The sequence below is a fragment of the Tachysurus vachellii genome, chromosome 3 (genome assembly GCF_030014155.1).
Source record: "Tachysurus vachellii isolate PV-2020 chromosome 3, HZAU_Pvac_v1, whole genome shotgun sequence".
In the NCBI taxonomy this organism is placed as follows: domain Eukaryota; kingdom Metazoa; phylum Chordata; class Actinopteri; order Siluriformes; family Bagridae; genus Tachysurus; species Tachysurus vachellii.
This window is the reverse complement of record NC_083462.1, coordinates 9,483,703-9,617,604: the sequence shown is the minus strand read 5'-3', so window position 1 is coordinate 9,617,604 and position 133,902 is coordinate 9,483,703. Positions and strand designations below refer to the sequence as shown.

Genomic DNA, 133,902 nt, shown 5'->3' with positions numbered 1-133,902 from the left:
AAAAGTATTAAAAATTCTATTAATTTAGTGATGAGTTACTTTTACCTTGTGAAGTCCAGTATGAGTATAAAGAGCTATGCTGAGTGAAATTCCTGCATTATCTTACAGATAAATCACTTTAAAGCTGTTCACCTCCACAGAATATTTAATCATTAATTTAACCTGGTTGTAGACAAAAAATGTTAATTGTTATGAAAAAGTCATTAACATTTAGTCAGTGATGTAATATTTGATATAATAAGTTGTCTTAATGATGATTTCATATAAGCTATTTAGTTATATGACAATCCATGTGCTCATTTTGTGCTTCACAATGAAGGTGAAAAACCCTTAATGTAAAAATAAAGCCCTAGACAAGGATAAAACTGCTCTATGAAATGATATATTCACTATTTAAAGCATAGGAAAGTCAAAACAAATGTGTTTAGTTTTGTGAGGATTTTTTTATTATTATTTTCTTGTTTTGTTTTATTTTATTTTCAAAAAAAAAAAAGATTGTTTTCATACAAAACAATTGAATTATCACTGAACAACAAACAAACAAAAAAATTGTCACCTCTTCCTGGCGTCCACCAGATGGCAGTCTAGATCCATAAGCAAATCATACCTCTATAACAAACAATCTTAAATAATACATTTCACCAGAATATTGGTATTCTCTCTCTCTCTCTCTCTTTATCTCTCTTTTAAATGTATTGTCTTAATATGGTAGTATCCAGACACTTCCTTTCATTGCTTTGAATGTTCTAAATATAAAAATCCAATCTTAGCATTTCATTACAGATTGTTGATTTAATGAATCGTGCACAGAGCTTAGGCGTGTAATTATTTGTTCACTCTGTTAGACAGGATTCCCCCCTAATGTGACAATATATGAAAGCTGGAATGATCGTTTATGGAAATTCAGGCTTAAACAGTGAGATATCTTAATGACTTTACTCCCATTTTGGTTTTTTATTCATCGACAGCAGAATATTTGGCAGAATATGTTTCAATTTCCACTAATCGGCTTTGGGTAAAAAACACATTGGTGTAATCTCAACTTCGCTGCTAATTCTTACTGACTGATTGAACAAACACACACACTGGACTGAGTAGAAAAAAGGTAAAACTGTTTTTTAATATATGTCATGTTGGGAAGCTGAAAGCTGTGTGTAATCCTGCACGCTGTGTCCCTCGCACCAGGGGCCTATTCAAGACTAATTAATCCTCTTAAGAAAACAAGTTACTAGCTAGACCTTATCAACACTGGCTTTGTTCATCTTTAAGTTATACGTTAGATTTATATTCATTTGTTGAACATTTGCAGTATCAGAATACCATTTTTTGATATCACATTAGACCATTTTTTTTCTGTCCATTTTTAAAGAGTTTCTTGCATTTGATAAACCACATTATGTGTAAAATGTGTAAAAAAAAAAACAATCAAACATGATTTGCTTCTCTGGTATGTACAGTATGTATGTCTCTGGAATTCTATCCCTGTGTTTTTTTTCCAGGTGGAAAGACTAGTCCGTTGTAGTAAAGACAACCGGAAATAACACCTTGAAAGCTTCTTTTCTACAAAAAACAAACAAACAAACAACAAAAAGAAAACAGGTAATTTACATAATCTGAAAAAAAAGGTTATGTAGAATTAGATTTTTTTTCAAATATAATAATTTTATATCTCACAAGACACATAAATATGCTGTAAGTCTCTGTATAAGCCCCAAGTTTCTCATCCTTTATTCAGAAGTATAAAAAATTCTGAAAAATCTCAGAATCTACACTGAAAAAAAACAAAAAAAAAAACAAAAAAAAAAAAACAACAATATCTTTGCAAGTGAATAAATGTCTTGAATAAAGAAATTTACTGAATATGTATTATTTATTTAAATTCATGTACTACTTATTTAATTAATATTTCTCAATATAGGATTGTCATATAACAAAAACAAGACCGCTGCATATTATAAGATAACTTTCAGCATTAAAATTGTTGTATACTTTTGGGAGAAAAGTTCACTACTCTAATAACTGATGATTAAAATAAGTAAAAAAAAAAATATATCTAAAGATTTAGCAATATTACATATTTGGTTTATTGTAATACCAGATGAAGTCAACCATATTCAAGCTATTTTCACTTAAACCATAATAAAGTAGTAACATTATTATCCCATTCTGCCTTCATAAGATATAAAACAATAATTATTATTCCATATACTAGAACAATCTCTAAGTCCTCTTTAGCTCCAAGAATCTCCACCAGTATCAAGAATATTAGACTAGAAACTATTTCAGTTTATCAATATTTCTGGGATTTCTTATGCAAGCAGTTGGAGGCCACGTCACATCACGTCACGTCACGTCACAATCCCCTGATATACTGCACCAGTTCCTGTACTGAGACGTAGAATCTAGGCCAAGGTGAATAACTAAAATGTTTTACTGTTTATTTATCACTCTATATAATTTATCTGAAAATATGTTATATTAAGCATTAAAGGATGCTCCTATCATTTCTGATGGGAGGAAATAAAAGCATTTCAGTGCATGATATTAGCAGATCTTTTCCTTTCTAGCATATTCCAATTGTATAGCAAGTGATAAAATCAATAATGTTTAATAATGAGGAAGCTGCACAGTAGACGGCAAACGTTTAAGCAGGCAGTCTCGATATGTTCAGACATCCCATGAGCCTGCGCGCCTGGCATCTCGGCCTTGGCACGTCGACGGGACTCTCTATTGTTTCCGGCCTCTTTTCAAGGCAGGCTGTGACAATCAAGCAGAAAATCATCACACGCCCTTTGTTTCAATCAGCCTCTTCAATGTGAGTAAATAAATGCATGGTAATGAAGCGTTATCATGGACAGTGCAGATGCGAGCGTGATGCCAGTCGGCCTCAGTCAGCTTTGCCCTTATGGTCAGGTGCCAGTTTGACTGTGTTCCAGCAGATCCTAATGCACGGCTTCACTCCTCCCTTTCATCCCTCCTTCTCTCCTGGTACATACTTCACAGCCTGGGGATGGAAAGAGATCAGCAGAGCTCATTTTACATTAGACATGAACAGGTAGGGAGACGTTGCCACCGTTTCTCTCTTTTTTTGTGACACACTGTTTTTTTTTGCGCACTGAATGCCTGAGATACGGCTTTCAAGTCACTGCCTTTAACAGCGTGCCAAGCAGTCAAGCCATTAGCTGCTTTCAGATCCATGATGAAGTGGTGAGACTTCAGACAGTCTGACTTCCAAGCCAGACAAGTGTTATGTAAAAAGTACTAATAATTTAATTCATTTAACTCAAAGTGTAAAAAAAAAAACTTAATCAGGTCTCTCTGACTTTCAAATTTCAACTTCCAGATACTCAAGAATGGGCATGCATGTGTTCCCCGTGTCCCCTGTATTCCTCTCAACCCCCAGAAACATGACAGCAGGACTAACTTTAGGAGTTTGTGAATGTGTGTACTTGGTCATTGCATTCGGGATGCACTACTATTCCTGTCTCATGCACAGTGTTGATTCAACAGCCAGTAAACACCCTGAGCAGGAGAAAGTTGTAACTGCAGATCAATGAATAAAGGAAAGAATGAGAGGTTTTGGCAATACATCCGCTGCAACCTGTAGTTTTGGATTTTTCTGATTTAAAGTTGAGGATCTTTCTGATTTAACCAGCAACATGATATGAACTCCCTGATTGTCAGGGAGTCTCCTCCTTGTCCTGATTAGTTAAATGTAGGTGCTCTGCATCAAATACTTTTTTCTCTTGTTTACAAGACAATGTTTGTTTACAATTTATTGACGGATGACTTTACCAAACTGACCTTTGTGAACGATTTGATTTTAGGGGTGTGTTATTTCAGACATACATGCATTTAATCTGTTGTCTTTTGTTCCTTGTGGTTAAACCTGTAGGGTCCTAATGCAGCTCACACACTTACACTATTGTCAAGGAAAACATATGACATAATTATTATTAGTAAAAACTAACAGGTTGCTTTAGCCTAGCCATAAAATCACCACAGAAACATATCATAATTACTAATAGTAAATATGTTTATTAAAAACAAGAAGAAAATTTGAACAAAAAAAAATGTACACAATATTTTTCTTACGCTTCTTCTGAGGACTTTACATTGACATACAGTATTTCTGAAGTAACACTATGCAACACACGGACAGAGACCTAACCATAAATTCAGTAACTGAAAAGAAATTTGGTTATTTCTTTGTCCTTGTGGGAACCAAACAAACCACCAAAATGTCACCAAAAGTGCAAAATCACCAAAAGTGCCATATTCCTATCCTTGTAGAGACATTTGTTTCATGCTGAGGTATAAAAATGCACACTCACTCTCACACACACACCTTCTGCTCATTTGAATATCTTTTTTGCATCTGCTTCTGTCTGGCTCTCATATGCTGCACCTGCAGCAGCACAGAGTCACTATGTGCCCGCTGTCACATCGCTGCTAATTCCGTGATGAATCGGAGCAATTGTGGATTTTACGGCCATTGGAATGAGCTCTGTGCACGGGTTGGACGAGAGGGAGCCGGCGTACTCTCATAAACAACACTTGCCGTGACAGATCAGCCAATTCGCCGAAACGCAGCCGCACCATTACCGGCTCTTGTAAAACCACAGATGACCTTTAAATATGTGGCCTGCTGGAGATACGGCTGCAATCCGGGGGAAACGATTACAAATTCAGCAGCCCTTCTTTGTCGTGTGGCCTGCTGTCCACTTACTACAAAGTTGTGTTGTTTGGAAGACAGACAATGCGCTTGACGATATAAGAATCATATGCTGTATATATGACCAAGCTGTGAAGCCAGCTGTGCTCAGATCTCTGTCCTCATGTTCACTACTATAATGTGCATCATTAAACAAGGGTCTATTCACATGCACACTTCGTTCGCTTTACAGCCGACCTTCTCGCATCTTTATGGTCTGCAATTTAAAAATGTGGGAATTACATTTTAACGGTTGATGCGCAGGATAGCAAATACGACTTGGAATCCTGAATATGAACAACAAAAAAAAAATTGTGAAAGCTACGGCTACATGGCTCGCAATCCTCCTTTCGCGCCACACCTCTGTCCTCATACACTGTAGCGTTTTAGTCGATCCCATAAAGTCAAACCCGAAGAGACACAGAAGCAGCACCTCTGTCTCTCCACATCAGCAAACTGGCAAATCACGCTGACAGAGCTGTGAATGAGCACAGCGAGCCAATTACGCACAGCTGGCCTGCATAACCGCCGGAGACAGTAGAAAGCAGAGAAAGACTTGGGTAGGCATCCCTCAGAAGTCTCCCGTTTTCTCTTTGGCTCTGGTTTAGTCGCAATGCACACACCCGCTTTGTTTAAGATAACATTAGTCCTGTGGGTTGTGTTTTCTAAAGAATGGGTACAGTTATAGCTGAATCTATTTCTAGGTAACTGTCTCATCTGGACAAATAGTGGACACTTCAGTGGAACATGGGGATCTACTACATCACAAGAAGAGTAATGCGGTGGTATCAATAACCTTCTTTTTAGATTAGAATGCCATTTTTTTTTTACAGTAAATCCAGATAATAATTGTGAACCAATGACACTCCAGTGTAGCTATAAACAAAGAAATATGTCCAGGTGAACTGTAATTGTGTATTTGTTATTCACCTCTAGCCTGTGATGCCTTAGGTTGTATCCCATAATCATTACAATAGAGCAGGGGAAGGAATTGACTTATTTTCCCGCTAGTTTCCACCCCTGCTAATTCCCACAAACCTACTGTCCCCTCCACTAGCATACGTCAGATAAACTGTTGAGGGTGATGGTGTTCTCTAAGACCAACTGCTGCATCACAGGGCAGCATAACACACTTAGCGGAAAACACTTTGTGCCCTCTAAACTAAATCCAAAATCTCACAGACTGAGATGATTGGATAGTGTCGCTCTGATTGACAACCAGACCCTAAACACAGAACATGGCCCAGTAAACTCATCTGGAATAAGTCGTATTCAAACTCCCAATTTTTCTGCTAATAGGACAAGACCACCTTCTACCCAGGAGTATCACTTCAACAACATGATATAATTTTGATGTGACTTTTGTTTGTGGTTACTTTTAGTGGGTCACCATATACAGTTATAAGAAATGGGGCAAAATCCCTAGCCTTCCCATAAACCTTACCACTTTTGATTCATAGATGTTACATACAAATCTGATATTCAATTAAATTCTATTGAAATGATTTGAACAAAACACACGGCTACACATTTGCCTTCATAAAAATGTCACAATTTATGAATTCGAAACTACTAACACACCGCATAGCTTCTTAGCATTAGCGTGTATCCTGCTATTTTCTTGCTTCATTGTTAGCATTTCCTTTTTTCCTTTGTGACCTTGTGCCTTGATGATATCTTCTGGATGCTTGTTTGCATATTGATCTTATGGTAATCCACTTATCTTGTTCCTCGATAATATGTATAACTAGTTGTTTCTGGATTAGTCTAACATAATCAAACAGACATTTTTCTACATCCTATCTTGCTAATCTATGCTAATCATTAATGCCTTGCCTTGCATCATTTGTGTTACAGGATGTACAGCTTGCTGTTTGTAGTTACTGTCTTTCGCTTCTGACATTCTTCGCTGTTGTTTAGCTGCTTCTTTCTTTGACATCTTGTCATGTTCATGTTTGTTAAATAAACCTCTGACATCAGTTTAACACTACTGTCTATCAGAAACACACCTATTTTAAGCACATCCATCTATCCAATAGGAGTTAGTCTTTCTATTCTTTTCAACTTAATAAAGCAAGTATGAGAACTTGAAGACAAATATACCTGATCAATCTATCAATCCAGAATCCTGGAACCATTTCTTTGTTGCGGTGTCTGTAAAGGTGCTGACAGAAAGGGAGCTAATTCTGACTGGCAGCGTCGGATATCACGAGCATGTGTGAAAGCTGTAAAAACAATTCACGGGTATTTGATTGGCAACAAATTCATGTGTTAAATAATGGAGTTCGTTCACAGTGCTTTTAGGAAATGACAAGAATGCTTAATATACATCAATCTCAAGTGCTCATGTGATGCAGTGTAATTGACTGAGGGAAAATGTTTTCCCATAATGCACTGACAGGAAACATTTTATACTGAGAAATCTCTGTTGGGATCAGTTAGCCAAATTGTACTAATTACTAGCATGATACCCCTTCACTTACACTCTAGCAATAATAACTGAAAATGAACCTCACTGTATTAAATGTGTTCAGTCAACAGTATAGCAATTTTACACCCAATAAGAATTAGGAAATTTTATCCATGCTAACTGCATGATGACATTAAAAGGGATTCGAACTATTTACTTGTTATACTATTGGATTAAAATAATTTACTTCCAGCCTATAATTTGGAATATTCATGATTACTATCGTTACAAATCAAGAAAAATGAATGAGAAATGTCATTTTCTTCTCATGATCATCAAAAAATGAAATGATCCTCACCTGACTATTGAATATAGGCTTATAATATATAAGCAAGAATATAAGCAAGACAAATAAAATGTCTGTAATGTAGGACTCGTGGAAAGAAATGTTTCAAGTTTGAGATGTGACATGGATTCCTAGACTAAAACAATTCTCTTTTTTTTTTTTTTTTTTTACAGCATCATATCCTCAGTTAAGGTAATTTCACAAATGTTTGGGAACATGGGTCCTGCTCTCCTCAGGAGTCAATCCGAGTCTCTATTTTTAGTGGAGCTACACAGCAGCCCAGTACACAGCAGATGGTAGTTAGAGGGGAACAAGGTGCAGTTTACAGTAAACAGATTTTTTACCCGTGGCAGGTCATGGGGAGCACTCGAACACAGCAGCCATTTAATAACAGAATATTCCAGCAAACATTACTTTCAATACTCTTAGGAGATGTACAGATTTTCCTGATTCAGATAAACATTACGTACAATGTCAGCTTGAGATAATAAAGTAGGCAAAAAATGTCTTTGCATTTTTGTTATTGCATATTTTGTCATAAATTAGGGCGTGTCATAGCCTTGTGGTTAAGATGTTGGGCTACCATTCGGAAGGTTGAGTTCGATCCCAGGTCCACCAAGCTGGGGGCCCCTGAGCAAGGCCCTTAACCGTCAATTGCTCAGATGTATTAAAAATAATTCACCCTGATTAGAGGCAAATGCTGTAAATGTAAATAAAGGATAGTTATGAGAATAATGAAGTAAACATTATAATAAACTGTAAAACACGAAAGCATCATTAAGTGCCATAATGTGAAGCTTTGTGAATGAGTTTTTAATAATGAAATTTAAAATAATCCTCAAATTGTTTTTTTATTATTTGTGAACTGAAACAAAGATTATCTTCAAGTTGAGTTTATTCAAGTCAAGAAGCTTTTATTGTCATTTCAACCATACGTAGCTGTTGCAGTACACAGTGAAATAAGACAACGTTTCTCCAGGATCATGGTGCTACATAGAACAAAAACAGACCTATAAGGGCTTAGTAAGTTAGTCCTAGATACATAAAGTGCATCTGTGTGACCTGGTGCAAACAGTGCAGGACAAGACAAACAAGACAGTGCAGGACAAAAGACAGTGCAAACAAACAATACAAGACATTACACAAAAGACAATACACAAAAACAGCGCTGACTAGTGTAAATACTGTATGTCTAAACAATCTTACGTGTGCAAATATACTGGAATGAACACATTAATATTATAGCAGCAATTACATGAGATATATATATATATATTTATTCACATTCAAAACATCTTGAACCATCTATAATTTTAATAATATTCACTAAGAAGACATAAAAACTCATGTATGAGAGGGAACCTTCTCACATAATCACGAGTGTGTGTTTTATAGTGTACATAACCTACTTAATGTATCTCACAGCCCACACAGCACTAGCAGCACAGCTAGTGACCCAAGGTATGGGAAACTTTAATCTAAATATATACATTATGTATACATATAAACATATTTGCATGTTTATTTTATATTAGTGCAGCTGGTTTTATTGCATATTAACTATTATTGTTTTATTACATGTTAACTATTTCTTTTTTAAATAATTCCCTTTAATAATTCCCATTCTGTTGTTTTGTTTTTGACCCACGAGCCAACACTGCTATAGCTTTGAAAATCCTTTACTAATTTATAGCCAAATGTAATGAAAAAAAGGAAGAATTTCCATTATATACACTGCAAAACATCTGACATATGTATTCATATTTTTCGTATAAGAATCAGAACTGATTTCTTACAGTGAAATTGTGCATTTATTGCGTGTACTTCTACAAATTTACTGTACATTAGTTAAAAGAAATGAAAGAGAGAGAGAGAAAGAGAGAGAGAGAGAGAGAGAGAGAGAGAGAGAGAGAGAGAGAGAGAGAGAAGGAGAGAGAGAGAGAAAGAGAGAGAGAGAGAGAGAGAAGGAGGGAGAGAGAGAGAGAGAAAGAAAGAGGAGAGAGAGAGAGAGCGAGAGAGAGAGAGAGAGAGATGACGGGATGTTGCACAGATATTGAATGCATTAAACTCTGGCATTTACAACATATTGTGAGCACAGCATGATAGCATCTTAGCACAACGTTAACTGGCTCTTAGCTTTAATGTAAGCTTACAAAAGGGCGTCTAAATGAACCCTGATGATCGCTGTATCACTGCTGAAATGGTATTTTTGAACCGTTGGCATTTGGAGTTCAAACAGACATTAGACTAAAGTGCAGCAAACATTATAACAACCCTAGTTATTTGCCATTTTAAATGTGCTAAGACTGCTCAGAAATATATTCAGCTTCACAGGATGTACAAACGTGACAGAAAAACTTGTTCAAGTACGTGACAGGAAATCAACACCATATTTAGTAGTCTGTCAAATGTACTTGTCTGTGGATGTTTTATTAAATCTTTTAAGGTGTTCCTAATAAACTGGACATTAAGCGTACATGCATTCCAAATAGAAAGGAAAATATAAATCTAGCAGCCCAAAATGACTTGGTGCTGTTAGAAATGTAAATAATGAGCTGGATTTTATTTGATTTCATATTTATAAAGTTCATTACTAACCCCAGGCAAGAGCATGCTTTAACGTTCTGTTAAATATTTTTATTCGAAGCTGTATAATGTCTATTCTACTTCATGTTATGTCATTTGTTTCATAAATTGCTAAATATGACATTACTAATGCATTAGAAATCAGTAGAAATGTCCAAAGCCAGACCAAGTCGCAACAAGGCTGTGTGGCATCCATCTGAATTACAACATCAATAAAAATGTAATAGGAAGACAATCAGTAGCTCATATCTGTAAAGTCTTGCAGCGTATTTACCTTTTTATGGCGCTGTAAATTTTACAGGTACTGAAGACAATGAAAAGCAAAACAATGTTTTATAGTAAAGCCTGTGCAGGAAAAAAGTTCTTCAGGGTCACACACAAACACACACACACAAACCCAGACACACACATGCAAATCCACACATACACACACAACCTTACAAAATACATTTATTAATAACATGAAGCAAATTGGAACCAAGGGTGCACGGTGGCTTGGTGGATTGCCTTAAACCCCATGGTTGGTAGTTTAATACACACCTCCGCTATATACGTGTGTGGAGTTTCCATGTTCTCTGAGTACTCAGTCTCCTCCCCCAGTTTAAAGACAGGTGTTGAAGGCTGATTGGCATCCCTAAATTGTCTGTAGTGTGTGAATGGGTGTGTAGGTGCCCTGCATATATGGCCATCCTGTCCAGGATGTACCCAGCCTTGTGCCCAGTGTCTTCCGGGATAGACTCCAGGTTCCCTGCAACCCAGTAGCAGTGATAAGCAGTGTAGAGAATGGATGAATGAAAGCTGGAATCAGATATAAATTAATAATAATAATAATAATAATAATAATAATAATAATAATAATAATAATAATAATAATAATAATAATAATAATAGAAACACAAAAGAAGAACATTTAATGTAACTATTAAACACACACACACACACATATATATATATATACTTTTCAAGTCTTGAAACTAACATGACGAGCAGCAATTTTTCTCCACGGATGAAGCTCCATGGACGATGCCATTGCCATGGCCCTTCATGTAGCCCTCACCCACCTGGACAATGAAGACACTTACATACGAATGCTGTTCATAGACTTTAGTTCAGCATTCAACACAGTCATCCTTCAGCACCTGATTGGGAAGCATCAGTGAGTCGGGATCAGGAACAGCATCTCCTGCACCACCATACTGAGTACTGGAGCTCCTCAGGGCTGCATGTTCAGTCCACTGCTGTTCGCCTTGCTGACTCATGACTGTGCAGCAACGCACAGATCAAACCATTTCATCAAGTTTGCCAATGACATGACTGTGGTGGGTCTCATCAGCAAGAACATGGAGTCAACATACAGAGAGGAGGTGCAACAGCTAACTGCCTGGTGTAGAGCCAACAAACTCTGAATTCTGATAATACTAAAGAGATGGTTGAGGTCAGAGTGACCACTCTCTTGAAACTAAAATGACGAACAGCATTTTTTCCATTTATTAAGCTTCAAAAGAGAGGGAAAAATTGATGTTAATGACACAATAACTGTTGTAACAACCTTATAGTTGTAATAAATATAAATGGATTTAAAAGCATGATGTGTTCCATAAAATATACAGCTTTAGAGGAAGAATATGCGAAGCTAAGAATCTGTTTTAGAAATGATTAACTCTAGTTCTGGTGAAGTAAATGTAAAGTGTTGATTCCTTTCAGCTGTGAGCAACTTTAGAATTCTGTGGAGAAAAATAAAATAAATAAATAAATAAATAAACATAGCCAGAGTTTTTAATTTTACTAATCATAAACTGGTTATAAACTGTTAGAGAACTACTCTCTCACATGTTAAAGTAAAACATTACAATCTCACACTATCAGCTTTAGCACCTATGTTATAAAACATCCTTATCTATTATATTCAGAGACTCAAATCGTTAACACGTCTAACTCAAGGATGTCAGCAACCCTTTTAGAGCCTCTATTCTTAATGAGTGTGTATTCGTGCGCTGAGGTGTTGAGAGACAGAGATTAGCACCCTGAGAACACCGAACACACTCTGAGTGCATTAAAGAAGCCGCAAACTGGTTCTGTCAGAACAGGGCAGAGTCTGGAAAAGGTCATTTGAACAGCTCATATATGCTGAAGAGATGTTATTTTAAACATTATTCACAGCAATTAAAAAAAAAGTCAGAGAGACAAGGAAAAAAATGAAAGACAAATGAGAAAGGGAGAGGGAGAAAAAAAAGAGACTAGGGACAGTATTCAAAGCTCTAATCAAAATGTCACTTCTGTCTACTGAATCCTCGCTGTATAAGTGTGTGGGAACATGAATCACTGACGCCTCAGGCAGACAGGAGCTCGAACAAAAAAAGATCAATCTGTTTCTATATACCTTCTAAAAGAGGTCACTGTGCTGATATATGAACTGTGTGAATAAATAAAGTTTGTTGAAAGTATTGAAATGCATCTAGTGACACTCGATTATCATCTTAATTCGGAAGAATGTTTTCAAAACCTGGGTTTACGCTTCACAATTTTTGCCAAATTTTGTGCAAAAAATTCTTAGGTCATAAGTCGCAAATGGTGCCTTTATGATAAGTGTATACTGTACATGCAGTGATTTTATTGCAGTAAGTCACCAGGACGCATTCCTACTACTAGTTGCCATCATTCTGATTCTGATTCTTATTCCTGTTCTTATTCTGATTTAGAGTTACAACATTCATCAGTGGGCGGTGCCCATAGCATTCCATTCAACAGGTCAATTTTTTTGCCTCTAAAATGAAACATTCTGGACGGGAGTTTTGGTGTTTGTGTATAAAATCCAGCAGTGTAGATCTGCATCATATCATATGATGATACAATATGCAGTGTGTACTCGTTGTAGTGTTAGTGTACTCTAGGTTTTACTCCTGATGGCCATTGCTGCACTAAGTCCCTCCATATTTTGCATAAACTTTTCTTAACTTTGTAACACATGCCCAGAAAATCCACAGCCACTTCCAGGACAGCGGAGACACACGGGACATGTGGCAGGGCATACAGGCGGTCACGAACTACAAGACAGCTTCACCTGCCTGTGATATTGATGCCTCCCTCCCAGATGCGCTGAATGACTTCTATGCACGGTTTGAGGTGCAGAACAATGTAGCGGCAAGGAAGACCATCCCTCCCCCAACGATCAGGTACTCTGTCTTTCCACGGTCGACATGAGGAGAACACTACGCAGAGTTAACTCACGGAAGGCTGCTGGACCAGACAACATTCCTTGCAGGGAATGTGTAGAACAGCTAGCAGATGTCTTCACTGACATATTCAACATTTCCCCGAGCAGCGCTGTTGGCCTATGTGCCTCAAGACAACCACCATCGTCCCCGTCCCACAGAAATCTACAGTGTCCTGCCTCAATGACTATTGTCCCATCACACTCACACCAATTGTAATGAAATGCTTCGAGAGGCTCGTCATGAAGCACATCAAGACCCAGTTACAACCCTCACTGAAACCCCTACGGTTTGCAAATCATTTAAACTGCTCCATGGACGATGCCATTGCCATGGCCCTTCATTTAGCCCTCACCCACCTGGATAATAAATACACTTACGTACAAATGCTGTTCATAGACTTTAGTTCAGCATTCAACACAATCATCCTTCAGCACCTGATTGGGAAGCTGAGCCTGCTGGGACTGAACACCTCCCTCTGCAACTGGATCCTGGACGTCCTGACTGGGAGACATCAGTGAGTCCGGATCAGGAACAGCATCTCCTGCACCACCACACTGAGTACTGGAGCTCCTCAGGGCTGCATGCTCAGTCCACTGCTGTTCACCTTGCTGACTCACGACTGTGCAGCAACGCACAGATCAAACCATTTCATCAAGTTTGCCGATGACACGACTGTGGTGGGTCTCATCAGCAAGAATGTGGAGTCAGCATACAGAGAGGAGGTGCAGCAGCTAACTACCTGGTGTAGAGCCAACAACCTCTGAACCTTAAACTCTGAATGCTGATAATACTAAAGAGATGGTTGAGGTCAGAGTGACCACTCTCCGCTGAACATTGATGGATTACCTGTAGAGACCGTCAAGAGCACCAAATTTCTTGGTGTTCATCTAAAGTAGAACTTCACCATGTCACTCAACACCAGCTTCATCCCCAAAAAAACTAAGCATCATTTCTACTTCTTAGGAAGTCTGAGAAAGGCACATCTCCCTCCCCCCATCCTGACTACATTCTACAGAGGGACTATTGAGAACATCCTGAGTAGCTGCATCACTGTCTGGTTTGGGAACTGCACCATGTCAGATCACAAGACCCTGCAGCAGATAGTGAGGACACCTGAGAAGATCATTGGAGTCTCTCTTCCTCTATCATGAACATTTACACCACACACTGCATCCGCAAGGCCAACAGCATTGTGGATGACCCCACACACCCCTCACACACACTCTTCACTCTCCTGCCGTCTGGAAAAAGGTACTGAAGCATCTGGGCCATCATTTCCAGACTGTGTAACAATTTCTTTCCACATGCCATCAGACTTCTCAATAACTAAACTGAACTGTACCAACTGTACACACACACACACACACACACACATACACACACACATGCACAATCAACTGTATGGACTGCAAATGACCTACACCAAATACACACTCTTCCAATTTACATCCATGTCTACAGCACCATCATTTCAAACTGTTTACATGCTATTTTGCACATTTTTTTCTCTTTGCACATGCTGTCTCACATTTTAGTTGGTTACTGTTTTGCACTCATTACAATACCTCATGTAACTGCTGCTATAATAGTAATGTGTTCATTCATGTATTTCTACACACAAAAGATTGTTTGAACATACAGTATTTACACTGGTCTGTGCTGTTTTTGTTTATTGTCTGTTGTGTATTGTCTTGTAATTTTTTTGTCTGCACTGTCTTTTGTTTGCACTGTCTTTCTGTCTTTTTGTCTTTAGTCCTGCATTGTTTGCACCAGGTCACAGAGATGCACTTTATGTATCTAGGACTAACCTACTAAGTCCTTATAGCTCTGTCATTGTTCTATGTAGCACCATGATCCTGGAGAAACGTTGTCTCATTTCACTGTGTACTGCAACAGCTACATATGGTTGAAATGACAATAAAAGCTTCTTGACTTGACTTGACTTGACTAACGTTACTCCACACAGCCACATCTAATCGTGTCACGAGAGGTTGCTGGTTCTCAATGAAAATTACCTCGGGTCTGGTGACCATAACTGTTTTACCAGTGATACCATTGTCAAATCTTTCTGCTCATCTAAAAATAGACCAATAGGGCAAATGGACCATATACAGTTTGTTCTTTTTGCTTTTTTAATTCCTTTGGGTCGCCACAGCGGATCACATGGTCTGCATATTAGATTTGGCACAGGTTTTGTGTCAGATGCCCAAATACATTGTGATTCTCACAAGACTTGTGATAAATGTCAATGTCGAAATGTAAATGCAACATGCTGTAATGCACAAAAAATTACCTCAGGCTAACATTTTCTACATTACTATGCAAACAAAACATAGTATTTTTAAAGGCACAGTAAGCAATATTTATGAATCTCTGACAAGATTAGCTCTATAATGGTTAAGCTAAATAGGATTTTAATGACTGAACATTGATGTTCTTCGTGTGTCTTTGTGCTTTTCCTTTGGGTAGTCTGGTTTCCTTCCAGCTGCCAAAATCATGCCAGTAGATGGATTGGCTGTACTAAATTGCCCATAATTGTGACCAGGTGAATGCAATGAATATGAGTGTATGTGTGTTTGGTATCACATTTAGTTTGTATTGAGGGCTCATCTAGCAAGTTCCAGAGACAGTAAAGTAGCTACTAAAAAATTTTAACTAAACTTTACAGCTACTGTGATGAAATTTGATATAAATCTTCATTTGTTGATGTAAAACTACTATCCGTTCCACTATCCGTATTAGAATTTTTTTCCTTTCACCATCCCAAAGATTCAATTTTATCCATGATTTTTTCTCTACTTATATCCATCACACTTTGTAGACGAGATTCAACTGTTGACCCAAAGCTCTTAACTGCATTTCTGACATAGCAGTCATCCATCTAATCCTGCTGTTTTTTCTTCCATCATTTCACCTTCCCATAAGTCATTGTGTGGGAATTTTTCATTACTAAATCCATCAAACTTGGTAGAAAGATTCAACTACTGATCCAAAAGTGCATCTTTCTTGTGAAAGTATTGTGTATCAAACTGCTCGTCCAATCCAACTTTGTTTCATCGATTTTGACACCATGATCCTTGAACCTTTAAGATAAAGGCAGGAAAAACTGCACCTGACTAAATTTCAATGACAGGACTCATTTATCCACCTATACCATTATTCATCCCTGCATCATCTTATAAGAACCCATCTCTTTTTATCTTCCTTGAAATGTCTGAATCCAGTAGTCTCAGCATTTCATTCTGATAGCATTCATCCATCTATACCTGTAATTCATTCTGTCATATCTCTGTCCCTCAAAAAAAAAAAAACGGTGATAATCCATTACCAATTTGAAGTGATTATTTTTTTTACAACAGCTCATCCTGTTTTATTACCTTTATTCTTACACTTACTGTTACAAAACTTTGAAATGGAGACTCCTAAAAATGTTAAGCAAACATCTCAAGGTTTAAACCTATTTATGTGGACCATATAATGTGTAATGTGTACTACAAAAGTGATCATGCATTAGAATAAGCACGTTAATATTAACCAGGCATTTTATCAGAGCTGTTATAAAAAAAATCAATCACCACCAATTGACTGATATGAATCTTGCATTTCTAGCAAATTAAAAAAATAAAGCTTTCATTTCATTATTTCTATCTCATTTAATTTTTATAAGCGCATGTTTGGACGTAGTATACTGATGTTGAGAAAGTTCCAAAAACAAGAAGCCTAGACAATTTTCCTAACTAATTTTCCTGATCATTTCCATGCAAATAGAAATTTTCTTGCATAAAAATACCATATAGAACATCAGCACATCATTGCTATCTTACTTTGTTAAATAATAGCATATTTATTTTTATTTTTATAATATGTAATAACTTTTGTTCTCTGTAACATGGATCCCTCAAGAAGTTGAAAACATTCCTTTGGGATCCTGGTCCCCAGTTGCAGCCTCAGCTTTAAGTTTTGCCAGTCAACCTGAAATTTTACTGTATTGTACATTCTGAGTAGCTTTTTTGTTCACCAGAATCAACCTCTCTAATCAACAAAGTGTTTCTGGACAGCTGTTTTTGACACGTTACTTAATTTATCAGAATGAAGTTCCTATAGTTTTAACATGGACAGCTGTTTTTGACATGTTCAGAATCAGGTTTATTAGAATCAGGTTTATTGGCCAAGTATGTTGACACACAACGAATTTGGTTCCAGCTGTTTATGATTCTCAAAAGTACAAACTATACTATACTATACTATACTATACTATACTATACTATACTATACTATACTATACTGTACTATACTATACACTATACTATACAAGATAATACAGAGTATACAAGAAAATGCAGATGTGATACAATAGACATTATGACTATTAAATATGAATACAGAATACAGTATATGACTGATCAGTTATGTACATAAAGTGTGTGAAGTTCAAATAACAATATTGTACAATATTACTTTATTTATATTTTGTACAATATAATTCATTCATTCATTCATTCATTCATATTCTACCGCTTATCCGAACTACCTCGGGTCACGGGGAGCCTGTGCCTATCTCAGGCGTCATCGGGCATCAAGGCAGGATACACCCTGGACGGAGTGCCAACCCATCACAGGGCACACACACACACTCATTCACTCACGCAATCACACACTACGGACAATTTTCCAGAGATGCCAATCAACCTACCATGCATGTCTTTGGACCGGGGGAGGAAACCGGAGTACCCAGAGGAAACCCCCGAGGCACGGGGAGAACATGCAAACTGCACACACACAAGGTGGGAATCAAACCCCCAACCCTGGAGGTGTGAGGCGAATGTGCTAACCACTAAGCCACCGTGCCCCCCTTACAATATAATATTTTTGTATAATATTATGTTACTTAATTTATCAGAATGAAGTTCCTATAGTTTTAACATGGACAGCTGTTTCTGGCACAGTTGATGCTATTCTGTTTTCGATCAGTGCAAAGAAAAATGGCAAATAAAATAAGGCCTTGTTTATAGGAATAACAGTAATAATAGGAACAAAAGGAATAATTAATAGATATATTGTACTGCAAATTTACAAAAATACATAAAGTGACAATTAAGAACGGTTTCCCCCAATTGTTACTTTATGTATTTTTGTAAATTTGCAGTACAATATTCCGACTTGTACTTGGGGCTAATAGCCGATATCCAGTCATTGCTCAGGCTGAGAGAATGTCATCAGTGTTGGTGTTTGTGTGCGCGCCTGTTTGGGAAGGTGACAGAAACCATGACATTCCAGCTAAAGTCTGAAAGGGAGTAAAGCCTGTGTTTATGCTATTAATAAAATGTAGCCTAATCTGGCAAAAGAAGAACCTTTTGTTTCATTAATATATAAATAAATAAATAAATGTTCATTTAAAGCAACATCTTTGCAGCGTATTTATTTTACGCACAGGTCGCTGTAATTGCACCGAATGCACATTAACCACATCATCATGCAGAAAACTAAGATTTATTATCATTGTAATGTGCGGAAATCTCAATCAGAGGAAATCTTAATGGTAACTAGTAACTGGCTGTAGTGGTTTATAAAATAAAAAGGAAATTACTGAAAGGCAGAGACAGAAGCGTAAACTCAAAGGATGGAGATGTTTAACAATAGAGTGAGTGGTAAATGCTGTAAATGCTGTACATGTAGAGAGAAAAAGCTGGCAGCAGTTGCTATGAGACATCTTAACGTTCATATTATTAGTTCAGTGTTGTTGAAAGTGGTCTAATAAAGATGGGCAATGCGTGATTCTGTCCCACAACATGAGGACCATGCCAGAGAAACCTTAATAACTAAAGCTGTGAGGACGTGATGGTCCAGCGGTTAAGGCCCTGGGATCTTGATCAGAAGGTGGTTCGAGTCCACATGCTGCTGAGGCATCAACGTTGGGTCCTTGAGCAAGGTCCTTAACCTCCATCCTATGGCTTGACCCTGCGCTCTGACCTGGGATATATACGGAAAAAAAAAAGAAAAAAAAAAATGGGGGAAGTTGTGGCCTAATGGTTAGAGAGTCTGATTCCTAACCCTAAGGTTGTGTGTTCGAGTCTCGGGCCCTTGAGCAAGGCACCGAACCCCCACAACTGCTCCCCGGGCACCGCAGCATAAATGGCTGCCCACTGCTCTGGGTGTGTGTTCACGGTGTGTGTGTGTTCACTGCTGTGTGTGTGTGCACTTTGTATGGGTCACCGTACTTAGCCGTATGTCACGTCACTTTCACTTTCACTTTCAAGCTGTGTAAACTGTTTACTACAGAGAAGTTTGTTCTCATCGGTAAAAAAATGAAAAATAAATAAATAAATGAAATTACACAGGCATGGTCCTCGTAATAATCATTTAATCATAATAATAATGTTTTAGTGTTATTATCATTTTTATTATCATTTATAAAAATGATAAATGATGATGATGGTTATTATTGTTATTATTATTATTATTATTATTGTTATTATTATTATTATTATTATTATTATTATTATTATTATTAGTAGTAGTAGTAGTAGTAGTAGTAGTATTAGTATAACATGGTGATTATGTGTAACTGATGTTAGAGACCAGCAGCAGACTGACGCAGGAGGTGTCACACGTGAATCAGGTAAAATATACGGACAACAAAACCGAGTTAAAATTCGAACACAGAAACGGGTGGAAAAATGGCAGCTGAGCGTCCGTTGATGACGTCAGTGAGTGACGTCAGTAATAATAAATTGATTATTCCACTTCTAATTCCAATTTTGAGCAGATTTGACTTGAGACTTACTGATTAAATTACTGACTAAATTACTGACTAAATTACTGACGATTAAAGATTGCAATAAACAAGACATCCAGCCGAGGTATGTTTGTTATTTATTTTTTTATTAGTTTTTGTTATGCACCGAATTATTGTTTATAAGTGCAGAAAATATAGGAGCAAAGATCCGAAAATAAAAATCAGTGAAAAACTAGTACCACACACACACACACACACACACACACACAAACGTCACACTTTTTTTTGTGCAAGCTAAACGCCCATTGATGACGTCAGGCCCATAGTGACAGTGATGTCAGTATTAATTAATTAATGAATGAATTAATTAAGATTAATATTATTAATCCTAATACTACTACTACTACTTTTACTACTACTACTACTACTACTACTACTACTACTACTACTAATAATAATAATAATAATAATAATAATAATAATAATAATAATAATAATGAATCCTTACTCTAATTTCAATTTTATTTCCAATTTTGAGCAGAACTCACTTGAGACTTTTTGACTGAAATACTGACTGATGATTAAAGAATAAAATAATTGTATGATTACCAAAGACAAGACGCTCAGACAAGGTATGTTGGTTATTTATTTATTTATTTGTTTGTTTGTTTGTTTGTTTGTTTGTTATTCTCCAAATTTTTGCTTATAAATATAGAAAATGTATAAGACAAAAAGCTCACATAAACAAATCTCAGTTATTCTCAATTACATGTTTAAAACATTTTTATGCTGACTGTAATCACGAGTTCATGTTATTTCTCTCTAGCAGTTCAGCATAAGGATGAGGAAGAAGAGATGGAGACAGTTGGATACTGGCATTGTTCAGGTGTGATGTCGTATTGTATCCTCAAACTAACTATTAAATGTATGAAATAATTGTGTCAGATACATTTGAGTTACTCTTACTAATATGTTGTGGTTAATGCCTTCCTGTAGATTGCCTCAGGTGCAACACTGTGGTCGATAGGAAGTCTCCATTTTCATGTGTTTTTTGTGGCCGTTCTATTTGTTCGGTGAAGGATAACCCAAAATACACAACCCTTTCAGCTCCCTCGCCTTCGTCTGACATGATAATAGGTAACAGCTGATGAATTTCTAACCTTTTCTAACTCTATACTATGCTTTAATAAGCTAAATTATATTCCATGTTTAAAATGTTATTTATTTATTTATTTTTGTCACTTTGATTTTACAGAGACAACCAACCCTGATCCAGTGACCAACTCTTTATACAGTGATAGCAATACTCACTGGAGTTCCAAATCTTTGGATGAGGACAGAAGCGCTCTAAACAACGGGGAAACAAATTGTAGGGCATGTACGCCTGTGACTACCAGCAAACAACAACAAAACAGTGGTCATGGGGATGATGGAAATGCCACCAGCAGCAGAATGTCTGAACAAACCAAAAAGGCTCATCCTTCAGTTTTGTCCTCTTCCCCACATCAGCAAACTAACCGCAGATATGTGAAGCCATATCAGAAAGACAAAATGTCACACAGGTCTAAGGCTGTGCAAAAAAGCCAAAAACAACCACAGGAGATTGCCACAGGCTCAACTGCTGCATGTTCGTCTTTTGAGAGCTCATCATCTTCAGGTATTGAAAAGGAGTTGTCTTGTGGACATGTTGTTAGTATTTGACAACGTCCTGTGTTATCAGGAACTAGTAGTAGTGACAAGAACATCTGTCTTCATTAGAGCAGGCTGACTTGCCAAAACTCAGTCAAATCCTCAATTAGATGTTTAAAACATTTTTATGTATGACACGAGCGTAATCACGAGTTCATGTTATTTCTACCTAGCAGTTCTGCATGAGGATGAAGACGAAGAGATGGAGACAATTGGATACTGGCATTGTCCAGGTTGGTTGTAATGTTGTATTCAAACTAAATCCTTAATGTATGAATTAATTGCTTCAGATAAATTCTACGTAAACTTACTAATTTGTTGTGGTTAATGCCTTCCTGTAGATTGCCTCAGGTGCAACACTGTGGGCGATAGGAAGTCTCCATATTCATGTGTTTTTTGTGGCCATTCTATTTGTTCGGTGACGGATATCCAGTGATAGCAATACTGAGCTGTGTTCTTGTATCACATATTCGGAAAAGGACAGGAACGCTGTGACTACCAGCAAACAACAGCAGTCATGAGGATGATGGGAATGCCACCAACAGCAAAAAGTCTGCACAAACCAAAAAGGCTCACCCGTCAGTTTTGTCCTCTTCCTCCCATCAGCGAACTAACCGAAGCTGGAACAGATATGTGAAGCCAAATCGGAAAGACAAAATGCCACACAGGTCTAAGGCTGTGCGCAAAAAAAAAAAACGAAAACGGAAGAAAGATCATAAGGACAATGAAAACGCATGGTGTCAGCAAACCAGAGCTAAAGAAAACAGATTTGAAATGAGGTACCACTTTGCTAATAAGCGCAACTGACCCCAGAACATCAACCATGGGGAAGAAGACACCAGCAACAGAAGGCCTGCAAAAACAAAAAGATTTACCGTGGAAAGATGAAAGATAAAGGTTAAAAAGCCACTGGTAAGTATACTCAGCTAGTACTAATGTGCAGATAGTGTCACAGGTTCAATACTGTAGACTGTATTTATATAGCTATAAATGCTAATCTATATAGCTTGCTTTGCTAATGTGTTAAATCCCTTGATATTGTACAGGCACAATCAACAGTAGTCGTGAGCTAGCCACAGGCAACACTGGGACAGCAACCATGAGGATGAGGAAGAAGCCAGTGTTAGCAGTGAAAGCACTTTGCTTTTGTCCCCTTTTGGAAATGCTGGACAGACAACTGAGCAGGAGATTCACCATCACAATTACAGAAATTGATGCGCATGTTGTCCATGAGCAGATGAATGTAATCAGTTGTAGTCTCATGTCTCATTGAGCATCTGAGTACTACAGCTGATTTTGGACACAGTGCTCCATTGCATTTTAATTTGGTGTAGATTTGGGCTGATATTTTTCAGCCTGTACTGCTGACATATTGGGAGATCATTGCAAATATGATGCAGCTGCTTTACTGAAATACTGTTGTTATTGTCGTTGTTGTTGTTGTCTTACAGCTGCTCTCCGATCAGGGTTGCCACAGCGAGATAACAGGTCCTGTTACTTGACCACTAGAGAATCAGGTTGAGAAGTTCCATCATGTTGTAATTTCATGATTTTCTGCCACTTGCCAACCGTTGCCTTCGGCTTGCTTTTTAGAGATGGAAATCTATGTGGGATTTTCTTCAGGATCCAGACAGCGTTTATCGCATACGTGCGTAAATTCTGTGAAATTGCACAAGCTGCATTCTGGATCATTTGTAAAGGTTGAATGGCGCTCAGAGGGAGACCTGGCAGGAGTGAGTTGCTGTAGTCCAGTCTTTAAATGACAATAAACTGAACAGACTCACTTGACAAAACTCAGTCAAATACACAATTAGATGTTTTAAACATTTTTATGTATGACACGAGTGTAATCACGAGTTCATGTTATTTCTATCTAGCAGTTCTGCATGAGGAGGAAGACGAAGATAAATTCTATGTAAACTTACTAATATGTTGTGGTTAATGCCTTCCTGTAGATTGCCTCAGGTGCAACACTGTGGGCGATAGGAAGTCTCCATTTTCATGTACTTTTTGTGGCCGTTCTATTTGTTCGGAGACGGATAACCTAAAAGACACAACCCTATCAGCTCTCCTGCCTTCGTCTGTCCAGATAACAGGATCTACTGGTAATCGCTGATGAATTTCTAACTTTTTAAATTCTATACCATGCTCAACTACACTAATTTATATACCATGTTTAAACTGCTGTGTATTTTTTCTCACTTTGATTCTACAGAGGCAAGCAACTCCATGTGGTCTTTAAGGACAACAACCTCCTCATCAATACAACATTTGTTGGACTGTATATTTATAATCACACCCTCCAGTGTTGCCCAGACGAGGATGAGTTTCCTCTTTGAGTCTGGTTTCTCTCAAGGTTTCTTCCTTTACCATCTAAGGGAGTTTTTTATCTTGCCACAGTCGCCTCAGTCACCTCAGGCTTGCATATTGGTGATAAATATAAACACATTTACACAGTGTAATATAAATATAAATATTCATTTTTTTTGTATTATGTTAATATTTATATTAACTTTTTTGTTTTATGTTCATGTTCTGTAAAGCTGTATATTTTGCACTATGATACTTTGGCTGCTCTACATTTTTCACCATGTTACTTTTGGCTGCTTTTAGTTAGAAATTCATAGCTATTACCAGATTTTTCTCATCTATCTTTTGGCTTCTCTATATTTTGCACCATGTCACTTTGGCTGCTCTATATTTTGCACCATGTTACTTTTGGATGCTCTATATTTTGCACCATGTTACTTTGGCTGCTCTATATTTTGCACCATGTTACTTTTGGCTGCTCTATATTTTGCACAATGTTACTTTTGGATGCTCTATATTTTGCACCATGTTACTTTTGGCTGCTCTATATTTTGCACCATGTTACTTTTGGATGCTCTATATTTTGCACCATGTTACTTTGGCTGCTCTACATTTTGCACAATGTTACTTTTGGATGCTATGTATTTTGCACCATGTTACTTTTGGTTTACCTCTTTTCTTTCATTCATAAATAATGCTGACACTTAAATTGTTTTGCAAACTTGCACTTATTTATGTATTTTTATATTTATGTGTTGATTTGTTATGCATGTTAAACATGTTCATTAAAAAACAAGTTTTGTAATAAACAATTGTTCCAGACCTTTGACATTCATTACAATTCAGCTTTTGACCTTTGAATATAGACTTTGAGAACCCCTGCCTTATAGAAAAGACTTTAGTTTCGATATATTTATTGATTAATAAGAAAATCCAGCCATTTCAAGAAAATACATTGGTATGTACGTCATCTTCATCTTCATCAAGCAATCCATAGATGTTTTCTTTAACTTTTTTACAGGCATCTTATTATATAACATCCTATTTGATATTCAGAAGCTGGATGCATTCAAGGATATACGGTACCAATCCTACATTAGCGTGCCCTTAGCTGTTATCACAGCCCTAATGGCATCTTTCTTGAATGGCATGCTGGGAAGTGGGCTGCAGGGGGCCTCAGGAACCGATGAAACCTCATCCAAGCACATCAATCGCCGGAATCCTTCCTGCTCTGGAATGGGGTAAAAAAAATAAAAAGACAGAACCCTCCAGATAATGTCTTTCATGGTTCAGTGGCCTTACAGGGGTCCCCTCCTGCATGGCCTGGAAAAAATGGGCAAATTAATAGTTGCATTGAAACAAATCAGTATTACACCCCTCGATGCATTAACGTCAGTTGCTCGGCTCAGGCACCTAGAGAGATGAGACGAGAACTGGAAAAAACATGGAGATAATTCTGAGACAGAAAAACAGCAAAGCTGGATGAAGATAACATTACTGACAAATGCTGGTAAGAAGGAATCACGACATAGAGTCATATGTTCATATTGCCTCATAATTCAGCCATAATGTTGGACTTATGCTTGTCATAATATGTCATATGGAGTCAGGTCTTTGTACAATGGTACTGATTTGTACAATGGTATTTGTACAATGGTACTGATATAAATATTTGTACAATGGTACTGATATAAATACTGTCTAAAGGTCTATATTTGTAGCAATTGTATTTGATATGATTTATTTCGAGTTCTTCTTTTTACCATCAGAATATCTTAAATATTTCCCTTTACTACAACCTGCCACAATCATTCATAAAACCAAATAATAATAATAATAATAATAATAATAATAACAACAATAATAATAATCATCATCAGCATAGTAAATGCTTGTAAATGTAATATCACTGTGACAAAAACATCAGTCTTCATTTACATCCCCATGCATTTTAAATTATGTTAATTACCTCTTTTGAGTGACCACCGATTTGATAAAATTCAAAGATTTGAATAAATATTTGATAAAACTCATGTTCCATTGATTTGTCTGGAGTTCTAGATGATGCACTTGGGCAGTGACAAAATGTTGAATAATCATTTAACTGGTCAAATATTGGACCTGCAACAAATGCTAATAGAGGCCCATTGGGGCAGGAATCATACTGTGCCATGCAGAAGTAGCAGACAGGACAGATAACTGTAGGGTTATTAGAAAAATCTGGTCTGGTCACCAAGAACTTGTTTTATAGCAAATCAACTGTACATTATCTGTACATGTACGACCTTATTTCCCATGCAAAGACAAAATCTTGCGATCTAATAATCATATTTTCCAGGTCTTGAATGTTTTGGGTTATCAACTTTTTGAGGTTAGTATCAAGTGTGAGTGTTTTAAGGTAGTTATTATTAAGGTAGATATACGATAAGGTTTTAAAAGGTTATGAGAGAGTCAGCTATCTTGTAAATGAGCCATCCGTATATAAACAACAACAGATACAATTCTTTAATTTCCCTTAACCGCGAGGTCTCGGAAAGTCCTGTAGAAGAAGGAAGGTGGGTTTAGCCATAAGGTTGAAAAACATTATTGTTGTTTATTACTGTTTATTAAGAATTACACATTTACAAAGTACCTAAATACAGACTCTTGTGTAAACTCTCGTGGCAAGCCAAGTGTTCTGTAAATCTGCAGCGCAGTCAGATGAATGCAAGAATTTATAAATATATATGTACTGTAACTACCTGCAAAATATGAGGCCATGTGTGTATTACAGCCAGTGTTTCTTATAGAGTACTGTACAAATGTAAAAATAGTGTTTGCTCTGATATCTGAGTGTTATTAATCACTCTTAATCACAGGTGCTCACTCTTGATGGATAAAAAAAAAAAACGAATAAACTAATAAAAACAAAAACGCAACCATGAAACTTGAGAATATATTTAACATAAGTTAACATAACTTTCTCTCTGTACAAACAGAAAAGTTAACATATCGTCAGTATAGTATGATAATATATCACACAGGATGTTCACATTCAGCTCGGGCCATGGCTGTTTATTGTATGAAAATAATTTCCTTGCTCTATCCCTGCTCAATACTTATGTAAGTTCACAGATTCTAACTAGTAAATGACACTGCAAAAAAAAAGTGCACATACCTGCAATTTCTCACTTAAAGCATATAAAAACAGCTAGAGCAACATGGATGTGTGCCTGTGCTACTCTGCACGACAGAATGACTTAATGTATTTTAGAACACAGTATAAAATCTAAACATAGAACAAAAAAAAAAAGTCAAACTATAATAAAAAAAAAAAAAACAACAAAAAAAAAGCACGGACAGAGCGACAGTGAGGTAATTCAGTTTGGGATCTCTTCCTGTTCAGGCGTTTCCTCTTTCACACCATCCTCTTCAGCTTCACGGGCTTCCTCTTCCTCCTGAACAGAACAAGGAAGAGTCATGTTTACATCATGTGCCCAAAGAGCAGGCTTCTTTCTGCTTCCAGTAAAAAAAAAAAAAAAAAAAACAGCGATGAACTAATCGATATCTGTGCAATACTAACTGAAACATCATGGAAGCCCCGTCCCCTTCCCCACATCAGAGTGCACTAAATTGGTCTCATCTTCGTCCGATATTCTTGCTAGATTCTCACTTTATCACTAGCAGGGAAGTCATGGCCTAATGGTTAGAGAGTCTGACTCCTAACCCTAAGGTTGTGGGTTCGAGTCTCGGGCCAGGAATACCACGACTGAGGTGCCCTTGAGCAAGGCACCAAATCCCCCAACTGCTCCCCGGCCACCGCAGCATAAATGGCTGCCCACTGCTCCAGGGGTGTGTTCACGGTGTGTGTGTGCGTTCACTGCTGTGTGTGTGCACTTTGGATGGGACTTAGCCGTATTTCACGTCACACTTCACTTCACTATAATTTATTACAATTTTTTAAAAATTGTAAAAATTTTTACAGATCGATTGTTATATTTAAAAGGGATGAAGTCTGTAACCCTCAAGATGCATAAAATGGGGTAACGTGCTTTTATTCAAAGCGATCAGAGCATGATGCTACAAACTGTTATGCTATTAAAATCACAATAGAACCTTGTACACGTTGCAGTATAAAGAATGAAGACGACAGCCTTCAGGGGAAAAAGGAAATCCTTTTCTTTTCTTCACACATCCCTGACTGTTAGAAAGCTCAAGTCAGAAGGCAGCCATGACAGGATGTAAATGGAAGGCCGTATGTTTTTTTTATGTTTTATATTTCTGAATTCTATAAGTGAAAATCTTATGAATTATTTCACTTCATGAAAAAAAACACATGCAAGTTGTAAACACATGCAATGGCACACATTTCACTCCGACTTTATTATTGTTTTTTACCGATATGCTATGTTTTTAACCTCAGACAAGCAACAAATACTCACAAGATACAACAGCGTGTGCTCATCATGCCGGAGTAGCTTAAAGCTTGGCGAGATTTAGAGGACACAAATAGAAAACGACGGGCATCTCGACAGTTAAATGAGTCTGACAGAAGCAATTATCCCCTTTTCCTGAGGTTAATACACACATCTACAGCCAGCCATGTGTGATTACCTATTCCCAACCACACACTGCCCTCATCCCACCGTGGAAGGGCAGCTGTATGACAATACACACACACATACACATACACACACATGCACACACCTCAAATGACACCACCTTTTAGAAAACTTTGTACTTTCTTATCTTCGATGGACCATCTCATTGATTATTTTGTTGATTTTTAGCCCGATGCTGTCCGCACATCTTATAAAGAGCCGCTCAAGCATGACAGGAAATGTCCAACAACCCTCTCAACAACACTTACGATTCAATTAAATTTTATTCGTATTATTAACATTGTCGCAAAGCAGCTTTAGAATAGAAAAATTCAGTAAATAATTTAAATTTATAATTATCCATAATGAGCAAGCCAGAGTCGACTGTGGTGAGGAAAAACCCCCTGAGAGGATATGAGGACGAAACCTCGAGAGGAACCAGACTCAGAAGCAACCAGCCTCATACCCATCCTCATCTGGTTGACACCGGAGAGTGCAATTCTAAATCATTTCCCTTCTATATCTGTGTACTAAATAGTTAACTGCAATTTTGCTTATTTTGCAATTTTTCATCTCATCCAGTATCAGTGTCTTGTAGCTCCACCCATCTGAAGTGTTCATAAGCTGTCCAACATTTTTTCCACTTAAATAAGTGCATCATCCTGGTACTTGATGTGCACTTCTTCTTGCTGAAATTTTCTATATGAACACACAACTCTGCTATATTTGCTACACAACAACATAGAATAGTGTGACTCGGGATTTGAACACACGACTGTCCAGTAGAGAACTCAGCCATATACATGCTAAGCCTAGCGATCGAGTGCTCACACACACACACACACACACACACACACACACACACACACACACAAATCAGTCAGTGTACTTTAGTGGAGTTTTAAGTGGCATTACTTGAGGTTTTTAAAACACTCTTACTAAATAACCAGGAATTACAAGCACATTTCTAATGATTTATGAATCCATGGCTTTCTATAAAGAGTTAGCAGATGTTGTAGAGCCTTGATGGAGGACAATCAAACTCTGCATGACAACATAATTCAAATCATAGACTTGCAGAAGAGAGAAATTCATTTAAGAGTGCGCAGGCTTTTTATTTTGCTCCATCCGGCTGTGTCACATTCCCAGAGTCACTCTGTCTGGAGGGAACTTTTGATATACAGCGGGGCCTTTTATGAAAAATGTGCCTCTTTTTTCCCGATCTCTGGACACTTTGTCGCTGCTGGCTCTCGGGCAGATATAAATTTGGACCTTGTGAGCGTGCAAGTGCCCGATGTGCCTGTGCCATCCACCAAATCTCCCTGACAAGCCTGCCAATTTTCCAATTACCTGCGGCGCCGTACGTTATCGCCATGGCCGCTTGGTGCTTAAATGAGAAACCCCCTCATGCTAAATGTCTTAGTTAGGCTAAAGCACCCCCCCATTTTCTAAATCCAATACTCCCCTATGCTTTTTTTTTTTTTTTTGGCTGATTTAGAGCGTGTCCCTGAGGAAGTGCCTCTGGACACTTGAGGGACTGATTTGCGGGTCCTGCCGAGCGTCCCTCCTCCCATCTTTCTCCTCCAGGGGACAGAAGATGACTCGTTTCACTTTGTGAGTTACAGCTGAGACACGGCTGACGCTGGCAGGACCTCATATAATGTGGCAAAGCTGCTCAGAAGAAGTGAGAGATTGTTGAGAGGAAAAAGACGACAGGAAAGAAAACAGTGTTTAATCTTTGCTTGTTTCTGGCTTCCGAACACTTTGACTATGAGGCGAGGCACAACAATAAACAGACGTGTAAAATGCAAGTATATAAAGTGAAATTTAAGTGTGTGAGAGAGAGAGAGAGAGAGAGAGAGAGAGAGAGATCGGCTGAGGAGGGAATGACTGTTTATAGCCATTATAATGTAAGTAATAACATTACCTTGTCTCTCGGATGTTCCACAACATTAACTGAGACTATAAATGTTCAAAACATGCGACGCATCATTCGTTAATAAATTAACAATATGAATCATTGACTTAGTTGCTGTAGTTTAAGGAGAATAAAACACCTTCTCGACTTTTATTAGAAAATTAACACCATTTGATGCATCACACCATCCTGTCATTGATTCTTTTACTATTTATCTCTTACTGTGGACATACGGACATATGACAATGACAGAGCTTGCTTTAGTGGATTTGCTCTAAACACAGCAAAGTACCAGCTTCAAGAAAAGCAAGAAAGCAAAGCAAGCAAAGAAAAGAAAGAAAGAAAGAAAGAAAGAAAGAAAGAAAGAAAGAAAAGGAAAAGAAAGAAGAGCAAAGAAAGAAAGAAAGAAAGAAAGAAAGAAAGACAGAAAGAAAGAAAGAAAGAAAGAAAGAAAGAAAGAAAGAAAGAAAGATAGAAAGAAAGAAAGAAAAGAAAGAAAAGCAAAAAAGAAAGAAAGAAAAAAGAAAGCAAGGAAGAAAGAAAAGCAAAGAAAAGAAAGAAAAAGAAAGACAGAAAGAAAGAAAGAAAGAAAGAAAGAAAGAAAGAAAGAAAGAAAGAAAGAAAAGCAAAAAAAGAAAGAAAGAAAAAAGAAAGCAAGCAAGAAATAAAGGCAAAGAAAAGAAAGAAAGAAAGAAAGAAAGAAAGAAAGAAAGAAAGAAAGAAAGAAAGAAAGAAAGAAAAGCAAAGAAAGAAAGAAAGAGAGAAAGAAAGAAAGAAAGAAAGAAAGAAAGAAAGAAAGAAAGAAAGAAAGAAAGAAAGAAAGAAAGAAAGAAAAAGAAAGAAAAGCAAAAAAGAAAGAAAGAAAAAAGAAAGCAAGGAAGAAAGAAAAGCAAAGAAAAGAAAGAAAGAAAGAAAGAAAGAAAGAAAGAGAAAGAAAGAAAAGCAAAGAAAGAAAGAAAGAAAGAAAGAAAGAAAGAAAAGCAAAAAAGAAAGAAAGAAAAAAGAAAGCAAGCAAGAAAGAAAGAAAGAAAGAAAGAAAGAAAGAAAGAAAGAAAGAAAGAAAGAAAGAAAGAAAGAAAGAAAGAAAGAAAGAAAGAAAGAAAGAAAGAAAGAAAGAAAGAAAGAAAAGAAAGAAAGAAAGAAAGAAAGAAAGAAAGAAAGAAAGAAAGAAAGAAAGAAAGAAAGAAAGAAAGAAAGAAAGAAAGAAAGAAAGAAAGAAAGAAAGAAAGAAAAGAAAGAGAGAAAGAAAGAAAGAAAGAAAGAAAGAAAGAAAGAAAGAAAAGAAAGAAAGAAAGAAAGAAAGAAAGAAAGAAAGAAAGAAAGAAAGAAAGAAAGAAAGAAAGAAAGAAAGAAAGAAAGAAAGAAAGAAAGAAAGAAAGAAAGAAAGAAAGAAAGAAAGAAAGAAAGAAAGAAAGAAAGAAAGAAAGAAAGAAAGAAAGAAAGAAAGAAAGAAAGAAAGAAAGAAAGAAAGAAAGAAAGAAAGAAAGAAAGAAAGAAAGAAAGAAAAGAAAGAAAGAAAGAAAGAAAAGAAAGAAAGAAAGAAAGAAAGAAAGAAAGAAAGAAAGAAAGAAAGAAAGAAAGAAAGAAAGAAAAGCAAAAAAAGAAAGAAAGAAAAAAGAAAGCAAGCAAGAAATAAAGGCAAAGAAAAGAAAGAAAGAAAGAAAGAAAGAAAGAAAGAAAGAAAGAAAGAAAGAAAGAAAGAAAGAAAGAAAGAAAAAGAAAAGAAAGAAAAGCAAAAAAAGAAAGAAAGAAAAAAGAAAGCAGGCAAGAAATAAAAGCAAAGGAAAGAAAGAAAGAAAGAAAGAATCAGGAATTTAAACAAACTGTACATCATTTACATTCCTTTAAAAGCACTGATGTAAATTTGACCTGCGTTCACTACAGAATTGTTTCTGACATCAAATGATGGTGTGATTTGCTTTGACTTCATGTCATTTTATTTGTCAGTTGTTAACAGGTCAGTTGTTAACAGGTCAGTTGTTAACAGGTCAGTTGTTAACAGGTCAGTTGTTAACAGGCCAGTTGTTAACAGGTCAGTTGTTAACAGGTCAGTTGTTAACAGATGACAGTTTGATTATTGCCGTTTGTTTTGGGCCGAGGAGCACAAGTTCTCCTGGAAAGCCTGGAAAGTCGGCCTTGTGCGGAAAAGGTGTCAATATTTTTGTTACAAACAAACGAGTGAGTAAAAAGACGCCTAATGCATCATTTGTTTGCATAATTGTTCAATTCTCTGTTTTCTTCCTCACACTGTGTTAATGTTCTCACCACTCCTTCACTCCATCACAATGCTTCTGAAAGCTCTTTCTACCAAATAGAGATTGAATTGTTCTTGTCAGACTGGAAGCGCACTGTTCTACTCCACACTTGGGATGTTAAGTGATTTTTATGCTAAACAGTTGTTTGTGTCTGAAAGCTGGGGATATTTTGTCAAAAATGCAGGTGTCATTCGATACGCCTTCTGTTTCAAATCTCTTTTCATATATACTGAGAATGTCTCTCTCTCTTTTTTTTTGCAGACAGGATGACATTTCCTCCGTGAGGCAGAGTCATCTCGAGCACCCTGACAGGCAGCGGCATTGTGGGAAATCTCTGTCGCTCTCCTTGGGGAAAAGTGGAAGAAAGTGCGTCCTGCCACTCACACTCCTGCCCTCTGGCAAGCGCTTACACGCGTACCGTAATGAAATGCCACATGCTTTATTCTAATCGCATATTCTAACAGATGCATGCCACATAAAGCCTTCCTAAAAATCATTGTTGCTATTTATACGAAGGTGTTGTTATACACGCTTTATTACTACTGATGGTGGAATGTGTAATCGAGTGAAATAAAACAGGCATGCAATTAAAATAAAAACCATTAAACTGAAACAGAGAGAGAGAGAGAGAGAGAGAGAGAGAGAGAGAGAGAGAGAGAGAGAGAGAGATTAGACTCAACACAGCACAACACACAGAGACCACAAAAAATATTGCAGCCATTTACCTTATAGATATAGTTTTAGGATTACTGCTAGTACCAGTATACATGCTACACATTAAACTGGGAAGAGAGAAGAAGAAGAGAGTGTATGTGTGTGAGATAGGGAGGGTGTGTGTGTGTGTGTGTGTTTATGTGTGTGCGTGTGTGAAAAGGAGAAAGTGTATGTGTTTGTGTGAGAGTGTGTGTGTGTGTGTGTGTGTGAAAGAGAAAAAGAGATAGGGAGAGAGAAAGAAAAAGGGAGAAAATGTGTGTGTTTGTGTGTCTGTGTGTGAGTAAGAAAGAGAGAGAGAGAGAGAAAGAGAGAGGGAGAGAGGGAGTGTGTGTGTGAGAAAGAGGGAGAGTGTGTGAGTGTGTGTGTGTGTGTGAGTGTGAGTGTGTGTGTGTGTGTGTGTGTGTGTGTGTATGTGTGTGTGTGAGTGTGAGAGAGAGAGAGATAAACACAGCAGGTTGCTAGAGAAGTGAAGGATAAAGGACATGAAGGTGTTGCTACATGTTTTATTAATAAAATTTGCCATTAAAGTGATGGTTTTGTAGCAATAATGCACTTAAAGTAGCCATTAATAAAGAGCATTAACTTGAAGGGAGAGAGAGAGAGAGAGAGAGAGAGAGAAGGGATAGAAAGAGAAACACCCACATGAAGAGGCAGAAAGGTAGTTAAAGATGGACGGACAGACAGACTGGGTGTGTGTGTGTGGGGAGTGTGTGTGTGTGTGTTGGGGGGGTTAAGAGACAAAAGCACTGAGGATGAAACAGGGAGAAAGAGAGAGAGACAGGAAGAGTCAGATATAGAAAGAACATGAGACAGCATGAGTGTGTGTGTGTGTGTGTGTGTGTGTGTGTGTGTGTGTGTGTGTGTGTGTGTGTGAGAGAGAGAGAGAGAGAGAGAGAGAGAGAGAGAGAGAGAGAGAGAGAGAGAGAGATGTGTGTAAGAATAAGGGATGACGGTTAAAAAGAACAGCATACAGACTGACCCCTAGGTGGCATCAAAGCCTTGTGCAGTGTGTAAATGTGCTGGAGACAGAGACCCCTGCAATCTCACCATGCTGCGCTCCCCTCCATCCTCCCACACACACACACACACACACACACACACACACAGTCAACTTCATAAAGTGGGATTAAACTAAAGCCGAGTGAAAAAGAATTCACATTTACGACGCTGCTTTGCTTTTAATGAGCTTTGGCATCCTTTATCAAGCTGGTGCAGTCCTCAAAGAATTCAGCTGGCTAATTAGTATGACGTATTTCCTTATCGTGTTTTCTGCTTTTATTGTCTTCCCTTGTGTGTGTGTGTGTGTGTGTGTGTGTGTGTGTGTGTGTGTGCGCGTGTGTGGGGGGGACGTGGCTTTTATGTTGCATGCTGAAAAAGCGGCTTTACGGCCTCCTCCGGTCTGATAGGTGCCACAGTGCATTTGCAGAAAACAGATTGATGTCCTGCAACGATGACGAAAAAAAAGGTGGAATAACATCACTACCAACAGAAATGTCTGGTTTTCAAGATTAGAGATTAGACTTTAAGGTCAGAGTTTGCCATTTGACACACAGCTCATGACAACAGTCACGACGACGGTGGAAAGTTTTAAGAGAAACAGCAAAAGGTGGTCAGGAAATAGCATGAGGCTGGTGATTCTATACAGAATGCTGCAATCTTTCTTTACTAAGATCTTAAACAATAACCAGCAGAATTTACTAGCTTTTAATTATATGCAGATTTAATACCTGCCCTCAAGAATAGTTTTTTCCTTCTCTCTCTCTCTCTCTCTCTCTCTTTTTTTTTTTAAATTATACAGAAGGTAAATCTACTACACATGATCTTTTGGTCTTCTTTTTTAAAATACATTGATATACTTAATAATAAATACATCATTAATAAAATAAATAAAATAAAAGAGATTTTAATTATGAATGAGTGGGCACTTTGAATTAGGTTTGTTAAAAATTTCAAACAAAAAGAAAATAAAAACCTCTGATGTCTTCAAACCTACAGAAAGTTCTGTTTTTGTGCTCCAGTGTTCTGGAGTTTCTAGATTAGTAAATACTTTAGAGCGAAAGGTCAGAGTTTGCCATTTGAGACGCGGCTCGTGACGACAATAAGGACAACAGAGGACACTTTTAAAAAAGAAGCCGAGCGAGAGTGTGTAGAACGTCGTGTATTAAATAGCTAAACGCTTTACAGTTCGACACGGAAACCTGAGGTTCTCAGAGTCTGAGAACCTCAGGTTTCCGTGTCGAACTTTAACTCAGACGCCTCTTCTTCAACACCGGGGTTTTTAAAAACACCACCAAGTTGATTATTTTCCTACAACAACACAATTTCAACCAGACTACAGAGTCAGTGCAGGATATATTTGTTTGCTTTTTAGTCACTTATGTTAGACATCTCTATCTCTCTCTTTCTAGCTCTGTGTAGAGCCAAACATGCTACTCATGAGCTCCCAGTGATCCTGACCGCTTCTGCTCTCCAGACCTCCCTGATCCAGTTTGATGCCCTATTTCTGGTTGGAATCTCATCACTTGGAGGCTGTTGCTGAAAATGACACCGAAGTGGACAACCGGAGATATATGGGACTGCTGTGGCTAATAATTTGGAGACCATGTTGGTGGCTTGGGACTGCTGTTGCTGCGGTCCGTTCAGGGTCAAATCTCCATACATTGATGGTTTTGGCAGAAATGAATTTATGCTAAAACAAAGTTTGACGAAGCTGCTGAAAAGCTCCTGGCTACACAATTACACTTGACTATATAGTGTATAGATGTAGAATGAATTGATTATGATGACAGTAAACAGATAATATTTTCACAACATGGCGCTATTGACATTTGCTTTCTGTAGCCTAGCTTCTGTTTTATCCAATAGACTAATCCAAGTGATTAAATGATTTCTATAATGGAAATATTTGGATCTGTAAATAAGATGTATTTGTTATTATATTATTAGATGTGGAATAACTACTGGGAGTTGGACTGCTGAAAAGTCTGTCAATCATACAAGGACAGATTGTTTCCCTGGATGGATTTCTAATTTAAACAAAATGATTTAATAGAAGGTGTTTTCAGGCAATCAGTGTGTTGGTGTGACAATTTTTCAGGATTTAGGATTTTAAAATAGATGAGAGAAATATGTATATTTCATTTCAGGAAAATGTAGCATTAAAAACTATATATATATTAATGGAAACTACAAAGAAAGTGTGTGTGCGCGAGAGAGAGAGATAGAGATAGAGATAGAGAGAGAGAGAGAGAGAGAGAGAGAGAGAGAGAGTGTGTTTGGTGTTTGTGTGGTAGAGTGCTAGTTTGTGTCAAGAGAGAGAGTGAGAGAGAGTGTGTGTGTGTGTTTGGTGTTTGTGTGCTAGAGTGATAGTTTGTGTCAAGACAGAGAGAGAGAGAGAGTGTTTGGTGTTTGTGTGCTAGAGTGTTAGTTTGTGTGTCGAGAGAGAGAGAGAGAGAGAGAGAGAGAGAGAGAGAGAGTGTATGTGTGTGTTTGGTGTTTGTGTGCTAGAGTGTTAGTTTGTGTGTCAAGGGAGAGAGAGTGAGAGAGAGAGAGAGAGAGAGAGAGAGAGAGTGTGTGTGTGTTTGGTGTTTGTGTGCTAGAGTGTTAGTTTGTGTGTCAAGGGAGAGAGAGTGAGAGAGAGTGAGAGAGAGAGAGAGAGAGTGTGTGTGTGTTTGGTGTTTGTGTGCTAGAGTGTTAGTTTGTGTGTCAAGGGAGAGAGAGTGAGAGAGAGTGAGAGAGAGAGAGAGAGAGAGTGTGTGTGTGTGTGTGTTTGGTGTTTGTGTGCTAGAGTGTTAGTTTGTGTGTCAAGGGAGAGAGAGTGAGAGAGAGTGAGAGAGAGAGAGAGAGAGAGTGTGTGTGTGTTTGGTGTTTGTGTGCTAGAGTGTTAGTTTGTGTGTCAAGGGAGAGAGAGTGAGAGAGAGTGAGAGAGAGAGAGAGAGAGAGAGAGAGTGTGTGTGTTTGGTGTTTGTGTGCTAGAGTGTGTGTGAGTGATTTAAAGCTCCTGTCGGAGTGGTGGATATGACACAAGTGCGTTTAGTCATATACACTCGGTTCATTAGGCGGCTGAGGCTGTGTGTTACACGCTACATTGAACCACCTCTGGCCCTGTCCTCCCTTTCTCTCTCTCTCTCTTTCTCTCTCTCTCTCTCTCTCTCTCTCTCTCTCTCTCTCTCTCTCTCTCTCTCTCTTGTTCTCGCAGGCCCAGTCAAAGCTAGTCTCCAGAAAGCACAATTAAACTTCATGACTGTGCATATTTGCGCTCCCCATTTCCGTTTATTACAAAGGGCGTTCATTAATCTGCCTTTTTTCCCCTCTCTCCCCCCCTCTAAGAATGCGTTTTCTGTTTTAGTGAGGCGTGACGGATACCGAGGTGAATTTAAGCGAAGACGGCTAATTAAATCAGCGGTAAAATGCACAAGCCTACATCTGATAAGCCCTGATGCTTGGGGGGAAATATAACGGTGAGCGAAAGTACTTTCACTCCGTTTCCAATTTAGAGCATAATATTAAATCACAAATTAACACAAAAGCTTAGCCTCTGCAGGTAAATTGGCTGCCTTGTTCAGTGCAGGCATGGTTTTAGGGGGTGGTGTGGTGTGTCTATGTGCTGCTTTGGGAGCTCGAACACCTTAAAAAAAAAACACTTTAAAAAAATATATAAATAATCAACCAAACATATTTGTTTTATTTCATTTAAGAAACGTAAACTGAAACATTGAAATATTGATCTTCATAGCATCTTAGATTACGGTTTCCTATCAAATATTTATATAAGAAAATGAGTAACATTGATGACTGACGAAGAGGAGGAGGAAGTTTGTGAAGAAACTATGCAAGGTTTCGGAAGAACCCAAAAGAAAAGCACGTTTCATCCGTGACGAGCAGACAGCGGCCCCCCCGACCCTCATTAACAAGATTTATAGCAGCTGAGAGATAGCCTCCAGTGCAGATGCATTTGTAACTCTGTGTCCCTATTTGAAGGAAAAAAAAAAAATGTCTATTAAAATATAAACAGATGCACAGGTAAAGAGTGGTAACTTTATTTAACATACTAAAACAGCTTTATTTTGGGGAAAATACCAATATGATGTATGCTAACTAGAAAATACTAGCAGGCAGAGAAGAGAGAGGGAAAAAAAAACATCTAGCGTATGTTGCTGGACTGCAGGATCTCCACGTGCATTAATATACTGAAAGACATTTAATGTTCATTAACTGATAAATGTATAGATATTTGTAGATCTGAGCATTTGTGCAGTATAAAAACTTGTCTTTAAATTTATTTGTTCTGACATAAAAGTAAAACTGGTCACTTGCCATAACTGGAGCACAGTATACGAAATATATAGAAACGCTTCTCCCCAAGGAAACACTGATATATATATATATATATATATATATATATATATACATACACACACACTCACCGGCCACTTTTTTAGGTACACCTGTCCAACTGCTCGTTAACGCAAATTTCTAATCAGCCAATCACATGGCAGCAACTCAATGCATTTAGGCATGTAGACATGGTCAAGACGATCTGCTGCAGTTCAAACCGAGCGTCAGAATGGGGAAGAAAGGTGATTTAAGTGACTTTGAACATGGCATAGTTGTTGGTGTTGGTGCCAGACGGGCTGGTCTGAGTATTTCAGAAACTGCTGATCTACTGGGATTTTCACGCACAACCATCTCTAGGGTTTACAGAGAATGGTCCGAAAAAGAGAAAATATCCGGTGAGCGGCAGTTCTGTGGGCGCAAATGCCTTGTTGATGCCAGAGGTCAGAGGAGAATGGTCAGACTGGTTCGAGCTGATAGAAAGGCAACATTAACTCAAATAACCACTCGTTACAACGGAGGTATGCAGAAGAGCATCTCTGAACGCACAACACGTCAAACCTTGAGGCGGATGGGCTACAGCAGCAGAAGACCACACCGGTACTAGTAAGGTGTACCTAATAAAGTGGCCGGTGAGTATATATATATATAAAAAATAATCAGCTCCTCCAACAACCAAAGACACCAGAGTGTCACCTTCTAGTTTAGGCTCAATTTTATTTTTATAATTTCTCATAATTTCACAGGTCTAAGTTCAGCTAGATGAAGTCAGAATGAACGCAAATGAAAGTAAACACTTCTTTTTACATTTGGCTTGCTTTTTACATTTGGTCTTTCTGCTGCTTCCTGTCATTTGCCCTTACCTGTGATAAAATCATCATAACCTACGGTAAGGTTTAACACAGCTCATTGTTTATTGCTTTAATTGGCAAGCTTGAATGTAAGCCAGCTGACTTACAATAATCTAAGACCGTTATTGTGTCCTTAAGTTCCTATTCCAGGTCCGAGTGTGCTCAATGTTCTGTGTTTTTTCTCCCAACACATCGTCCCAGAACTGTGAAGCCAACTGTGTCACAGACTATATAAAGAGGACCTGAGAAGTCCCTAACAAAACATGACCTGTTCATACACAAGACTGCGCTTTCATCTGCTGTAGGTTTCAGCCTGTGTATGACTGATCTATTTCTCAATGCAGCCGCGTATAAGAGACCACCAGTGCAGGCTTATTAAAATCTATTCAGGGCTGAGTAATGGGGCAGGACCATCACCTTCACTCTTGTTTACTCCACAAATTGGCCCCAGAGAGAGGAGGAAGGCGTATGGCTCGCCTAGTTAAAGTGATAGAGGTGACGCGTCTGCATTGATTTTCTCTCCATCTTCATAAACTCCTAGTGCCTAATAGAACAGCGAGGGCCGCTGTGTGAACCCAGGGCTAACACCCTATGGACAGGTCCCCAAAGGTCCCTTACAACCTCTCTAAATCACGCTAACCTTTAGTCAACATTGTGGTCATGAGTGTAACAAGCAAAAGACGTCCACCTACACTATGGGACTCTAGAGTCCTATTGCCCTTGTCTTCAAGTGCTTTTAGAGCAAACTTTATTCATTTCACCTTCTGGATGGAGACGGAGTGTACAGGTTCAGAGCAAAGAAAGTCGACTAAGGACATAAAAGCTTTGTAGATGTTAGATGTATTTTTTGCTCTCTTTGCGTGTCAGTCTATTACACATTTAGGATATCCCAGAAGAGAACCAGATTGATGTAGGGATTAGCAGATCAGAGATGACATCATCACGTGGAGCAATATAAAAGAGAAAACGAGCCTTCCCAGAAGAGTGGAGTTTATACCAACAGTAAAGGGGTAATTAATCTGGAATGGAATGTTCTACAAGCACATATAGGTGCAATGTTTAGGTGTCCACAAACGTTTGGACATATAGAGGGTATATGTACTCTTATAAATAATGAATAATCTTTCTAGCAGTCTGGACACTTTGTTTTGGGAACGTTTCTTTTTCTCTAGAAAACATTTGAAAAATCTATCCTAATGCTAAATCTTCTCTTTCTAGATTTTGCAATACATTTAAATATGCAGATCAATTTGCAAATCTCAAATTCTTGATTTATGTTATTAGCCTTGCTTCCCACTGGCGCTACAAATCTGATGTTAACTTGTTTTTAGTGGTATAAACAAAGGATATATTTATATATAATATAAGTAATAAGATCTTGTGAGAAAAGTGACAGTACTTCAGCACAGAGCTTCTCTCAAATGTGAATTTATGGCATATCTGTTTCACTGATCGGATCGACTGCAGCCGAGGGCTTCCAGTGCTTAAATACGAGATGAAAAAAATGTAATTAAATATTTCAGTATAAATGGCTTAGTATTCATTTGCTACTGACATTTACCACTGAAAATTCTAGAATAGTTAACACAGAGAAATGCATTATGGCAGTAATGATGATACCACTTACATTTTTTAAAACTCTGATCGTTCTTTTTCGTCCACATCAAGATGCTGAGCGAACGGCCCAAACCGATGAGTAATGATCTTCATTTTCTCTTTCAATTTCCCATCCACAGTAAAGCAGCCAGACTGAGGCACTTAATTAAGTTAATTAGGCTAACTTAATTAGGCCGTTTTGCAGGTCACTGTGCGAGTGATCTGATTGATGACTGCGCTTGTAAAGGTAATCGCCTTTAGAACTGGGTTTAACAAACAGCATGTTAACTGCGGGATCATAAATAACGCTGAAGTGCTCAACACAGGGCTGTCTGACGTGTAAAATCCTGAGCTTTTAACAACCGAGTTAATAAATTTGACATGTTAAAAAAACCCGGAAAACTCAAGGTCAAAAAATGGATTCAAAGAAATTCAGTTTGTTCAAAAACAGCCACTTGATTGTGATTGAGCTGAATCGACTGGCCATGAATTACAAATGTTTAAGTCTTCTGGGCAGCTAAACTTTTCTCACTGTTCTCTTCCATTCCTTTGGGTTCTTTATTCACTTTTGAGCCTTCAAAAGCACTGTAGTTCACTGGGACTCTTCATTTGCCATGGGCATTCATGTTTATCGAGTTTTTTGACTCAAGTGTGTGAGGTTGCTGAACTCTCCCCATGCTTTCAGAGTCCTCTGGGTATTACTGAGCCTTGTGGTGCTGTAAAAACAGAGCCGATATGCCCAAACCCTTCATCATGGGAGTGTAAATAAGGCTCAAACAAGCCCTGCTCTGGGTTCTGACAGGCTCTCAAATTAAAGGCCATCCATATATTACAGCAGAACTGTCGTTTTATAGCCCGAATCAATTCTTCGAGGCTCTGGAGGTGACGGCACAGGAGTGCGGCCCACGATGGCTGGAGGTTTATCTAACATGTGCAGGCAGGGGACTACGCAGCCGGTGTAATGAACTCAACTCTACCTAATAAAGGCTTTACTGCAGCGTACTGACCCCATCACACCCTGCATATGCCGCTACACCCATAAACCAAACATGATGTATCTTTTTTTTTTCTTAAGACTTCCTCTTCTTCCTTTAAAACAGGCGGACGTAATTAAGGGATTTTATGATACAGTGGGTACGCACTGACAAGTTGTCCATGGAGAAACTGATTTAGCAATTCTTTCTTTTTTAATATTATTATTAATCAAGACCTGAGAGGCAGAAACCCATCTGTGGTGACCTTTAAAATGCGTTAAAAGAGAAAGTTAGAGAGGGACAACCTAGCGAGACGGATCAAATCACGCCGTGCATCACGAGTATCTTGTCTCAAGCCTGCGTAGAACAGAGCACGAGCCGTGATGCATGTGCGGTGTTTTGCCCCGTGCTTTGATCGAGCTGTAGTGTATGAGAAGATGGCGGTGCAGAGCGTAAGCCTCTCTCATTTCTCTAAATGCTTCTCTGCTCTCATCTAAAAGTCAAGGCTGGAAGGGATAACAAATCACCTCTCCGGTTCCACTTTTCACTACTGCTGCTTCTTCATTTGCCAGCTGCCAGTGAGACAGAGTGACGTACATCTTTAATGTCGACCCTCCCTCTACCTCAGACGGAAGGTGAATCACAGATGCGTTTTAAAATAGTTAGAAAATAAAAAATGCATGTGGACCAATTGCACGTATGGCGATATATTACAGATCTTAAAGCATCACATTGGCACCAAGCATAATCAATGAGATAATACATTTGAAGGAATGCAACTGCTCAAGATAAGATAAGAAAACGTACAATTGTACATTGTGTACAGTTAACTGTTATTTATAAACATTTAGTCATTACATCAAAATCAAGTCATTCTGCTCAATCATAGCCTTTCCAGTGTCCTGTAACGTTCCTAGAAAGATAAAATAAGTTATTTTAATATTATTTTGCTGCCAAACTAAATAATGAAAACATAACATCTGTCCATCCAATTAGACTTAGTCAAATTAAGCCCTTAGGACATGAACAGATTTACATGATATGAATGTTATGAACTCGTATTCCAGCTTGATCAATGATCAAACCACAATCACATCAACCCACGACTCTAAAATTTTAATTTAATGTGGATCATCTGATACTCCAGAGATTTACTGTCCAAATGTTCGGGGACTTTCTTAGTTGTCTTACTATTTAAGGATGAATAAGACTTGTAGGTCCTAATTAACATGGAAGTAAAATCCATTATAAACTGCATAGTATCAAGATTTAGGATGCAAACATACTACTCATTTCTGTAAAATCAACAAACAATGGGTGTCTGATATCAGCTAAAAAAATAAAAATATCTGCATCAAATTACATACAGTTCTTTAATAGCTCTTTTTCACACTTATTTAATAAACAGTTCTAGTTTTAAACAGTAGTTTTGTGACACCTCTTCCAAAAAGAAAGTGATGCAGTGAACCTTTGAGATCTGCTGAAGAACCAAATGTCCAGGGAGTTGAGCTGGACCTGATCCAATCACTAACCCTAACCCTTGACCCATTAGAGACTTTGCTACATATCAATCAAGAACACTTATCCACTTGAAACATGCTTTTTTCATGTTTTCTCCACCACACGGTCGACTCTGCCAAACGTAGGAGGAGCTTGAACGTGGCCGACTCCCCCCCCTTGAGAGACAAATAAACCTAAAAAACCTATCACGTGTGTATAAAGTTATCGCCGTTGATATTAAGGCACGGTTACTTGCAATAGTTATTTTCGGCAGGCAGTTAAAAGGAAACAGCAGGGGAAGAAAACAATGGTAGTGAAACCATCTCTAAATTCATACTAGACAAAGATACCAGGTCGCAGAGGCTGCTACAAGAGAAAATCTGCTAGAACCGAAAAATGTGCATGCCAGAGCGAGAGCGAAAAGTGTGTAGCCCAATTTTTGCAGGCTGTGTGTAAGCGTGTGATTAAACGGGATTGCGTCTGGGCTTTCAGGCTCTCTGGGGATTGGAGCGGTTCCCCCTGCAGGCTGCCAGCGAACTCGCTTAAAAAGTGAAGGCTTGCTTAATCCGCCGTATGCCTCCCACTGTCTAAATCTCCTTTCTCTACCTCTGCTCAGCGCTTTTGTTCACAGCCGCTTAGCCCTTGTGTCGTAGCAGCAGGTCATCATTCTTATGCTTTCTTCTGCGCTTTTGACTTACAACACCCAACACGGCGCGCGACGGGGGTCACCTTTTCATTCAATTCTTAGGACTCCATGTTATAAAAGCCAGGATTTGAGAGAAATGTATTTCCTTTACAGAAGCATTTCACATGTTTAGCTCTATAACTTGAGAAATGAAACATAATGTATAAGAACAATATTAGACAAGCAAATCCATACAATAATTAGCAGGACTTGTCATACTGCTTTATTAAATGTGGAAGAAATCTAAAAAAGAAAAGAAAAGAAGTTTCTTGTTTTCCCATTCTCATATCAAAAGGAAAAATGAACGCAACATACATGGACCATCATGGCCGACCCTTTTAGTCAAACCACAAAACAAATGTCTCTCTATTGTCTTTAACCTTTTGATGTTACTGTTGAACGGTAATCCTGCGTTGCTGTTCCTGCCATGCAGACATCCCACTATGCCTTTTACATTCCACTTTCTCTTTGGCAACATCAATTAACCTCCATTTTGCATGCAGATAGAGCCTGGCAGGCCCGGGCTGGCCTTTTAAAGTTAAATTGAAAAGAGGGTACATTTATTAACTTAATTAGGTTTGGAAGTTGAAACACATTGCCTTTGATTCAATGAGGGAAGGGGGGGTGACTGGGGAAAAATCACTAGCGGTTGGATGTACAATTCTGAAGGAAAGACATTAAAATTAATATGGAAGCAAGGTTTGAGTCAACAGCATGCTTTGTCTTGAGAAATGAGGTAAGAGCTTTGGCCAGACAAGCAGACTAAGTCACTGTCACACAGCTAAAACATATATCGGAAAATTAAAGTGGTAGATGATTTCCCCCCGCCCTGACCGCACCACCATTAGTGTCCTTAAAATTTCAAACAAAAGCCACTTTGCTTTGATCATAGACAAAAAGAGCCAAACACACGTGTATGCTGTGTGTGTGAGGGCCACATCGCGGGCAGTATTCTTTCACTGCATGTGAACAGCAACAGAGGTTTCGAACAAAATATATTAAATCTTCTTATGATGAAAATATAATTGTATTTCTAAGTAAACTCCTAAGCAGTGGTGTTTGATATTAGTTATACTGTTTACCTGTGAGTCTATGTGCGAGGTGTGTGACAGCTACAGTATATTACGCAACTGTAACCAAATTCATAAAATAGAATTCAATGAATTAAATAATTTATTTAATCTATTTTTTTATTACAATATTGCATTAGTTTTACATTAGAAAAAAAAAAGATGTAGTTTGAGGATTTTGAATGTGACCCCAACTGCTCCACCACACCATAACTGCCCCCCCCCAAACACCACCAAAACTGGAGGATATTTTAATTTGCCCCAAACCCAACACTTTTATAACAATTTATGTTGTGATACTTTGCTTTTTATGATAAAAATGATAAACCTTGCATCAAATAACATAAGGGTACTTTTTTTAAGTCCTTAATGAGACTCTCTCTATCTCTCTCTCTCTATCGCTCTCTCTCTCTCTCTCTCTCTCTCTCTCTCTCTCTCTCTCTCTCTCTCTCTCTCAACAACTGAAAACCTATAAATTATAATTGAGCTCACCACCACAACCTCTATTTGACCCACTAGTGTAATTTTTGTCAATTTTCTTGATCTGCATCTTGTGGCGTAATGGAATGCGATCAGCTGAAGCCACTACAGCCAACGCGACTCTCACCTTTGACGATGAGGTGTCACATTCCTCACAGATCCAGCCATAGCCTGTCTGCTTAGGTGACTTCTTCAAGGGAGGGTCCAGGCAGCCAAAGTGGTAACACAGCTGACACTCATCACACCTACGATGAGAGGGAGAATGATATTACCAGAGGGAATACAGCTCAAGGCAGGGAGTATCGCCTACACTGACACGTACACACACGCGCTCTACAAGTATCCCTGCCAAGAAAACGGCATGGCCCTCATCAGGCAGATTTGATCGATGGTGACAGAGCAGATTCCTGTCAGGTAACAGATGCTTAATAGATTCAAAACACATTGGCACAGCACCTCTCACATGGCCTTGTACAGCCATCATAAAACACGCCAGCTTGATTGGCTCGGCTGAAATGGGATTCAGTGCATCTAGCCAATAAATCTTTAGGATTTTTTTTTTTTTAAACTTATTTCTAAGCCCTTATTTTAAAGGGAGAATTGGTCTTATGGGCATCCACCATTCCTATACACCAACCTCATCCATAAACAAACATTTTCTGAACTGTGTTTTTTTTTTGAGCTGTAAAAAAAAAAAAAAATAACAAAAAAACAAACAAATGAAAAACATGAAAAAAGCTGTCCAATGTGGAGCATAAGGAATCTGAACCAAGCACTACCTTCATTTATCATGCATGGGCTATTATTGGTGAATGCCCGGATGCCCTTCAGGCTGGCTTCCATGCCCTATCCCTCTCCTTCCTGTCCGTAATTAACTAATTATGAAGTAATCAATAGTGAAGATTCAGATTTGGCAATGTAAATCAGATAAAGCAGATAAGGGCCAAGGAGGTCAATAGGCACCCTCCCTATTTGTCTACATTATGTGGATGAGAGGTACTAGGCTTTTGTCAACGAGTAAGTTAAGAGGAGAAGAAAAAAAAAAAAAAGCACTTTATCAGTTTATTGGTCTTACATCAGACCTCTCCTTCCATCAGAACTCAATGTTCTAAAGTTATTTTCCTCCATATTTTAATTATAATATATTCAAAGGTGCTTGGTGAGGAAGAAAATAGTGTTAAATGACGCAGAAGCCCTTTTCGTAATTTAGCCGACCAGTGACACCAAACGCTAATTAAAGGAAAGTGGTGGATACAACACGGCACTAATGAGGAAACCGAGTGGGATATACACACCTCTAGCCAATCCTGTTTGGAAATTATTTACATCATTACATTACATTTGTTAGAGGTTGAACTCTCCACCAAAATAGTTCACAACAGCTAGATAAGAATCTGGTTAGATTTCTGGATCAGACTCTGCTACAGAATAAAATTATCACATAGATTTCGACCACGCAACCAAATAAAGTAAATGGAAAAAAGTTTGTGGACACCTGACCATAAGTGCTTGTTGAGCGTCCATTCCAGATGTAGTCCTCTTTTGCTGTTATAATAATAACTCTATTCTTATTTTTGATCATGCCTGTGGGGATATATGATCATTCAGCTATTAGAGTATAGCTTTATATACACATGGGGGATGTCATGCTAAAACAAATTTGCACCAACGGTTTGGTGAAGAAACACATTTCAGTTGTCAGGTGCTCACAAACCTTTGGCAGTTATTTTTGCAAACTAATATTTAATTGGGTTTCCAACTGTGCAACCTGATGAGTAACGATATAGACTTCCTGATCAAAGAGTCAGCTCAGGTGTCTCAAACCTACTGGCAAAAATGGCTTGAAATAAAACAACAGTAAAGACTCAACAAACCAATGATAACCAAACAGAGATTCCAAACAGATTCAGCAGTTTTTTGCAGGTTATAGAGTTTCCAAACAAGAGTCAAATTAGACTCTACAAACTAATAAACAGGTCATGGTGTTTCAAACAGCTTATTCAGCAAGACAGTAACATGATCATTGGGTTTCCAATCAAGCAACCAAACAAGTCTCAGGGTTTCCAGACAAACAACAACAACAAAAAAAAAATCAGAAAAACAGCTTGAAAGCAATAAGATGAGTACAATATAATCTTCATGATTACAGCAGCAAGTTTTAAACAGTACAAATCAACAGTATCCACAGGAAAAGTGGGTTAAGGTGAATATAGTTTATCGTCGCTGTCGGGTGGAAACCTCGTATGTCCAAATTCGGTCAATTTCATATTTTTCACATATCGATGCTATTGGTCAGTCCCCACGTGGGTCTGTAATTTTTACAAGTTATTAACCAATCTAAAGTCTTGAAAATAGCTTGAGCGCAAATCTCATAACTCCATTGGACACTTCAACTGTCCACCTCTTCCTCACTCCGCGGGAGAGCTTCACGGCATACTTCTCCTCAAGAGAGTCGCAACGAATCAACACGTCTTCTGAGGTAAATGTCTTCAAAACACTGGGCTCAAAGAAAAAAAAATCTTGACCCCCGCTAGTTCTGGTGCTCGTCTGAGGACAGGAATTTAGCGCAAGACAATCCACTGCAACGCAGACTAAAAACTAGTTTTTTTAATTTCCTCAAAAATAATGATTTTGAAGATACGAGGATTCCGCCTGACAGCAACGCTATGCTAAACTAAACTATTAGCACTTAAAATAAATAGTATTTATTGTACAGTGAATGGGGGAAGAAGAAGAAGAAGAAGAAGAAGAAGAAGAAGAAGAAGAAGAAGAAGAAGAAGAAGAAGAAGAAGAAGAAGAAGAAGAAGAAGAAGAAAGGAAGGGAGGAAGGAAGGAAGGAAAGGAGGAAGGAAAGAGAAGGAGAAGAAGAAAAAGAAGAAGAAGAAAGAAAAAGAAGGAAGAAGAGGAGGAGGAGGAAGGAAGAAGAAGATGAAGAAGATGATGAAGATGAAGAAGAAGGAAGGAAGGAAGGAAGGAAGGAAGGAAGGGAGGGAGGGAGGGAGGGAGGGAGGGAGGAAGGAAGGGAAGAAGAAGAAGAAGAAGAAGAAGAAGAAGAAGAAGAAGAAGAAGAAGAAGAAGGGAGGGAGGAGGGAGGGAGGGATGAGAAGAAGAAGAAGAAGAAGAAGGAAGAAAAAAAGAAGGGGAGGAGGAGGAGGAAGGAAGGAAGAAAAAAGAAAGAAGAAGAGGAGGAGGAAGGCAGGAAGGAAGGAAGAAGAAGAAGGAAGAAGGAGAAATTCTTCTTGTGTGATACTGATCAGTGCGTCGTTTGTACTTCACTTGAAGCTGCACTTTAGGATTGACATGAGACCTACATTTGACTAGCCAAATGCCAAACCAGAGATCTTAATATCATTCTTAATAACCTTTAACATTCAGAGAAGGAATGGAAGAAAATCAGACTCATTCAATCCTAACAAACCTGACATAATATCCTTATTATGTGAGTCATCGTTTTTTGTGAAATAGCAAGTGTTACAATTTTCCATTCAAAACGATGGCAGGATTTTTTATTCCTAAACTCGTCTTAATGGCGTACATTGCTCATGTCCTGATATGCCAAGCTCATATCACTATCTAATCCACATATTTATTGTGACAGAGCGATGAGGAAACAGGGTGCCCCCGGGGACAGACTGTCAGCTCCAAACTGCCTCCATTACATGATATCTCTCTGAAGAAAAGAAGCCGAGCGAGAAATATTGCATTCTACTCATATCCTATCGTCCTGTCTGAGAAAACCTTTGATTTTAGATACGGAAATTGATGGTGACTAAATAATATTTTCAGTTAATTTAATATAGAATTACTAGTTTTCACAGCAGGTCATGTAAATTTGTACAGTTCTACAAATCCAAACAAACCATGCTTTTTGGCTTAATTTTGAGTTGTGCTAATATGCTAACAAGTTTCTGATCTTTCGGCTGCTCCTTGTTTGGAGTCGCCACAGAGGATTATCTGGTCCACATATTTGATTTTTGGCATGGGTTTGACGCCGGGTGCCCTTCCTGCCCTTCCTAGCTACCTTCCTGACACACCCCTCCTATTTTATCCAGGCTTGGGACCTAGGAGTTAGCTCTTCAGTGGTTGGGCTAGCACTGAACTGGATCTTAAGTGGCTGGGCTAGCATTGAACTGGCTCTTCAGTGGCTGGGCTTGAACTGAACTGGCTCTTCAGTGGCTGGGCTAGAACTGAACTGGCTCTTCATGGCTGGGCTAGAACTGAACTGGCTCTTCAGTGGCTGGGCTAGAACTGAACTGGCTCTTCAGTGGCTGGGCTAGAACTGAACTGGCTCGGCTAGCATTGAACTGGCTCTTCAGTGGCTGGGCTAGCATTGAATTGGCTCTTCAGTGGCTGGGCTAGAACTGAACTGGCTCTTCAGTGGCTGGGCTAGAACTGAACTGGCTCTTCAGTGGCTGGGCTAGAACTGAACTGGCTCTTCAGTGGCTGGGCTAGAACTGAACTGGCTCTTTAGTGGCTGGGCTAGAACTGAACTGGCTCTTCAGTGGCTGGGCTAGAACTGAACTGGCTCTTCATGGCTGGGCTAGAACTGAACTGGCTCTTCAGTGGCTGGGCTAGAACTGAACTGGCTCTTCATGGCTGGGCTAGAACTGAACTGGCTCTTCAGTGGCTGGGCTAGAACTGAACTGGCTCTTCAGTGGCTGGGCTAGCATTAAACTGGCTCTTCAGTGGCTAGGCTAGAACTGAACTGGCTCTTCAGTGGCTGGGCTAGAACTGAACTGGCTCTTCATGGCTGGGCTAGAACTGAACTGGCTCTTCATGGCTGGGCTAGAACTGAACTGGCTCTTCAGTGGCTGGGCTAGAACTGAACTGGCTCTTCAGTGGCTGGGCTAGCATTAAACTGGCTCTTCAGTGGCTGGGCTAGAACTGAACTGGCTCTTCATGGCTGGGCTAGAACTGAACTGGCTCTTCAGTGGCTGGGCTAGCACTGAACTGGATCTTAAGTGGCTGGGCTAGCATTGAACTGGCTCTTCAGTGGCTGGGCTAGAACTGAACTGGCTCTTCAGTGGCTGGGCTAGAACTGAACTGGCTCTTCATGGCTGGGCTAGAACTGAACTGGCTCTTCAGTGGCTGGGCTAGAACTGAACTGGCTCTTCAGTGGCTGGGCTAGAACTGAACTGGCTCTTCATGGCTGGGCTAGAACTGAACTGGCTCTTCAGTGGTTGGGCTAGAACTGAACTGGCTCTTCATGGCTTGGCTAACACTGAACTAGCTCTTCAGTGGCTGGGCTAGAACTGAACTGGCTCTTCAGTGGCTGGGCTAGAACTGAACTGGCTCGGCTAGCATTGAACTGGCTCTTCAGTGGCTGGGCTAGCATTGAATTGGCTCTTCAGTGGCTGGGCTAGAACTGAACTGGCTCTTCAGTGGCTGGGCTAGAACTGAACTGGCTCTTCAGTGGCTGGGCTAGAACTGAACTGGCTCTTTAGTGGCTGGGATAGAACTGAACTGGCTCTTCAGTGGCTGGGCTAGAACTGAACTGGCTCTTCATGGCTGGGCTAGAACTGAACTGGCTCTTCAGTGGCTGGGCTAGAACTGAACTGGCTCTTCATGGCTGGGCTAGAACTGAACTGGCTCTTCAGTGGCTGGGCTAGAACTGAACTGGCTCTTCAGTGGCTGGGCTAGCATTAAACTGGCTCTTCAGTGGCTAGGCTAGAACTGAACTGGCTCTTCAGTGGCTGGGCTAGAACTGAACTGGCTCTTCATGGCTGGGCTAGAACTGAACTGGCTCTTCATGGCTGGGCTAGAACTGAACTGGCTCTTCAGTGGCTGGGCTAGAACTGAACTGGCTCTTCAGTGGCTGGGCTAGCATTAAACTGGCTCTTCAGTGGCTGGGCTAGAACTGAACTGGCTCTTCATGGCTGGGCTAGAACTGAACTGGCTCTTCAGTGGCTGGGCTAGCACTGAACTGGATCTTAAGTGGCTGGGCTAGCATTGAACTGGCTCTTCAGTGGCTGGGCTAGAACTGAACTGGCTCTTCAGTGGCTGGGCTAGAACTGAACTGGCTCTTCATGGCTGGGCTAGAACTGAACTGGCTCTTCAGTGGCTGGGCTAGAACTGAACTGGCTCTTCAGTGGCTGGGCTAGAACTGAACTGGCTCTTCATGGCTGGGCTAGAACTGAACTGGCTCTTCAGTGGTTGGGCTAGAACTGAACTGGCTCTTCATGGCTTGGCTAACACTGAACTAGCTCTTCAGTGGCTGGGCTAGAACTGAACTGGCTCTTCAGTGGCTGGGCTAGAACTGAACTGGCTCGGCTAGCATTGAACTGGCTCTTCAGTGGCTGGGCTAGCATTGAATTGGCTCTTCAGTGGCTGGGCTAGAACTGAACTGGCTCTTCAGTGGCTGGGCTAGAACTGAACTGGCTCTTCAGTGGCTGGGCTAGAACTGAACTGGCTCTTCAGTGGCTGGGCTAGAACTGAACTGGCTCTTTAGTGGCTGGGATAGAACTGAACTGGCTCTTCAGTGGCTGGGCTAGAACTGAACTGGCTCTTCATGGCTGGGCTAGAACTGAACTGGCTCTTCAGTGGCTGGGCTAGAACTGAACTGGCTCTTCAGTGGCTGGGCTAGCATTAAACTGGCTCTTCAGTGGCTAGGCTAGAACTGAACTGGCTCTTCAGTGGCTGGGCTAGAACTGAACTGGCTCTTCATGGCTGGGCTAGAACTGAACTGGCTCTTCATGGCTGGGCTAGAACTGAACTGGCTCTTCAGTGGCTGGGCTAGAACTGAACTGGCTCTTCAGTGGCTGGGCTAGCATTAAACTGGCTCTTCAGTGGCTGGGCTAGAACTGAACTGGCTCTTCATGGCTGGGCTAGAACTGAACTGGCTCTTCAGTGGCTGGGCTAGCACTGAACTGGATCTTAAGTGGCTGGGCTAGCATTGAACTGGCTCTTCAGTGGCTGGGCTAGAACTGAACTGGCTCTTCAGTGGCTGGGCTAGAACTGAACTGGCTCTTCATGGCTGGGCTAGAACTGAACTGGCTCTTCAGTGGCTGGGCTAGAACTGAACTGGCTCTTCAGTGGCTGGGCTAGAACTGAACTGGCTCTTCATGGCTGGGCTAGAACTGAACTGGCTCTTCAGTGGCTGGGCTAGAACTGAACTGGCTCTTCATGGCTGGGCTAGAACTGAACTGGCTCTTCAGTGGTTGGGCTAGAACTGAACTGGCTCTTCATGGCTTGGCTAACACTGAACTAGCTCTTCAGTGGCTGGGCTAGAACTGAACTGGCTCTTCAGTGGCTTCAGTGCAACAAGAGCGCAGGGTCCTGTTGCAGGACCACCAAGAGGCTACTAATAATGCTAAGTATTAGAAGCATATGATAACCAGTTAACCAGGAAGACAATAACCTGATCATTGAGTTTCCATCCTTACAGACTAATAATACAACATGCTAGGGTTACATCATGCATCTAAACTACTTAACATTAAAAAAAATCATCATTCAATCACTAAACACCAAAATCATGGATTTCCAAAGGGTTATTATTTTATCTATATCGTTTTAATTCATGAGAAACGATAGAAGCGCAATAATAAGACAACACGATTGTACTAATTACAGTACAATACCAATTAAAGGCTTATAGTAGGAACTGAAGCCAATAAGCAGCAACATCAGCGACATCATGAGCATGCATATCTGAAGGAAAAGGGAATTCAAATCACCCAAGAGGCCTCGCTGTGAAAAGAAGACAAATGATCAGGAATGTGTGTGTGTGTCGTGCTAATGAGCGCACACTTATTGTAGCATACAGTGAACGATTGATTTCGCATGAACCTTCCACTCTGGTGAATAAAGAAGGAGCAAGAGGCAGGAGACTCCTCTTCACTCCGCAGGAGAGTTTAAGACCCGTAGCAGCCGCAGGAGGCCTGCGTTTTATTAGTGCCGGCCATGACGCTTTGCCATTTCACATCTTTAATTACTTTGCCTTAATGAACCTTTTGTTGTGTATCATGGTTTACCATCTTTGAATTAAAACACTGCTCAGCCATGCAAGCCCGAGCAGGAGCGAGGCAGGTGATTATGGGTAATTGGAATTCAAAATGACGAGACCTGAGCACTGAAATGGCTTAACCTTTTCAGTTTCCTAAACCTTTACATGCACATGCAAAGAAACTGCATCCTAATTATTTATAATAGAATACAACAATTTCATCCTCATGGTAAATATTGCTGAAGGGTTTCCCTGAGCAGAAGAGGACATTTCAGTAATCAAAAAAAAAAACTTACATTTCAATTGTAAAAACCTGCATTTGAAAGGTGATTGTAAAAGTCAGAACATGACCATTCAGGTCAAAAGGGACCAGTTTAAAAGTGTAAATGAAAAAAATTAGAGAGTTTGTGCTTACTTGATTTTTCAATAAATAAAAATGATTTTTTTTATAGCCCACATATTACATTAAGGTCACTTTCACCTGTGAGTAATCAATGTCTTATTTACTCTCAAAGCCACACAGAGATCGAAACACACACATATACAGAGAGACAATCAGATAGACAGACACACACATACACAGAGAGACAAACAGATAGACAGACACAAACATACACAGAGAGACAAACAGATAGACAGACACACACATACACAGAGAGACAAACAGATAGACAGACACATACACACAGCGCAGAGACAGACAGACACACATACACAGAGACACACACAACCATACACAGAGAGAGACAGATACACACACACAAAGACAGACAGACACACACAGACAAACACAAATAAAAGAGACACCCACAAACATACACAGACAGAGACAGTCACACACACAAAGACAGACACTCACACACAAACATACACAGAGACAGACACACACACAGACCAGACACACATACACAAACAGAGACAGACACACACACAAATACAAACACACAGACAGAAACAGACACACACAAAGACAGACACGCATACACAAGCATACACAGACAGACAGACAGACACACACACAAAGACACACTCACACACAAACATACACAGGCAGAGACAGACACACACAAACACAGACACAAACACACAAACATACACAGACAGACAGAAGGACAGACAGACACACACACAGACCAGACACACATACACAAACATACATAAAAAGAGATAGACAGACAGACATACACACACACACAAACATACACAGACAGAGATAGACAGACACACAGGCAGTCGCAGACACCAACACACAGAAAAGAAATACAGAGCAACCCAAATAAGTGAAGTGGTTTTGTGAAAATATTGTTTAGATGAATAAGCAGTTGGACAAATCCATATTCGGCACACCTGGTTCAAGCAGAGATTGTACCGATAAGAAATCAAAAACACTTGGGCTTTCCCACAAACCAAGTTTTCATTTGATATGTAGCTATTTTTTATGTGCATAATATATTCACAGCTGAGTGACAAATCCGGATTAAGCTACACAGTCCCCTCCGGCAAGATCAATTTATTCATAATAATATTATTTACTGTAAACAAAATGTAGTGGCCTTGCTGTTCCAATACTTTCGGAGGGCACATGCATACAACATGCTATTCAACATTTTGATAATGAATCTATCCGGCTAAGAAGCTAGCCAGGGTCAAGTCTTGCAGGTGTGATGCAAGAAAGGACTTCATCTCTTAGCTTAAATGTTAAAAGAAAATAATCATCATGAACTAAAACTGATGCATTTATCTAGCTAGCTATTTTACAGTATGTTATTATAGCATGTTAGCTATTCACCACCATTTAGATGAATCAATTTTCAGTGAATCAGAGCACAGGACTGGGCAGCACATTAGAGCTTTTATTGTAAGTGCTTGGACTAAAAGAACTTGTCCAAACATACTAACTTGTATTAAATTTATTAGTCATCTTATTAGACCCTTTAAAATAGACTATCCCACATTTAGGGTTATTGGGGCATGCAAAGACTCCTGAAAACTCCTGTTTTGAGCTCTCATTACTAACCAGGTGGAACAATTCTACCTCTTGCACTGAAGTATCAGTCGAATCCCTTCCTAGTATCTGTAATAAGCAGGCACCAGCCTCTATCTGCTCTGAACATTGCTCTCTACAACCAAGGTCCTCGATGCTATCAAAGCAATTCGGGTGCGTTTTAATCATTGGGAAAATCGAGCTGCTTTCCTCTCTCCTTCTTCCCTCTCGAGGCCCAGACACAATCCAATCACTCATAAGAGGCTCTATTGATTGAGCTAATCTTATTGGGATGCGGACTAAAGGAAGGGGAGAAAACACGATTGATCGCTTTTGTCCACGACACGTGTTGCTCTTGCACGGCAAAGGTGTTATCCCCTTTCATCTGCTGTTTAATCTCAGGGAAAGTTCTTGGAGACCCCCTGCTGCATTCCCTGGGCACTGGATTTTCAAAGTTTTGCACCGCTGGTCCTTACAGAGGCGAGCTGTGACGGCTTAATTCAATCAAAGGACGTTTCAGAGAGATAGCATACAGTTTTGGATAAAAGTGCACAAGAAGCGAGTAGGCATTTACGTTATTGGATCGTTGCTAATGCGGTCATGTCTGGCATTTTGTTTTAAAGGAAACGGCAATTTGGGACATCAGAGAGATTCATGCTGTACTTAAATGTAGACAGAAAAAAACAAGGAAAACTTTAGTCTCGGTTTAGAATAAATAAATAAATAAACTGGAAAAACAAGGAAACAAATAGTATTAGTAACTAACTAAATAAATAAATGGCTTATAAATAAATATTAAAAAATATATTTCTTGTTTTTACCCATACAAATAAATATGTTTTAAAACAGAAAAGTTGTATTTTATTAAAAATATTTATTACAAAATTAAAATAAAATCATGTCATGAATTTTAATGCAAGCAAATATTCAGCTCAGGCAAAACAAATGTAAAAAATGATGCAGAGATACAGCTTCATTTATAAACATCATTTTATCAATTTAGACTGATGTGCAATTTAAAACTTCACATTCATTCATTAATAAAAGTGATGAATTACAGAGCAAAACTGACAGATAGCCCGCCCAAACAGAAACCTGGCCAGGGTATTAAAAGAGAAACCTTCTTTTTAATATATGCTGTACAAATAGCCTGGAAAGTACTGTATGTAGAACATGTTAAAAAACAGTCACTGAGTAAACCTGTGTGGAAACTGACTTGGTCCTGAATGCTTGTTTGTGTTAGGATATGCCACCTGTCAATCATTTTATAGCCTCTCTACAGGCCACTGCAGATCTTGGGAGATCTTTGTGAACATGAACAAGAATCATTCAAATGTCAAACTCAACTAACCTTTAGAGACCTAATATAAAAAATACTAATCTTACCTAAGTCACCTTTAAGGAAGCCAACAGCTGTTTAGGGCTAAGCCTATATTCCAAGCATACGAGTCAGTGTTAGGGAATTATATTTCAGATAAAACTAAACCGAAAACAGCATTATAACACCTAAATTAAGGCGGGATTATACCGAGAATGTTTGAACATGTTAATTAAATAGACCTTGTTTGGGGATTAATCTGCACGCCAATTCCCTTTGTGGATTAAATTAAAGTGAGCAAAAGCAAATTTCCCAGACTGACCTTAAATAATGTTTACACGAAGGTTGGAAATCCGTCACTGGTGATTTAAACAACAGCTTACTTCAGAGCAACAGCACAGCCTTAAATTTCCCTTAAAGAAGCTTGCTTGAGTTTCTTCTTGCTTGAAAGTATGAAATTCTTGACACTGAACGTGATCGCAAAGAGATTGTTTGTCCTTTGTAAGGTGCCACCGACTGGTGATTGCGGGTCTCGCTCTCTATAGACCTGCTTTTTCTAAAAACGGTTGAAGAAATGCTGCAAATTTATCACCCAGCTCGGCCGCAATTACCTGAGGAGAGGCCACGTGAGCCGGATCGATAGAGCACAAAGCGCTCGGCCATTGACCGGCGGCCATGACAAAGTGCCCCAACGGCTTTTTGTGAATCCCTTCAATAAGAGAAGCAGATTATTGGCCTTCCTGCACTTTTTGATTAACGTTGAGATGGGAACAGTATTATTACAAAGCTATTGTTTGACAAGAAGGTGTTGCTAAGACTGGGAGAGTAAGTGAGGAAAAAAGGCACACTAACTCGTTTTTATTAACTCATTACCTAACAGCTCACTCAAACAGATGCTAAAAGGTTGCACAGGGAGATGGAATATGGCACAAGAAACTTTCAGAAGTAAGAGCTGTGTCTAAGTTGTGTTTTTCCTCCTTGTCTTCAGCAGGGGGCTGAAGCGAGTCGAGCTGACTCACCGCATTCGCCCATCGTGCTAGCGGAACAACTATTTCAGACACTTCTTTTTTTCTAAGGGAGAAAATCTTTAGGAAAATAGGTAGGAGAAGAAAAAATGGCTCTGATTTTTGCTTTTCCGAGGAAATCCAGGACCTCAGAGCAGCAATTTGTGCCCACGTACAGAGGAGTTTGTGGGCTGAGGAGAGGTGAAGAAGGGAGGATCAGCAAAGAAGAGCAGATCCAGACACACACTGCAGTCAGCTCAATGCGATAAAACACGTTAGGAAGTTGCGGCGTAATAGATTTTAGCTGCTTGGCCACCCTTCCCACATGGTTTCCCCATTTAATAGTTGGTAGGGTACGAGGGGTGGGGGCAGGAAAGGAAGAAAAAAAGGAGTGAAGTCAGCAAAACAAAATGCCGCCGTTAAATCATCTCTGCAGATCCTGTGTCAGGGCTGTAATAGGAAAAGAGGCCATCGTCGGAAAGGTTACTGCTTGTCCAGATTCTCTCTCACACACACACACACACACACACACACACACACACACACACACAGTCTTCAAGCAGCATACAATCTGACTCATTGAGCTATTATCAATTCGAAGTAGTTTTAGTTCCCATAACGAGTAACATTATAATCATTGGCTCATTTGTAATCATTCACACGGCTGTTAACTTCTCAACTCTGATTGATCAGAAGGCAGTGATTCATTTGCTGTAAAAACACGCCTTAGACTGTAGACTGTAGTCCAGGCTACAAGGTAAAGCACAAATTTATATTCACTCTCAGTAATGTTGTTTCTGATCAAACAACTTGCACAGAGTTTTCTGTAACGGGACGCTCATTCCGCATTTAGGGAAAAAAGCCATATAGGGAGACTCGCTTTTCAAATGAGGGATTTGTCGACCTCGTCATCTTATAGAGTCCGAGGAAAATGACAGAGGGGCTGATGAGCGAACAAGTGTTTAAAGCTGTTATATATACTGTTACAGAGAAAATCTATGACGTGTCATTCTTTTAATTATTCGAATGTTGTTAGTGTTGGAAAATTGCAGTGGTACAAGGGGGAAATTCTGTTGGACCTTTGGGTTGGAATAACGAACTAAAACACCCTGATGTTGATTATATTTATATAACAGCACCTCATGTTGTGTTTCATTTACTCCTCAGTGAAATCCTACATATATTGTTACTAAGTAATTGAAAGTAAGTTTAACACTGATGGCACAAACAAACTCTAAAAGAACTTGAAAAGAAACTCTAAGAAAAGCCTAGCATTATGCTATCAATGGAGGTTTTCTTTTTTAGCTCCCAAACTTTGGAATAGTCTTCCTGATAGTGTTCGGGGCTTAGACACACTTTCCCAGTTTAAATGTAGATTAAAAACTCATCTCTTTAGTCAGGCGTACACATAATACATCCCATTATATTGTGCACTATTACACTAGACGCACATTTTTATGAACAGCAGATATGTTAATCCCTCTGCACTGCTCTTCTCTTTTTCTACCCATGCCGAGACACCCAGACGAGATGAGGCCGACTCTGTGAGAATCCTGAGACATCTACAGATCTACCAGCTCCAGTTGGACTCTGTGATACTAAGAGGAGATCTGAACTCCATGTGATCCTTACACCAATACAACACTTGCCTGACTGTATATTTGTAATCACACCATCTAGTGTCACCCATATGAGGATGAGGTTCCCCTTTGAGTCTGGTTCCTCTCAAGGTTTCTTCCTTTACCGTCTAAGGGAGTTTTTCCTTGCCACTGCTGCCTGAGTCACCTCAGACTTGCTCATTGGAGATAAATACTTATACATACATACACACTGTGAACTATATATATTTTGAATTTTTATTATATTAATTCTTTATATTACTCCTTATGTTAAAGCTGTCTGTAAAGCTGCTTTGAGACAATGTCCATTATAAAAAGCGCTATACAAATAAACTTGAATTGAATTGTGAATTGTGAGGTTGATAGAAAATAATGCCTTCATGACTGAGGTTCACAAGTTTAGCTACCAAAAGTTGGAGTGATATGAAAGTCAGAGATAGAAACAAACACTACTTTCACAATATCTGCTTCCTTTAACCTCCAGTGAATGTTTTGTTTGATGGTGTGTTTGGCTTGACTATGATTTTGCCGAAGGAAAGCCGTGTTCAGGTGACCCCTGTATCATATGACTGTAAATAAGTAAATTAATAAAGTGACATAAAACCGTATGGCACAGTACACAGAGTGAAGTCTGCTCCGACAATCCTAGCACACAATGTCTCGGCTCAGAGTTCTGGTGGGCTTTTGTGTGCTGCTCATTGCTGCCACTGTTGTTGTATAAGCACAAATGGTGCTTGTCTGCTGCCAGGCACACTGAGCTTTTTGTTATGCCGTTAACCAGATTTCCCCATGAAAGCTCTCTCCGCTCTCTTGCTCTCAGAGCTGTGAGCTTGGCACAGGGAAGCAGAGAAGGATGAAGTGAGAGGAAGGATCATGGAGGAACAGGGAGCCATATGATTCTGTGTGCTTGGTTTGGTGAATGAGAGAGAGATGAAGCGGGGAAAAACAGCGCGCTGAGACATGCTGGAGCCCATCCCAGCTAAAGTAAATAGATCGTAATAAACACTGTGTATGAATCCACCTCTCTCATTTACTGTGCTTCACTTGTTCGCTTTTTTTTTTTGTCCTGTCCCGAGTATGTCTAGCAGAGCGGATCCTGTTGGACACGCATGCCGTCCCTGAAAATAAATCAGCTAGGACAGGAGGGGACACGCGCACACACACAGTGCACTACAAGCCAACGCTCGGCGCTATTAATTAGCCCGACCGAGAGTCATTCATCACAGCGGCAATAAGGTGAAAAAGTCAAGAGTTTATTACAGCTCGCACAATGCCGAGGCCACAGCTCGGGGACCCCACACACACACACACACACACACACACACACACACACACACACACACACACACTTTAAGATTTAAAATGGTTAGGAGAATAATAAAAACTGACATAAATACATAAATAATTTAAAGATTCCATTTTAAAATGAGTGCAAAAAGGTTTTTGTTTTGTTTTGTTTTCAAAATCAATCACAGATGATAATGATGGCATGATAGGCACATGAAAAATACACAACTGCTCAACTGGTGCAACATCCATTACAAAATGGGTCACAATGTCACACCATATAATATCCTACAGTATGCAATTTACATACAGCTATCTTGGATGTGAACATAAAATGCAAGTCAGAGCTTCTAAACACCTTCATCGTAGTGGAAAGAAAATCAGCAATCGTTCTTCAATAGGATGTAAACAAATAGTATGATATAAACCATGCAAGTCTACTGAAAATGGAGAGCTAGCTAGATAGATAGATTCAGTCTAAGCTGACAACGTTTGCTGGAAAAGTTTCAAGTATGGTGGCCGGAAAGTACACAACACATTAACAAACCAAAAGTGAAAATCAGAAAACACACTATAACTAAGAACATTTGGGAAACTGCAGCAAAACTACAGCAAATCTACAGACACTACAGAAATACTAAAATCACTACAGCAAAACAAAAAAGTACAGACAATCTACAATCTACAGACTACAGCAAAACTAGAAAAAAATTACAGCAAAACTACAGGCTCTACAGCAAAGCTATAAACATTGCAGCAAAACTACAGACTCTACAGCAAAGCTATAAACATTGCAGCAAAACTACAGACTCTACAGCAAAGCTACAAGCACTAAAGAAAAACTACAGACTCTACGGCAAAACTATAAACATTACAGCAAAACTACAGGCTCTACAGCAAAACTATAAACATAAACTATAAGCAAACTATAAGCAAAACTATAAACATTACAGCAAAACTACAGGTAATAAAGAAAAACTACAGGCTCTACAGCAAAACTATAAACATTACAGCTAAACTACAGACTATACACCAAAAACTACAGCCTCTACAGCAAAGCTAAAGACTTTACAGCAAAACTACAGCCTCTACAGCAAAGCTAAAGACTTTACAGCAAAACTACAGCCTCTACAGCAAAGCTAAAGACTTTACAGCAAAACTACAGCCTCTACAGCAAAGCTAAAGACTTTACAGAAAAACTACTGACACAAAACTAACACTACTGCAAACCTATAGACTACAGCAAAACTAATCCTACAGCAAACCTATATATACCACAGGAAAGCTGTTTGCTGTTGCAATTTTTGCTAGATTAAACTACTAGATTTTTTTTCTTGTAAAGTTTAAGTTTTATCATAGCATTCTCTGATTTGCAGTTTCGGTTTGTTACCATGTCTTGCACTTAATGGCGACCATATTAAAGGGCATGAAGACGTAAGAATCCCACATGGGGACAATTCCTAGCTATCGCGACAGAATATAAGGCAGCAGAGCTGTCAAAAAGCACTGTGTGAGCCATCGTAAGGGCACATCACAATTCTGCCTACACATGGCAAAAATAAAGAAGTAAGCAATACCAGAAACACACATACACACGCACATAGAGCTTGCTAAACCGTCTAATTATTTTCTCGACTGATCATTATGAACTACATTGTAAATATCACTTGTCATATTGATATAGAGTAAGTAAATATATAATCTACAAGAAAGAAATACTGTTGTTTTTTTTTCGATTTCTCTACTCACTACATTCTATTTCACATAGCATAGGCAATAAGAAATGAGAGCAGCACAGGGTTCAGTTCTAAAGCAATCAACATGTGTTAACAGAGAGAATAGACAACATTCAGGTTAAAAACAAGGGATTGCAGAAAGATGGCAGGCAAAGAAGAAAAAGAGAGGGCTGCACGGAATTGTCCAGAATTGGCCAGGATTGCACAAAGGCCACTTGAAGCACTGCTTGATAACAGCTGGAAAGTTTCCCCATTACATGAATCCAAAGCACAAGCAGCAACACCTCCAGCGTCAGAGATACTGTCCAGTACACGTTCGTAAACTTTAACATCTCCATCCAAAATGCCTACCTAAAAGTCCACAAGATCCTCTTAGTCCTCTTATAGAATCCACTGCGGCACCCTTTAAAATCCCTTTAATTCCCAAGTTTTCAATTCCATGTGTAATATGAAATTTGAAAAAAGAAAGAAAGAAAGAAAAAAAGTGCTTTAGCTCCTGAAAGTTTCTCTGTGGCCCAAAAGAGTCAACGTGTTAAATTCCATGGTTCTGAGCAGGAAGTGATGTCAAAGGAGACGGTCAGAGGAGGCCGTCGTCTGCGAACTTCCTGCCCCGACCTGGATGCCGCTTTTCGTAACGACTTAATCTGCCTCTCTCTCTTTTCTCTTTCTCCCTCTCTCTGTCCCTCTCTCATCTGTCCCCAGATTTTTTAGGGAGGAGCGTAGGTGAGGTGGGAGAGGTGGCGCCCGGCTCTCACGACCTGTTCAACGCAAAGATAGAGCAGTCAGTCAGGGCAGCACACCTTCACGCCACAGCTAAGGCCTACACAAATCAGATCATCAAGAGTACTTCATGCCGCAAGACAATTTACAGTTCACTGCCGCTGTTGTTCTAGTTTTTAAAATCTCACTGTGAATCAAAGAAGAAAAGATCTCACGCCAATCAGTTGATCTCATGCCAAGCAGTTCCAACCTGTAAAATGCCATGACTGCAGGTACAACAAATCACACCATGACTCGTGTTCCCATCCCTTTCGTTATGTATCATAATTAAAGCAGAAATCCTTCTGGTATTATTCACTAACTACAATGAAGCTAAAGAGAAACGTATATAGTGTTTAGTATAGATAATGACTTACATTCTGATATACTGAACTTAAGAATTCGGTACATTCATTGCAACATATACATACATAACTGGTTCAGGACACTAGTCTGTTTACAGAAAAGCATGTGCTTTGTTTACTTACAGAAATACATTTGAAAAATATTTGGTTCACTTCCTGCAGTCAGGTTGATTCAGGATCGAATCATTCTCACTGCAATCAAACTAGTCTAGAACATGCTTCCAATCTGGACTGAATCCGTCTCACTCGAGGTGCTGTCATGGTTTTGTGTTTGAGCCGAACATTTATAATGCTCGCTCTAAGGTGTGGTTCGATTCCAATAAGAAAGAGGACTGATTCGGAATCAACTCACGACGTTAATCAAATATTTGAGTATCAGGTCAACGTATTTTGTGTAGACGTCAGCTGCCAAAATGAGCTGCGGGGTGCAAGCTGAGCCAAAGCACAGAGCTGTAGTGCTGCAGAAACACAATGTGTTCTGGATATTAGAAAGAAAGAGAATAACGATTCACTGAATCTAGATATCGCACTGAATCGGTCACGCCGTAGCAATAAAGCACGGAAAGATAAAAGGAGTTCATTAAAATGAGTGAATGTGACAGTGATGTTAAAAGAAGTTAAAAGAAGTCTGTTGTGGTTATATTAGTGAAAAGGAAATTTGTTTAATCATGAGCAAAATTGTGTCTCTATACACACACACACAAACATGTGCGACACACTCTCACCCACCGAACGAGGTTCTCGTTGTCGCCAGGCCCTTTGCAGGTTGTACACTCCGTCCTAGTGTCGTCAGCTTTAGGTTTTTTTTGCAGCACCGATTGCCGCTGCCTTCGTTCCCGCGGTGCCGGTTCCTATGGAAACGCAAGCTATTAGAGCAGTGTGTGTGTGTGTATCTGAGGCTATGAGTGTAGAAGAGCTGAGGGTGCTGTGCAAACATTCCCTTGTCCTTCTCTTTGCAATATTAGAGACAGATGAGAAAGAAAGATAGCATTACTAGAAGAATGGAGAAGTGAAAGTTCACCTCTATCTTTTCTTCTTCGCAGATAGACACCCTTTTCCTCTTCTGGCCCCGGGTTCTCTGTTTAAGACAAAATAAAATCCTTAAATAGACTCAGAACACTAATGAGTTCAAAACAATAGCACAAGTCTTTTTCATCACATCTGAGAGTTAATTTGCCTGTAACAGGCTGTATTGTAGCTGGCTATTGTAGTGAGACACAATGCTCCTCAGTTCAACTCCATCACTACTTCACACTGTTGGTTCATTTCACAGGGATTTCAGAATGACTCACTAGATTTCACTGTAAAATAAAAAAAAGAAAAAATAAAGAATGTGTCTGGATGTCTCTTTCTAAAATGCAGACAATTCAGTATATGATTCAATAGAGTTGTTTTATTATTGATTCCGTATTGCATGGAGGAATTGTTTTTATGATGAAGTGTTTTCAAGCGGATGGATGGATAAATGGATGGATGGATGGTTGGATGGATGTTTTAGTCTACAGATGGAGTGGTTGGGTGGGTGAATGGATGGATTTGTGGGTTGATTGGTGGATGGATGGATTGTTGTTTCGTTAGTTTTAGTTGCAACCATATTCTAATAAAACACAGTGATTTGAATTTTTACGGTCAGTATTAGATATTTATACCAGGAAGTAGTAGCGTCTGGTAGACGATGAATTCTGGTAGCTCAGTGTATTCTCCTCATCTACATAACAGCTAATAAAAAACATCAGTGCAACGCAAATCAAATCAAACACTGGCATCTTAACAGGACGCTGCGTGCGCCTTTTTTTAAAAAGGGGAAGAAAAATCGACAACATATTTAAACAGATTGGGAAAACAATTCCATCTGTCGCCTTTGGCTTGCCATCACACGGCAGATGGAACGCTTATCATTATAAATGCTAACTGCCTCCGCACTGCCAGTTGGCTCTTGAAGCCTTCACCGAACAAAGCTGCTCATTTATTTCGTTTATTCCGTACCGGCAGTCTCGATTAAGGGAACCTATTAAAGGCAGAGCTTCTGATGGAGGAGATGCGAGCAGGTAGAGGGCTGACGTGAGCAAAATCTCGGTTTCGTTCCGCTCACAGAATTAAGATGATTTGGCTAAAATCGATCTGTTAATTAAATCCATCACTGCGCTTTTAACGAGGCTCGAGTCGATTCTCGAAGGAGTAGAAAAATTATCCAAGCGCACGGAAGAACAGGAACACTGCAGTGGCACTGAGAAGTGATCACATACTGTTTACTGAAAAAGTTAGCATTCCCATCCAACCTACCTCCGCAGTTCCTAGGTGGAGAAAAATGTACCTATATTTAACAATCAATTAAAATAAAATGGCAGAAATTAAACATTCGATGTGTCCGGCAACGAGACTGCGATCTAAAACATACGGCAAACACAAACAAACATGTACGGCATTTTTGCAGCTGCTTTTATCCAGAGCGACTTGCATTTGTTTCATTTATACAACTGAGTATTTTAGGGTTAAGAACCTTATTCAAAGGGCCCAGTGGTGTTAGATTAGTGGTCCTGGGATTTGAACTCACAACCTTCAAATTAGTAGTCCAATGTCTTAAACACTGAGCTACAACTTTCTTCGAGATGCATATACAAAGTTATAAAAATGAAAATTAGTCAGTTTTGTCATAATTCTCTCAGCTTCCAGATCTGATTTGAGAACAGCAGGATTTTAGCATTTTTATCAGCTAGAACAGACAAAAGAGTAGAAGAGATAAAGAATGTGAAGAAGAAAATAAAAAATCACTGGTAATATCCTTACATACACTGGCAATTTCTTTTGCTTTACTTGCAAATATCTCCTATATTTGTCTATAGGGTACTGTATTTTACCCATGCTTTATTAACCTGACTGCATGAACAGCTGGATGAAACATTTCCACCCATCAGAGATGCCCTTGGTTTCTAAATTAACATTTCGGGAGAAGGACCCAGAAATGATAGCTCTGATTCCAAACCAGACAAAAAGGTGTAATAAAATATCACCGTGACATTTATGAATTCGCTCGGTCAGGCCCTTTAAAGAAGGCAGGTTCTGAGTGACTGGGACACACAGGGGCAGAACATCAGTGTAAAATTTCTCTACCTAGTCTAAAGTGGAGGTTCGGCAGGAGGTCGATTAGCTGCTTCTGATAAATAGGGAAGTGGCTTTACGAGGGCTTTGCGCTGCTGCTGTGGTGCCGTGTTAAAAGGTATTAAGAATGCAAACGTGGGGCTCCTTTTAGCGGCTGCTGCACCGCGGTGTGTGTCTGAAGATAAATGCTGCATTGAAGTGCCTAATTCCAGCAGAGAGAGAGAGAGAGAGAGAGAGAAAGAGAGAGAGACAGAGAGAGAGCAAGAGAGAGAGAAAGAAAGTGTGTGTATGAGTGAGTGAGTGAGTGAGTGAGAGCAAGCAGGGGGTGAGGGCTTTAATCCAGCTGTTTTCTGTTCTCACAGAAAAACTCACAGAAAAATACATTAACTGTACACCAGGGGTGTGACAATATATCAGTATGATGCCATGCACCATAACACCAAAATTTAAAATACTTCAATTTATGCTTGTAATGTTAGAGATGCACATAAAATGATAAGATGAATGATAAACAATCACCCTGGCCACCACGCAGCACCTTGTGCTCTATGAAGTAAAACCAATGGGAGTCTATGGACCCATAATTGAAAGAAAACACACACTTAATAGCAATATTGTGGTATCGTCTAAAAAATTTCATCCCTAACACATCTATCTGACGTCCCAACTTTTTAACTGTTGCTTAACCCAAGCTCAAGTCTCATATCTCAGGTACCTCAAACTCGCCAAAATTCTCTCCCAGCCCAGTTAAGACTTACACACTCCTGATAACCTCCAGTTATGGTAGTAGGACTCAGATCCCAAACTGTTGAGTTGATCTATCTAGGACGTCATCTCTGGCTTCGCATACACTTAACGTTCACGGTATTTATGAGATCATTTAGGAAACGACAAAAAAATCTTCTTCTGAATGTCATTCTCTTTTCACTAAATGTGCAGATATCAGTGAGGGCAAAGAGCCAAACTCTCTCTACAGCCTGAGAAATGAGACGATACATTAAATTCCAAGAAACATGATCCAGAAATAAAACGCATGTATAAGGCTAACGGAGTGATTTTGACAGCTTGTTTTTTTTTTTAAATTTGTAATTATCTAACAGAACGCAGACATAGATCATGATATCAAACTTTTTGCTTCTGCAGCTAAAGCTAACACACACAAGCCTGATCAGTCAAGAGGAGATTAAACAGCAGGCTTAAAGCGCAAGGCAAACACTGGAAGATTTTCGAATTGTGCGGCTTTTCCTGTAAAATTCATTATCGCTCAATAGGCGCCACACTTTCAGCGTGCCTTCAATCAATCCTTCTAAACAATAAAAGGCTTAGTATTTTATCTCCGGAGATATGCGATGTAAAAGGTTTTGAGGTGCAATTCACCAAAATGAGCTCTCAAAAAGAAAGCAGTCGCGACCTTGAGAAGTCTGAGAGAACGGACCGTGGAGCGCGTCAATTATCTCTCATTAGCGAGGGCCGAGCGATCAATTAGAAATCAATTAACAAGGCCGCTTTGCCTGAAGAGATGCAAAGATTAAGACTAGAAAGAGTGAATAGATCAAGACTAGAGTAAGTGAATTAACAGAAGCTCAGATGCTTGCAAGTTGCAATATTTTGTGAACCATATCCCATTTCTTTCAAAGTTTGTTTCAAAACCTAGGATCCGAGCCATGAAAGCAGAGCAGCAGAGTGATTTTTATTTAAAATAAATAGATAGATAGATAGATAGATAGATAGATAGATAGATAGATAGATAGATAGATAGATAGATAGATAGATAAACAAACAAACAAACAAACAAATAAATAAATAAAAGTGTTACAGATTACACTGTACATCAAATTGTTTCTCTAAATAGGTGCCTGGGAAGCAGCCAGTACTTTATGTAATCAAAGCTATTTGTTTCTTAGTGTACAAAATAAAAAGTGGTAGTCGTGTATCTGCAAGGCTCGGTGCAAATCAGGTTATTCGTATCAGCTGCGTCTTATGATGAATCGTTGCTATCCTGATGTTAGTGGACTTCTCTTGAATCATGACCAAGGGGAAAAAGGTTTTTTAAAAGAAGACTTCATCCCTTCAGGACACTTCCACAGACTTGTTAAATTGCTGAGTCTTAAAGCTAGAGCTGGATGACATTACTGTCTTGAATCTCATCCTTGTCTACAATGTTTAGGAGTAGAGCATATATAACGTTTATATTTAATATAATAGCGATGTGTTTAACTTCGAAACCGTTCCATAATAAAAAATGGGAAATTGTTTAATGGACATACATTTAACTATAAAAATGATCAGCTTTGTGAATTAACACACCACCAGGCTGCTGCTTATTATTTTTCTACTGTGGCATGTTTTTATGGCTTACTTTATGCTATAAAAAAAACTCCAAAAGATAAGCAGAGTACCTGGGAAAAGCAACATTTAAAACACACCCACAAGTGCCGATCATGGGATACCATCTGTATCAGTTTTTTACCTTTACTAACACATATCGTCGCTGTCAGGCGGAATCCTCGTATCTCCAAAACCGTTATTTTTCAGGAAATGAAAAAAACGCCGTACCTTATCTGCAGTGCACAGGGTTTAGTCTGCGTTGCAGTGGATTGTCTTGCGCTAAATTCCTGTCCTCAGACGAGCACCAGAACTAGCAGGGGTCAAGATTTTTTTCTTTTTTTTTGTGTTTTGAATACATTTACCTCAGAAGACGTGTTGATTCGTTGCGACTCTTCTTGAGGAGAAATATGCCGCGAAGCTCTTCCGCGGAGTGAGGAAGAGCTGGACAGTTGAAGTGTCCAATGGAGTTATGAGATTTGCGCTCAAGCTATTTTCAAGACTTTAGATTGGTTAATAACTTGTAAAAATAACAGACCCACGTGGGGACTGACCAATAGCATCGATATGTGAAAAAATATGAAATTGACCAAATTTGGACATACGAGGTTTCTGCCCGACAGCGACGATATATAACATGTCAGTTATGTGTATAAGGTGTGTGTGTATAAGGGGTGTGTGTGCGCGTGATGATCAGTGAACATTCGGAATCCCCTGACACCCACCGTGCCCCTCAGCTGAAGTTTTTTCGGCTCAGGTGACATGTCCTGAGGGATGAATTTGATTGGCCCTTTGATCTGTCTTCTGGACCTCTTGGTGCCATCGGGAAGCGTCTCCATGGCGATGTCTGCCTCATCACTGCTGGCCTGGTCGCACTCAGAACACTGCCTAAAAACAGAAGGGATAAATGACAATTCACTTTTGGTCTCCATTATTGATGTGTGATATATTTGTAGAAAATAGATTTACGATGAACTAAAGCTACACAAACGCCTCCGAAGACATCTACAAACCGGAACAGATAATCAGAATAATAAAATGTTTATACGATGGGATATTCACATCAGTATATTGTATTTTAAAAATGTATAAATTATGCACAGCTATAGAGCTTTTGAATAGAATTCTGGGACTTTTCTATAGGAATTTGAATGGGTTTCTATTGTAATGCGCATGCTGAATATGAATATCAAGGTTTACTCCAGAGCGCTGTTGAATTCTTACATCTGATTGGCCGGAAGGTGTTCGTTCATTCTCTGTTCTTGAACAGCAGCTCTGACGGCTCCGTCTACAACGAATATTTCCCTATGTAACTCTGTGTAATCTAAATCTAACACACAATGACGTTTAAATTAAAATTCTCTGAAAATCTCTAATGTTCTTGGAAACAGGAAATTTCTCATTGACAAGCTACATTTCATTGGTCTTACTAAAATGAAGAAAGCGCGAGGGAATGAGTTTGAATACCCGCAGAAGTAATAACGAATCAAACCGTTTCATGGACGCTTCACTGCATTAAACAAACAAAAGTGCAATATTTTGGTCTTTAATAAACAAAGATTTGTTAGTAAATATGAAACATCCTTGTTTCTGATTGGCTGTTTTTGAAATCTTGCTCTGGTTGAAACTGATCTTGATCATAACATTAATAAATAACTGTAATAATAATAAAAACATAAACAGTAATATTCATACAGTAAGAAACTATTAATAGGCTAAAATAATCAGAAGTCATTACAATAATCATATCGCATAGCATACTGATATGCGTGCCGGAGGGTAACCAGGGTGTCAATTATGCTAAGTTGTTGTTATATTTGTAAGGAAAAATATATCTGTACAAGCTCAAAAAAATATAGACAGCCGACTCCTCTCGATTCTGTACGACTGCTATAAATATTGACGATTATAATTACATATAATTTTGCACCCCGTCAAATGTTATTTTGCGGTACTAATTTACACCTGGCTGTGAACGGCATCGCACTACTTTTACATGGATTACATGAATTACGCAAATCAAAGGCTAGAGGTTATCATCAAACAAACACAAGGGCAGCGTCTATAATAACGCTTTGATTGACAGCTTAATCATAGGAGCAGATCCTTAAACTTGACTACCAACTGTCGAACCTACACACAGCTATTCAATTAGCTTAACTCATAAGTAATATCTAATAAAGATGAGTGCTGATGTTGGCGCAAGGAATATTGCTCGTTAAGTGCAAGATAAATCTTTCCCCTTATGTTCGTCCGTATGGAGTAAATCGTTTAGATCCTGCTTAGTATTTTTTCAGGGGTTTTTTCTTGCACACCAGTAGCTATTCTTGGTTTTCTTGGGCATGCGGGTGAGAGGTGGATCCAGGCAGCCCAGGTGGTAGTGAAGCTTGCATGTGTCGCACAGTAACAGGAGATGCTGGTCTTGGTTCTTCTTACAGATCCCACAGCTGCAAATGAGATAAACACAAACACAGGTAAACTGATCAGATCAGCGGCACGACTCTAATTATCTATTATTTGATGTTCCAGAAATAATGTGATGTCTTAAATTGTTATGAGAACGAGTAAAACAGAGGTTGGTGAGCGAGCGACTGTTTATAGCTGCTGTAACGAAGTATATAAAGTAAGAACAGGAAATAACTTGTTTTGTTTTTTTACGAACACCAATACACAGAGTTAAACAAAAACAACACAAAATCAAAAAGAATGATCGTTAAGAAATCTAATCCATCTGTCTATTCTCTACACCGCTTATCCTGCTGGTTTGCAGGGAACCTGGAGTTTTTCCTTGGAGACTCAACGCACAAGGCAGCGTAACACCCTGGACAGGACGCCAGTTTATTCCAGGACACAATACAGAACACACACACACACACTCGCACAGACGTTCATGTCAATCAGCCTACAACATCCATCTTTGGACTAGTGAAGTAAACTGGAGTACCCAGAGGTGGAGGTGAGAACCGAACCCCCAACCCTGAAGGTGTGAGGTAAAAATGCTAAATCACTGTCTACGAAATCTAATAATCATATAAATAATTTGCTCTACTATAAAAAATAAACAAGTGACTCTCTACACCAGAGTCACTCATTGGAAAGCCTGTGTTGCCAAGTTTAGTTAAAACATGCGTCAACATGATGGCAGCTATGGAAGAAACTCTAGTTTGACATTTGACCACGCTGTGACCTTGACTCTGTTTAGGTCAATTCCAAAATCTAATCAGTTGCTGATTACAAAGATAATTCCAAACCTGTCCTACAATCATTGAGCCACTTGTTCTTTAGATATCATGCTAATGATTTGTCTTGGATGGATTGACAGACAGACAGACAGACAGACCGACCGACACACAGTCTGAAAAGATAATGCCTCAAGCTCTCAATGGCAGAGGCACAAAATTCTAAAGCTAAATATAACAGTTGATATCTTGTTATTTCAGTTGGAAATATTTATACATTAATAAGCCAAATGTTTTGAATATTAGCTTATAGTAATAATAATGATGATTACAATTTTGTGTGTTTTTACTCTAGCTGCTGCTTTCCTGGAATTCAGCTCACACACACACACACACACCCCCACACACACACCCCCACACACCCACACACCCACACACACACCCACACCCACACCCACACACACACCCACACAGACATACCCCCACACACCCACACACACACCCACACCCCCACACACACCCACACACCCACACCCACACACACCCCTAATGATTACTTATAGCAAGATATTAACATGAAATGATCAGTAACTATTGTAATGAAATATCTTGCTGACCTTCAATTAACCTATTATTTATGTGTTAAAATTCCTTTTTTTATTTTGTTGAAATAAAAGAAAAAAAACATCTTGAAATAACTTAACTTTATGTAATACTGAATTAATGAGTCATTATATCAATGTCTTAAAATACAGAGAATAAGTTGACATAATGACATGAAATTCGACAAGCTAATGACTGGAAATAATGATATAGTGTCTTGCAGATTTGAGTCCAAATAGCATTTTGCTAATGTGTCGTACAGGCTTCAAAACAACTAGGGTACGTGTCCAAAGTGCTGTGATCTTATTTTCTTAGATTAACAACTGAAACTATTTTATCTTGGTTCACAATTGAAACAAGCAAGTCAATGTTTTTTCTTATGAATTAAAAAAAAAAAAAAAAAAAACAACAGACACCTCAATCATACATTATGTGTATGTAAAGTAAAGTGTGTCTTTTTTAAATAAATTACTCCTTGTCATGTTTCTCAAATCATTCCTGAGCATTAGAGAACTGTTAATACAGAGAGTTGTACTTCTTGCTCTGAACCAGTACAGAATAAATGGCAAGTTTCTCAGCAGAACATTACACAGAGCATCACACTGACTCCACTGAATTAACTTCTTCCTATAGTGCATCCTGGTGCTATTTCTTGCACAGGTAAGTGGCGCGCACACACACACACTCACACACACACACTCACTCTCACACACACACACTCACTCTCACACACTCACACACTCACACACACACTCACACACACACTCACACACTCACACACACACTCACACACTCACACACACACTCACACACTCACACACTCACACACTCACACACTCACACACTCACTCACACACTCACTCACACACTCACTCACACACTCACTCACACACTCACTCACACACTCACTCACACACTCACTCACACACTCACTCACACACTCACTCATTCACACACTCACACACTCACACACTCACTCACACACTCACACACTCACTCACACACTCACTCACACACTCACTCACACACTCACTCACACACTCACACTCACTCGAACACTCACACTCACACACTCACTCACACACACACTCACTCACACACACACTCACTCACACACTCACTCACTCACACACACACTCACTCACACACACACTCACTCACTCACACACTCACTCACACACTCACTCACACACTCACTCACACACTCACTCACACACTCACTCACACACTCACTCACACACTCACACACTCACTCACACACTCACTCACACACTCACTCACACACTCACTCACACACTCACTCACACACTCACTCACACACTCACTCACACACTCACTCACACACTCACTCACACACTCACTCACACACACGGCCGTACAAGTGATTTAAAGAAAGCATGATTCATCAGACAAGGCCACCGTCTCCCATTGCTCCATGGTCCTGTTCTGATGCTCACGTGTCCATTGTAGGTGCTTTGGGTGGTGGACAGGATTCAGCATGAGCACTCTGACTGCAGCCACACAGCATCATACTCAGCAATCTACAATGCACTGTGTTCTGACAACTTTTTATTCCAGGCAGCATTCATTTTTCAGTAAACTGCTACATTATCTCTTCTGTGAGATCAGTCTGGACGAGCTTGCCTTGCGTCCCCCACAAGCATCAGTAAAGCCTTGGTGCTCATGATCCTGTCACTGGTTCCCCAGTTGTCCTTCCTTGGACAACTTTTGGTAGGTTCTATTAATCCCACTGCACTGGGAACACCATAAAATCCAGAAGCAGTCGTCTCGCTATGACAATTTGGTCATTTTCCTGCTTGCAACATATGGAGAACTCAGTGTTTTACAGTTATGCTTGATTGATGTGTTGTGAAATGTGACAACAATTAATTGTGTTCTGTGCCTCTACGTTGCACATTGAGACCGATTCGGTTGTTGATGGCAGACTAATCTGACCTGTAGAGCACTGCTGGGAGACTGCTGGACTTCCCTGGACTTCCACCTTCCTTCTTGCTTGGCTTTCTCTCTTTGGGAGGCTTTAAAACAGCTGGAGAGTTCAGTTTCTGCAAAAAATGTATAAGATGCTTGTTAGCAAGAAAAAATAAATGCAGCTTAGGCAGTACAATATTCAGGATCAACACAATTTGGAAAGATTTATAAATCATTTTTAACTATTTTTTTTTTCAGGCCATTTCGGTCGTATATGATGAAAAAAATTCACATTTTAATGAAAGTTTTGTTGGAGCTTAAGTTCAGCAGAAGCTTCGATGGAGATAAGGAAGTTTACTGTAGAGAGAAAAAGATGCAGAAAGTCAGAGGACTTCTTGATTTTCTCGTGGCATCTCCGCTGAGTCGTGGCTGTCTGGGTTAATTAGAAAAATGATCTCATGGGCTGCAAAGCCACAGGAGCGCAGACTGCGTTCTCTAATCTGTGCAAAGCTCAGTTTAGCGTGGTTTCTCGCTTATGGCCTCAGAGACAGCTGAAGAGACACAAAACACTCCACGCTCGGTGCCCTCGGCCACTGCTCACTTACAGCACGTCTCAAATTTATGCGAGATTAGAAAATGAAGTGCTTTGCTGCCTTGTGCTGCACTTCTGGGAAGGTCAGCGTGCATTGACTCTTGTAGCTCACAGTGAGTAAAATAACGCTATACTACCTCAACATGTCTTTTTTTTCCTTTCCTTGCATCATGACACTCCATAAAATGACAGCCATAAAATATTTAAACCTCACCAACATTTGTAAGATCACGATGCGTTTCAGGAGCCTGGCAGGGAGCATGATGGGATACTTGCACCCAGTTGCAGAAGGCTTCCATTAATCATAAATTCTTTGAAGTTCTCGATCTTTTCATTTCAGTTTTACTCGAATGAACTTCTCTATGAAGTGAGCTGCTGAAATCTCTCGCTCTTGCCAGCTCTCTCTTATGACTGATATGCCCCACTGGGGACATCAATAATTTGGGGCTAATGTACAGATGCCGGTGACTGATCTCAAACGAAAATGTAGCAGATAGATGACACAAAGGCATGAGCCACTTTGAGTGATGTCGCTACTTAAACGTTGCACGTTTTCTAATTATGTGATTTATGGCTGTCATTGCTGATTCTCCTGTGCTCTTCCTTCAGACCTCGGCTCTGCCTCTTTTGCCCTCGTCCCATTATTACTCCGTTTATTTGACCTGGTCGGAAACGTTGCAGTTCTTTTAATCAACTGTTCTTTTTCATGCTTTATCCATTTCTTTAATGCAAATGAATAAAACCCTGCAAGTGGGTCAGAGTTGTGCTGAGAAAGGCTTCAGGTTCATTTCTGTGGTATGCATATCATATGTGCAAATTACTATAGGGGTGTGTGTGTGCGTGTGTGTGTGTGTGTGCGTGTGTGTTATTATACAACATATTAGTTTGCAACAAGCTGGAAAAATAAAACCTTACTTCAGAAACTGATGAGTCTGATGATACTTTAATTTAATGCCCAAAAAAATGAAATTTAACAAAAAAAAAAATTCTATACAAAAATGAACATTTTACCATTTCTGATTAAGTTATTTTATTATATAATTTTGTAAACATTTTTTTAAATGTTTACAAAATTAAACGATTTAACAGGACAGAAGAAAGCAAAACAGGAAAAAATTGTTAGTATAAAATTTTACAGTATTAAATATCTGGCGCTTAATTAAGATGCAACACGGATCGGAAGGTTGCAGGGTCGAATCCCAGGTCCACCAAGCGGCCACTGCTGGGCCCCTGGGCAAATCTCTTAAGACTCAATTGCTCAGTTGTATAAAATGAGATAAAAATATAAGTCGTTCAGTATAAGATCTGCCAAATGCCGTAAATATTCAAGATTCAAATTTATCATCAAATGCTGCTTCCAATCATCCAAACTATTAAATAAAAAGAATTCATTACATAATTTTCATTGTTCATTTATCAACTAATTTAGTTTTCGTTGTAATTGCTTGTTCTAATGGTTTATGGTTTCTATAGTGACTCGGTTATAACAATCGCAGTAATAAACAGATAATAAGAAAATGAAAAGAAAAAAATAAGTAGAATTGTTAAGGTTTATTGTAGAGCTATGAATAGAGATGTAGATTTTATAAAGCTTAGTTAGTTTTCGACAAAAAAAAAGTCTTGTTTTTCAGACGTTCCATGGCAGTAAATGTATACGGATATAAAGTAGGATGTTTCGTGTTTGTGTGTATCATTCAGTCTCTTTATCTACGGTGCAAATCAAAAGTTTTTAAAACCACATTGCAAGTCGGTGCTGTAATTTTATCATAAAGACAGGTTAGAAGGTGCCAGACCTCTGCACTTCCTACTCATTAAGTGGCTGTCACCCATAGCGACGCACTTCAGCGATGCAGTTGCCATAGTGAGCGGGAGGAGGTCGTGGGGCTTTTAGTGGCCAAAGACAGGTCAGTCAGTTAGCACAAATGAAAGAATTTCACAAACATCACAGCCATTATGGTGAGGTGAATTACCCAATGCTAGCAACCCTCATGTGGTCCTGCACACTGCACAGTCCTCCCACAATCTCTATTAATTCCCACAGAGCTGGAGAAGTACAGAAAATATCCAGGTACTAAATCTAAAAAAAAAAAAAGCACTTAGGAGTGGAAGAGAACAGCAGAAATCATAAAGGATCTGGTACATTACAAACTGCAACACAGAAAAAGATGCTGGCTCTATTTGTTTAAAAAAATAACAAAAAAAAAAACCCCACTGAGGCAGATACTGCAAAAAAATAGACAGTGTACTGATGCATTCTTCTAAAACTCATAACCTGGAATTTCTGAACTCTATGACTGAAAAACCAATAGAAACGTAGTTAGATTACAAATCTCACTCAAATATCACAATATTTTATAAAAATTATTTACATACATCCCCCCCCCCGAAATTCCTGAACTTTAACTAGAAAAACAAAAAAAAGAAAAAGAAAAATGAAAAAAGAAAAACAACAAAAAAATTATGTTAAAAAATATTTATTTTTAAATATATAAATAAAAAAACACTGTGTAGTGTGTCAATATTCAATGCTTCAAATCTTTCAAAAATCTGTAACTATTAGTTTAAAAATAGAATATTTAATCATAATAGCCATGATATCTGTATACGACAATTCATTCATTCATCTTCTACCGCTTATCCGAACTACCTCGGGTCACGGGGAGCCTGTGCCTATCTCAGGCGTCATCAGGCATCAAGGCAGGATACACCCTGGACGGAGTGCCAACCCATCGCAGGGCACACACACACACTCATTCACACACACACACACACACTACGGACAATTTTCCAGAGGTCAATCAACCTACCATGCATGTCTTTGGACCGGGGGAGGAAACCGGAGTACCCGGAGGAAACCCCCGAGGCACGGGGAGAACATGCAAACTCCACACACACAAGGCGGAGGCGGGAATCGAACCCCCAACCCTGGAGGTGTGAGGCGAACGTGCTAACCACTAAGCCACCGTGACCCCTGTATATAACAATAAAAAAAAAAATAAATAAAAACCTGAAAACATAAAAAAGAGGTAAACTCTAAAACTGATTTTCACCCCCAAAAGTTTCCAGAGTGAATGGTGAGAAAAACCAGTAAGCGTCAGTTATCTGGGAAGTAACACCTTATGAATGAGAGACGAGCGACGACAGAAGTCGTCTACACTAATTCAAATAACCACCCAAAACATATCAAAACTGTGGTGAGCATCTCTGAACACACATCATGGCTGAAGCAGGAGTCTGATGTTCTACATGAGCAGATGATCACATGGTTCTCAGCCGAGAGCAGGAACCTGAGAGGTTGGGGTTGTGGATGAGAGATAAAACTCATCCCTTGACCTGTTCTCATAAAACCTGTTCTCTCTGAAGTTGTATAATGTATAAAATGTTGTATAAAAGTTGTATAAAATGTCTCTTTTAAAGAAATGTCAACCGTTCCAAAGTGTACTGAACTTACATCTTCGAATGCTTTTAAGATGCTGACGCATGCTGGTTCAGATAAAGCACAGCAGGTCTGATTCCAAGGAAAAGCATTATCAGAAGTAATCATTTCATGGCCATTTTGATTATAATCACACACCTATTCTTTTAAATGGTTTTGTGTTTTTTTTTGTTTTTTTTTCCCCCAGATCATATTATTTGAAGCGATGTGACATCGCTTGCTGTTTCTTTTTGTGGAAAAAGAAACAGCGAGATAAGCAACGGCAACTATTGAAGATCAGATCTCAGAGAAGTCCTTCTTGTGAGAACTGAACTTTCTATGAACTTTCCATAAAGGCTCATTTCCACACAATTAGGCCACTGGCTTCCTGCTTTATCTTGGAACCTTCCAGAAATGTAACAATGACTAGCTAGACCACGAGAGAGAAGCTAACTATAAGTATAACACACAGCAGGGTCAGAAAAGATATATATATCCTACTGGGAAACTTTGAGGTATTTTCATCCCACTCACATGCGCATTTGACGAAAATACCGTATTGAACTCAAGCGAAGCGAACACGCATATTAAAAAGACACAAACTTAGGTATGAATGTAAGAGCCACATGCAGCTCGTGAGCCGCGGGTTGGCCACCCCTGATATATAGCAAGGACAGAATATACATATATATACACACACACACACACACACAAATCACTGTGGAAGACATTACGCAAACTGTGTTTTATCTAAACGTCACAAAATATTTAGATTTGTCATTGTTGAATTCCTGATATTTGATTGGCCAGATGGTTACAAGCTAAATCACAGGATAACAGGAAGTTGTTTCTAAAAGCCACAATAAACATTTAAGGCATTTAAAGTCTACACTATATGCATTCATGGCATTTGCACTTACATATTCATCTCAATTTTACAACTGAGTAATTGAAGGTTAAGGGCCTTGCTCAGGGGCCCAGCATTGGTAGCTTGGTAGACCTGGGATTCAAACTCGTGACCTTCTGATTGGTAGATCAACATCTTAACCACTAGTTTACCACATAAAAAGCGTGATGATCGAAGATTTTTTAATGATGTAATACTAGATGACACCAGACTGCTGCTGAATTCTCTGGATCGGAAACGGAAACTTTACCATGTGAAGCAGAAGGAAATGAAAAAAGGAGTCCCCGATGTCAATGTTTCTTAACAGAGAATCAATTCTCAACATTCAACCCCTACATCTCTGTCGATGAAGTGTGATCTACTGTGATCAGATTTCATATCTGATCTAATCAGGAGATACCTATAGAGTACGCATGAGCTGATGATGGTGTGCAGCACATGTGAAGGAGGCTGTGAGCAGGGTAAAAGGTCAGGGGAGATGCGGAGCAGAGAAAAATGCGTACCTGTCCGAGGATGTTTCCCAGCATGCTCCACATGGACTGGCCTTCGTTCCTCAGCAGCCCGTTGACATTCTGTAGGTCCTCCAGAGACTCACAGAGCTGCGGCAGATAAAACAGCAGCACACAGAAAGATAAGACAAGGACAAGCTGGATGGTTCTGTCAGAAAAGAGCGAGAAGACTGGAAACCCGACCGAACTGAAACATCATTCAATTATAGAAGGACGTAATGTACTGAAAAGATCAGTAACAGCAGAAACAAGACGAAACCACAGAAAGTAACAGAAAGTTCCCTGAGATTAGTTAATACATTACTGTTTAATCAAAAACACTGAGTTCATTTGATGTATTCATGTCCTAAAATCTCAGTAACTTAAAAAAAGGTATTTTTTCCCTTCCTTTTAACACTGTGGGGTTTTTTTTCTTCTTTTTTTTTATTTAAACTGCGGCTTTTTAAGTTTCATCCGTTCGTTTTCATTCAGTCTCACTTTATTTGAATTTTCTAACTCACTCTACAGACAACATTTTTGTGTAAAAACTAACCAAGCTGCAGTGAATGATAAATAATAAAAAGGTTTGCTGTTTAAGACTTCCTTTCATACAGAACATATTACTTTGTGTGTTATATTAGCACCACATGAAAGAAAGAAAGAAAGAAAGAAAGAAAGAAAGAAAGAAAGAAAGAAAGAAAGAAAGGGAGGCAGAGAGAGAGAGAGAGAAAGAAAGAGAGAGAGAGACAGAGAGAGTGTGAAAGAAAGAAAAAGAAAGAAAGAGAGAGAGAGAGAGAGAGAGACAGAGAGAGAGAGTGAAAGAAAGAAAAAGAAAGAAAGAGAGAGAGTGAGAGAGGGAGAGAGAGAGAGAGAGAAAGAAAGAGAGAGCGACAGAGAGTGTGAAAGAAAGAAAAAGAAAGAAAAAAGAAAGAAAGAGAGAGAGAGAGAGAGAGAGAGAGAGAGAGAGAGAAAGAAAGAAAGAAAGAGAGCGACAGAGAGAGTGACAGAGTGTGAAAGAAAGAAAGAAAGAAAGAAAGAGAGAGCGACAGAGAGAGTGACAGAGAGAGTATGAAAGAAAGAAAGAAAGACAGAAAGAAAGACAGAAAGAAAGAAAGAAAGAAAGAAAGAAAGAAAGAAAGAAAGAAAGAAAGAAAGAAAGAAAAAGAAAGAAAGAAAGGGAGGCAGAGAGAGAGAGAGAAAGAAAGAGAGAGAGAGAGACAGAGAGAGAGTGAAAGAAAGAAAAAGAGAGAGAGAGAGAGACAGAGAGAGAGAGAGAGAGTGAAAGAAAGAAAAAGAAAGAAAGAGAGAGAGAGAGTGAGAGAGGGAGAGAGAGAGAGAGAGAAAGAAAGAGAGAGCGACAGAGAGTGTGAAAGAAAGAAAAAGAAAGAAAAAAGAAAGAAAGAGGGAGAGGAAGAGAGAGAGAGAGAGAGAGAGAGAGAGAGAGAGAGAGAGAAAGAAAGAAAGAAAAAGAAAGAAAGAAAGAAAGAATGAAAGAAAAAAAGAGAAAGAAAGAGAGCGACAGAGAGAGTGACAGAGAGAGAGTGTGAAAGAAAGAAAAAGAAAGAAAGAAAGAAAGAAAGAAAGAAAGAAAGAAAGAAAGAAAGAAGGATTAACTTTTAGGGCACAAGAAGAAAATTATTCATATTAACACAATCACTGCATATTGCGTAATGTTTATGTGCTTATGTTGCTGAGGTGTTTTTTCCTGTTCCCACACTGTACTCCTCACAGGAGCATAGTCTGGGGTTGTTTTTTTATTTTTTTTTCTCCTCCCTTCCCTCATGTTATGCTGTATTTCTTTTCCATTCCCTGTCTTCCTGTCCTGTCCCCCCCTTGTCATATTGTATGTATTGTATGTATGGACAGGTTGATGGCTAATTTCACTGGTACCTGTGACCAGTGACAATAAAGGCTACTACTACTACTACTACTACTATTTAAGTCATTCTGAACTCCAATAAATAAATAAATAAAAAGCTAAAGTGAGAAGAAGTAATCCTCCATGCAATATTCAATATTTCCACTATAAAGGAAATCTGAAGAAGAAAAAAAAAGAAAAACCTGATCTTTATATTCAACTGCAGGCTTTTGTCATGTGATGTGTTTCTCTCTAAACTACTCTAACCTGTCCGTAGTCACTTGGACATAAATGTAAACTGTGACATTGTACTGGACATCTCTCACTTCACACCAGTCCACTGATCAGAAAACTGAAAATGATGATAAAAAAGACAAGAGAAAGAAACGGCACTGAAGCAAACAAAGAAAATCGGTGGCATTTTACTTCTCCAGTATATGCTACAACGTTTAAACAGACACTCGCCCCACAAACCCCCACCCACACACACACACACACACACCCTGCCACACATCCTTGGCCGTGGCATTTGAGTGTGTGAGTGTGTGAAGGCCACTCGGAGCTCCAGACGGTAGATAAGCGTCAGGCAGGCGTGTGATAGAGAGGATGATGAGAGGGAACAGTGGAGAGGTGAAGTTATTATGGGAGTGTGTGATTCGAAACTACAGAATGCTGCCTCTTATCTCTGCTCTGTGTGAAGAGGAGACTAACGCTAACATTTAAAAATCCTCTCACGCCGACCACAGAATCCTCTTTGACGCAGAACGCTAGCAGTCAAGTGTTTTGAAAGTTACACCGCTATTTGCGGAGTGGATGTAATCAAACCTGGGCACTGGTTCCTATTTCGCTGAACAAATCCGAATCCTTTTATTTGTTCTTGAGCATTTGGATAACTTAACAGCAGCTAATTCAAATAGCCGGTTAGTATTAATGCTCTTGCTGTACTATGTCTCGGTCCCTCCGTTATTCGGTGACTTTGTGATCGCAGAAATGAACGCAAGGTCAAGTAAACTCCAGGGACAAGACACATGAAGTGACATCACCACAACACGCGGTCATCCGAAGCCCTCTCTGTTCACGTGCGGCAAACACGAGTACAGCTGTGGTAGAAAGTAATTATATACGTTACGTGTCTTCACTGCTAAGAGTTTCAAAGAAGAAACCTGTGTTTGTAATTTCACAAAATCCAAAAAGTTTTCCTTACATAAAGCAAACGGAGACTCAATTTGCGTCACAAATATCTGTGTTTTTGTTTTTTTCCTGACATTACCGTTTCTATAGTAACAAACAGACCGGAAGTTTTATGAGAACGGATTAAGTTTGGTGTAAAACACGACGAGACGTGACGTGCTGGAGCAGGAAAATAATCAGTGATGCAGCGACACCGCTGTGATCAGCCGACATTATCAGTCACATAGAAGACAATAATTACAATTTTTTACGATTACAATTTTATTAAAGAACGTCACGCCTCACTTTTGAACCTTTTATGGTTGATGTTGTGGACCATCCGTAAAACACGTTACTTCGGCGGTGGCGCCTTCTTTTGTAGTGTACAATTTTATTAAAACTTAAAAATGCAGCTGACGTTTTATTTGCTTGCTGTGAATGAATTGTTACTATGGAAACAATAATGTCTGGGGATAGATGTACATGGACAGCCCATGACTCATTGTCAGCCCGTGAACTACTGTTGCGTCTGTCCACTCGACTACAAACTGTTGTAGAAACCACAATATTTACATTGACATTATTTCCTGTCCGGTGTCACCAGATGAGGATGAGGTTCCCTTCTGATCCTGGTTCCTCTCGAGGTTTCTTCCTCCTCATATCATCTCAGGGAGTTTTTCCTCACCGCCATCGCCTCGGGGTTGATCATTAGGGTTAGAGATAAACACTAAATTCATTTAAAATTTGAAAGTTTGTATTCTGTTTCTATACTTATGTAAAGCAGCTTTGAGACGATGTGAACTGTTAAAAGCGCTAGGCAAATAAATTGAATTGAATAAATGAAAGTACACACTAGGAATTGATCAGTACGTAAATAATGAACACAGACGATGTTCGTCGTGATCGTCCTCCAGGTCTGCCAAGCTCATCTGCCCAAAGTGCGTCTTCCATACGATTCGTCACTGTCTTCTTCCAAGGCCGGGGTCGTCTCAAAGCCACTCGAGCCGGGCAATTAGCAACACACACTCCATTAATTACTCGTAACACGTGTCGGACTAGATAGAAAGACTGAATGCAACATTAACCTTCTTCACTTTTATTCTCTTCATCACTTGGTCACATCCTGATCACATGTGCAACCAAAAGCAAAAGGATGGAAGTGACAGATGCAGAAATATCATCTCCTAATGGGGGCTGTTTTCTTCTCCATCAACCTCCAGTGCATATTTCAACATGTAATTTGGTGGTAAGCAGGTGACATGAGCCATGAGCAGGTTCAGTATTGAAGAACAACAGGTCTGTTTTCTACCCCATTCACCAGTACATCATACAGCGTCCCACTTTACCATGGGTACGTCCCAAATTGCAAACTTTTACACGTTTTGACCCTATTTTGTACTAAATAGTGTGAGTTGTGTGTTCACAATGAAAATACCAAGAAGGAGAAGAGCAGAAGTTTAGACTGTTGAACTCTGTCACACACTCAATACACACAGATTTGCTCATGTCACACAAAAGGGGGCGGGGCTACCAGAAGATTTCACTCTTCTGTAATTTCCGATATTTAAAATGTGTTTTTTTTTTAAGTTTGCTGCTTTCCTACAGTACGGTAGATTTCATTTATTGCTATATCAGAGTTTCAGAGGGCGAAATACAACTTCAAGCAAACTTCAAAGTGCTTTAAGTAGGATCGTTTGGCTAGATAGTGGATCTTTGCCAACAAGCTGCATAGATATCTAGACAAAGTTAGCTGTGAGTTTGGTTTCTACTTCACATTTTTGAGCCAAGATGCTTCAGAAAATATGGAACCATTTCTAGTTAGAGAGCAAAAAAAAAGCATCAATGCTCCCTGTTTTTATTTCTTTTAGAGATCAAATGTTCCGGTACACTGCAAGGACTTTGCGATTGGTTGAGAATCCCTTAAAATGGCCGACTCCCTGATCAGTGCCCTACAGAACTAGAGTCCTGTTTGAGACACAGCCTTGGGGTGTTACAGCTGAAAAGTCTGATCAACTGCTATAAAACAACCTCTGAGGTAAACAAAGTAGATCTTTGTGAGCATGACATATGAAATGGTGATGCTGTGAATAAAACAGAGATTAAATGCATCGGCAGTCTAGGTGTGTGTTAACGTTTTAGTCTGAACATTTGATGTTCTTGGTCTGAACCACATCATGCTTTAAAATACTTTTTTTTTTACCTTGTTATACTCCACATGCAGCTTCTCCTGCTCGCTCTCCAGTTTGTCTTTCAGGTTCTTCTGCTCCAAGATGTTGTCCTGGATCTGGATCATCCGCATGTTCCGCTCTGAATACAAATGGACACACACGGATCAATACAGTGATGCTTATCTACTTAGGAATAAAGAAAAGTAATGCACATTAGAGGAAGAGGAAGAGGAGAGCGAGGGAACAGGAAGAGAGCAGGCTGATGAAGGAGAGGCCTCCTGCCGAAGCTTAATCGAGTGTGTGCCCAAGGTTACACCACACATCTGCTCTAAGCATCTCTTGTTTGGAGGGCGAGTTCCTCTCTGTGAGACGACATACAGAGTGGAATGAATATCTGGCGCTCGCTCTCGCCTTCCGCCTGCTGTGTTTCACTGAGGGATGGGTGTTATGACTGTTATGTGATAGTACGCAGCAGATGCCAGGAGGTGTTTCGGTACTTTTAAATTAGCAAAGCGACTATGCTAGCTGGAAAAGCGTGGAATTTTTACACAACAAACATCATTTCATCAACAACGCCAATAAGACTGAGACGTTCTCAGTTCAGGAATTTACATACGGCTTGCAGAATCTGTAAACTGTTCAAAATGTTAATGCAAGCTGTTAACAATTCACATCGATCATCGCCTTGCTGAAAAGTTTACACACCCCCCATGGCTCTTAAATGATCATGTTGGGTGCAGTTTGTGTAATAGTCGTGTACAAGTCCCTCAGGTGTCGTCAGTGTAAAAACGATGGATCTCAAGTTGACTGGAAATATCTAGAAGGTGCAGGAAAAGCAAAGAGTGTGCAGGAGCTGGAGCATGTTTCTGAAGAACAGTGTGTGGTTTAAAGCTTTTAACTGCTGGACAAACTCATGAAGATCTCACACACAACAGGAACACAGTCACTGATCACCAGGTAATACATAGCTGTAAGAACAGAGCGTGTGTAACATCTTAACCTTGTTCAATTGTGGAAATCAAAATAAAATAGAATTTGTGGATCTTGCAGTCGGGTTTATATTAATGCGCTCTTTCTAATGTTCTTGTTTCTATGGTAACACCACACATATGGACGTTCCATATAAACGTTTAAAAAGTCTGTGTATTTGCTGATAATGTCTCTATAAAGCTATAAAAAAAGACTGCTATATATACGTTTATATAGTGATGTATGAATAGCCAGTTGCAGTGCTTTGTTAAGCTGTTCCTTTGAAGATTTTCAGTATAATGAAGGCATCAAGATGAAGGATTTTGTGTTTTAGGTTTTCTCTACGCAAACTGATTTTTTTAACATCAAGTGAGAATAAAAAAAATATAGATACTGAGGCTGAGAAGAAGATAAGCGTTTATAGCTTCCATAACTTTAAACATAAATGTTTTCAAAATATACCAAAACATTAAAAGTAACTATAAATGGATAAAAAAATTACTCATTGGTGAATTTATGTCGTATTAAAGGTTTAAAAAAAAAAAACTTTGAGATGTGATCTTACTGGGAAATAATCAGACAGATCCGATTATCTGTTTAGGAATTTATGGAGTATAGAGTAATTTCCGAATCGCTCACCAAATTAAAAAATAAGGACTGTATAAATAAATACTAACAACGGTGACCAATCAGGGGCTCTTTTAATGACCCAGCAAATACAAAAACTAGGATTCTGTTTTATTAAAAACTCATAATGCAACAAGAACTGAATAAAAAAAAATATATATATATAAAAATGTAAATAAAAATAATAAAAATAAATAAATAAATAAATAACAATAAATAATAATAATAATAATAATAATAATAATAATAATAATAAGTATAAAATATAAGTAATACAACTATTGGTTGTAATAGTCTGGTAAGTGTTTATAGTAAGTGTAGTAATTCGAGCATACCGAGGTAATAGTTGACGAAATCAGCGGTGAGCGCAGGCTGTTTGTGTTTCCGGCGTCCGTCCAGGCTGGCGCTTGCGTCTGCAGTGTCCGTGGCGAACACGTCCGTGCTGATCCCCATGAGCTCAGCTTTGCGCAAGAGCTTTCTCACGGCCGAGGCACTGGAGGTGAGCGGACGCGGGAGCTTCTCTCTGGGCACCCACGCTTGAGGACGTGCATTCCGAGACACTTCTGCCTTCGCCCGGTACTGCTGCAGCCGCGTGTTGATCCTGGCCTGGAAGCATGGAGAGGAGAATAAAAAAGAAATACAGTGACCTTAAAAAAACTCTAAAATCCTTAATACCCCTTAACCGGGTCTTATATTCAGAAGCTACTCCTTCAGTGAAAATATAACACTGCTGTAGTACTGAGAGAAACAGGAAGTCACTGAAGTTCAATAACATACAGTATTTACATAAAACCAGAAGCTCCACAGTGTCTAGACATTTGACATGAGTCTGTATAGAGGAAGATGGCTGTTGTATCCAAACAACCAAATGAATCATCACTTTATAGCAATAAATAAAAAGACCTGGGCTTCAGGAGTCAGCTGCTTCTCTCTCTCGTGCAATGACACTTTGCAGTAGGACTGGAGCGCCAGGTAGTTCTTCCTCTTCCACTTCCTGTCGAATCGGTCGGCGTGCTGCTTACAATAGGCGAAGAACGGGTCGGCTATGTCCTGGAGACGTGCGAGACGAAAAGAGAGGACGTTGATGTACTTAGTTAGCAAGTGAGAAAGGAAATTAAACAGGCATTATTCTTTCGTACCTCCTAATTTATAAGATTTACATTATTTAATTACATTAAATTGATCTATTTATACACTTTTTTTCTTACACATTTGCTATATTATATTTTAATGATGTATTTGCTTATTTATGTACTTATTAACTCACTTATTTACTTATATATATATATATAGTCATCCATCTTTTATTCATTCATCCATCCATCCATCAATTAATTAATTAATTAATTTGATAATTTGCTTAATTTACTTTTATTTTATGTTAACTTTTTACAGGTATTTATTGACACAATCTCACATGAACATAAAATCATTTCTATCATTTCATGTCATATTAAATAACAGCTCTTTATAATGTCTATAATAAAACTCATTGTTAAAATAAAAAAATAACTCATTATTATGACTTTATTTTTTTTATTGGTAATAGTGGTGACTGATCCCCACGTCTGGGAGGTGAGTTCAGAATGAATAACTGTATAACGGTATCAAAGAGAACAGCCAGACTTCAGTAAGCTGTGTTTCTAATCGTATCTGCAGACTGACGTGAAGGGCACGGAGTAACGTGTAATGCAGTCACAAATTTTAAAAGCACAATCTGGGACGTTTGACGTATTATGTGTCCTATCCTATTTCCAGACATTGTTCCAACACGGATATTTCCCCAGATTTCATTTTGCGTCCTCCAATTGTGCCATGTCTGATAATTCTAATGTATGGTTTCATTACAGGGGAGGAGATAGGAATATCTCCACCGTCCTAGAGCTAGTGGTAATGACGTTCTGAGTTCTAGACTGGCGTCTGTGCCCGTGTAGATAACTGGTGACGAATACTCGATGACAACAGGCCTGTAAATTTCCTCACTTTAAAGGCTGGGAGGGTTTTAGTGCGGACATGAACTTTTGAGCTGCACAGAGCAAGCACAGAGGAACTACTAGAGAACAGTGTGAGCTGATTCGTGTCTTAGCTCGTAGACGATGGACATTTTCTCCTCCACTATTACACACAAAGAAATAGTCCCTTGAGGTGGCAGGAAGAGCCATTTTGTCTGAGGAATCGTTTAAGCTTAAGGCGTCCTCCTGGATGCTATCGGCACGCTTACCTTTTGATATGCGGCCCGTTTGCACAGCTGACTGGATTAAGTGGATTGTAGCAAGTAGGCACTTTGCCCAAGTGTTTATCAGCACACAACGTCACCTTTAACACCAAGCCCCTCAGATACTGGCTGCAAATTCCAGACATGGGACACGATGGGCTGTGACTATACTCAACTTGTGTTGTTTTTTTTTTTTATCCTCCCTTCTTCCTCTATAGAGCTGTTTATTTTCAGCATATCGGCAGGATCTGTGTGCTGAGTGATAAAGTACTTAATAACTAAGGAATAAAACACCACAGAAAAATCATCAATGAAGCACGGTTACTCTTACGGTTCCTAATAGCGATGATTTAAAGTGGACACTGGAGACATTTTCCAGAAAGATTCAGAACATCGACAACCTCACAGAGCAGAAATGGGTTTGATATCCACATTTACTTTAAAGACAGAATCATTTGTGTGGAAAAAAGGACCATTTTTGGAGAAAGTAGAGTGTCTACTTTCATATAAGCTTCATATTAACCACCGCTGTAGAGCGAGACATGACAAAGACGTTCAGCGACGAACGTGGACACAATCAAACAGGCACAAATTCCATTTTTTGGCCTCTGGGACAAACAGTTCAAAAGGAAAATATAATCTTTGTTGTTGTTGTTTTTATTTGTTAGATGATTATTAGTTAGCCGCACATTCCTTACAGAATCAACACCTTCTCGACAGCACCGTGGTATTGTTGTGTTGACGTAGTGTACCAGCCCTTTTTAATCTGGAGCATTAAAACCATTAGTGTTCGAGGCAGGAGCAAGTCTAAGCAGGAGCGAGTCTATTCTGAAAGCGACTGATGAGATTTGCCGTAATTCCGAGCGCCTCCTGTATTCCCGTGTCGGTTTGGATGTTTTTTCCGGCATGCCTGGATGCCTGGATAGCAGCAGCAGCAGGGCATGAACTCTCCGGCATGAAGCAAGCTTTATAATGATGAAAGACTCCAAACAGCTTAGGGCTGTTTTATTAGCCTCCACAACACACAGACAGCAAACATAGCTAGCACACCTGGCTTTAAGGGAAGAGGATATAGGTTCATGATTGAGCGAAGAAAAACAGATGATGCACGACCTCAACAAATAAATAAATAAATAAATAAATAAATCACGAATCATTGTATACAGGAATTTTCTTTTTAGAGCTTTGGGATGAAAATTTCTGAAGTGTTTTTCGACATTTGACAATTAGACTATTATCTAATTTTTGTTCGTGTTGGATTGAAAAAAACAAGCGTATAATGTCTTAGCAGAATTTCGGTAAGCAGACACACTGCGTTTTCTTGATCCCAGCACTGCTGATAAATATTTTGTTATATATTTTTTTTAGTGGACACTTGAATATGAACATGTACACGTATTCCAGCTGCCAATCATGTCATACAATGCACAAGATCATGCAGATGTAGATCAAGAGCTCAATCAAATTAGACAGGACAGACTGGATAGAACTAAAAGAATAAGCACTTTTTCACTCTTGACAAGCGTGGAGAGCAGAAAAGCATCTCAGAATGCACAACATGTTAAAACACGACGATGGATGAGTGACAACAGCAGAAGACTACATCGTGGTCTGGGTCTGTCAGACAAGAACAGAAATCTGATGCTACAAAAGGCAGAGGAGCAACCAAACTAATGAAGTTCCTAATAAAGTGGCCAGTGAGTGCATATTATAATATTTGTTTTGGAACATATAAGGATCATAATGTGTGTATTAGATTTATGTTTATTTAAATTATTTTAAACATCTATCCATCCATATTGTGTAATGTTCATAATACACAGAGTGGCAGGGAATCAGAAGTCTATCCCAGAGGACTAGGGGCACAAGGCAGGGGACACCATGGCCAAACCATCGCAGGGCGCACACACGCACACACGCGCGCACACACACGCACGCACACACACGCGCGCACACACACGCGCGCACACACACGCGCGCACACACACGCGCGCACACACACGCACGCACACACGCACTCGTGCACACACGCACTCGTGCACACACGCACTCGTGCACACACGCACTCGTGCACACACGCACTAGTGCACACACGCACTAGTGCACACACGCACTAGTGCACACACACACACTAGGAAGGAAGGAAGGGATAGAAGGAAGGAAGGAAGGAAGGAAGGAAGAAAGAAAGAAAGAAAGAAAGGAAGAAAGAAAGAAAGAAAGAAAGAAAGAAAGAAAGAAAGAAAGAAAGAAAGAAAGAAAGAAAGAAAAGAAAAAGAATCGAAATGTCAAATTAATTTCAAAAACCCCAGAAAATATATTTAAATAATATTAAATCTACATAAATAAAAAAAAAGACTGTTGTTCACTTATCAAAACAATGGTCAGTCGCAGCCCCACATCTAACGTCAAAACATTCTGCTGTCGCCTCTTTAAGCAATTCTGAGTCATCAATCTGAATGGGCGAATCTTTACACTTCGGGCATTTGGCACACAAATAAAGAGCGACTTACACTTTTATCTTATTTTATACAACTAATCTATTGAGGGTTAAGAACCTTGCTCAGGGGCCCAGCAGTGGCAGCCTGGTGGCCGTGGGATTCGAACTCACAACCTTCCAAATGGTAGTTCAACACCTTCAACACTAGGCTACCACATCATGCTCACCTCTTCTGCAGCCGCCTCAGACAGCAGCCCCTCACGCTGGGCACACGTCACGTGGAAGTAGGAGCGACACATGCCAGCGTCACAGCTGATACACACTCCTGTTCGGGCGAAGCGGGCGTCCTCGCACAGACTGCACTCCTAAAGTACGCCACAAAGCATATTCCATCAGTTTTATTCAGGATTCAACAGACAACATTCTGAAAATTCACCAAAAGCAGGTGTAAGTTTCTGTTTATTGTGTGAAAAATGCATACATACTGTAACATTCAGAAGAATTAGAGACGGAAAAGATTAGGCCTAATTTGCGAAAGTCAATCGCTGAGCTCCGAATGCTGATTCTGTGTCAGAAACCGAACATAAAAAATTCTTCGAACCTCATGATAAAATATGCACAATCCATTTTTATTACATAAATCCATTACAGATAAGCTGGACGCACGGACTCTAAAAGCTCGTTCGACTTTGTCAGCACATGACGCAATAGAAGGTCACAATTCCCCAAAGCTGAAAACGTGTCAATTGCTAGAGCTCAGAATTAAAATAATAATAGTCTTTTTCAACAGCAATTCCCTTTCAAATGTAAAGAACAAACCATTAAAGGACGACTTTAAAGTGCTTTAAAAGTAATTTGCTTCGCGTCTTCTGACTTCTGTGACCCTAAAACTTGCTTTCAGGTAAAGTAAATGTCAAAATGCCTCAAATACTTTGGATAAATGCCCAGACTGTAGTTATGGCACTGTTATGGAACTTTTATGATTGTATGAAGCAGATGGTTTGATTAAGGGCACTTTCTCGTGTACCCGTTTGATCGCAGAATCTAGCAGGTAACACACAGCGCTCCCAGTTCACATTACTCATTAGCATAGCCTCATATTTGTCACATAGTTGCTAACCGTTCTTATAATCTGAGCCACATGGATTTCTATAGAATTTATATATACATAAATATGAACTAGGTGATGGTGTCTCTTTCATTTACACAAATGAAATTAAACCATAATCTCGGACTTCTTTCTTTTCTTCATGTCATTACAGACATACTTTATACACTCTGATGCCAAGTGGAAATAGGGGAAGCGGGAAAGTGGTAGCTCAGGGCTTAAAGTGTTGGACTATTGATGGAAAGGTTGTGAGTTCGAATCCCAGAGCTTCCAAGCTGCCACTGCTGGCCCTTGAGCAAGGCCCCTGACATTCAGCTGCTAAGTTGTATCAATGTAAGTTACTCTGGATAGCTTAAAGCTACCTTCAGTGACCATTGAACAACCCTTTAAATCTACCCAATGGGGCATTCTGCGGGTAGAAGTTAGTGAATCTACTGCCTTCTAAACCCACCAATAAATACAAATGAACTTGATGATGCTCTACTAAGTGTGATATTCTCTTTCAGTCATACTTCGATTCGTCTCAGCCTCAGACGTCACGCCTACAAACTGTAGGACACACAAAATTTGAAACATTTCAGGAGTTTAAAATCCTTTAGCTGCTTGAATACTACAGGATTTCTGAGAGACGTGTGGTCAGGCTAAAAAGCACTGATACTGGCTGAGAAGACGTCTTACACACGTCTTTTAAATTAGCCCACACACACATTGTGATTTACTTCCCAACAGTTTTACACTTTTCTGCTAAAGCTAGCTGCATGGTGTTACATGTGTTTGACGTCACTTGCCATCGACTGGAAACTTCAAATTACTCAGAAATCTCAAAGCTCTTTTCTTCTCTCGGCCTCATGACTTTACCCGGTATATCAGTCAAATGGGCCCAGTTTAGCGTCCAATCATTTCATTTTAGCACCCAATTCAAAAAGCTATTAAAAAGCACCCACCATGACCTTCTCGTACTACACAATGTAGTAGTTAATGCTTTAAATATCCATGTGAATTTGCCCCTAGACTGCAGTGATGGACGCAGACTTTACCTCAGTAAAACATTGCATAAGCTGCAGTGAAGAATCTCCTACACCTCAGTAGAAGAGAGTTAACAACATGGCGGTATTTAATTTTTTTTTTTTCTAATACCAGGGTAGACTAATGGTTATTTGGCAATGCAATTAGATAAGCAGCAAGTGATATTCTAGCAGATGGAAAATATTGCAAACTTACACAAACTGAATGAACGTTTTTAGGCAAAACTGTTTTAGAAGTAAGAAAAATAATAAAATCGCTTTAAAACAAAAAGGAAAATATAGAAATCATGAAAAATTGAATATTGCTTGAAAACAAAAAGCACTTTAGGAGTAAAAGTTAAAATATTGACTTCAATTAAATACTTGAATACAATTGAAACTACAAATAAATAAATATAGCTGTAGTTTCAATTGTATTCAAATATTTAAAAAGTTAATGTTTTTAATGGAGAAATTCTGTCCGTGTCATGATTTTCATGTGAAAATGATAAAAGTATTATAGAAATTGAAAAAAATGAATTTTTACTAACTCTTCCTTTTATTTTAAAGAAATTTTTTAACTTTTACTCCTAAAGTGCTTTTTGTTTTTTACGCAATTTTTAATTTTTCATGATTTCTATATTTCCCTTTTTGTTTTAAAGCACGTTTATTATTTTTCTTACTTCTAAAACAGCTTTGCCTAAAAACAAGAGAGAAAATCATTAAATTCGCGAAAAATACACAGATCTGGAGCTACTGACCTTGGCACCGTACTTAGTGTAGTTCATTTCTGTCAGCGTTACAGGCCGTAGTTTGTCGATGTCTCCGAACGCCACTCCTGGAACGTAGAGCGCACATACAACATGCACCCACCTTTAAAAAGAACACAAGCACAAAGTTCATAGTTAGTTATAAACAGCAAGAATATGCATGCACTCGTTTATTCACGGTATGTTTTTTCAAGTCTTTTCAAGTATTGTGTAAAACGTTGATTTGTGAAGGTTTGTTTCATTTAACATTTTCAGGAAATCATCAATTGCTGGGTCAAACACACTGTAACCTGACCATTTCTCTTGACAAAATTTTAAATGCAGAAGCTGAAGGCCAATATAAAGATATCCATCTGTAGCCAGCATGCACTCCACACTTTAATTTGCTGTGTTTTTCATGCTCTAGTGAAGTAGCAAATTCAGGTGCAGGTGAGCTGAAGAAGTGCTATCAGTGATAACACAGCTCCAGCCTCCTCTATGTTTTTTTTCTCTCTCTCTCTCTCCCTCCCTCCCTCCCTCCCTCCCTCCCTCCCTCCCTCCCTCACTCACTCACTCACTCACTCCCTCCCTCACTCACTCCCTCCCTCCCACTCCACATTACCCACTGTAACTCACTCCCTCCCTGTAACTCACTCCTTGTAACTCACTCCCTGTAACTCATTGTAACTCACTCAATGTCACTCACTCACTGTCACTCACTCACTGTCACTCACTCACTGTCACTCACTCACAGTCACTCACTCACAGTCACTCACTCACAGTCACTCACTCACAGTCACTCACTCACAGTCACTCACTCACTGTCACTCATTGTAACTCACTCAGTCACTCACTCCCTGTAACTCATTGTAACTCACACTCAGTCACTCACTCCCTGTCACTCATTGTAACTCACTCACTGTAACTCACTCAGTCACTCACTCCCTGTAACTCACTCCCTGTCACTCATTGTAACTCACTCACTGTCACTCACTCCCTGTAACTCATTGTAACTCACTCAGTCACTCACTCCCTGTAACTCATTGTAACTCACACACTGTCACTCACTCCCTGTCACTCATTGTAACTCACTCACTGTCACTCACTCCCTGTCACTCACTCAGTCACTCACTCCCTCTAACTCACTCCCTGTCACTCATTGTAACTCACTCACTGTCACTCACTCAGTCACTCACTCCCTGTAACTCATTGTAACTCACACACTGTCACTCACTCCCTGTAACTCATTGTAACTCACACACTGTCACTCACTCCCTGTAACTCATTGTAACTCACTCACTGTCACTCACTCCCTGTAACTCATTGTAACTCACACACTGTCACTCACTCCCTGTAACTCATTGTAACTCACTCACTGTCACTCACTCCCTGTAACTCATTGTAACTCACACACTGTCACTCACTCCCTGTCGCTCATTGTAACTCACTCACTGTCACTCATTGTAACTCACACACTGTCACTCACTCCCTGTCACTCACTCACTCAATCACTCACTCAATCACTCTCTCTCTGTAACTCACTCACTCACTAACTCACTCTCTTTCTCTCTTGCATATCGTTTCACTACACATTACTCTGTAATAAACAACAAACCGTATTTCATCAAACTTCTGAATTTATTCAAAGACTTATCCCTTCAAGATGCAATTCAAACAAATGTCCTCACTCATGCATGTTATCTTATTATGTTGGCTTTGTAGAAGCCAACATTCTATTTTCCTATTTAAGCTTAGACAAAAATTCATCAAGAGTAACTCCTCCTAGGGCTTTCAAGTCACATGCACCAAATTCGGATATGTTGTAGACCCTGGTCTGAAGTTTTATGCTATGACTTTTAAGTGATCTGAGTACTGGTACTTCCGGTACCAGGTATCAAATTGGCCTTTTTTCCCATAGACTCCCACACTCACTATCTACACCAAACTCGGGCAGCTCCTTTAGGGTGATACTCTGAACAAACTTTTAAATTGGTGTACCGACTGGCCTTTCGGTTGTGCCGCAGCCCCGCCCCCAAAATATGCAAAATCAAAAAACTTTTTAAAACATGGACATGTGACATATCAAAACACTCAGAACAATGAGGGGAACTTCCTCACGTGTATTCTGATGACGTCATGTGACATAACGTAATGTCACGTGAAAATAAAAAATTTTGCACAACATGAACATGTGACATATCAAAACACTCAGTCCAATGAGGGGAACTTCCTCAGGAGTATTCAGATGACATCACATGCTTGTCTCCACTTACCTCCAAATGTTTTGGCACCCTATCTTTCTGTCCACTTGCCTCCAAAAGTAACACTGACCCTTATGTCCACTCGCCTCCAAAAAGCACAGGCCTTTGCAAATACTTGCATCGTCAAAGCCAACATCAAAGTTTGTCGTGACAAACTTTACAAATCTAGTTACATTTTGCTATGAGATACAAACTCAGCTGCTGACATAACTGCAGGCCACAGAAAGTCAATGTTAATGGTCACATTACCTGTGTTACACTTCACAGTATGTTGCATTATTATTCACCACCTCAATCTTTGTTCTCATTACATGAGAATGTTGCAACTTGGAGATGAAAAATGGCTCACTTACAAAAACAAACGCTTAATATTACCTAATACATGACACAAAACTAAGTGGAGGGAAACCAGTACAGCTCATCACCCTGAGAACATCACAGTGAAGCCCGGTGGTGGTGGCATCTAACTCTACAAAATGGGGAAAGTTTCAAAGAGCATTGCATTTCTTTTTTATAAATGCCTGAGTACATTTATAACCTTATTGTTTCAGCTCATGCACATGCATGAGACTTGTATAGTAATCAAAACCTCCAGGATTTTTTTATAACATTTGATTTTGCACAATTTTTTTTTTTATTCGCAATCTATTTATTTTTTTAAAGAAAACTTGCAGGCACAGGATCCTTCTTTTAAACTCCTACCAGTAAAGACACATACATAATGACTTTCGATGACAGCTTTACTCAAGTTCAGAGGGCTTTGTAACGATGTGCCGTCCCGAGTCTCGACCCAAATCTCTATAAAATCTGTGGCGATTTAGAAAGATTGTGATCTCCTCTGAATATCACAAAGATTGCTTGATTTTTCTGCGATCAGAAAAATTACATAATCCTGGACCGCTGACATAATCTAAGGGTGATATAAATGGATGAAAAAAAGTTGTTTAAGAAATAAAAACAATATAATCAATAAAGGATTCGGTGTAAGTAAAGTTCTCACATGGGAAAATGTTCAGGACATTTATAGGGATTTGTGCCTTTCAGTTTCTGTCACATAGTCTTAAGACTTTTCTTCTAACAGCACTATACTCTCTAACAGCATCATTTTAACAGACACTGCTATAAAGCATAAACATTTTTAACATGTGTATAAAGCCTTATGAATGTATTATAGCAGGTTATGAACACAGAAATGTTAGTATAGATAAGTGTTACTAAGGGAATTTTGAAAACCACACCTTCCAGCATCTGTCTCTTTAAAGATCCCATCCTGACTGGGGCAGAGCTCGCAGCTGGGCATCACACCATTTTTACAGGCATCGCAGAACCACGGCTCTGTGGAGTTCTCCGAGGCCGAGCTCATGATGGAGTCGCTCTCGCCGTCAACCCCGTAGCAGCCTGAGGAAAAATACGTTAATAGCAAATATTAGATTTCATAACAGACTGCAAAATGCTTCCAAATATTCGAGGATCTTGCATCATTTGGTTTTCTGTGTCTGTGTGGTGAAAACCCTGCAGCGCTGCCTGTCTGATTCCGTACTAAGGTATAAAATACACACAAACTCTAAAAATAACACATTACACAGATAGAGAGATAAACAGGAAGGAAAAAAAAGACAGACAGACAGACAGACAAACAGATAATGGACAAGAACACTTCAAAATACAGAATGATAATTAGTATGTAAAAGAAATTTTTACTTTGTGTGTTATATTAGCACCACAGAAAGAAAGAAAGAAAGAAAGAAAGAAAGAAAGAAAGAAAGAAAGAAAGAAAGAAAGAAAGAAAGAAAGAAAGAAAGAAAGAAAAAGGGACAGACAGACAGACAGAGACAGATAGATAGATAGATAGATAGATAGATAGATAGATAGATAGATAGATAGATAGATAGATAGATAGATAGATAGATAGATAGATAGATAGATAAAGGGCATAAGCACAGTTAAAAAACAGAATAATAACCTGGAAAAGTTTAACTGGATTATTTTAACTGGATGAATTTAACTAGAACTGTTTAACTGGATGAATTTAACTAGAACTGTTTAACTGGATGAGTTTGTTGTGGTCAGACAAAACCACAGAGATTAAAGCACACATTTTAGCCACGAACACACATCCACACATTTAGTGACAAAGAAAAGTGGAGGGTTATTGATGCTTTGGGGCTGTTGTGTGTTAGAAGTCCAAAGGCCTGAGTAATGATGAACAGAATCATGAATTTCAGCCTAAATACTGTCAGGAGGTTAAAGCTGTAAGACTGTAACAACATAATTACCCCAAAAATCATTCCAAATGAATGCAGAAATGGTTGAGAGACAAAATGAATGTCCAAGTGTCTCCAAACCTGTTACAAATTCCAGTTTAATGCCATCAATTCTCTTCATTTCTCTTCAAAAAAAAAAAAAAAAAAGCTTCACCAAATATATATTGTAGAAAATACTGAAAGCTTTTCATGTCCTCCAGAAAGAAAATGCTTTACTTGGAAAAGCTCATTATGTACGAACACACACACACACACACACGTTCCAATAAGCTCAAAATCTTTTTAACTTTCAAGTTAATCTTTTAAAATATTTGACTGCATGTTTACCCACGTACCACACAGCCGCTGGATCCAAGTAGGAAATATTATGAAAATAGGAGAGGGAAAAAAAAAACAAGGCAGAGTCAATAAATGCATTCGATGATGTTGTCTTCTTAATTTGCCAGAGCTGGAAAAACAATTATTGAGTTGATCAGGTTACCATGGTGCCTATTAAAGTCAGCAAACGTGCTCCGTGCTACAAATACGGACTGCAATCAGGCCCTTTCCGCCGTTTCAGAGATAACGTTTTTCTCCTAATTTCACAAAGTTGCTTCTGGGTATCGGAGCTGGAGGAATAACAAATAAATGTTTCAGTTCTGAATGCTTATAGCATGATGAGTGAATTCTGGCCACATAAGCCTGTGTGTATGAGTTCAGCTGGTTCTTTAAGATTCTCACACTGTATAAGATGCAAACGAACTATAATAAAGATTCTCTACAGATAGATCGTTGTACTACGCTCTGTTACTATTACTTGGTCAATCGTTGTGTTTACGGCTTAAAAATAGCCTCGTATAAACAAAAAACAAGGTTAGGTCTAGAGCACTGGTGTCCGATCTTAACCTCAAAGAGTCGGGGTGGGTTCGGGTTTTAATTCCAATCTAGCAGGAATCACGTGGGATTCTATCAGACGATCTCAGCTTCGTTAGACTCTGGTGTGGTTTTTGGCAGGTTGGAATGAAAACCTGGTCTATATAAAGGTGAAGATAAGGAGTTTGGAGTGGTTCAAAGGTTGGGAAGAAGGGGAAGAAGGGGAAAAAGAAGGAGAAGAAGGAGAAGAAGACGCCTTTATTTTGTCCTATATACATTACAGCACAGTGAAATTATTTCTTTGCATGTCCCAAAATTTTAAATATGGGGTCAGAGCACTGGGTTAGCCATAATACAGCACCCCTGGAGCAGGGAGGGCTAAGGGCCTTGCTCAAGGGCCCAAAAGCGGCAGCTTGGCAGTACTGGGGCTTGAACCCAGAGCCTTATGGAATGCTCATTGTTCAAAAGTGACCCTGAGGTAATAAGGATATGTTTTTCTAGTTCTATTTCTGTTAGCATGTGGGGTAGTTGTTCTCTGTATTGGCAGCTTTTTATATAAACATAAAAATATTGACGCTGCCAGAAATCTGTTGCATCTAAAGTCAGCAGTCAGAACTCAGGGCAGAAGAAAAATAAACTGTACAGTGATTCATTAAAAACAGGCAGACCGAATGCCCGATATGGACAAAAACACCACGGAGCTAAAAGTTTCCACAGTTTTCCCAAGTGAAATTCCTTTAAACGACTGATCCTCCAGGATGGAGATTTCAGTCAGGGCTGAATTTGATGCTCCTAGAATACATGACTTCATTGAATCAGGTCAATAAGAGTCATTTCAGAAAAGCATTACAGGAATGCTGCTGGCAAGATTTAGTCTTCTTACTGATTAGGCTTTGAAGCACAGGGTTGGTTTTAACTGACTTACCCATTGAGCAAATCTGTGATGTTCCCTTTTGAACTGGGATAAGCCACAGGTCACTGGCTAATATGAGCTAAGCTCAGAGAAAAAGTGATGACTACGGGATAGCTTCGTAATCCCTGGAGTCGAGATTAGCCTCGCTGGAAATGACAGGCTTGGCAGGGTGTTGGCTAAATCAGGACGAGTGATTTGGAGGGGATGGAGATTGAATGTGGGGGAAAGCGGTTCAGAGTCGAGTAATAAAGCTGCACGCTGAGGGGGGCTGGTGTGTGTGTGTGTGTGTGTGTGAGAGAGATAACAGAGACCGCAAAAAAACGTTTTCAATAACTAACATCATCAAAAGAATGGAAGCATTTTATGTTCACTTTGGATAAAAGGATTTGTCGAGTAAATTGTCAAGTAAAACACAACACAATCCCTATGACGGCGCTCACAGGGGTGTGGAATAAAACACTGCAGTACGTGACAGTAAAGGAAAATAAAAAGACGCTTTTACGGTTATCGTCGTTATGATGGATTATTTTCCAACGGCAGCATGAAATCATTGCTTTTATATCACGGCAATTTACCAACAACGACTTTTCTTCCTAATTAAGGCATGGAACGTTTATGGAACATGGAGCGTCTGCAAAAAGTTATCTTTTAACGCTGCCTACTGTATGTTACAACAGTTAAGAAACAATTGTTCCTCGCACCCCCTTAAAGTTAATCATTTGTAAGTTCATAAAATTAAATTTGAGGTTTGTGTGCACTGCTATTTCAACATGCAAGTTTCCCAAAGCTACAATGAGCAGCATAATATAATCCTGTGACTGTGCGTAACAATTTATCTGTCTGTTTAAATGCCCGGTTTACTGATATCAACCTTAACTGCTTGCATTTACGTTTATATTTACGCCCTGTGGAAGATGTGCTTATCCAGAACGTCTAACAGAAGTGATTTGAAGTCTCTATCAATGACTACGTCCTGGTGCTGTTTCACTAGGCTACAGACTAAAGAAAAAATATAGAGAGAAATGCAGGCTTTTTTTTTGTTTGTTTGTTTTTAAGTATTTCAGGATGGCGGTGACTCAGCCGTTCAGACCTCTAGGGCAAGTTCGTTCCACCATCCTGGTGCCAAAACAGAGGAGAGTCTTGATGCATACCTTCTTTATACCCTGAGAGTATGGATTTGTTTGAAATATTTTGGAGTTGTAATAAGACGTTATTAAACCTTTGGGGTGTCAAGTAAAGAGGAAACAAAGTCAAATATAGATCTGATAGGGAAAAGAAGATCTGGCTGAAGAGCTGTGAGGATCTAAACTAGTCATTCTTTAATGATTCACCCTAATGCTACGTTCACACAGTTATTTATACAGTTATACACGGTTTATAGCTTGTGTGTTACGTTGTTTACAGGATTTTATGCTTTTTTGTCTGTATTTTACTTAAAATTATGTACAGCTGATGTACAGCTTTGAACTGACCAACCTTTCTTTTTTCACTTTATTTCATATTTTTTGTAATTCACAGTCGATCTGGAGATTTGTATACGTTATTAATTCTTTCTTATTGGAGAAATTCTGTGAGGTTACTGTGTATTTTACGTCTTGAGCTGCTCTCGTTGGGGATTAATAAAGTATTCTACTAATAATACTACTACTGCTGCTACTACTAGCTATAAAAACAGAGTGGACTCAAGGGCATACTTTACAGTGATTTTAAAGGGTTTTGGTTTAAGGCACTCTGAGTTGTGTCGTACGTAAGACCGCCGTCACTCCTGCTTTATTCGAACTTAGTTAAACTTAAAGATGCCCTGCCACACGTATTTCATTACTTTTGTGGTAATGTCTGAAGTTTAATGTCTGGACTCTAACATTTTTTTGTGGAAATAATGCCTTGGTTCCCTTGTTTCAAGCCATTCTAGTGTGGTATAGAAAGCCTGCAGGAAGACTCAGCTCGATTTGCGCCAGTTCTCATGAATATTCAAATGAGCTATGCTGCTTGGCTCCGATTGGCTAACCGCTAGGATATGAGCGCATGACTATTCATTCACCCAGCACAATAAGTAGCCTAGGCTAGAGGAACCTTGTTTACAATCGCCTTGAATTGCGGCAGAACGGCTTCTTCACAAGCCCGTTGACGTTCAGTCATCCTTGCTCTATAGGAAACTCACTGAACTACACGAATTCTGTGGGCGCGGTCTCAAGTGGGAGAGCTCATGAATAGTAATGAGCTCGATCATTTCTACGTCACTCTGAGCAGCTTTTCTAACTGACCTGATTTCTCCGCTTATTTCTTTTAAGTGGCTAGAACTGACCGGGGAGGTAACAGTTCATTTTCACATTCCCGACACAACACAAACACATATGGACCTAACACATATCAAAAAATACAAGTAAAAACGGTTTTGTGTGGAAGGGCACCTTTAAGTCTGTTTTGCCCTCCAATCAGACAACCTTCAGCTGAGCTCGTTCCTATTCAAGCGCTTTAGCGTTATTAACAAAGCCGCACAGACAAACGTCGGAATGAAGTGGTGGATGAACGAGTGAGTGAACACGGCCAATTAGAGCTGATGGACCTTCCTTCCTTCCGAGCCAACTGGGGGGGAGCAGAGGGAAAAATTAGATGAGCTTCAGAGGGAACGCAAAACGCTAGCCGTCTTTTGTTTGAATCAGCAGCACTGAATCGAAGCTCAATGAAAGACAAAGAGACCAAATACAAAGAGGCAAAATAATCCAATCATTTTCATAACCAGCAGTTCATGGATGAAATGATTTCCTCAATATAACTGAAGGAGGGGGGGTGGGAGAGAGAGAGAGAGAGAGTTAACTAAAACATGCAACACGTGCATTTTGAATTCCCTGTTAGAATGTCCTTGTAAAGGAGGACAGAGGCTTAATGTGGAGGCGGGACAATATTCCTGCTCAAAAAAATAAATAAATAAGATAATCAGAGTAGCCCACAGACTCTCTCGAACCGTGACCATGAGACCAGCACACATACACACACACACACACTCCACATTCCATGAAAGAACCACTTGCTGGTTTTCTGAGAAACGACAGCACACACTGGCTTAATCCTATACAAAGGCTATGTTTAGAATGAATAAAAATCTATGAAATCCAATTCAAGGAACGCGAGTGAGCAACACACGAGAATGGACTCAAGCAAGCTTTAAGGACGTTTGTTCAGCGCTGTCCTCCGACATTATGAACAACACGGCAGCTTTTTCAAGGAAAATGGACGCTTTGTGCGATTTAAAAGTGAGATTTTTCAAAAAAAATTTCTTTAAGTAACGTACAGCAGACCGGATCAAAGTTACATTGTTAAACGTAAACAGCAGTTTGAGGTACAGTTTCCTGACGCTGGAAAGGTTTCAGAGAAGACTGAGGCTGGTGACAGCACAGAACAGGAACTAACTTGCTTTCTAAGCATCGACGACGTTAAAGGTAACAATAACTTGCTCGTCTTTAATCTCACGGCAACAAAGAGCACGAAATCATCCAGCGACGTGACCAAGCTGAGTACAGGTGAACTTCAGGTAAAGATGAGGTCACCGGTCTATCAAGCTGCCACTGCTGGGCCCCTAAGCAAGGTGTTTAACCCTCAACTGCTCAGGTGGATAAAATGAGATAAAATTAAGTAGATCAGGATAAAGGTGTCAGCCAAACGGCATAAAATATAAAGTGACTCGGTTCTGCAGCTTCCAATGAAAGTGAAGACGGTAGAGTGCAGGAGATCCATGGCGAAGAACACACACGGCTTCTCCTTCAACTCGTATATACCAAAAATCCCTCCAGAATGTCCCTCCCTCCATTTTAGCGACAAGTAAAACCGATTTAGAACGCTAGTTACGACACCCACTGATAAACAGTGTTACCATGGCAACCAGCAGTAGGAACACCTCCTGGTGACTTCATAGTACAGAGACTGGAGATCTGTTTTGTTCAACTGAAATAAAACTTCTAAAATTTCACACACACACACACACACACAAATCAATCTAACCTCAAACCTGTACTTAGCGATGACTTTATGCTACACGTAAAGAGGAGATGTGAACTCCATGTGATCTTTTACATCTATACAACATTTGATTGACTGTATATTTATAATCACACCCTCCAGTGTCACCCATATGAGGATGAGGCTCCCCTTTGAGTCTGGTTCCTCTCAAGGTTTCTTCCTTTACCGTGTAAGGGAGTTTTTCCTCCCCACTGCTGCCTGAGTTACATCAGACTTGCTCATTGGGGATAAATACATACACATTGTGAACTAAATCCATCTAATATTAATCTTGAATTTTGTATTCTGTTAATCTTTATATTATTCTTTATATTAACCTTTGGTTCTATGTTTATGTTCCGTAAAGCTGCTTTGAGACGATGTCAGTTGTAAAAAGCGCCATACAAATAAACTTGAATTGAATTGACGCTATACAAATGAACGCATTTACTCAGGAATAAAACCAAACATCATATTTATATGAATGACTTCAAGAAGAGGCTCCGTGATCCGAGTATTATTGTACTAAAGATATGAAAGTTTTTTGGGCTTCTTTTATTTATTTATTTATTTTTAAACAAAAGTCACATTCAGGCAAGTAAACAACCTAAATAAATTGTGCATGTTTTGGGGAAATAATTAACTTTACGGTCCAGAACTCATTAAGGTCTCTGTGAAATCGATCGCAGCGGCATGTTAATTGGTGTTCCAATGAGTGTGAGGACGTTAATGGACAACACGATGGTGTTTATTAGGGTGCGGGTTTAATAGCCTCACACATGAAGTTATCGGAACGACGGAAAGACTTCGATTGAAAAACACAAATAGAAAGACACTGTTTTGGTGGGAGACGAGTCCAGATTAGTCCAGATTATACGGTGTAGTCCAGATGACATATACATGTGTTTTTGTTCATTAAAAACATGACAGTGGGACAGTGTTAGTTCTTGGAATCATGGGTAGAACTTCTCAGCTCTCCTTTTTTCGTCCTGACTCATCATCAAGTATCTGTCTGAGGCTGCAAAGCTTTGCAATCAAGCAGAAGAAACACTTGCGTGCACCTAAAGATGCAGCCAATCAGAGCTGGCTCATTATCACCTCAGCCACAATTTTGCTTTTTTCTATCCTGGGGAAAATTTTCAAAGCATTGCTGCACCCTAAATTACCTTAAACGACTATCCAAATTTTTGTGTTTTTTTTTCCTTTTTTCCCCTCTTTCTTGTTTTTCTTGAATCCTGCTTTGTGAGAAATAAGACGCGTGCAATTTTTCTGGTCTAAGAAGAAAAATTACTCTTGGACAATAATAACAGACGGTTTCTACAAAAGAGAAATAAACAAACAACAAATAAGCTTATTGTCCTATAACGGCACATCCTGAAGACGCATTCTTACACCAGAGAGATTTGACAGCAATTCCAATTTTTCGATCGTTAAAGAGCGACACGTTGTACTTTTTATCCGGTTAAATTAATGTTTAACAACTGTGAAAAAAGTTTGCTCATTTCCTCACCACCGGCTTTCTTCTCTTTTGACGTTAATAAGACAAAATAACACTGAAGTGTTACAAGAAAAGCCTCTGTTCTGGGTTGATAATTATAAATGTAACGTCAATCAATCCATCCATCCATCCATCCTTCAATCAATCAATCCATCCATCCATCCATCCATCCATCAATACATCCATCAATACATCCATCCATCAATCCATCCATCCAACACATTTTAAATACAGGTAAACCTGACCGATCCTAACACCTTTTGGACCAATCAGAACATTCCCACATCGTAATTAAACTCATACCACAGCATTGTGATATGCACAGAAGCAATAAATGCTAATCAAAGGGGATGCGTGTATTCGTGTATGTGTATATACATATACATATATACATATATATATATATATATATATATATATATATATATATATATATATATATACACGTATATATATATATATATATATATATATATATATATATATATATATATATATATATATATGTATATATATATATATATATATATATATATACACACTCACACTAGTAGCAGCTGCAGAACCAAAATGGCTGACTGACTCTGCGTGTACACACCGTAACAAAACTGTGTTCCTTAATGGGTCACCTTTTTAAACCAGTGCTTAGGGCTCAAGTGTGTGTGTGTGTCTGTGTGTGTGTGAGAGAGAGAGAGAGAGAGAGAGAGGAACTGGCTGCAGCATGGCACAGCTGGCACATGATGGTGGCAGGCATCTGGCATGTGGAGAGTTTCTGGAGCAAAACAGTTGTCCCCTCTGGGTGATGCTTCCGATGTCGTATTCCACCTGACACACAAGACTGGACATGGCAGGAACAATGAAATACTTTGGAACATTCCATTTCCTTTAAGAAGTATGGGAAGACTTCCAATATTCCACCAGAGAGATTTCTATACAGGATATAAATGATTTAAGTGGCAAACGCATGGGAGTTCTTTCATCATGTAAGAGGCAAAAACATACAGTCTTGAGTAGAAGAGAAGGAGATAAGAAGTGGCCTTAAGTGCCATTTCTCCAAACTGCAATTCCAACACTGGCTGTGTGCCACTCAGCCGCCCTCAGGCCTGTTCTTCTGGAAATAAACCACTTCTCAGACTTACAATGAGAAAAAAAAGCACAATGTCAGCGTCGTCTAACAATCTTTCCTTCAGTTCTCTTCGTATCTCAGGGCTTGTAAGACATACGCACACACAAACACACACACAGGAAGAGTGGCTATGAATCAGAGTGTGTGTATGTGTGTGTGTGTGTGTGTGGCTTCAAAGGCTGACTCTGCAACACTGCACTTGGCCCATCAAAGGAACCTGACTGTTTCAAGGTCATCCCCTGATTCACTGCTACAGTGATATGAAATGGCTCCGTATAGCAAGCTGACACTGAAAAAGTGTGTGTGTGTGTGTGTGTGTGTGTGTGTGTGTGTGCGCGCAGCATGTGAGCTCCGGTTCATCACTGTCATGGCTAAACATCATTTCTTATGCTTGCAAACACTGGACCAACATCCAGGTGCATGAGGCAAAAAAAGCTCCATCGTATAACCTCAATGGAAAATGTGTTTTACTTTACACACTTCTAAAAAACTGGTTCAACCACTAATCACCTCTGTTTCCAACAACCAATCACTGACCGCTACTGTTCCCAGGGACCAATCACTGACCACCACTATTCCCATGGACCAATCACTGACCACCACTATTCCCAGGGACCAATCACTGACCACCACTATTCCCAGGGACCAATCACCGACCACCACTATTCCCAGTGATCGGTCACTGACCGCCACTGTTCCCAGTGACCAATCACTGACCACCACTATTCCCAGTGATCAGTCACTGACCGCCACTGTTCCCAGTGACCAATCACTGACCGCCACTATTCCCAGGGACCAATCACTGACCACCACTATTCCCAGGGACCAATCACTGACCACCACTATTCCCAGGGACCAATCACTGACCGCCACTATTCCCAGGGACCAATCACTGACCACCACTATTCCCAGGGACCAATCACTGACCGCCACTATTCCCAGGGACCAATCACTGACCACCACTATTCCCAGGGACCAATCACTGACCGCCACTTTTCCCAGGGACCAATCACTGACCATTGATCATTAATCACCACTGTTCCTCCCTAGAGTGTCAATACTATACAAGTAATCTGTATTGACAGACAGGCAGACAGACAAAGACAGACTGAGGGATATATAAATACAGACATACACATAGACAAAGACAGACAAATAAACAAACTAAGACAGACAGACAGACAAATTGTAAACTGCGAAGGTACTGTACCCACCCTTATTAAGCTACTTAAGTAAGAATATAATCAGACTGAACCCTGAGCCCACACTTGCTCATCATGTAAACCCTTTATTTCTCTCATCCTTTCTTGCGTTTTCTCTTCATCGATTCGAAAGCTCTTCTTAATTCTCTGTAGAAAAGACTCGGCTTCTTTTTAAGCCGTATTGTCGCGTGGCTCGCTGTGAGGGCGGCTACCTAGAGTCAGTCAGGCGTCGGCAAATAAAGTGGATAATAAATTAATAAATAAATAAATAAATGACAAAAGAGTAATTGGAAATTAGCGGCGTCACCCTGATGCAGCAGGGCATGGCCGGCGTTAACTAGGCCTGTCTGAAAGTGAAGGCGGCAGCTAGAGGACGATTTAAAGAGTAATTGATTTTGTTTCCAATAACTCACAGACACAATGAGCTAATAATGCAGGAGGATGAAGTTCCACAGAGTGCAGCTCCTGAAAGGTCCAAAACAGGCAGTGGAGCAATGCTGGCTTGAGGATGAAGAGACATACTGAAAGATTTCTTAGGGGCTTTTTACACCTGGTCACTTCATGCGTTTTCTGTGATCAGATAGCTATCCCATGGTAAAAAGACCAGGTCTAAACGCCCTCCGAAACGGTTTCGAGACGGATATAAATCCGATGGTTCAAACCACTTCAGGAGGTGGTCTGGGACGCATTTCAGATGAAACTGGACAGGTGTAAACGAATGTGGTTGTTCAAGCCACATACGTCAGCGCTATACTCCTCCCAAACGAAAGTACGTCACTCGCAGGTGATCTTTCACCCAGGTGTCTCGTTGGGTCTTAAAATGCACTGCTGCCACCAGCGAAAATGCAGCAAACAGTAAATGCAGTTTTTTTGTAACATAACCATTGTAACAAGTTTATTCGTCTTCTTTTTGATTGCATTCTGAAAACCGCATACACCAAAGCGTGTTCCATTTCAATTACCCCGGACATGAGGTACAATATACTAGCATTTTGGAGTAGAAAGATCGGCTCGATATCCGATTCGCCAAGACGCATTTATGTGGCCTAATGTAAATGGAACAGTTTTAACCAATCAGATAGCTATCGGATCAGAGAAAACACATGAAGTGACCAGGTGTATAAAGGCCCTAAGAAACGCAGCAAAACTTTACAGCCACGGGCAAATCTTTCATGCCATTACTGTGCTGACATGGAATGTTGTTTGTAACACACTCCTGAATACTGACTAAGCACAGGCCTGGTTATGAGATACTGAGATGAGGTGATATTATTCCTACTACTTTAAATAAAGTAAGTAACTTTCCTCTGTGGGGGATTATGGTTGTGTCTCAATCCGCTTCTTAGCTCAGCAGCCAGGGCACTGAGCAGGGACTTGGCCATTTTAAGGTCTCTTTCTCTCTCTCTCTCTTTTTATCGCTCAATAAAAGATCCCAAAATGACCAGAAAAACCAGGGAGCCTCAATGCTTACTATGTTCCCTTACTGGAAATGATGTCATATCTTCTGAAGCATCTCGGTTGTAAATAAATTGTGGACCATCTCAGCTAGCTTGGTCTACTTCGTACGTAGCTTGTTGTCGTCGGAATAGCTCTCAAATGATTACATACAACAGAGATTTTTGACATACGGTTTGATTGAGTCTAGTGACTTTTAAGTATTAAATAATAACTTTTCATAATGTACTTTATGAAATCCCTCATGTCAGTGGTGACGTTTTTCAAAGCGAAGTAAGTCGTCATGATGTGTCCCAATACGTAGTAAGCCAGGGTCCTTAACTGTGTCCAAACTCGTGTACATGATATATAATTTCACCACCCAGGGAGCTAGAGTGTTGATTGAGACACAGCCTAAGACTTCTGAACTTTGTTTGAAAGTGTGTGCATTGACCTTCGTGCACGGTCACGCCGCAGTTGTCGCACTGGATGATCTCGTCTGTGTCCTCGCTGTTGTCTCCCAGACAGACGCAGCAGATCAGAATGTGCTCCATCCTCTGTGAGGTCCAAACCTGAGCTCGCTCCACCAAAGAGTCCTGTAAACAACATGCAGAAACATCAGGGTCTGAGATTCCCCCATTCAGACAGAGTACGACAACGAGCCTTTCCACTAGGCATGAGCTCATAACTGATTAATCCCATTGCTGGTTTCCACATAGCTTCTGTTACCTCTGAAAACTAGAGGCAGGATATAACAAGGAAACCAGATGCTTCCAATTGTCCTGAAGTCAGTGGGTTTTTCCAATAGGTTTTTGTTTAAATGCCTGAAATAAATAAATCCTGTGGCCCAACACACGTTTAAGACATTTTCCTGTTTTATTGTCCATCATTTGTGATTTTTTTTTAAAGCTACATTTTTTTAAGGTGGCTAAATGAGTCGTTGTGTACGAGTTCCTCGGTTCTCCTCAGTGGTAAAAGATCTCAGGATCTCAGCATCATATATCCAGTCTCTGCTCCTGGGGGTCAAAAATATGCAGAAGATTCTTAAAAAAAAGGAAAAAATGTGCAGGAGCTGGAGGCCTTTTCTACATTTACAGCATTTAGCAGACGCCCTTATCCAGAGTGACTTACCTTTTTTTTTATCTCATTTTTATACAACTGCGCAATTGAGGGTTAAGGGCCTTGCTCAGGGGCCCTTAACCCTCAGACTTACAAACTTTCATTGGTAGCCCAACACCATAACCACTAGGTTACCACATCCTACATTTTCTATAGAACATTGAATAGTTTCAATTCTCAGGAAAAAACAAGGACACGTTAAAAAAAAAAAAAACTCAGAAAAACTGATAGTTTTCATCACTGATCATCCAGATACCAACACAGGATTAAAAACCAAGCATGTGTAAACTTTTGAACAGTTAAATTTGGGTAAAATCAGTTATTATTGTATAATCGTGTCGTATTATATACCCACAAAAACATCATATTTTTATATTAATAATGTCCTGCTTTATATACGGATTTGTTTCTGTCAGAACAGCTTACAAAGAGACTTATATGGTGGATGCTCCGCATAAACGGATTAAAAAAAAAACGAGCGTAGTCATTGATATGGTGAGGTTTACTGTGAGGATACGATTAGTCCAGCCTTTATTTTGTGAAGGAGTCTGCAGTGTCAGCTCTTTATAGCAGTCAAAGAGACTTGAAAAGACAAAACCAGACGCTGCTGAGGGAATGACTGAATATAGCGGTTAGCACAGGTTAGACCTAGCTTCTCTTTATACACGTTCTAATGCACTCGATTATAAATGGATAAGAAGTAGACCGTACTGAAGTAGACTGATATAATTAGTAACAACGGCATAGAACCACAGAATAAAATCAAACACCGAGCTCACACCTGAGCTGAGACTCGATCCCACAACGCTGGTCTGGTGTTTTAACAACAGACACGTTAGCACTGATCTACGCGTGTTTTCAGTTCCTAAATGCAAGACTGTAGTTATAGTGTCGATCCCATCGGCTGCGACATCCTCATGGGATTCACAATGTAACTGGTTTACGTTAACGTTACGTGAACTGATCACACTCGCTCTACATGTGTGCTCTATCATTCAGTCTAGTCATTAGAATTTTTTTTTTCAAATGAAGTTCAGCATGAGCAGTAAAATACATGGGAAAAGGTTTATGTAAACTATACGGCTTTATAAAAAAAATCCTGTCATTTTTTTATTACTCATTTTAATAATAATAATAATAATAATAATAATAGTAATAATAATAATTATTATTATTACTATTATTATTATTATTATTATTATTATTATCAATAGTTATTAATACTTAATATAGTAATTACTATTATTTATAATAATTAATCTACTTGTTATCATTAATGATTATTGTAATTATAATAATTATTATTATTAATAGTTATTAATAATTAATATAGTAATTCTTATTAATACAGATTATTAATTAATATAATAATCTTTATCATTAATAATTATTATAATTATTATTAGTTGTAGAATCACATTATTCATATTGATTTTTCTTGTTTAAATTGCCTAAATCTGTTAAGAATCCCAATATTTTTTAAACTATACATATTTTTTTCCCTAAATCTGACTAAACACATATTCCTTTATTTACAGTGTAACAGCCACCAACCCAGTGCTGATTATTTTCAGCACATCCAGTTTATCCAATTATTTCGTTCCTCATTATTAAGAGATAAATATGAATTAAAATCTTATTCTTTGACTGTGCTTTGTTAAAAGTTAAACAAATAAAATATATTTAGTAGTAGTTGATGAGTGTAAAGGGATCTGACGGCTCATACATCTGCTCCACGTTCAGCAGTAAAAGCAGCTCAATATTCCCTCTTTTACACTGATCTGGGATAAGCTTCCCACTCAGACGTGACTCCTGGACATCTGTACTGAAATAACAGACCGATCTCAGATTAAAAAAGAAAGAGGGGGAAAAAAAAAAAGCAGCCTAGTGGCAATCTTTCACTGTAATTTCCCCAGAGAGGTAGACAGATTCGTCAATTTTATAAACAGACCTCAAATTTTCTGGCTAAGTCAGTTATCAGTGAGACCTTATGGTCTTATGAAAAGTTCAATCTGATACTACAAAAGCCGCTGATTGTATTATCTGAGTGTATGATTTGCTCAGAACTGCTCGTTCATTTGGATGCGCTGCAAATTGGATCGGTGACCTTTGGCGGGGGGGTGGGGGGTATTGCGTGACCTTGTTTAACTCCAGAAACGAACTGCAACTTTATAACTAACTAACTAACCAACAAGAAAGAGGTTAACTGTTTACTTTGTCACATTTACATTTATTGGGTTGGGTAGACACCCTTATCCAGAGTGACTTACAGTTCTTCTCATTTTATACAACTGAGCAATTGAGGGTTAAGGGCCTTACAAAGGGTCACAACGGTGGCAGATTGGCAGACCTGGGACTCGAGCTCATAACCTTCTGTTCCGTAGTCCATCACCTTTACCACTATTCTACCACATCCCTACGTCTCTGTCATGTCCCACTCCACAGTAGTTTCTGCCCAGCCCACTAGGGGCAATATATTTTCTTACACTTTCTTCCATAAATACAGTAAGACAATTAATTGACAGTATCATCACATCTGACAGCAAAAGAATAAAATGCCATAAAAATGTCCATCCACTACTCAGTCCCCATTTGTTTTATACATCTGACTTTTTTCAGCCTTAAAACCAAGTGCTAGTGTATTGTATAAAAGTGCTAGACTAGATATCTCAGATTTTTAAACGTTACCCAAAAAATATCTGGCAACCTTAGAGCTTTTGATCGGAGGTCAAAACAAAATGGAATTTGTGACTGTTTTGTTGTGTCCATGTTAAACATTGAATTTCTTTGCACTGTTACACTGCACAGTGGTGATTAATGACTTAAATAAAATGAGAAAATCAGGGCTTTATGACTTCTTAGTTTTTCATAAATATTTCTGTTTGTCCCTAAACTATTAGAGGCATTATTTTTGTTGAAAGGTTCCAAGTGGAAGTGTTAATGACTGAAGTGTTAGTGCCTGGACAGAGCTTTCTCATGCGTGATATTCCACCACATAAGATCACTGAAAGTTGTAAAAAAAAATCACCTACATTATGAACTTTAACTGCTGCTTAGCTTTTGTAGCTTTCATTTCTGTGATCGTTCCTAAGACGGCTCTTCTCTCTCACCTCGTTTCCCTTTCCTTGAGATGTGCTATGGCTGTCGTTGGTCTCCTCCTCATCGAACGCTCTGGTGTTCTTGCTGGCTTTTTTCCTGGCTTTTTTAACTGCCACTTCACTGTCGCTGCTGCTGCTGCTCTCGTCGTCGTCATCCTCGTTCTCGTCGTCGTTGTTGTCGTCATCCTCGTTCTCGTCGTCGTCGCCGTCGTCCTCCTCCTCTGCGCTGCCTTCTTCCTCTCCCTCATCTTCGCTCCCTTCTTTCTCCTTCCCGCCGGCTTTGTTTTTCTTCTTTCCAGAGGTTGGTCTCCAGTCGTTATCATCCTCGCTGTCGTAATCGTCCATCTCGTTTAGTTGCTCCATCGTGGTGAAGTCCAGCATGGGCCTGTTTCTCCGTAGGTTCCACTTTTTAGGGCTTTCTTCCACCGTGCTGCTCCCGTTGGGCTCCGAGTCTGAGGTCTTTTCGGCTTTCTTGCGATTTTTAGAGACTGGTTCTTTTTTGCCACTTTCCTCAGAGGAAGGTTGGTCCTTGACTTTCTCTTCTTCTTGCACATCCTCTTTAAGCTCCTTCTCATCATCATCAATGGCCTCTTCGTCTGGAGTTACGGCAGGATCCGAGTCACTGTCTGCACCTCCGACGCTGTCTTTAGAGCCCTCGTCATCGCTACCGTTCCCTGTACCCTCTGACCCTGAAACACATGAAGGAGCAGAGTATATAGTACATACTGTTGTCAACGTATCATACGCAGCTGTGCTGTAGTTTGTTATCTACCTCTGTTCCTTATTATAACATATTTTGTTGAAAATGATCACAACGATTCAATGTGTTTGCAAACTGGATTGTGATGTCATTAGGTGTCTTCTACCAATTTTTAGACCATAAGGCATTGTAATGTTGCGGCTAGCCAGCTACAAGGAACAAAAATAAGTTATGGTAAATGTGCTGTCTTTTGTACACCATACATTAACTGTCCTAAAGTGACGTGACATACAGCTAAGTACGGTGACCCATACTCAGAATTCGTTCTCTGCATTTAACCCATCCAAAGTGCACACACACAGCAGTGAACACACACCCGGAGCAGTGAACACACACACAGACCGTGAACACACACCCGGAGCAGTGGGCAGCCATTTATGCTGCAGCACCCAGGGAGCAGTTGGGGGGGTTCGGTGCCTTGCTCAAGGGCACCTCAGTCGTGGTATTGCAGGCCCGAGTCTCAAACCCACAACCATATGGTTTAGGAGTCAAACTCTCTAAACATTAGGCCACGACTTCCCCCAAGTTATATAGAAAAAGATAGAGATAAAAAGATGCATATTTAGGATAAACTAGGTCGTGAGCTGATTTCAATGGTCGGTAAGTTTTCCTTTACCGAAACGACACACTGCAGGACATGAGGATGTTAGAGGATAATCAACTCCAGGGTGTGAACAGTAACACCACTTTGAATCGAAGTCACAACACATGAAGCAGCCATCGATTAAACCATCCTGAAATGTTTACTTATCGTATCAGTGCCTCAAAATAAAGCAGTTTATCAGAACAAAGCAGTTAAGGCATCGATTACCCGTAGCATCTGCATCTCCCACTTCAAAATCGCTGTCATCTGAGCTGTCATAGTCCAGGACATCTAGAAGCGAGGCAGCCAGGGGCTTCACCTGCCTGCGCTTGGAGGCTCGATCCATCGGGGAAAGCCTGGGACAGAGATTCAGCGATAAGTGGAGAAAAACAGAAAGAAGCGGAACAGACATCAGCAGGCGTATTCTACCAAAGAGATCAGTGTAAAAAAAATCATGCCACAAATCTTCATCCCTACAGATATTCTGTGTCATCATGCATCATATGTCCTTTAACTTTGAATACTACTATACTGATTCTCTACATTTCTCACCCAAGCAGATTTATACTACAGTTACTTCCTGGCTTAATCATGTATATGGATAAAAAAATCTGTTTTAAAAAGGGGATGCATGATCATGAGCATGTCTGGGTAGTTTAATGTGTGGCTTGTTAGCATTTAGCATGATGGAGATTTAATAAAACTAGATATTCGGGTTAAAACCTTTTAAAATAATAATAATAAAAAATAATAATAACAACAACAATAACATGAATAACTTGAATCTTTGTGGCACGTGCCAGAAGAATGAACCGATTCTGTATCATATTTCATGATTCCGCGATAGCTCCAGTGCTAGTTAGCAACAGCTAGCAGTAGCAGCACGGAATCTCTTCATTCTCCAGCTAGCTTACGAATTATTTATTCACGTACATTTCTTTATTCGAAGCATGCGTGACAAAACCGCTCACGGAACATTAACCACGACCCAAAACAAAAAAAAACATCACCTACTTTATTTTGTAGCTTGTAACAATAGTAGGCTACAATGAACACTTTTTCAAACGATGCGTACCACGCGCCAACTGTGTGCTTACGTAGTACACAGAAAGGCGGGGTTTCGGACCACGCGAACGCCAGTCACTGCGAATCGTGCTGACGTTCTCAGGAGAAGGCGTGGCTTAGGAGCCTAGAAACACGAACGGCGGCGTCCTTTTGTGTTTGCGTAATGCGCATGGGGCGGGGCTTCGTAACCATAACGACGCTCATAGCGTCATTCTGGTTATAGGATATTGAGATCTATCTGTTTGTCTGTATGTCTAAATATAAAAATAAAAAATAGTAAGTAGTAAATAGTTTATGACTCGATTCGGGCACAACAGTATTCGTAAAAGAGCTACAGTTAGTTGTTTGTTAAAAATGTTAGAAAAATAAAAAATCAGGGAATTTATTTATTTGTTTGTTTGTTTGTTTGTTTGTTTGTTTGTTTGTTTGTTTGTTCATGGGGCGGGGCTTCGAAACCATAGCAACGCTCATAGCGTCATTCTGGCTATAGGATATTGAGATCTATCTATATATCTGTATAAATATAAGAATAAAATAGTAAATAGTAAATAGTTTATGGCTCGATTCGGGCACAACAGTATTCGTAAAAGAGCTACAGTTAGTTGTTTGTTAAAAATGTTAGAAAAATAAAAAATCAGGGAATTTATTTATTTGTTTGTTTGTTTGTTTGTTTGTTTGTTTGTTTGTTCATGGGGCGTGGCTTCGAAACCATAGCAACGCTCATAGCGTCATTCTGGCTATAGGATATTGAGATCTATCTATATATCTGTATAAATATAAGAATAAAATAGTAAATAGTAAATAGTTTATGGCTCGATTCGGGCACAACAGTATTCGTAAAAGAGCTACAGTTAGTTGTTTGTTAAAAATGTTAGAAAAATAAAAAATCAGGGAATTTATTTATTTGTTTGTTTGTTTGTTTGTTTGTTTGTTTGTTTGTTCATGGGGCGTGGCTTCGAAACCATAGCAACGCTCATAGCGTCATTCTGGCTATAGGATATTGAGATCTATCTATATATCTGTATAAATATAAGAATAAAATAGTAAATAGTAAATAGTTTATGGCTCGATTCGGGCACAACAGTATTCGTAAAAGAGCTACAGTTAGTTGTTTGTTAAAAATGTTAGAAAAATAAAAAATCAGGGAATTTATTTATTTGTTTGTTTGTTTGTTTGTTTGTTTGTTTGTTTGTTCATGGGGCGTGGCTTCGAAACCATAGCAACGCTCATAGCGTCATTCTGGCTATAGGATATTGAGATCTATCTATATATCTGTATAAATATAAGAATAAAATAGTAAATAGTAAATAGTTTATGACTCGATTCGGGCACAGCAGTATTCATTAAAGAGCTACAATTAATTCATTCATTTATTTTATTATTATTATTATTATTATTATTATTATTATTATTATTATTATTATTATTATTATTATTATTATTATTATTATTAGCTTACTACTCAATAATAGACTGCACTGTGAAACAGTGAAAGACAAAAATTGAAAAAAGAACAGAAAAAAATGGATCTAAAATATTTATGACATATAATAACATATATAACATGTAATATTTATTAACTGAAGGATGTTAAATACCAAAAATTATACATGATTTGTCCAAAAAAAAAGTTAACATTTCCATTTAGTTCCAATTCATACATATGTTTTTAAAATGCAAAAATCAGATATGTCTCATATCAATTATTACAGTTTAATAGTTGTACTCACTGACTGTACGAATGTTTAAGGCAGGGTGATGTTTCTGATGGTATATTAAAGATAAAGATGATTCTTTGTTCATGTTAAATAATGCATTACATCATGTCAGGTCATCACATGACCAAAAAAATGTTACTAGTCCATAATTAGTTGCACATCAAACAGAAAATCCAGTACAGAAAATGGATAGATGGATGTACAGACATCACAATTGTTCCAGTCCTTTTAATGCATCCGAAACTGCTTCCAGCTGCTGTTTCTACCTCCACTAAAATGTAAATTACAGCTGAGAATACATTTCTGCAATATTTGTATATCAGAATGGTAATTGTGTGTGTGTGCTTGTGTGTGTGTGTATGTTGTGTGTGTGTGTGTGTGTGTGTGTGTGTTAAATAGATGCAAATGTACAAATGATTCTTCTTCATAATTTCCCTGCGGTTTGATTATAGTTGTAATTTTGAAATGTCCTAATATTCAGAGAATAAATGGTGAGTACTAGCTTTACCTTGTTACCCTTAACAGGAATACAAGACAAGCACAGAGTTGGGCAAGTGATAGTTAAAGACTTAAAAGAACAATAATGGCTTTTTGGAAGTTTCTGTGATTTGAATTCTTCGCTTTAGGCACTAACAAAACATTTATTTGCACCAAACTATCAGCTTAGAAAAACTTTATATCAGATTCAGACTCAACAAAGTCATGTGGTGAGTGTTATCTTTTTATTTCTCCACATTAGCCCTTTGTGTCGCTTTCTCCCATGGCAAAAGAAGCCTATATTCATTCTAATCCCACACATTGTAAATGACGTGCTGATTACGGTGATGTCATTGTTTTAGAAAAGGTCTGTTTTTCCTTTAGGCCTATATCAGTTTAAACAGCTTTTGATAGTTTTTTCACCCTCATTTACATAACATGGCATTTTCAGCAGATTGCTATATAACAGTTACTGGAAAAATTCACATAAACACCATCGAATTCAAAAGTAGTGATGTTGACGATGAATTAAAGCAGATGTCGGAGGCTAAACACAGTAGAAAACACGCGTAATAACACGAATATTAGACTGATTGGAGGAAATGACTGCTTTGGCTTGTGTTCAGAGCCAGGTTTGTTTTCTGTTGTCCTCTGATGACTTTGCCAGTTTTGCAAAAACAGGCGACGATTAAAATAAATGAGGCTAGATTGATCCTGATACACAGCAGGAGAAGACTGATGGGGGAGGCGAGAGAAAGGGATGATTACGACTGTCCTTGGCCGATGACAAATGGCACCGCATTGTGCTCGAAAGCAGGCCGTTTTTTATCTGTTGGCATCAAAACACTTTCGGGATATCATTGTAGCCATCAACGTCATCATCACTGTCACCTCCTCTTTGTTGCCTATAGTTTTTGCTGTGCATGATGTTGACTGTATGTGAAATGAGTGAAGCTTCACATCAGCCAAGGTCACTATGGCATTAGTTAGTTATTAGTTTAGCTATTCTTTCATTACTTAGTTTGCAGATTTAATAATTGGTTTTAGAGTCATTTATACAGTAACTGTTGTCTGATTAACTTTTTTTACCAGTATGCTACCGTCTGTTCAACTTATCAGACAATTTCAATCAGCATAAACAAATGAATTGTTTTATGGCCGCAAGTCTGATATAAAATAAGTCATGACTCTGTTAGCTTTCAGTGTGAGACGTGTGTTTTTCTCTCTCTTGGAGAACCTTACACTGAATTTTAGTGGTTAAACTGAACTGTCATTTGGGGCATCTTAGATAACAGAATGGGTTCATTCATTCATTCATTCATTTTCTACCACTTATCCGAGCTACTCTCAGGCGTCATCGGGCATCAAGGCAGGATACACCCTGGACGGAGTGCCAACCCATCGCAGGGCACACACACACTCTCATTCACTCACGCAATCACACACTACAGACAATTTTCAAGAGATGCCAATCAACCTACCATGCATGTCTTTGGACGGGGGGAGGAAACCGGAGTACCTGGAGGAAACCCCCGAGGCACTGGGAGAACATGCAAACTCCACACACACAAGGTGGAGGCGGGAATCGAACCCCCAACCCTGGAGGTGTGAGGCGAACGTGCTAACCACTAAGCCACCGTGCCTCCCCCCGAATGGGTTTGATATCATCATTTACTTTGGCAATTTTTTTTGTTGTTGTTAAATGGAAATAGAAATTGGAATTTTAATGAAAATAATGCCCTTAATCGGTTAGGAACTAAAAAGTCATAAAGCTTTGATTTTCTTCTTTCCAATGAGTCAGTGTACAGTGTAACAATGCAAAGAAATTCTCTGCTGAATATGGACACAACAAAACAGGAGCAAGTTTCATTTTTTGCTTGATGCTTTTTGGTAAATGATGATATTTTCATTAAAAAAAACATAATTTTTAATTTTCATTTGCAAATTATAAAAATAGTTTTAGATTGTTTAAAGTTTTAGGTCTTTAGTGTCAATACTAATCACGCACACACACACACGCACACACACACAGATACAGAATCACCACACACTATATAAACACCTAACAAACACTTCTCTAAGATGTAAAGTTCGGTGTTTACCTTCCTGTCAGTAACAAGCCTTTTGTTCCTTTTGTTCTGGAACTCATTCTCGCTTGTGTTGCCGGATTAACCCAGTTATTTTAATTTGTAGCTTTCCTAATCTTTTCACGATTTTTATTCTCCTTAAGTGGACAACTTTATGCTTTTAAACACACCATTTATTCTGTTATTGCAATTTTTCTAAAGATTCAGTCAACAGCAAAATTCGCACCTTTAACATTTTTATGGAAATTAAAAATGTACAAACAATAATAATGAAATTAAAATTAAATAATAAATAAGAATTCTAAAATATGGAAAAACATGATTAAAAGTAAAAGTTTAGTCTATCCAGCAACACAAGTGGTAAGAGTCAGGCAACTGAGACGGTTACTGTACCAGGTGAAACGTTAGAAATTCAGGGAAAATGTGAAGTGGCAAACAGTGCAATGTCAGTAATACAATAAATACAGATAATAAACTATACTAGGGATGTACCAGGATTCAGATACGTTAATTGGAATGTACAAATAGAAGGTAAAGTATTTGATTTCCATGTCCATGATGGCATGATGAGTCTAGTTCACTCTGTGGTGTTCAGTGGGGTTGAGTCAGAATCAAGGCTCTGTGCAGGAGTTCTTCCACTCCAACCTTAACACACCATGACTTCATGGAGCTCGCTTTGTGCACAGGAGCGTCGTCATGAACGCATGTGTCTTTTCCTTCCAGGGAAACTGCAATACTACAGTTTTGCAACAGCAAGAGCTGAAAAACGCTAGCAGTCAAATTTAAGCATGAACTTGCAAGTGCAATTTAGGATTTTAGTCCTGCATTATGAGTATGAGTATAGAAAGGTTGTTTTCAGGTTATTTTCAGGTTAATATACACATACATTCAAAGCCATTTAATACCATTGTATACTTCCAGCTTTGTCAAAGAAAAACACACGAATGTTATGATCAAGTGTCCACAAACCTTTGACCATATAGTGTACAAATACTGAAGACATCATTGTGTTAGAGCTCAGGACTAAATATTAAACTATCAACAGTGCAGTAAAGTCTACACAAGAAACTCTGTTGATTTTTGGTTAACCACACATTCACCAGAATCTCTTAACATTTTTTTAAATAAATAAATCACATTCGTACTTGATTAAAACTCAGTCATAAAAATCAAACACACTCAACAAGCCTTCTAGGTTAGAGCTTTGACATCACAGTTCCACTGACTGCTTTCATGTTTCTGTGAATGACTGGATAAGGTGTGTGTGTGTGTGTGTGTGTGTGTGTGTGTGTGTGTTAGATCTATCAGCCTTTAACATAGGTCAGTTTACTTTCTTATTGATTTCCTATGTTTAAATGGCCCTTTGAAAACTGGTCAACTTTGCTATTTGGTAAACCTAATTATTTTTACATAGATTTATTTAAATGAGGCTTAGTCTAATGAAGGGGGCACAGTGGCTTAGTGGTTAGCACGTTCACCTCACACCTCCAGGGTCGATGGGTTGGCACTCCGTCCAGTGTGTATCCTGCCTTGATGCCCAATGACGCCTGAGATAGGCACAGGCTCCCCGTGACCCGAGGTAGTTCGGATAAGCGGTAGAAGATGAATGAATGAATTAGTCTAATGAAATAATTCATACTTATAGAAACAGGGGCATGCTAACATATGTAAACAAAGTATCTGTCATAGTTCAGTTTTTCTTCATTCATTATTCTTTGTATAATTCATAATATACTTGAATTCACCATTCCCTTGATTTATTTTTCAAAATTTCTGCTGGTTTGCAGTTTCATTTCCCAGGTCAAAGACTGACTGGTGTTTCTGTGGTGTGTGTGTGTGTGTGTGTGTGGGGGGGGGGGGGGGGTACCCTGTCCATCATGTCCCCTGCCTTCAAATGTACCCTGTCCATCATGTCCCCTGCCTTTTATACAATAAAAGGTTGGATGGAAACTGGTTGGATGGATACTTTATGATACCAAAACAATCAACTTTTTACCATTTTACCGTGAGGACACTCTTTATAGAAAGACAAAAAATCGAATGTAAACCAACAAAATGTTGAAATTATTCTGTCACTTTCTGAATAGAAATATAGAATATATATAATATAATATTAAATTTCCTGAATGCAGGTCAGAAATGACAAAAAGGTTTATAAAGGAAATGTATGTGTATATTATGTGATTATATATATATCAGAAAACATGCTTTTCAGAGATATATGACATGATGTCAAGTAGGCGGAGCTTGAAGTCTTCATTAAAAATAATTAGTTTTCATATAACACAGTCTACAAGAGCTTACTTAAAGTGTGAAAATAACCTTTCTATACTCATACTCATAATGCAGCCCTAAAATCCTAAATTGCACTTGCAGGTGCATGCTTAAATTCGATTGCTAGCGTTTTTCAGGTCTTGCTGTTGCAGTGATGCATCGAGATCTTGAAAAACAGTCTTCCTGCTGATATCTGTCAGCTCGATGAGCCGAAGGACAGAACCAATTACATTAAGAACAAGAATAATACACGGTTTAGGAAATAAAAACATTACTATAAAGATGTGGTGTGCCACGGCAGCTGTACAAACCTCATTTGAGGAGGAATAATTGCATAGGGTGTTATTTATGAAGCGCGGAGTGGCACGTAATGGAATGCTTGCATTGATCTACCGCCTTCTTCGCCACCGTCTCCACCGGCACCACCGGCACCACCTTAATATTTTGCATTTAAATGGAAATATTCGTCTATTCATATGGTGTAAATCATACGACACCATGTCGGGCCCTGTTTATCTTTGTTGAGGCTTCCACCGCTTTCCTGCATGCAAAAGCAAGAGGGTGAAATTGAGTGAATTTGATAACATACACGCTCGCTGTGTATGTGTGAAGATTTTATCTTTCTGCCTTCCTCAGTAATTGCCATTTTTTTGATAGGATTATTTGCACCTTGGGTCCGAACGAGTCTAAGAGCGTTCAGTTGCCTGACAATGTCTTTGAGAATAAGTAAAGGGCAGAAGAACAGCTGAAAACGCCAGGTTTGAATTGAAACATTTCTAATTCAGGAAGTCTTGAAGACCTGGTTAGTGGCAAAGCAAAAATTAGGATTATAATGTAGACCAGGGTTAGGTTATCATCTCAGGGAGTTTTTTCTTGCCACTGTCACCTCAGGCTTTCGCATTAACTTTAAATTGTTTATTTCTATACTTATGTAAAGCTGCTTTGATACAATGCCAATTGATATGTAAGTGCTAGACAATTAAATTGAATTGAAATGAACTGAATAACTTCATATATAGTACCTGTTATTTACAGTGTATTGATTTTTCAGTTGATTACAGTTTCAATTTAAAATCCAAAATGTTAATATTTGCCTGTATTTTTTTTGTATCATTATATATCCTTAATCATATCATTCAGTGATATTATGTGCCACATTTTTCTGCATCAAGAGGTTTATTTTAATATCATATCATCCAGAGGTGGAAAACCTTCCAAATCCTTTGAAAAAATAAGCCGACATTAATTTATCTAAATAAATATACTGATCAAATCAGAACATGGCTTCAAATTAAAGAAGAAAACCAAAGTAAATCAAAGCCGAAGTACAAGGATCCTGATCTGAATGAAGAACCCAGAAAATGTCAACACTTGCATCATCTGACTCTTATTATATGAAACCAACCAACCATCCATCCATCCATCCAACTAATCATCCATCCAACCAATCATCCATCCATCCATCCATCCATCCATCCATCCAACCCTCCATCCATCCATCCCTCCATCCATCCAACCATCCATCCATCCATCCATCCATCCAACTAATCATCTATCCATCCATCCATCCATCCATCCAACCAATCATCCATCCATCCATCCATCCATCCATCCATCCAACCCTCCATCCATCCAACCATCCAACCCTCCAACCATCCATCCCTCCATCCATCCAACCAATCATCCATCCATCCAACCATCCATCCATCCATCCATCCATCCATCCATCCATCCATCCCACCATCCATCCATCCATCCATCCATCCCTCCATCCATCCAGCCATCCATCTTCTGTATAACTTATCCTACACAGAGTGACAGGGAACCTGGAGTTTTTATCCCAGGGGATTTGGGACAGCCTGAACAACTGGCAACCCATCACAGGATACAATCACACAAACACACCCATTCAAACACTACAATTTAGTGATGCCAATCAACCTAAGGTATATGTCTTTAAACTGGGAAGGAACCCAGAGTACCCAAAGGAAACCCCCAAAAAAACAGGAAGAACATGCAATCCCTCAAACCCACATGTAACAAACCCACATTTGCCCGTCAAGCGTCGGCTAAAAATAAGACCGTGTCTGAATATCATAAACCACATTCCCATTTCCTCAGTAACACAGCTGGGGTTTTTTCTGCGGAAATCTGTGGTAATACCGTCGCCCCCATTCTTGTACAGCTCTATAGCTGGAAGGCTCTCAATTTCTCACTAAGATAACAAATTTATATGTATGTTAATGCTTAGATTAAAAAAAAAATCAATGCCATTCCTACTGAAATGCGCTATCATAAAATATTCTTTCACGTCTCGGAGGCCATGCTAGTTTTCTCCAGGTTAATAATGTAGGTACCTTTGTCCCCTATCCTCTGCTGGCATGTAGAGATGAAAGTGAGGTTGTTGCTCCACAGTGCGGTCTGAGACACTTTCTCCTGATATTTCCGCTGTAGGAAGATATTCAGCTTTAATCATCGGCCACTCTTGCCCATTTCAACCAGCTATTCTTTGAATTAGATTCACTGTGTTGCCTCTTTGAAGTTGAGTTTAGATTTCATTTTTTTTGTATGTCTCATCATTGACCAATTGTAAAAAAAAAAAAAAAATGTCAAGTTTCCCTACAGAGACTGAGTTTGAAGCTTTATGTTTGAAGTGAATGAAATGAGAAGTGGTCGTCTTTGACCAGTCGGATGACACACACATTCCTCAGTGAAGCTCTGAACTCATTCACATTTCCACATTTTCTATCATTTACACCGATAAACCGACAGCAAAATGCGACATAACAGGACATTCTAATCAAGTGCTACTCTAAACTGTCAGGTAATAAGTCATATTGTTAATTTAATCCAAAACATGCAGTGATTCATGTGACAATTACTGAGATTATTCATACAGTATGTTAATGCTACTGTACATATTGACAAAATACCCGAATCCAATGAATCCCATGAAGTCTCAATCTGCGATTGTCATAGTTTGCCTTTGTTACTCATGACATGTTTTAGTTTTCACTTCACATCTAGTCTTATGCTACATCCCGAGTTACCTATTATCCCTCCTGACATTTGAATGAATGTGTTCTAAATTGTTGGAACCAGCACTAAAAATGTTCCTGAATAGTCTAACATTTCTGCTATTTTTTTTATGGTGTGTATCCGTGCACACTTTTTCTGCTAATAAAAAAGTGGACAGGGTGCCGACCCATTGCAGGGCACAATCACAATCACACTCACACACACACACACACACACACACTCCCACACACACTACAGACAATTCAGTGATCAGCCTACAAAGCATTTCTTTGGACTAAGGGAGGAAACAGGATTAGCCAGAGAAGGTTTTTTTGAGCGTTTACTTCAATTCATCTTGGAAACATAGTGGAAATTTGGAAAAATAAATCAGGGGAATGGTAAATTCAAGAAAAAATATACATTTATTTAAGGAATAATGAATGAAGGAAAACTGAAAGGCAATGTTTGTTTACATTGTTTACATTTACTCCTAGAATATATTACAGGTATTTGCATACTCCAGATGGATGTTGTTGGTTTGAACAGCATGCTTTTTCTACGTTGTTTTCACATTTGTGCCGTGGATGCACCCAGTCTCACCATTGTCACCTGGCTCCACCCACTTTGGTTCTCCTTAGATACGGCTCTTAAACGGATGTCTGCGTTACAGAAATCTTCTAGTACATACAGTACATTTACAGTTGTGATATTTCTCATTTAAAATTGTCGTTTGCTTTCATGTTACATCGTGTTACATTTGACAGCTACAAAAGAGAACAATCTGTTTCTTCAGTCTGCATTTTCTAGCCCTTTTCAGGCTTAAAGGCACACAGCTACCTAACCACAGAGCAATGAGTAGAATCATCTGGAGGTGTATCACAAGTGAAGCACATTAGTGAAGCTACTTCAAAAGCATTGATGTTTCGATCACGCTCAAGCGATGAGGATTTTAGGATCCTCAAAATAAAAATGCAGATAGCATGTATCTGACAACTATATATATATACATGTATATATATATATATATATATATATATATATATATATATATATATATATATATATATATATATATATATACACAGGGCTATTTATAAAAGTTTTGGCTGTTCTCTCCTTGGTGCAGGAGACAGAGCTTCCATTTCCCTGATGGATCTGCTGTCATATTCTGACACCGCGGTACCTCTTTTAGTTTATAGACGTCTCGGCTCACGCCTCTGTCATTTTTCTCTCTTATCGTTCGCCTGCTCCTCTCTGCTTGGAGACATAAACACAAACAGTCGAGCAGAGAGGAGCAGCATTATGTTACTGCTCAGATTTTCAACTTTTAACTGCAGTGTGTGTTAGTGTGTGTGTCTGAATGTGTATCCTTAAGGTCTGCCTAAGCGATGCACTGATTCTTCATGGTCACCGTCTGCTGGTATGTGTTAAAGTTTATCTGTGTGTGCGGTAGGTTTTTAGGAGGAGTGTGTCTGTGTGGGATGTGTGTGTGTGTGTGTGTGAGAGTGTGTGTAAGATGCTGTGAGACCTGGTGGACATTGTCTTCTTGGTAAATCTGGTACCTCCTGCAGGCCTGAATGTAAGTGTGGGCTTATCAGCGGCGACCAGAGTCTCCCTGCACTCGCAGGCACCTCTATCGCCAGAGAGCAAAATAAATTGCACCCATGCTGTTAATAAGAATAAGAAATATGGAGAGAGAGGAGGGTGGATCGGTGGAATGGACCGTGGTGTTTCGGAATAAAACTCCACAGAGAAACATAACAGGAAATCTTGTGTGTCAGCAAGCACACGCTATGTTGCGAATCCCAGAGAACCAAACATCACCAGTTTGTCTTCATTTTTTTTCATGAAAAACAAAGTGACCATGATCTTTTCACCATCATAAACCCAATCCCTTCTTTCCCCCAACATATATTTCTTTCACATTATACTGAAAGCATCATGGGTGCATATTGAATTCCCTGCACCAGCGTGACTGTATCTATGGCAGGTAATTACATATCGAATGTTCCTTTTGTTCAATCGCTTCCTGGAGGGGGAAAATCCATCTCACACTGCAAGATCGTGTCAAAGAATTTCATGTATTTGTTTTTTTTTTTTTGTTTTGGCCTTAGCTTAGTTATGGGAAATCTGACATCATTTCAAATTCCGACAAACTGTTTTCAACAATGTTACCCATATACTGTTAAGACTATCTGAATTCCAGTGGTATAATTTGGAGCTTAAATCAAACTTGATGGCTGATACACCAAATCCTGGCCTTCTTCACTATTACATGTATGGCATTTAGCAGACACCATTATCCAGAGTGGCTTACAGCTGAGCAATTGAAGGTTAAGGGCCTTGCTCAGGGCCCAACAGTGGCAGCTTGGTGGACCTGGGGTTCAAACCCATGACCATCTGATCAGTAGTCCAACACCTTAACCACTGAGCTACCACATCCCACATCTCACTATTAATGAGCTAAAATAATACGCTTTACAGATGTGCCAAAATAAGAATGTATTAATACAGTAATATAGAGAACATTCTCAGTTTTGATGTAAATCTTCTATATATCTAAATGGAGAAAATTTTGAAAATGTATCATTTCATTCATTGACACTGTGAAATGAAAGTGAAGAGTTAATATTTTTCACTGTTGATCTGCTCAATCTGTCTCTCCATCTGAAATAGTCATTTATTTACTTTCTTGTCACCATTTCCATTTGTAACACTGAACATGTACAATTTTTTTTTTCCTGAAGCCAAAAAGTGTTTACTTATTTAGTGATAACTATTTCTTTTTAACCATTTTTTGCCAAACATTTTGAGTGGCTGAAATTTTTTCTCCTCCCATCCTTTTATCCATTAGCTTATCTTACACAGTGTCACAGGAAATGTGGAGTCTATCCCAGGGGATAAGGGGAATAAGACAGTGGACTCTGTGGACAAAGTACCAGCCAATCACTGGGCACAATCACAGATACACACGCTCTACTGACAAGTTATGCCAATCAGCCTTCAGTGCATGTCTGAGGACTGGAGAAGGAAAATAGTGTACCGATTGGAAACCCTCAAAACACAATGAGAACATGCAAGCTCCACACACAGGGCAGTGGTGGAATATCAAACCTCAACCTTGTAGGCAGGAGGCAATTATGCTAAGCACTAAGCCACCAGGATATGTGAAGAAAAGAATTCCACTGTGCTGTAATGTATGTGGAGATAATAAAGGCTTTCATGCCCCCCCCCCCCCCCCCCCCTGCAAAAGTTTTAGGCAGGTTCAGGCAACTTCCTTTCAAAAATGGAAGTGTTAAACATTTATTTTCATAAATGAACAAAATGCAGTGAATGAACAAAAGGGAAATCTAAATCAAATCAATATTTGGTGTGACCTAGGTACACTTGCACACAGTTTTTGAAGGAACTCGGCTGGTAGGTTGTTCCAAACATCTTGGAGAACTAACCACAGATCTTCTGTGGATGTAGGCTTTCTCACATCCTTCTGTCTCTTCATGTAATCCCAGACACACTCGATGATGTTGAGACCAGGGCTCTGTGGGGGTCGTGCCATCACTTCATGCTGGTTTAAAGGCAAAAGTATTTTACACCAAATATTTACATCAGACACTCTTATCCAGAGTGACTTACATTGTCTTATTTCAGTTTATACACTTGAGCAATTGAGGGTTAAGGGCCTTGCTCAGGGGCCCTGCAGTGGCAACTTGGTGGACCTGGGATTCAAACCAATGACCTTCTGATCAGTAGTCGAACACCTTAACCACTGAGCTACCACATCCCGTATCAATATTGATTTGATTTAGATTTTTCTTTTGTTTGCTCATTTTGCATTTTGTAAATTGACAGAAATAAACATTATTTATATTTCTGAAAGCATTCTTTGTTTACAGCATTTTTTCACACCTGCCTAAAACTTTTGCACAGTACTGTATATGAGTCAGTTAGCTAAGTTAGCTAAGTAAAATATGCACTGTTCAATTTTATTTCATATTAACAAACTCAAAATGTTGAACAGTTCCTTGACAGAACGCAAGCGTGAACATTAGGACATCTTTCAGATGGGACGAGGCAAAGGCAACAGTCAAAACATTACTACTGTGAGCTGGGGGGAGTGAGAAGAGCTTGCAGGAGAAGTCAATATCAGAGAGATAAAAACACCTACACAACTGTCAGTCATTCCAGATTCAAATGCCAATTGGCTCCTCTGCCGTTTTTATTAGTGGAAACTGCTCTTTTGGCATATTTTTGAGAAAGATCTGATAAGATGTTAAAATCTGATGCTCCGGTGCAAAATATCGGAAATTGACAGGTGTGTTTTTATTTCTGAACCCTATAAAAAAATCCCATTTCAGTTACCATCACTACCTCACAGCAGAGACTAAGCATCCCTCCTGAAGTCAACTGAGTGTGTGAGTGTGTAAGTGTGTGTGTGTGGTTATTGTTCTCAGCTTTAGAACACCCTGCCTGAGGCTGTGGGATTAGGCTCAATAATGCTGCCACTTGGCTGTGCCGATGTGTTGCAGCCTAGCAGGCACAAGCTGAATCAGCCTCATATAAGAGCTGTTAGTCTGTCGGAGGTTAAACCCTGTGGGTACGGGTGTGTTTATTGCATGCTACACACTTTGTCTATTCTTCCTGACCTTACTGAGTAAGATATTTTCCTTTTCTTGTAGCATTCATTTCTACATTCCAGGAAAATTCCAGGTTGAAAGGAAGCGCAGAGGTCTTTCAATTACACTTTCTAAGAATACCATATGCTTAATGCATAACTCATTTTTTCTTTACATTTGACTTTTTTCAGGCTTAAAAGTGCTTGTGTACTGTATAAAAATGCTAGCCTATATTCTATTAAAAAAAAAAAAGTCTCAGACAAATCTGGCAACCTTATTTCTTTTAAACCAAAAAATAGAATTTGTACCTGTTTGTCATGTCCATTGTAACGGCGGGAAACAGAGCGGACCCAAACGCAGGATAGCATAAATCAAAATAGGGTTTAATAACTGAAAACATGAAACAGGACGCAGACTAGACAGGACAAATCACAGTAGATGCCGCGCTGCACGAAGCAACGCGGCACAGTTAAATACAAGAAGACAATGACACAACAAGGATCAGGTGTGATGACAGGGAGGAGCAGACGAAGGCGGGGCAGACACGTGACGAGAAACATAAACAGATGCACGTGGCCAGAGTCCGGGCAGAGTCCTTACAGAGCCCCCCCCAAGGCGCGGCTCCCGACGCGCCAATCCGTCCAGGCAGTCCCGACGGGCCCGGGAGGGGGGAGCAAGGCACACGGCGAGGCAGGTGGGGGGAGCAAGGCACACGGCAAAGCAGGTGGGGGGAGCAAGGCACACGGCGAGGCAGGTGGGGGGAGCAAGGCACACGGCGAGGCAGGTGGGGGGAGCAAGGCACACGGCGGCGCAGCCAGAGAGGGCCGAGCGACTTCCACAGCCGAGCTGAAGGGCCGAGCGACGACCACAGCCGAGCTGAAGGGCCGAGCGACGTCCACAGCCGAGCTGAAGGGCCGAGCGACGTCCACAGCCGAGCTGAAGGGCCGAGCGACGTCCACAGCCGAGCTGAAGGGCCGAGCACGACCCCAGACGCACCCCGGCCAGATCCACCCCCAAAGTCCAGGAAAGGGAGGGCGGGAGGGAAAAAAAAAAAAATTAATCCTCCACAAAACAGGGAAGTCCAAAAACAGGAAAAAAAACACAGGCCTGCGACACCCCCGCGGACAGGAAGTGGGGCGACATCCTCCACGGAAACCAAAAGTGAAGCGACGCCCCCCACCGGAAAGTGCGGGGCGATGTCACAGGACACTGAAAAAATAAAACAAACCTTGGGCTGGCGACATGGCCCGCAACCAGGAAGTGAGGCGGCGGCCCCCGCGAAAAAACCAAAAGCGAGGCGGCGCCCCTCACCGAAAAAATGCGGACCCACGTCGCCAAACGCGCCAAGTCCAGAGGGGGAAAAAAAAAACAAACACGAAAAAAGTACTCCCAGTCAGCCGGTCCAAGTAGCTGCTATCCCGCTGGGTCCTCATGTGGCGGCATCTTCTGTGACGGCGGGAAACAGAGCGGACCCAAACGCAGGATAGCATAAATCAAAATAGGGTTTAATAACTGAAAACATGAAACAGGACGCAGACTAGACAGGACAAATCACAGTAGATGCCGCGCTGCACGAAGCAACGCGGCACAGTTAAATACAAGAAGACAATGACACAACAAGGATCAGGTGTGATGACAGGGAGCAGCAGACGAAGGCGGGGCAGACACGTGACGAGAAACATAAACAGATGCACGTGGCCAGAGTCCGGGCAGAGTCCTTACATCCATGTTCTCACTCACTCATTTTCTACCGCTTATCCAAACTGCCTCGGGTCACGGGGAGCCTGTGCCTATCTCAGGCGTCATCGGGCATCAAGGCAGGATACACCCAGGACGGAGTGCCAACCCATCGCAGGGCACACACACTCTCATTCAATAACGCAATCACACACTACGGACAATTTTTCCAGTGATGCCAATCAACCTACCATGAATGTCTTTGAACCGGGGGAGGAAACCGGGGTACCCGGAGGAAACCCCCGAGGCACAGGGAGAACATGCAAACTCCACACACACAAGGCGGAGGCGGGAATCAAACCCCCAACCCTGGAGGTGTGAGGCGAACGTGCTAACCACTAAGCCATCGTGCCCCCCCAAATCACATTTAGTTTGTCATAATTATTTTTACCTAGCCTACTAGAAGAAATAAAAGTTAAAACAAATGGTTAGTCATTTATCTTCAAATTAAAATGTTGTTATCAATCCCATTCTCTCTCTACCCATCCCGAGGCATCCAGAAACTGTACCAGCTCCGATCGTCTTCCGTGCGATGAAGATTTTGGACCTCCACAGAGATGAGGGCGAATCAGCGAATCCTGAGGCATCTAGAGATCTATCAGCTACAGTTAGATTCTGCTATACTAAAAAGGAGATGTGAACTCCATGTGATCTTTTGCATCTATACAACATTTGTTTGACTGTATATTTATAATCACACCCTCCAGTGTCACCCATATGAGGATGAGGTTCCCCTTTGAGTCTGGTTCCTCTCAAGGTTTCTTCCTTTACCGTCTAAGGGAGTTTTTCCTCCCCACTGCTGCCTGAGTTACATCAGACCTTGAATTTTGCATTCTATTAATCTTTATATTATTCTTTATATTAACCTTTGGTTCTATGTTTATGTTCTGTAAAGCTGCTTTGAGACGATGTCCATTGTAAAAAGCGTTTACAAATAAAATAAACTTGAAACTTGAAACTTGATTTGAGCTTCCATTCTGCTTGC

The 133,902-nt window shown here is 39.4% G+C and overlaps 1 protein-coding gene across 2 annotated transcripts; it reads right to left on the bottom strand.

Annotated features, from left to right (window-relative positions):
* Nucleotides 1–26,574: 26,574 nt before the first annotated feature.
* phf14 (PHD finger protein 14) lies at nt 26,575–117,062 on the bottom strand. Of its 2 annotated transcripts, XM_060865660.1 has the most exons (18): nt 116,943–117,062; nt 116,157–116,284; nt 114,598–115,274; nt 110,823–110,964; nt 98,322–98,481; nt 94,835–94,946; nt 92,189–92,326; nt 88,213–88,359; nt 87,645–87,915; nt 85,746–85,852; nt 80,533–80,628; nt 75,143–75,249; nt 71,720–71,851; nt 70,130–70,292; nt 65,002–65,058; nt 64,710–64,831; nt 46,091–46,208; nt 26,575–27,443 (listed from the first exon to the last, which is right to left on the bottom strand). In XM_060865660.1, the coding sequence occupies exons 2-18, from the start codon at nt 116,272–116,274 to the stop codon at nt 27,366–27,368; spliced, it is 2,745 nt and encodes a 914-aa protein (XP_060721643.1). In that variant the 5' UTR covers nt 116,275–116,284; nt 116,943–117,062; the 3' UTR covers nt 26,575–27,365. The 2 variants fall into 2 exon arrangements, with proteins under 2 accessions (XP_060721643.1, XP_060721644.1); XM_060865661.1 differs by lacking the exons at nt 26,575–27,443; nt 46,091–46,208 and adding an exon at nt 61,066–63,614.
* Nucleotides 117,063–133,902: the final 16,840 nt, after the last annotated feature.

Excerpts from the sequence above, each read along its gene's own strand:
- phf14 (XM_060865660.1), bottom strand. The coding sequence starts at position 116,274 with ATGGATCGAGCCTCCAAGCGCAGGCAGGTGAAGCCCCTGGCTGCCTCG. Across the intron at positions 94,947-98,321 it reads AAAGAGACAGATGCTGGAAG|GTGGGTGCATGTTGTATGTG; the intron begins GTGTGGTTTTCA and ends TTCTTTTTAAAG. Across the intron at positions 27,444-46,090 it reads GTGACACCTCATCGTCAAAG|GAGGAAGAGGAAGCCCGTGA; the intron begins GTGAGAGTCGCG and ends TGTTCTGTTCAG.